The sequence below is a fragment of the Panthera pardus genome, unplaced genomic scaffold (assembly GCF_024362965.1).
Source record: "Panthera pardus isolate Hobbes unplaced genomic scaffold, ASM2436296v1 HiC_scaffold_4, whole genome shotgun sequence".
NCBI lineage: Eukaryota > Metazoa > Chordata > Mammalia > Carnivora > Felidae > Panthera > Panthera pardus.
Genome location: NW_026526969.1, coordinates 6223224 through 6327530, shown reverse-complemented (window position 1 = coordinate 6327530; position 104307 = coordinate 6223224). Strand labels below are relative to the sequence as shown.

General features: G+C 53.0%; 6 protein-coding genes, 1 long non-coding RNA gene and 1 other non-coding gene across 13 annotated transcripts; 4 read left to right on the top strand and 4 right to left on the bottom strand.

Annotated features, from left to right (window-relative positions):
• The first annotated feature begins 5136 nt into the window (after nucleotides 1-5136).
• On the top strand, nucleotides 5137-9136 carry VPS37D (VPS37D subunit of ESCRT-I). Of its 2 annotated transcripts, XM_053894006.1 has the most exons (4): nucleotides 5140-5379; nucleotides 6721-6892; nucleotides 7368-7450; nucleotides 8053-9136. In XM_053894006.1, exons 1-4 carry the CDS (start codon nucleotides 5242-5244, stop codon nucleotides 8413-8415), a joined length of 756 nt encoding a protein of 251 aa, XP_053749981.1. In that variant the 5' UTR covers nucleotides 5140-5241; the 3' UTR covers nucleotides 8416-9136. The 2 variants fall into 2 exon arrangements, with proteins under 2 accessions (XP_053749982.1, XP_053749981.1); XM_053894007.1 differs by lacking the exon at nucleotides 7368-7450 and having other exon boundaries at nucleotides 5137-5379.
• Nucleotides 9137-13892: 4756 nt separating this feature from the next.
• DNAJC30 (DnaJ heat shock protein family (Hsp40) member C30) lies at nucleotides 13893-16792 on the bottom strand. The gene has a single exon (XM_019421680.2). It carries the CDS (start codon nucleotides 16762-16764, stop codon nucleotides 16084-16086), a length of 681 nt encoding a protein of 226 aa, XP_019277225.1. The 5' UTR covers nucleotides 16765-16792; the 3' UTR covers nucleotides 13893-16083.
• Nucleotides 16793-16914: 122 nt separating this feature from the next.
• On the top strand, nucleotides 16915-28598 carry BUD23 (BUD23 rRNA methyltransferase and ribosome maturation factor). 3 transcript variants are annotated; one of them, XM_019421677.2, is made up of 12 exons: nucleotides 16915-17019; nucleotides 17117-17154; nucleotides 18472-18567; nucleotides 18660-18742; nucleotides 18841-18937; nucleotides 21545-21641; nucleotides 22707-22757; nucleotides 23433-23518; nucleotides 23713-23758; nucleotides 23931-23989; nucleotides 27364-27473; nucleotides 28110-28199. In XM_019421677.2, exons 1-11 carry the CDS (start codon nucleotides 16972-16974, stop codon nucleotides 27458-27460), a joined length of 798 nt encoding a protein of 265 aa, XP_019277222.1. In that variant the 5' UTR covers nucleotides 16915-16971; the 3' UTR covers nucleotides 27461-27473; nucleotides 28110-28199. The 3 variants fall into 3 exon arrangements, with proteins under 3 accessions (XP_019277222.1, XP_019277223.1, XP_019277221.1); XM_019421678.2 differs by lacking the exon at nucleotides 28110-28199 and adding an exon at nucleotides 27562-28103; XM_019421676.2 differs by lacking the exon at nucleotides 27364-27473 and adding an exon at nucleotides 28344-28598 and having other exon boundaries at nucleotides 16919-17019.
• On the top strand, nucleotides 27518-27648 carry LOC128774791 (small Cajal body-specific RNA 20). Its single transcript, XR_008419258.1, has one exon. It is a non-coding gene; the product is annotated as a small Cajal body-specific RNA 20 (non-coding RNA).
• Nucleotides 28599-29321: 723 nt separating the features above from the next.
• Nucleotides 29322-46528, bottom strand: STX1A (syntaxin 1A). 3 transcript variants are annotated; one of them, XM_019421674.2, is made up of 10 exons: nucleotides 46405-46528; nucleotides 38124-38201; nucleotides 37652-37751; nucleotides 34899-34973; nucleotides 34104-34177; nucleotides 33896-34004; nucleotides 33721-33794; nucleotides 32814-32951; nucleotides 31013-31123; nucleotides 29322-30762 (listed from the first exon to the last, which is right to left on the bottom strand). In XM_019421674.2, exons 1-10 carry the CDS (start codon nucleotides 46432-46434, stop codon nucleotides 30685-30687), a joined length of 867 nt encoding a protein of 288 aa, XP_019277219.1. In that variant the 5' UTR covers nucleotides 46435-46528; the 3' UTR covers nucleotides 29322-30684. The 3 variants fall into 3 exon arrangements, with proteins under 3 accessions (XP_019277219.1, XP_019277220.1, XP_019277218.2); XM_019421675.2 differs by lacking the exon at nucleotides 29322-30762 and having other exon boundaries at nucleotides 31076-31188; XM_019421673.2 differs by lacking the exons at nucleotides 29322-30762; nucleotides 31013-31123 and adding an exon at nucleotides 32259-32659.
• Nucleotides 46529-57733: 11205 nt separating this feature from the next.
• Nucleotides 57734-58911, top strand: LOC109250602 (uncharacterized). The gene is made up of 4 exons (XR_002073099.2): nucleotides 57734-57833; nucleotides 58162-58256; nucleotides 58487-58607; nucleotides 58691-58911. It is a non-coding gene; the product is annotated as an uncharacterized LOC109250602 (long non-coding RNA).
• ABHD11 (abhydrolase domain containing 11) lies at nucleotides 58857-61173 on the bottom strand. The gene is made up of 6 exons (XM_019421682.2): nucleotides 60978-61173; nucleotides 60688-60823; nucleotides 60001-60174; nucleotides 59658-59828; nucleotides 59356-59537; nucleotides 58857-59140 (listed from the first exon to the last, which is right to left on the bottom strand). The coding sequence occupies exons 1-6, from the start codon at nucleotides 61094-61096 to the stop codon at nucleotides 59008-59010; spliced, it is 915 nt and encodes a 304-aa protein (XP_019277227.2). The 5' UTR covers nucleotides 61097-61173; the 3' UTR covers nucleotides 58857-59007.
• Nucleotides 61174-78768: 17595 nt separating this feature from the next.
• CLDN3 (claudin 3) lies at nucleotides 78769-80140 on the bottom strand. Its single transcript, XM_019421685.2, has one exon. The coding sequence runs from the start codon at nucleotides 79790-79792 to the stop codon at nucleotides 79136-79138; it is 657 nt and encodes a 218-aa protein (XP_019277230.1). The 5' UTR covers nucleotides 79793-80140; the 3' UTR covers nucleotides 78769-79135.
• Nucleotides 80141-104307: the final 24167 nt, after the last annotated feature.

Sequence of the window (104307 nt, the reverse complement as noted above, 5' to 3'; positions counted from 1 at the left end):
TCATGATCTCATGGTTTGTGGGTTCGAGCCTCGCATTGGGCTCTCTGGTGTCAGCACAGAGCCCACTTCAGGTCCTCTGCTCCACTCTCTCTGCCCCTCCCCTCCTTGTTCTCTCTCTCTCTTTCAATTAAAAAAGAAAGAAGAGGGGCTCCTGGGTGGCTCAGTTGGTTAAGCGGCCGACTTCGGCTCAGGTCGTGATCTCACGGTCCATGAGTTTGAGCCCCACGTCAGGCTCTGTGCTGACAGCTCGGAGCCTGGAGCCTGTTTTAGATTCTGTGTCTCCCTCTCTCTGACCCTCCCCTGTTCATGCTCTGTCTCTCCCTGTCTCAAAAATAAATAAAAAACGTTAAAAAAAATTAAAAAAAAAGAAAGAAAGAAAAAGAAAGAAAGAAGAAAGAAAGAAAGAAATCGAACTACCTATCAATGCCATTGAACTTCCCTTGGTCCCTCCCTGACTGCAACCTTTTTCTGCCAGACAGCCATGCTCCAGAATTTGGTATTTATTGTTCCCATGCTTTTCCTTTGTATATATCTCCAAGCATTATGAAGTTTAATTCTGTTTGTTTCTTTTAAATTTTTTAAAATGTTTGTTCATTGTTGAGAGACAGAGAATGAGTGGGGGAGGGGCAGACACACACACACACACACACACACACACACACACACACACACAGAATCCAAAGCAGGCTCCAGGCTCCGAGCTGTCGGCACAGAGCCCGACACGGGGCTCGAGCCCACGAACCGTGAGATCATGACGTGAGCCGAAGTCGGACGCTTAACCGACTGAGCCACCCAGTCGCCCCATACTTTCGCCTGTTTCTAAACTTTGTGTAAACAGCATTACACTTGATGAACCCTTCCCAGGTTGCCTTTTCTCAATTAGTGCTGTTTGTGGGATTCACCCAAAGGGTCGTGTGCACTATGATTTGCTCCTGTCTGTTGGTGTCTAGGGCAAAGGGGTGCCTGTACAAAGGCTCACCAGTTCCTTTGCCGTTCTTCTGGGGTTGGACGTTTGGGTTGTTTCCAGTTTTCCGTTCTTACAAGTTAGGGCCACTGTGAACATTCCCGTTCCCCAAATTCCTAGGAGTTTGCTTTAGTTTCCTTTTGCAGCTACAACAAATTACCTAATTAGTGCCTCGAAACAACACGATATTATCTTACGGTTCCGGACTCACGAGTCCAAAATGGGTTTCACTGGGCTGAAGTCAAGGTGTCAGCAGGGTCATGCTGCCTCCAGAGTCTGGAGGGGAAGATGCATTTCATTTCCTTTTCCAGCTTCTAGAGGCTTTCATTCTGTATCTCGTGGCTTCTTCCTTCGTCTTCAAAACCAGTGACGCAGTGTCTTCAGATGCCTGACTCTGGCCCTCTGTTTCCGTTACCAGCTCCTCTAATTCTTACCCCCCACCCCCGCCTCCCCTTTATAAGGACCTTTGTGATTACATTGGCCCACCCCCGTCTCAAGATCCTTAATTTAATCACATCTGCAAAGTCCCTTTTGCCTTGTGAGATAACATATTCAGTTTCTAGGGTTTAGGCTGTGGACATCTTTGGGGGGCACTACGCTGTCCAACATGGCAGGGACATGCTACGGGGATCTTTGAATGGCGAGCTTGCCAGAATGCTCTTGGAGCCAATAATTCTCTCTCCCGCTGGCAGGATACGAGCATTCCTGTTGCTTCCCATCCTCACCAACGCTTGATGTTATCTGACGTTTTAATTTTTGTCGCCCAATGGCTATGGAATGTCTGGGGTCTGACTGCAATGTGGTCAAGAAAGAGATGGTGGTCGGGGCGCCTGGGTGGCGCAGTCGGTTAAGCGTCCGACTTCAGCCAGGTCACGATCTCGCGGTCCGTGAGTTCGAGCCCCGCGTCGGGCTCTGGGCTGATGGCTCGGAGCCTGGAGCCTGTTTCCGATTCTGTGTCTCCCTCTCTCTCTGCCCCTCCCCCGTTCATGCTCTGTCTCTCTCTGTCCCAAAAATAAATAAAAAACGTTGAAAAAAAAAAAAAAAAAAAAAAGAGATGGTGGTCAATGGTGGTGAATGTGAAAAAGAACAGCCCTGGCGGTAATTACGAAGGTGGTCGATGACCTTGGCTCAGACCAGTGACTTCCAAGTGGTGAGAGGGGGGTGAGGTCAGACTGAGTCGAGGAATTAGGAGGGTGAGGAAATGGACCCAGGGAATGAAGTGTGGAGGGGACGTCTTAGTCTGCTTGGGCTGCCAAAATAAAGTGTCACAGACCAAGTGGCTTCAACAATAGACTTTTATTTCTCATAATTCTAGAGGCTGGGAAGTCCAAGATCAAAGTAAGTACCACAGAATGGGCTTCTGGGGAGAGCCCTCTTCCTGGCTTGCGGAAGGCCACCTTCCCGCTGGGTCCTCACATGGTGGACAGAGAAAGAACTCTAGTCTCTCCTCCCCTTCTTGTAAGGACACTAATTCCATTATGGGGACCCCAATCTCATGTCCTAGTCTAAACCTAATCATCCCCAGAGGCCCCCCTCCAAATACCATCACACTGGGGGTTAGGGCTTTGACATATGAATTTTAGGGCGGGGCGGGGGGACACAAGTATTCAGTCTATCATAAGTTACTTCAAAATATTGGGGGCGATGGGGCGCCTAGGTGGCAGGGTCGGTTGAGCGTCTGACTTCGGCTCGATCATGATCCATGAGTTCGAGCCCTGCATCAGGCTTTGTACTGACAGCTCAGAGCCTGGAGCCTGCTTTGGATTTTGTGTCTCCCTCTCTCTCTGTCTTTCCTCCACTTGCACTCTGTCTCTATCTCTCTTAAATAAATAAATTAATTAATAAATATATAAATAAATGTTTAAAAAAAAAGAGAGAGAGAGAGAACAAAATATTGGGGGTGGTAGTGAAAGTAGGGTGCCAGTCTAAAGACAGAGATTAAAGATGTAGGAGACAGAGACAGAAAGAGAGACATAACTACTCGATTGGATCAGGGCATCTGAGAGGAGGCAGGTGAAGGTGAGACCCATAGCAAAGGTACCTGGGTTGGCTTTGGAACCAGAGGGACTGCTCTTCCCAGAGGCAGGAGGGAAGGAAGGGCTGCCTGCGGAGCCAATGCAGAGAAAGCCCAAAGAGGTGAGGCAGAAAGTGGCGGAAGCTTCTCCAGGTGACAGGCAGCAGAGTTACCTCCCCTCTCCCCCCTTCCCCTGCCGAGAGAGGTAGGAGTAGGTATGAGGGTCCGAGGAGTGTGGGGAGGGTTTACGGGAGGCAGGAGGCGCTGCTGCTGTGGGGCATTCAACAGAGGGACTGGTGAACAAAGGGGGGTGGGCAAGAAAGGGTGGGGAATGGAGCGGGGTGGGTGTCTCCCATCAGCTCTTACCAGCGCCTCCCAGAGTGCAGAGGTCCTGCAGCCCGGAGTAGGAGGGCCCAAAGGAGGGCCAGCTAGGGGGGTATCTAGGAGAACCACGGAAGCTTAATGGAAATGGTGGGTCCTGAGGAGGCAGGCCAGAACCAGGGAGATCATAGCCAGGAAACTGGCAGGTGTAGAGGTGCTCCTGATAATGGCCAGGACCAGGATGGAGGGACAGCAGGGATGGGACAGTGGGAGCGCAGAAGAGAGGGGCACGCGTCCCAGGCTGGGGAGGCAGAGAGGGCTTCCTGGAGGTGGTGGTGTTCCAGCTGAGTCTTGAAGGGGAAAACCAAATTCAGTTATCATTAAAATCTGGAAGAAATATTGTCGTCGTGGTCTGTCAATAAGCCTGTCCCGCCCAGCTCCATCAGTTTTCTCTCTGCTTCTCAGATATCTCTACCATGTAGAGATATGTGCTCTGGCTGGATTGGGAGAGTCCTTGGCTTATGGGCTTCCCTTTGGTTTCATTATTTTCCCTATGAAAATAGGGAGCTTCAGAACTCCTATTCATCCCTCAAAACCCTGCTCAAACATCACCTCTTCTGGTGTCCTCTCCTTCCTCCCCGCCCCCCACCACTGTGAGGTTTTCTGATTGTCCTGGTCCCACCTCTGTGCTTTCTTAGTGTGATGAGGTGGAATAAGCTTGTTCATTGCTGTTTTATTTTTTTTTTTAATGTTCATTTATTTATTTAGAGAGAGGGAGGGAGAGAGAGAGAGAGAGAGAGAGGGAGAGAGGAAGAATCCCAAGCAGGCTCTGTGCCATCAGCATAGAGCTCTAAGCGGGGCTCAAACCCATGAACCGTGAGATCATGACCTGAGTCAAAATCAAGAGGACGCTTAACCAACTGAGCCACCCTGGCGCCCCTGCGGTTTGGTTTTAGACAAGTGACTTACTCTCTGTTTTCTGACAATGGCGCTGGCCAAACCTATTCCTGAAGATAAGGTCCATGACCTCCTCTGACATCACATGGGAATCACAAAGGAAGACATCGTGTGGTTGATACCTGCCGTTAAAGGAAGCTGAGAATGTGACTCTGCCTTAATCCGTGAGCTCTCTGAGGGCAGAGACCAGGCCCTCACAGAGCTTAGCCCAGTGCCCAGCACAGAGAGGCACCATGTGCTCTGTGCATACTATACTGCACAGACAGGAAGAGAGGAGAATGTCTATCATTTACCTGTAATGTGACTTTGGGGAGATTACATCATCTGTGTGCATCTGTTTCCTCATCTCTAATATAACCATCACTCACATTAGGTATTCACTTCCTACAGATAAGACACTCAGCATTCACTAGCTCTAATCTTCACGTGGTGTATCGTCACCCCATTTTACAGAAGAGAAAACTGAGTCTTGGGGAGGTAAAGGACTTGCCCAAGTTAGCAACAGGGCAGAAGCTCCTGGCGCCCAGCCAAACTCAGCAAATTGTTGTGAGGATCCAAGGGAGAGATGTGAAATAGCCCCGCAAACTGTAAACGTCTGGGGTGGGAGAGTCCGCGCCAGGGGGAGGGGTGGATTGGGGGGGCGTGGTGAATGCCGGCCGGAGCAGGGGTGCGGGGAGAGAAAAGCCTCGGGTACCCGCCTGGCGGCAGGAGGATGGGTTTGCCGGGAGATCGCGGGTGCGGGAGGCGAGGCTCTGCCCCGGCAGCCAGGGGTGCGGCCCGCCCCCTCCCGCCCCCTCCCGCCCCACCCCCAGCCCCAGCGCCGCGGCCCCTTTAAGAGCGGGCGGGGCGCCCTCTGGCGGCTGAGCGGCGCGCCCGGCCGGAGCCAGAGCCGGATCCCGGAGCCGGAGCGGAGCGGAGCGGAGCCGGGGCGGAGCGGGCCGAGCGGGCCGAGCCAGCAGCCGAGCTGGGGGCGCGGGCGGGCGGCATGTACCGGGCCCGGGCGGCGCGGGCGGGGCCGGAGCCCGGCAGCCCGGGGCGCTTTGGGATCCTCAGCACCGGGCAGCTCCGGGACCTGCTTCAGGATGAGCCCAAGCTGGACCGGATCGTGCGGCTCAGCAGGAAGGTAGCGCGGGGGGCGCGGGCGGGGGGCGCGGGGGACGGGCCGCGGCCTGCCGGACCTACCGACCGACCAAAGGGCCGCGCGGGCCGGGCCGCGGGGCCGCGGGAACCTGGCACGTCCGAGTGGGCCCCGCGGAGTCGCCCCCGGGGGAGGGGGCGCCCGGAGCCGGCCTGGGGCGGGTGGGGCGCCGGAGACCCAGGGAGGCGCCCGTGCACCCCCGGGATGGCCGCGAGGCGTGTCCTCCAGCGGATGCTCCGGGGAGGTGTGTTCCGGGGACAGGGGGCGGCTGTGTTGTGGGGGGCCCTGTCTCGCACACCCACGTTCAGTAGGGCCAAAAAGGGGAGGCGCCTTCTAGAGGGAGAACTAGGGGCCTGTTTGACACCTGGGGGGACCTCTGGGAGGGCGTCCGCATTCTAGGGGTGCAAGAGGGGGCTTTGTGTCTTCCGCTGGGGAGGGGTACTGGAAGCTGAGGCGTGTATTCCGTAGGCCACCATAAGAGAAAGTTGTATATTTCACAGGAGATAGGCCCGGGCTGCTTGTCTGTGGGGGGCAGAAAGGGAAAGTGTATGTTGGAGGGAGGCAGACAGGAGGGGCATGTGCATCCTATAGGGGACAGATGGAGGGTAGTGCGTTCTCCAGGGGCAGGGAGGGGGGCTTGGCCCTCCGAGAAACAGAAGGAAAAAGCATCCTCCAGAGCCAGGAGAGAAAGGGGGTCTGCTTTCTGCAAGAGAAGGAAAGCTGGGAGCAGGTGCTGGGGATCAGGGAGGAAAAGGGGGTGTGTATTCCTTGGGGTGTGGGGATTCCACTGGAGGGCAGAAGGAGGGGTGCGAAGGAAAGAGAGGGTGGCTTGAGGGGGGAATCATGCAGGGACAGGGCCAAGACATCCCTCTGGAGAGTAAGAGCAGGGGGGAGTGTTTTCGGCACAAACACCTGAGGAGGAAGCAGACAAAGGCCTGGAATAAGAGGAAAGCTGCCCATGCATGGAAAATGGGACAGAGGAGGGCGGGGGACTCCTTAGGGACCTGAGCAGACATATTAATTGAAAAATTAAAAATTAACTAACATTTGTGGAGGCGGTCATCGTTTTCCTCACTTGGTCTCACAACAACCCCACAAGGTAGATGTTTTTAGCTTACTTTGTGTGAGAGGAAACTGAGGCCCAGAGAGGGACCTCAAGGCAAAGCTCCGTCCAGGCCTCTCCCAGTCCCTCCACCTGTTAGTCCGCCATCCTGAAGGCTGAGGCGCCTCCGGCTTGGCCCTTGGGCCCTGTTCCCCCCAGGGGTGGCAGGAGGTGGACGTGGGCAGATTCCCTGAGCGGGCCTCTTGGTTCTTCTGTGCCGGCAGTTCCAGGGCCTGCAGCTGGAGCGCGAGGCATGCCTGGCCTCCAACCACGCGCTAGCCAAGGAGAACCTGGCATTGCGGCCCCGCCTGGAGATGGGCCGGGCTGCCCTCGCCATCAAGTACCAGGAGCTTCGAGAGGTGGCCGAGAGCTGTGCGGACAAGCTGCAGCGACTGGGTGAGGGACATCTGGGAGAACTGGCTGTGGCGGGGGGGCAGCTGGCCATCCCCAAGGCTGGTTGGCCTTGGGGAGGTGCTAGGCTCTGAAGGGCAGGACGTGGGCAGACCTCTTCCCTGGGCGAGGCTTAGGGGTCCTCCTCCTGGAAGACTGAGTTGGGGAAGTGAGCAGTAAATGAGTAGAACTGGGGGCCCTGAGTAGGGGAAGGAAAGTGGCCTGGGGTGCTCCAGGGAACACAGCCCCTGCTTCCTCTTTTGCACTAGGACGGGGACAGAACCCTGGGAGGGGGGGAGGTTCACAGACTGATCCCATGGGCAGTGCACAGATAAGGACACTGAGGCTCCAGCGAGAGGCATAGAGTCACACACAGGGTCACTGAGTGTCAGGATCGGGCCCTGGGGCTCTGGCCTGTCTGTCCTAGGCCATGGGTCCCGAAGGCAGGAGCTATTTACTGTGGTCCCTCTGTGGCCTTCAGAGGAGAGCATGCATCGCTGGAGCCCCCACTGCGCATTGGGCTGGCTGCAGGCAGAGCTGGAAGAAGCTGAGCAGGAAGCTGAGGTGAGGGGAGGGGCCGCTGCGCCTGGGGACAGGGCGGGAGACCCAAACTATCATCACCCCCCCCCTTCATTCTTACATGGTAGGGTTGAGAGCCCCTCCTCCAGGAAGCCCACCTGGAGTGCCTGGCCCCGAGGAGAGCCCCGCTACACTGCTGTCCGCATTGGACGGCAAGGCTCATTCTCCCCACCTGTGACTGTCTCAGTGTAGGACAGTGTAGACTGGGTCCCCCGAGTCGCTGGGACAGACTTCTCCAAGCTTGCCGGGTTGGGAGCGCAGTGCCGAGTTGAAGGAGGTAGGGGAGGAGGGGCCTTGGCCCTGGACTTGAGATGAGAGACACCTAAGTTTAAGTGTGTCCCCATCTCTGATTCTGCCTCCTCTTCCGCCCAGTAGGTCTGGTGACAGTGAGGAAACCAAGGCTTGAGAGTAGAGGACATGTGTCCGCTGTCCCTCAGCTAGCCCCAGGCAGGCCCAGGCCACAACTCGGGCGCTCTCCCAGCTGCGGGGTGGTGGCCCCTGGGAGAGACTCGGGGAGGGAGGGAGGGCGGTCTCGGGGCGGGGTGGGGGGGTGCGCTTCTCACACGGGCCCGGCCCTCCCACCCCAGGAGCAGATGGAGCAGCTGCTGCTGGGGGAGCAGAGCCTGGAGGCCTTCCTGCCCGCCTTCCAGCGCGGCCGCGCCCTGGCCCACCTGCGGCGGACCCAGGCGGAGAAGCTGCAGGAGCTGCTGCGGCGCCGGGAGCGGTCTGCCCAGCCAGCCCCCACCGCTGCCGCGGACCCCCCCAGACCCTTCCCCGCCGCGGCCGTCCCGCCCACCGGGGCCGCCCGGGGGCCGCCGGCAGTGCCCCGGAGCCTGCCCCCCTTGGACTCCCGCCCCGTGCCCCCCCTGAAGGGCTCCCCCGGGTGCCCCCTGGGCCCGGCCCCTCTGCTGAGCCCTCGGCCCTCGCAGCCGGAGCCCCCCCACCGGTAGGATCCGGCGTACGGCCCCCCGGTGGGGGGCCCAGAGAAACTTGATCCGTGGCTCCTCCTCCTCCCCCACTGCCTGGGTGGGGGGAGGGGCAGGCCCCTCCCCCTGGCCTCAGGCCGTCCCCGGCCCTGGAGGCTGAGCTGGGGAGGAGGGTCACCTGGAAGTTGCCCAGAGAGCGGGCCGGAGGTGGGGTGGGCAGGGTGTCTCTGGCGCTGAGGAAACTCTGCCTTTTTTTCTTCCCCGGCTGGGGCCTCCCGGGTAACGGGCCAGCCCCAGTAAAAGGACTTTCTGCCTGGGCGCCTGGAAAGGTGCCTGCTTCCCCCCCGGGGACCCTGCCCAGGGGGGCCGAAGCACCCTACCACTCCACTGGGCTGGCACAACGGGCGCGGGAGCGCCTTCCATCGCGTCCTGCTCCTACCTTTCCCCAGTTCTGGGGCCCACAGCCCAGGAGCCAGGTGGTCAGACCCCAGCTGCGGGGCCGGGGACACCATGGCCCTGGGGCTACTCTGTGCCCCACTCATGCTCCGGTCGCTGGGGCAAGGTAGGCCAGGGGCTCCTGACCTGCACAGATGAGAGTGGGCCATCCCCAGGAAAGACCATTCTGTATTTTTCTGTCCCCGTCTCCTTAGAATGGAACCTTTTTGAGGGCAGGTCCTTGTCTTTGTATGTTCTGTCCCCAGCCCCACCTCCCAGGGGCCGTCAATAAATGTGATGATGAGGATGACGATGCTGCCCGACTCGTCTCTGCTCCCTCAACCAGCCACTCTGCCTCTGCCGTTGCAGCCTCCACACCGGAGTTCCCGTGCTTCCTCCTCTTGAGATGCCCTCCCTTCCTTTCTGCCTGTCCAAAAAGCCTAGCTCCTTCAGGTCCAGCACTGCTGCTGCCTCTTCCGTGAAGCCTTCTCTGATTACTGACTGGGAGTCTTTCCTAACTCTTAACTTCCCAGCACTTCTGGCCAGAAGCACACTCTGCTCCACCTCTGTTCTCCCAACCGCCTCACCTGTATGCACCTTCTTCTCCTGGGCTGCCTGTAAGCCCAGTCAGGATGGTGCCTGCTCCTGCTCTGGCCTGCCAGATGACCACCTCCGCTGAGGAATGGAGGGCTTCTCTAAGGCTGAAGGTATTGGTCTTCAGCCAGGGTGAATACTAGGTGACCAGCTTGGCTGATGAGTGTGGGACAAGAAGTTAGGAGAGCAGAAACAGGCTGTGGATCAGCTTAGGTCAAGTCTAATGAGATGAAGTTTGGCAGGGAGGCATGGAAGGTCCTGCAAACAAGAGGGGGCAGAGTGCTGTAGAAGCGAGTGTGATCTTGGTCCATGTTAATAGGGATAGAACCGTCTAGAAAGAGTAAAGTATTGGGTTGGCTCTGCTTTTCACCGAAGTTTTACACTGTAAGAGGGACCGACCCACCAAACTACCGCCTTTGGTCTCCTTAGAATGTCCCTAGTGTGTATGATGAGAAAGAGGATTGGGACTAAATCCCATGATGAGTAGTTGAGGGATCTGGCTACAAGTGAGACAGTTAGCCTCTGAATCTCCAAGGGCTAGAGATGTAGAGCTGGAGGTCAGAGTCAAGACCAATGGTGGAAACCACAGGAAGAATGAGGACCAACCACAAAGATGTGTGAGCAGTACCCCAGTGATTGCTTGATGGGAGTTTTAGAGATGTAAGCAATGGCTGGAGGGACTGGCTCATTTGAGCCTTCCAGAGCCCTTCAAGTGCAGGCAGGCAGAGGTATCCCTGCCAGGGGCCCAGCCAAAGCACACACAGTGCCCACTTGAGAAGCTCTACCCCACACTGGCCTTGGTTCCCCTACTGTCCTTGCTGCCAGCACTTGAACTGCTGGGGGCTGAGGGACACTGGAACCACCAGGTACCTGCCTGAGATGACAGAAGACTGAACAACTTTGGAAGACCTCCCACATTCTCAGCACAGCCTAGGGCAAGGTGGGACCCCCTTGTCTTGGCTTTCCATTCCTGGTCCAGCTTCCAGGGTTGTTCGTTTGCAACCAAAAGGAGAAAAGGAGCTAAGATTGGGCATGCCTGAACCCTCCTCCACTATTGTGAATTGGGGAGAAGCCTCTAGAAGGCACGGGCTAATGTCCGCAGCCTAGTAGCTCAGCCTCCCCTCCCCAGGGCTGGTAAGTAGAAACAGGAATGACCCAAGGGAGGATCTGAGAGGGGAAGAGTGTTAACAAGGGAACTAGATGATGTCTTTCAAAAGTCTTACACACCCCTTGCCTCCCTCAAAGGGTTCAAACTCAGTTTTAGAAGGGGTACGGAACGAGGTTCTTTGGTGTTCAGCTTCAGCACAAAAGACTTGAGGCAGGTGGGTACAGATACTGACAGAGTAGAGTGGGCTCAGTTCTGAGCCATGGTAAAGTCTTAGAGTTGGATGGTTAATAAACTTCATTAAGCCCCCTGCTTGAAAGTACATGGAATGTTCTGGAAGGCTCTGGAAGGTTCCAGGTGGTCTGGGCACTCTCTGCTGCCAGACAACTTTTGGAACTTTCTGTTGTGGGGTTCCAGGCACCCAGGGAATGTTCCTGGCTGCTGCACTCCTCTTTGAGAGAGTACGAACTTGAGAATCTAAATCAAGGGGCCCATGAGAAAGGTCTCACCTATTACAGACCACCAGTGCTTTCACAAACCAAAAAGAAAAAATTGTCCAAAGAACAAAACTTTTATCTCTTTTTGATAAAAACAGTTTCCAGGGGTACCTGGGCGGCTCAGTCGGTTAAGTGTCTGATACTTGACTTTGGCTCAGGTCACGATCTGATGGTTCATGAATTCGAGCCCTGTGCGGAACCCGCCTGGAGTTTTCTCTCTCTTCTCTCAAAATAAACTTAAACACACACACACACACACACACACACACACACACACACACACACACAACACAAGAGTTCCCACCATTTAAGAAAGCCTGTTATGTGCATATCCTTGTTTGGGAATCACTAGCTTTTGAGTATTTTCCTAAGCTTCCCTCCTTCTCAAATATAAAACATAATACCATTTTTTGAGCCAATCAAGGCTTACTGAACTGAGCAGGCCTGAACCAGAGTGGGCTCAAATCTTTACCACTGAATTGTGGTGTGGTCACTGCAAAGCCACGGCTAAGAACTTGCCCCTGACCTCTAAGTCTAGAGAGAATCAAATGGTTTTTAAGAGACCAAGTTGGGCTCGCTGCTGGTTTATCCCAACTTATATACAAGGATTTTATACAAAAGATTGAATGCGAGTGCAGGAATTGATGTTACTGTACCAAAGGACCTCTGGCTTTGTCTAGGACCTTGGCCATTGCTGTGGACTTCTCAAAAGATCCTTCTTGTCCCACAATGAAAATAAGGTTTACACTCTGCCTCCCCGCTTAAGTGTGAGCTCTCAAAACAACATATGATGTAGCTCAGGGATCTGCAAACTCAAATGTCTGCCAGGGCTAGGAAGGTCACAGAGGTGCAAAGCAGTCCATTTCCACAAAGAAATACAGCCTCCCTCATTTTTTTTTTTTTTGGAAATGCATGGTTCTTTTTTTCTCCATCTCGGCAGACATGGAATATAGACACTTCTCTATTATGAGCAAAATGTCCAAGTGTGTGGATCAAGGCCTTTTACATTTCCTGTCTGCTGGTGGGAACACAGTGAAATGGGGGGCTATGTCCTGTCTCAAAGGCAAATGTTACAGTTTCTCCCACGTGGTAGTACACTCGAGTATGTGTGTGAGGGCAATGGCAGCACGTTTTCTCATTTTTTTGAGACAAGTCAGAATTCTAGATTTGTATACAGTCTCCCAAGATTTGAAAGTTGGCTAAAGTTTTCTTAAGACACTGTGCCAACCACAGCCAAACACTGTGTGCAGGTTGGCTATGTGGCCTGTGACCCACAAATCTCAGCCTCTCCTTGGTCCTCCTGAAACAGGCTTTCTTTTGTTTAGTAGCAGCCCCCTCCCAGGACTGAGGGTGTGAACACTGAAGGGGCCAAAGCAGGATGGAAAGGCAAACACACCTCAAGTCTGGTCAGAGGACTCCAGGTTTGGACAGGCTTAAGAGATGGTGGTGAGATGGCTAGATCGTGAGTGACGCTATGACCTCACAGCAAATGGTGAAGATGAGTTCTCTGCACCTGCTTCTTGGGCACAACAGCACCGAGTATTCTCAGTATTTTCAAGTTCAGAGGACCAGACTCAGGTCACTCTCATCCTCAGAGGGACCCTCAACTGCTTTGCACAAACCCTATGGCCACCGAGGCCACAAGCTGGGCCTGAGAACCAAGGCACTGAGCACAGGTAAGGCGGGCCTTCTCCTATGATCTTGATCATAGGCAGGTGACAGTGTGTGACCTTGTCACCAGCTGAGGAACTGAGAGGAGGGAAAGACCAGGATGGAGCGCACTTATCTAGTGCACTGAATTCGAGACAGTGGACTGAAGTAACACCACCACTTACCAGCTGTCCTGTTTCAGCCTTTCTTCCTGGGATCTGGTGACCTTCCAGGAAGGTCTGAGATACACACCCCTTCCCCATCCCCACTGTCATTTCCCCAAAAGGGAGTATGATGCCCGCCCACTTGGGTTCCATCCTTGGCACCTCAGCTTTTGGCTATAAGGACTATATATACGTGTATAAAAGTGACCAGAGAGGCCACACACCGGCCTAAGGTAGGCTCTTCTTCCTCATCTTGGCTCATGCTGGGATCACTATAGAAGGCAAGGTGTGCCGAGTGAACGAAATGCCAGAACTTCAGAGGGGAAGCAAGGAATCCTGCTCCCTCAGCACTGGGGTCTCAGATCATTTCACCCGGCAATAAACAAAATGCGACAAAGGGAAAAGTTTGGCTCAGGAGAAACGAAGTCCTGATCTAGTCCAAAGACGGTATACAACATACAGTTGCCTCCACAACCTCTGACTCCTGGCTTGTCGGCCGGGTCTCCCCATTTAGGCCTTGTGTGTGCTGCTCACTCAGCTTGATACTGTACTCGCAACCCCATCCCCACCCCAGGGAACATAGCCCAAGGCAGGCTGGGCTGTTCTGGTCCACCTCCCGTCCTAGGTCCAAACCTTCAAGGGAGTTTTGTTTCAGTTTGTGATCAAAAGGAGAAAAGGAGAAAAGTTGAGCATGTCTGAGCCTTCTTATTATTATCTGAGCCTTCTTCCATTATTAGGAATTGGGGAGCAGCCCCTAGAAGGCAGGGGATAATGTCCACGGCCTGGTTCAGTCTCTCCTCTCCAGAGCAGGTAAGAAACTGAGAAAAGAACGACCTATGACGATCCTCAGGCGTGGGGGATAGGTGGGAAGGGGTCTGAGGGTCCTTCAAAAATCCTCCTACACATCTCCCTTTCCACAAAGAGCCCAAACTCCATTTTAGGGAGAGTACAGAGTAGGAACTTAAGAGTTCAGCTTGGGGCTAAGAAAAACCTGAGGTAGGCAAGAAGGCACTGTTTAGTGTGAGTCTGGTCCTACGCCTAAGGAGAGGCTTACAGTTGGATGATTAACAAACTTTATTGACTACCCTGCTCAGAGTTGCATGGAATGTTCCAGAAGTTTCACAGGGTCTGCCCCTTCCTCCAGTCTTCTGGAACTTTCTATCCTTCTCCATGTTCTGGAGCCCCAGGGAATGTTCACCGAGAGAAAACAAACTTGAGGTCTACGTTAAGGAGCCCATGAGAAAGGGCCCAGCAGTTTACAGACCACGAGTGCTTTTATAAACCAACCCAAAAGAACCCCAATTCTTTTTGATAGAAACTTTGATAGAACCTTGCCCCACATAATGCCAACAGCTTGGCTGAGAATCACTAGTTTCTGTGCATTTTACTAAGCTTAACACTACTTGTTGTTTGGATTTCAAAAAGAACTTGTTTTCCAAATATGAAACATAATAACATTAAATGTTCTTTTCAAAAGTACATACACCCCTCCCCCCAAACCAAGGCTAGCTGAGCTCACCAAGCCTGAATCCAAGCAGGCTCAAATCCTTACCACTGAATTGTACAGTCACTGCAGCCCCTGACCTCCAAGGCTGGAGGGAATCAAATGGTCTCCAAGACACCAGTTTGAACTAGCTGTGGGCTTATCCTAATTACAAGGATTTCACATGAAAGACTGAATGCAGGATTTCTTCCTCATATACCCAAGCACCTCTGGCTTTGTTTAGAACTTACGCTCACTTCTGTCCTCACCCTTGTGGTAGATCTCTCTTGTAAAGGCTTCCCTAGCTCACAGCTTTACACTTAGGCCCCATGCATTAATGCTTAAGCACCTAAAATCTTACAGCCAATACATGTACCACGCGCAGGGACTCAGAGTTGACAGCCTGACTTCTACAGCTCTTGCCAAGTGATGACCAACTGCTTAGAAAGACAGAGAGGAGCTCCTGGGTGGCTCAGTGGGTTAACTGTCCGACTCCTGACTTTGGCTAAGATCATGATTTCACAGTCCTGGGATGGAGCCCCACATCGGGCTCCGGGCTGAACATGGAGCCTGCTTAAGATTTTCTCTCCCTCTCTCTCTGCCCCTCTCCCGGGCTCACACATGTGCTCTTAAAATAAATATTAAAAAACAAAACAAAGAGAGAGAGAGAGAGAGAGAGAGAGAGAGAGAGGGAGAGAGAGAGAGAGAGAAAGCCTCAGCCAGCTCTGAATAAAGAAATTTGTTTCCACCACAAGCCTCTTGTCCCTTGTATTACCGTATACCCTAAACTCAAGCAGCCAGGTTTCAAGGACTTGGCTTGTGGGGCTAAACAAGAGGACAGGCCACATTCAAGCGACTCAGCGTCCCAGCTGGCCGCTCTATCTCTGGGAGGGGATGGGCTGCACAGTTAGCAATGGGGCTGGCTGGCAAAGGAATGACCAAGAGACAGGCATACTGACTGTCCCAAGGATAAACCTAACTCTATCACATCATGTTTTAATCAATGAGCCCATTAGAACTGTAGATAATAAAGTGTGACAGGCCTCAAGAGAGCAAATGATTTGTTCCTCTGCTGGCATGCCCACAGAGTAATTTCTCCAAGGTCATACACATTAGATAAGTGTGGGCACAGGAACACTCAATTCCTTATGCTCCATGACCTTGCTCTCCCACTCCCACATGCCATCCACAGAAAAGGGAGTGGGGTCTGGGGCTGATCATACAAGAATGGCAAGGTTTCCAAAGATCACAGTCTTACGTCAGGTCTCACCTGTGGCTGGGGAACTCACAGAAACACAAGGTTCGTACAACCCCACAATTTTTCTTTTGGCAGCCAACAATTGGTCACATTGCACGGTTCAAGGTTACACAGGAGCCCCACGGTACAAGCGCGGGGCAGGAGCAGACAATTCTTGCTCAGAGCTTTACAATAAAGCCCGAGCAAGTGTTCCAGAAGCTGACATCAGGAAGGCAACCTCTGGAAGCAGGCACACAAGGGACTCCAGAAAACCCTTCACTCTCGGGCTTTTGGGACTCTTCTTCTTGGGGCCTCTTTCTTGGGCATCGAGAAGCCTTCTTTTCTGGACCGTAGGGGAGGGAAGCGTACGTGGACGGCTAAGCTGGGCGGGCGGGGAACAGGAGGGGGAGAGCAGTTTCTCCGGACCCCCGCAGAGGTAGACTATGGAAGGCAAAGGGTTCAAGAACACCGGAAAGGCCATTTTCTCGGGGCTGGCGGGGGGCTGCTCCCTTTCTTCCTCTCTCCTTTTAAAAACGAAAGCCCATGATGATGAAGACCGTGAGGAGAAGGAAGACAAAGGTCGCGTCTCGGGTGTCGTCCCAATGGAAGCCCTTCTTGGCCCGGTCCTCCTGCTGTTTGCGTAGGGCCTCTCGCCGGGCCCTGAGGCGCCGTTCACGCTCCAGCTGTTCTCCGTAGTGAGCTTGGTAGAAGGCGTCAAAGTCGAACATGGTGCGGTTGGCGCCCGCGGTGGCCCGACCGCGGCCGTGGGCCTGAGACGCAGGGGGCGGGGGGCGGGGCGAGCCGGTGTCGCGGACCGGCGCCTTGGGGGGCCGCACGCCAGGTCCGCGCAGGTCCTCGTCGCTGAGCAGGCCGCGGTCATACTTGCGACGCAGGGTGGCACTGCCCAGCACCACGTAGGCCTGGGAGATGCGCGTGAAGCGCTCGGCAGCCTCGGCGCTCCCCGAGTTGCGGTCCGGGTGGTAGAGGAAGCTCTGCCGGTAGTAGGCCGCCTTGATTTGCGCCTGCGTGGCTGTGGTGGGCACGCCGAGCAGTTCATAGAGCGCCGTGCGCGAGTACGGGCCGTCGCCCTGGGAATAAGTCCTCCCTTCTAGGCCCAGGCCGGAACCCGGGCTCTGTGGAGCGCCCCGGGCCAGCCACAACCCCCACAGCAACCGCCGTGGCCACCCCAGATCGCGCTTGGTTGCCATCTTGAACGGGCCATGCGGGCGGTGCGAGACTAACTGGCCAATGGGAAGCGCGCGTTGTTCGCAGCGCGTCGGCCCTCTAGCCAATCGGGTAAAAAGGGAGGCGGGGAGAAAGGTGGAGCATGCGTGTTTTTGGGCGGGAGCGGGGCCGAAGGCATAAAAGCCGGGTTCCCGGAACACTAGCGGGAGTCTCGCGGCTGAGGCGTGGGAATGGCGTTCCGCGGGAAGAGACCGGAGCACGGCGGGCCCCCGGAGCTGGTGAGGCTTGCGGCTCTCGCACGTCCTTCTCTCCTCCATTTAAGGCCCTCGCGTCTTGATTCCTTCTATACTACTCTTCTCTTTTTCTTTCCCGCAGTTTTATGACAAGAATGAAGCCCGGAAATACGTGCGCAAGTAAGGGGAGCCTAGATGTTGCGCGGCGTCGGGGTTCGGGGGCCGGCAAGTTACCCTGATAGCTGGCGCTACTTGGAAAGCACGCAAGAGTTTGGGGTGTTGGGGAAGGAAGGGACCCGGATCGATCCTATTTTTTACGGTGGGAAAGGCAACTTTTGAGTAAATCTCGGAACCCTCTGGGCCTCGGTGAACTTAGCATTAAAATGGAGGTGAATCATGCGTACTTTCTCCAGGGGGTTCTCAAACTTTCATGTGACAGCTTGTTTGAAGCATGCGGTAAAATCGGCAGGGGCGGTGGATACGTGTAGGGGGTCAGTGCTATTGAGGGGGAGGAAGTAGTATTCCCAGAATGCGGTGTGCCCCTGTTTGCATTATCATTAAGGTCTTATGACAAGTGTTGGTGTCGTATCTGAATTTCAGGGGGGCAGTTAACTTGTGTTAAGCATAGAGTCATTTAACAGGTGAAGGCTAGAACAGGGACTTCCAAGCCTGCTCTCTCTGATACCACTACTCTAGAGATAACCGTTCTCCACTTTTCCATTCAAATTAGAGTCCAAGACCAAGGCCAGCAGAAATCTCTGATCCGGTTGTCATTATGTAGCAACATAAGCTTTTTTCCCAGCTGCAGAATTCAGTGCGATTCTTCCTCTTGATCTTGGGAAAGGCAGAGAACGCCAGCCAAAGATCCGTTTTGTTAAGAGGCAGTATTCTCTTTTGAAGTCATGTTTGGTCTGAGTGAGTTACTGTGAAGAAAATGTTAACATTTTACCTCTTTTATGTTGACGATGTGTTGAAATGCTATTTGGAGCACATCGGGTTAAGATATATTACCAGGATTATTGGGTTGGGTAAACTATTACAATTAATTTTAGTATTTCATTTTAATCATGGCACTAAGAAAGTCCCACGTGGCTTGCATTATATTTTTCATGGGTAGCAACTGCTATGGATTTTTGTTGTACCTTGTTGAGCTTTATACAGGAGAGTAACTATGGTGGGTAATTTTTCCAGAAAACGTGTTTTTAAGTAATAAACATATCAGAACCATATGGAGTTGAAAATAGGCAATAGTCATTAGCTAAGCAATTTATTCCCTTCACATCAGTTTTGCAGCCGGCAAAGTTGTAATTTGTGTCGCAAAATAACTTGTTGCTGTAGTACATGGACTTTGGGGGTCGCTTTTAAATAGGTGTAGTTGGGTATGGTGACTGGGACAGTACCTCAGGGTGATTGTGCCTTGTTCTCTTTCTCTTCTTTTGCTCTGAGCAATGTTTTAGCCCAGAACTCTTTTATCACTTGTGTTTTCTGCCTTCCCAGCTCACGGATGATTGATGTCCAGACCAAGATGGCTGGGCGCGCATTGGAGCTCCTTTATCTGCCCGAGGGTCAGCCCTGTTACCTGTTGGATATTGGGTGAGATCCTGGGGCCTAGTTCAGCTTGTCCAGGTGGAGGAGTGTCTTTCCTGCTCACGCTATTGAGTTCCTGTTTTTATCGTGTCTTCCAGATGTGGTTCTGGGCTGAGTGGAGATTATCTCTCGGATGAGGGGCACTATTGGGTGGGCATCGACATCAGCCCTGCCATGCTGGGTAAGTATGTGCTACTTAGCATTGGAGCAGACTACGCTTCATGAGTACTGAGCAGCTACGCGTCGTCTGTTTTCCTGACGTATTATCGTCCAATGTAGATGCGGCCTTGGACAGAGACACTGAGGGAGACTTGCTTCTGGGGGACATGGGCCAGGGCATTCCCTTCAAACCAGGCACCTTTGATGGTTGTATCAGGTAAGAGTCTTCAGTTCCTGCTTTTAGGCCTGCAGGTCAGTGCTTCCTAAACTGGTTGTGCAGAGTTACACAGGAGACTTAGAAATACACATCCCTGGTTAGAGCAGTTTTTATATTACGCATTTTTTATATTTTGAAACGGTCTACTCCTTTGATCGTCTTGCGCTGCCAGGTTCAGGTACCACTGGTATAGATTATAGATTCTCTGTGCTTTGTTGGAGGGTGGTGGAGAGGTGGCTTCTGACACCTCTAGGAGCCATCTTGTGGGCCCCAGCAGCCATCTCGTTTCCTTCTTTTTGACTAACTGTAATGGAGAGTGGTCCGGGATTTGCCAGTTTCTTCAGTGGCTTAGTCCTTTTTGGGTTGTCTGGGTTAAGTTTTGAGCCTTTACGTAGTACTTCGATAGCAGATCTTAGAACGTTGAAGTGACTGTTAGAAACATGAAGTTGTTCTTTGTGTCCTGTGGTAAATTGTTGATTATTTGGTGTATTCTCTGTTCTCTTTGTCGATGGGGTGGAGGGTAGGGGATAGGGGAAGAAGTCAGCTTTAATCCTGTGATTGTGGGTTGAGCATTAGGGATCTGGGTAAGCAGTAAAAATGTAGATTTGAAGATTTTCTTCTAGGGTAAGGGATTAGTTTACATCTGGGAACAAGAGTGGGGGAAATCATTTCAAGGAAAGCAATTGCTTTTTAGTAACGGTTGAGTGAAATTGTTCTAAGCTGCAGCAAACCAAAGGCCAGTGATACTGTCTGTATGTTTTAGGAGTAAGTAGTCACTTTTTATTTGTTTTTGAGAGAGTATGGCAAACTTACTTTTTTTTTTTTTTTTTTTTTTTTTAGCATTTGTTATATGTAAGACATGGTACAAGGTGCTGCGAGGTTTGTGGAAATACAACACAGTCCTTTTAATTTTTTTTTATCGTTTGTTTTTGAGACAGAGAGACAGAGTGCAAGTGGGGGAGGGGCAGAAAGAGAGGGAGACACAGAATCCGAAACAGGCTCCAGGCTCTGAGCCGTCAGCACAGAGCCCGATGCGGGGCTCGAACCCACGAACTGTGAGATCATGACCTGAGCTGAAGTCGGATGCTTAACCGACTGAGCCACCCAGGCGCCCCCCTTTCTTTTAATTTTTAACTCTTCGTGGTGTGTCAGGTGCTATAAGACGGGCCATACAGCTAAACATGAAGTTGAGTGTGGGGTGGGACCAGAGTTGTGGGACCCACCAGAGCGGTGAAGAAAAGCTAGAGAGCACGGGGAAGCCTTGAGGAGGAGGAGGGGCTGGGGTTGTGCCTTGAAGGCTCAGAGGAACTTGGATAGTCCTGGGACTGGGGATGGGGCTCTGAGGGAAGGAACAGTGTGAACAAAGGCACAGAAGTGCCCAGGGAAAGGAACCTGATAGATTGTGGGGAAGACCAGAGGTGTTTTTTTAAGTTTGTTTATTGAGAGAGAGAGCATGCATGCAGGTGCATGCAAGGAAAGGAGGGACAGAGAGAGGGAGAAAGAGAATCCCACGTAGGCTCCTCCAAGCTGTCAGCACAGAGCCCGACTCAGGGGCCGATCTCAAGAGTTGGACACTTAACCTACTGAGCCACCCAGGCACCTCAAGAATGAGAGCTTTTTAAATTCCGTGCTGAGAAGTTTGAGCTTTATTCAGTAATTGATGGGAAGCTAGGGAGTAACCAGATCAGAGCTGTATTTTGGGAAGATTATTGAGAGGAGAGGAGAGGGGCATCTGGGTGGCTTGGTTGGTTGAGGGGCCGACTCTTGATTTCGGCTTAGGTCGTGATACCAGGGTTGTGGGGCTAACCCCCGTGTCGGGCTCTGTGGTGAGCATTGAGCCTACTTAAGATTCGTTCTCTCTCTCTCTCTCTCTCTCTCTCTCTCTCTCTCTGTCACTCTCTTTGCCCCTATTCCCCTGCTAGCTTGCATGTGCTCCCCCACTCCTTCAAATTAAAAAAAAAAAAGGAAAAGAAAGGAGAGATTAGTTAGGTTGTTGAAGCAAGCTGGAGGTGCTGATGAGTGCTGACCAGGAGAGTGGTAGAGGAAGGTAAAACCTGGGAGAGGCAGTTGGACAGACAAGTGGGGTTTGGGCTTCCATTCATGTGTGTACACAGCAGTGAAGGGGGAAACACCTGAGTGGAGTACATAATAGTTGCTTGAGGGTTTTAAATCTGGGGATGGTGAAGACACCTAACAGGTACAGTTGAAGGAACCGATTGAAGAAGAGAATAAGTGAATGAGTGCCTTTGTGTACATACTATAAAGGGGTTTTCCCTTGATTAGAGGAAGGGAATGAAGGCGTAGGTGGCAGAGAGCCTTGACACACTGAGGAATTTTAAATTTGAGCTGCATGGAGAAACAAGGTTGAGAAAATACTGGTTTAGATTGGCTACAAGGAAGCTAATGCCAACCTTCTCTCTACTCTCCTCCATCCGGTATTATAGAATGGTGACCTGGAGTGGATCTGCACAGGCCCAGAAAGAGAGTTATAGGCAGGAGGGTTTCACCTGGGGCTCAAGGATTGTGTGTGGTGTTAGAGTCTTGAAGAGGCTGGAGAGAGCAGTGCATGTTGGTACTTGTCCTGACTGGGGTCCTTTCCTTTCTCAGCATTTCTGCTGTCCAGTGGCTCTGTAATGCAAATAAGAAGTCTGACATCCCTGCCAAGCGCCTATACTGCTTTTTTTCTTCTCTTTACTCTGTGCTGGTGAGTATGAGATCGTCTCCCAGTCTGGGCTGGCCGCTTCTCCCTTCTATAGGCAGTAACGGAGTAGGAAGTTTCCCAGGGGAAAGCCATTCAAATGGTACTGCATGGGGTGGCAGGACCTTATGGTTCTCCTGTCTTGGCCTAAAGAGAGAGCTTGGTGGTCTGACGCTCCCTAATGAAATGGCAGAAGATGGTGGTGTCTGAGACTGATCACAGTTCCTGTGTCTGGCTGCACTAAATTTTAATCGGAAGTTGGTGTGGGGGCACGGACTCCACGGAGTGAGGACAGAGACCTCATGTCCAGGGCACGCAGAGTGCTTACATCCTGTGACTCCCACCCTCCCTCTCCCCTACTGCTGATGCTCAGATGGGGTGCAGAAGGGTTATTTATCACAGACAGAGCCTTCAGTAGCTTTTTATTTTTGTAACTGATGGTGTTGATTTCAGTTGTTTAATAGGATCAATTGATAGTTTGAGATTTTAAGTCCTAAAAATGAGTTCTTTTCCTTTTTGGAGCAGGCCAGGTATATCTTGGTTCTTCTTAATCACCTCACTTCATCCCTGGTTTTCCTAGAATGGGTTGTTTCTTGTGGATGGCTGGCTGTCCTTGTGTGTTACGTGGTTTCTGTTGCACACACACACACACTGGGGTTAATATGAGGTTCTGACGGCCTTTGTGTTTGCCTTTCTGTGGAAATGGTTTTCCCTTCTATGTTCAGCCAGCTCCCTGTTACAGTCAGGACTCTGCCCAAGTGCTCCTCAGAGAGAGGCCTTCCTTGAGCCAAAAATAAACCCAATAGTCTCCTGTCACTTACCATTCCTTTGTCCTGATTTGGTTTTCTTCTTGGCACTAAGTCACCACCATGTATCAGCTGCCTTTCTCACCGCAGCGGGCCTTCAGGAGTTCAGGCGCTCTCTCTTTTGTTCACGGCTACATCCCCAGCCCTGAGAACAGGGTCACGTGCACAGTGGGATTTCAGATATTTAGTGCACGAGGAAGAGAGAAGTGTTGGGCCCTGAGCCCATGGTATGTTTGTAGGAGAGTGATGTTTCTGTGGCTTATAGGTCCGTGGAGCCCGGGCTGTCCTGCAGCTGTATCCTGAGAACTCTGAGCAGGTGAGCGCCTTGGCTACTGGAGGTGCAGGGGAGGGGGAGAGACCCAGAACAGGTAAGCTGTCCTGTGCCTCCCTCACCTGCCCTCTTGCTGTTGGGAGGTGACGGGACAAGGAGATTGTTGCTGACTGGTGGGAAAAGTAGGGAGTGAGTACCTGAGGGAGAGGTTTCTGCGGGGTAGGATAGGACCTGTGTGTTCTCTCGGCTGATCTGTGGTGTTACAGTTACGAGGGTGTGTCTGATTGCTGTAACCAAATGAATGGCAGTGGGGGGAGGATTTGATAGGATGGCAACAGCTGTCTGTTCTGTGGCCGGTCGTCACGCCATGGGGATGAGGAGATACAGGTGCAGACCCTGATAGGCCAGTGGTGAGCTGTCCCCGGCCCCTAACTTGAAGGAGTTTGTTTCCTGAATGGTGGCCTTTCATTCCTGAGATGGGAGCAGGGAGACGGGTCCCTGGGCTAGAAAAGTGAGAACCAGGGGAGTTGCTGCTCCAGCCTGCACTTTCCTGTGTATACGCCTTTTGGGGACTCAGAATTGGGAACAGTTTGATGAAGACCTTCAGCTCTCCTGGGTAGGGTCCGCCCTGGGAGGCAGACTGGCTTCTCGAAAGGAGTGGAGTGGAAGCTGTGTGCTCCCCCAGTCTCCCTGCCTGACTCGCTGCCGTTTTCTTCTCAGTTGGAGCTGATCACGATCCAGGCCACCAAGGCTGGCTTCACTGGTGGCGTGGTGGTGGATTTCCCCAACAGCGCCAAGGCAAAGAAGTGAGTGCTGGGGGCTAGTGCACTGTCCGCGTTGAGCAGAGAGGGCGTTGGGGTGATGAGTGGGCCAGAGGAGTGCTCGGCTGGGTCACCGGGGCTTACACATTCTGTACCTGTTCATGGGAAGGAGTGTGGAGACTTGTACCTGTGCGTGGCTTTATGAGCCCAGCCCTCACTCTGTACTTTTCTGGTTTCAGGTTCTACCTCTGTTTGTTTTCTGGGCCTTCGACCTTTCTGCCAAAGGTGAGGGATCCAGAGTTTGCAGGCTCGTGTCCTTTAGATTCCCTTCTTGTGGGGCTGGGCCTGGTACCTGTTGGGAGGACTCAGGCCTGGGTGGCCTGACCTTCTGGGGTGGGGCAGGTGGGTTGAGAGATCTCCAGGTTGACTTGACCTAAGAGCACGCTGGTCCCCGCAGGCCCTGACCGAAACTACCGATGAAGAGGAGGCCACGGAGTCTGCGTTCACGAGTGAGAGGTGAGCAGTTGTCACCCCTGCCTGGAGTGCGGGGGCTTGCTTCTGCCGGGGTCGTCCTACGTGGCTCTCTGCTTGCACCAGGTCTCTTAGGTTCAAGCGTGGCAGTGACACCAGGGTGGTAACAGTGGGGAACCCTGTGGGCCTGTGCCCGCTCCTGCCTCAGGCTGGGCAGCAGGGGCCCTTCTGGATGTCTGTGGACAGCCACGCCACCATCTTTCCTTCCTCTCTCTGCCTTCCCTATTGCCAGGACTGCCGGGTTGTCTCCTCCCTCCCCGAGGCTGCCTCTGCCACCTGCATCCTGGCCTCTGTCCCCTCTTGGCTCTCTCTCCCTCCCCGCTCCTGTGTCCTCATGTTTACTCTCCTGGGTCATTCCCTCAGTTTGCAGAGACCCTGTTTCTTCTGTCTCCTCCCGAAGCGCCCTCACTCCCCCCGCCGCGCCCCCTCGTGCATGGGCTTCCCTCTCAGTCACGTCTCACATGTGCCGCTTGCTCCACCACACCATTCTGTCACTCGTCTCTGCTCCCCCCTCCGTCTCCTCACGGATTGCTTTTCTCAAGGCCACGCCAGCCTCTGTCTTGCCAAATCTGTGGCTGCTTCTCAGTCCGCTTTCTCTCTTGTCCTCCTCTTAACCTGCCTGTTCTTGGGCACTGGCAACAGCCAGCCACTCTCTCGATGCTTTTCCCAGTTCGGCCTCCTGCCTGCCATCCTGGTTTTGTCCTCAGCTTGCTGGCTCCTCTTTCTCCGAGCACTCTGGGGCCCAGCCCGGACCCTTTCTCTCTCTGCTGCCTTAATCACCAACTCTAGGTTCGTTGCTTTGGGTTTATGCCTATGGTCTCAACCCCACCTCCATTTTCCTGCCTCCTAAGTATCCATACCTAGGCTTCCCACAAGTATTGGGAACAAAACCCAGCTCTTGTTTTTCACACCAAGACTGCCTTCCTCTGTCCTTCCCCGCACAGTCATTCTTGTCTTTCTTACCTCACATCTGACCAGTCCTCTGTGTTTGTCCGGGTGACAGCCGGTCCCCTCCCCTGGTCTGAACCCCCACCGTCCTTGCCTGGAGTGTGGAAGCTGCGGCACTGGCCTCTCTCCACTTTGCCTCTTTGAATTTATTTTCTGCACAGCAGCAAGGTGAATTCTTTCTTTTTCCTTTAATTTTTGAGAAAGGGAAATCACACGTTGCCCTTTATCTGTTCCAGTATCCTTGGTGAGTTCTCCTTACCCTTTATTTTCCATACCACCTTTCACTGTTCTGAATCCTGTGTGTTTGCTTGCTGGTTCTGTGTCTCCCCAGCCAGAAGGAGGACTTAGGCTCTGCTGGTGTGTCCCTGATCCCAGAGTAGGGGCTTATTATCAGTGAAAGGTTTCCAGTGTTCGCTGACTGGATAATTGATGGTAAGGCAGTGAAGGAGGTTATTTCTTAGTTCTGGTTGATGTGAGTGAGAAGTCTGAAGACTTTTAAGACATTTAAGGGGAAAAATGCACAGAGAACTGGTCAGGAAGGCCACGGGTGGTGAAGATCACAAGTGTATTCCTTGTGTCCACTACAGAGTGGAGCCCCCTGACCTCCCCACGGTCATCTCCGTTAGCTTCCTCAGCCCGTGTTCCCCATGGGGATTTGCAGGCCAGGGGGGGGGGGGGTGCTCTCCTAGATGTTTTCTGCTCTAAGGCACCCACCACTTGCTCCCAGCAAGTGGCGCCCTCTCCCACCTCACGGAGGATGTGCACGTGGTTCAGCCCCCTCCATCCACCATAGAATCCCTCTTGTCCTCACACTGGGGTCTACAGACGACGTGTAACTGTAAACTTAGGTAAGCGTCCGTTTCTCGGCTGTTCAGCAAGGGGATAATGCCAGCACCCGGGCAGCGTGTGGAGGAGCAGAGCGCGTGTGTGTGGGCAGACCCGGCACAGTGCCCGGCACAGCCTGTCTCCCTGGCTCTGTGGGCACTCGCTCTGTGAGTCCTCGGCTCGGGGGGTGGGGAGGGGGCAGGGGGCTGTTGTCCTTTGGGAGGATGATCTGGCCTTCTCGTGTTCTTGTCGTTTTGTCTAATCATTCTTGTTAGTCTCTCTGACTCTCTCTGATGACTCGGTCCACCTGTGGCATTTGCCACTACTGCCCAACTTCCTTCTTGGCACCTTTGGTCTGGGGCCCTCGCTCACTGCCCCCACCTGCTGCTCTTATCTTCCCCCATGACTCTTTCTCATCATTACTTGTATGGCTCCCAGCTTGCCACCCAGCTTGTCCTTCCTTACAGACCCTTGATCATTAGTCCTGTACTTCCAGCCCCCTGTTGTCAGCTGCCTCCTGCTTTGCACTTGGTGCCTCAGACTCCTGCCCCCCTGGTTGTGGGCATTCTTAATGTTTCTTTCATGCACCACTGCCTGTACGTGCTGAAGTGTCTAGATCACATTGTCTCACTTCTTTGTTGTGAAACCTCATTGGCCGCCCACTGCTTACTGAAGGGAGAGCACACTCCTTGCCTGTATCCACACCTCCGTGAACTGGCCCAGCCAAGTGAGATTCTGAGATTTTTTTCTTTTTAAAATTTTTTCATGTGTTTTTACTCAGTTTTGAGAGAAAGCGTGAACAATGGAGGGGCACAAAGAGGGGGGAACAGAGGATCCAAAGCAGGCTCTGCACTGACAGCAGCCAGCCTAATGTGGGGCTCAAACTCACAAACCGCAAGATGATGACCTGAGCTGAAGTCAGACACTGAAGCGACTGAGCCACCCAGGCGCCCTTAACTTTCTATTTTAGAGGAAGGGAGAGAGTGTGTGAGCAGGGGAGAGGGGCAGAGGGGGGAGAGAGATTCTTAAGCAGGATTCATGCTGAGTTCAGAGCCTGACACGGAGCTTGATCCCACGAACCACGAGATCATGACTTGAACCAAAATCAAGTCAGATGCTCAACCGACCAAGCCCCTGAGTTTTTCTCGTTTTTAATGATTCCGACTTTTATTGTTAGGTCAGAACAGATGAGAAGTAGCTGCAAACAGGGTCTGTGCTGGAATCCGGCCTGCACTGGCCCTCATGCAAGGAGGGAACTTGTGCTTTGGACCCTCAGGATCTCACTTGGACCCCTCCCCTTCTCTCGCCTGGCACACGGGACTCTTGTTCCCTAATTCTCCCTCGGTCCTTTCAGTGCCGCACCCTTGCGTGGTTCTTCTGGTCTTGCTGCCGCCCCACCTTCGGCTTGCAGAAATGCCCGCTTATCTCAGCAGCCTTCTTGTTTTTCGCAGACTCTGCTTTTCCTTTCCGTGTCATTCCCTCAGTAGCTGCTGGGTCTCTGCACTCGCTTTGCCTGGTGTGGCTGGTCCCTGCCCTGGCCCAGTCGTGGGCTCTTCAAGGGCAAGCCTGGTTCGTATCTGCCGTAGGACATCCATGGGTTCGGCGCTCAGGTGCTCGGGAAATGGTTGTTACTCAAATGGCGAGCGGCCCTCCGTGGCAGGAATTATGCTGGAAATCGTTTGAGCCCAGCTGCCAGGTGGGGATGTGGTTTAGGGACAAAAGGCTTCTCCCTGTTCCCAGGGCCTCTCTCCCATGGGGCTGTGAGGGGTCCCTTTTCTCCTCAGCCAGGGCTGGAGGCCAACATCAGTGCTTGAGGATCCTTGTCGCGGCTGCCGTGAGCTGACAGCCTTGTTTTCCTGCCTCAGACATCTGTCGTTGCTGGGAACCCCCACGTGGTCTATGCCAGGCACGCCGACCCCGCAGCCGGACTAGGGTCCGAAGTCGGCAGCGCTGGGCATCGGGCCTCTGGCTGTCCTTGGCAGTGCCAGGCTCTCAAGGGCTGACCCCGGCCCGTGTTGCCCTAAAAGTAGCTCGGCCCCCTGCCTGCCCGACAGGCAGCACCTAACAAGGGAACACACCTAAACAGGTGGTCGCTGCCACAAAGATGCCCGTGAGGGAGTGGGGCTTCTCACCTCCCGCTCTTCTACCAGATAACTGCTTTGGCCCCAGGGGATATCACTGGGGGAGGAGAGGTGTCCAGAAGCAGGGACTTCTGTGGCAGGGGCATCGGAGGCCGCCTGCCCCGGGGAGGACCGCTATTTTTCCCTGCGTGGACTAGCTTGAGTGCCACGTGAGTTCCACCCGTGCCCTGAGAGCTGTGTTTCCCGCATAGGATCCAGCGCAGGATGGCGAGGCGCGGGGTGGTGAGGAAGAGCCGTGAGTGGGTGCTGGAGAAGAAGGAGCGCCGCAGGCGGCAGGGCAAGTGAGTGCCTGGGCTGGGGACAGGCTGGGGATGGGGGGAGGGGGCGGTCTGTGGCCACCAAGGGGTAGCCTGCACTTGAAAGGGTCCCTGAGGTAGGTCCTTTGTTCTTTTTTCTGAGACTGCCCCCTTGTCTCCTTGCCACAGGGAGGTCAGACCCGACACCCAGTACACCGGCCGCAAGCGCAAGCCCCGCTTCTAAGCCGTTGGCTCCATGTAACCGGGCAGCTCGGGTCTGCACGGTTGCAAGCGGGCAGTCTTCTCTGTCGAAGTGCCTACTTGCATCCGCTGACAAAACGTGGTTTTAGAAATGTTTTCAAGTTCTAACCGTTTTTCTTTACTAACAAAAGTTCTAAAAGCATCTTATTTTGTTCTAAAAGCAATAAACCACTTTCTGTGGAACTGTGGCTCTGGCATTTTCTAGCTCTGGGATCCTGAACAGATCTCGAGTTTCTCCGAGTACTTGATTCCCCTGATCCAAAAGAGGCTCGAAGAACTTGAGTGTATGAAAAGCACCCTATTTTAACCTACAAGGAACACAGGTAGATTGAATTTTGGTCTGTTTATCCCAGCACTAGGCAAATTTGGGAAAAATGGGTGGGGTCAAAGTATCCGTGGGACCCACTGTTCTGAGGCCACCGCCCAGCCTATGGTTGTCCCCCAGTCTGAAGGCGGCATCCAGCCAGGGCCTGGGCTGACCTTTGGCCCTGAGCTACACCAACTGCTGATTGGCCCGCACTTGGTTGCCTTTGGGTGTGTCTCCTGCCCGATTACTAGTGGTCAGGAGAGCAGGCAAGCCTGCCCTGGGATGCGGGGGAGGGGGGGGGACTGTAGCAGCAGGCTAAGCAAATGGGGATCCAGGGCTCACTTGTGGCTACTGGGAAAGTGGAAGGAAGGGTAGATCTGAGCCCTCAGCACAGAAGGGGCGGGGCATCAGGCTTTAAGCAGGAGTAGAAACGTTCAGGCTGGGGTGGAGGGGCCAGAGGATCTGGAGGTTGAAGGCCGAGGTGGGAGGCGGGATCCTCTGCCTCTGAACCCCTTCTTCCGGTTAGTGCTGGGCACATTTACCCCCAAGTTCTAAGGCTGTGACCTCATGACAGTAAGAAACCTAGGGCAAAGACACGGTACAGATACAAATGTTTATTCTACATAAAAATTTCACAAAAGGGGCAGCTGGTTGTACCAAGACCTTTGGTGAAGGGGTGGAGGAAGGGAAGTTGCTGTTAAAGAAGGCAGCACGGACAGTGGTCACAGTCACTGGGCAGGAGCAGAGCTGAGGGAAGGCGGGGCACGGATGCGGCCCCATCCCCTACTGCATGCACTCGCATGCACACTCCCTGCCTGTCAACGAGGAAGAGGGGGGCTTGGGTGGGGGCACGTTTCTGACTTGAGAAGCCCCGAGATGGGGAGGAGGGAGGTACTCCTCCCTGGCCGGCTGCTGAATACTGCATCCTAGACACCAGACACCCACGTGGCACATCACCGGGGAACAGCAAGGGCAGGACGCGATTGCAGGCCTGGAGGGACACCTGACTTCCCAGAGCACGAGAGAGCAGGAACCACGGTCCCAAACATGCAACACAATGGCTTGAGGACCTGACTGAGGCCTGCCGGGGAGAGTGGCTGGCCCAGGGTGCAGGCTTCAGCTTATGGCAGAGAACTGACGGGCCCGATCTGCCTCCCTGGCTGGAAGGGTGGCTGGAAACCAGGCACCGGACAGTCTCTTGTGGAATGTTACCTGGGGTCAGGCACAGCCCAAAGGGGTTGCCCCTGGGGTTGCAGGATTGCGGGAAGGGAGGATGAGGCAGCCGAGACCTGCTGGACTCTGCCCCTAGGCAGGGGAGGGAGCCTGGTCTCGACACAGCCAGAAGCCACCTGACCACAGCACCCTGAGCCTCCCTGGCAGTGATCAGCTGTTAGAGGCTTAGAGCTGGGCTGTCTCTCAGGGCCACCCCTCCCCTAACCTGAAAAGCAGCACCATGTGGCCAGCTGGTCCCCACCCCTCAGGGGGCTCGGCTTAGGGGGACAGCTGGAGAGGACAGAGGTCAGGGCAGATGGGCCAGTCAGGAGGAGGCAAGGTTGGGGTCCAGAGCGAGCCTCGGTCCCAGGAGAGGGCAGACCCCAGGCTGGAGTGGAATTCGTGAAGGCAGGGGAAGGGGGTGGGGTGGGGATATGGCTACCCTGGGTGGCGCTACCTGGGAAGGGTGAGGCGGCCTGGGCCAGGGCCTGAGTCTGTGCCTCGCTGACCTACCCCACCCCACTGGCTGTTTCCCAGCCCGGCTCCCCACTGGCTCCCCGTACAGACACACACACGGTCACAGAGATCATGCACACGACGGCTCGGGGCGGGGTGGGGACGGAGGGCCCTGCGGCAGAGAAAGGAGCAGTACGGGGCGGGGAGGAAGGGGCTCCGAGCCAGAAGGCAGCAGCAGCCAAGGGGCCTCCTGAGGGCAGACCGTCCCGAGCAGGGTGGCGGGTGGGGTGGTTTCTATCCGAAGATGCCTCCGAAGGTGGAGGCGATGACGATGCCCAGGACCACGCAGCAGATGATGATCATGATCTTCTTCTGCACCGGAGAGGCACAAAGGAGCAGCCTCAGACGAGGGAGGGAGGCCAAGGGCTTGGGCAGAGCTCTGAGGGGGGTGGCGACGAGGGCTGGGGAAGGTGCAGCCCAGAGGCGGTGACACCAAGAGCTGAAGGCCTCAGGGTGGGGGCTCTGCTCAGCTCCGAGTTGGGGGCAAGCGGTCAAGGCAGAGTGGGGAGGGACCTATGGTGGTCCCGGGGCCCTCACGGGAGGGGGCGGGGAGGCTACTGACCCGGCGTGCTTTGCTCTGGTACTTGACGGCCTTCTTGGTGTCAGACACCGCTCTCTCCACGTAGTCCACCGAATGTTCCACGTTGTACTCAATCCTGTCAATCATCTCCCCCTGCAGGGCCAGGGTGCTCAAGCTCCAGCAGGGCCCCCCTCAGGGCAGGACTTCGGGGCGGCACCCTGAAGTCGGAGAAAGGAAAGTGGGGGTGTGAGGATGGGGTACAGCCTCTTACCTGTGCCCCTCGGGCCAGGCACCCCGGGGCAGCTCCCTCCTCTCCCTGCAGAGCGGTCATCCTGGGGGAGGGAACTGGCCATGCGGTCTCAGCCAAGGGTGTGGGGGCCATGCAGAGGGCGCGGAGCTGGGGCCTGGAACGCGGCGGAGGGAGGCCGGGGCGGGAGCAGGCGGTCTGGACAGTGTCCCACTCCGTCCTCCGCAGGCACAGTGGTTCTATCCAGCTCTGTCTTCAGTCTTCAGCATTCAAGACCCCCGCCCCCTCCCATAGCCCTTCTGGGCCCCGTAATCCGGTCCCACGCAGCCCCCTGGAGACCACAGCGCTGCCTGAGACCCCCCGGCAGCAGCTTTGTGACACACGACTGCTCTCTCCGAGTCCGCTGCTCCCACTGGCGTCCATACAGCTACGGTCTCTCAGCCACCGGTGGCAGCAGCCTCCTCGTGGCCTCCCTGCTTCCCAACTCTGCCCACACTATGCCCACACTGAAGACCCTCCATCTAGAAGAGAATCCAGGCATCCAGCACCACCTTCTGCCTCCTCCCCGCCGCCCCTGAGCTCCAACTGCACGGCCTCCTCCTCCGAGAGCCCGGCTCTTGCCAGTCTCAGGACAGTTCTGCCGCTGGTCCCTCTGCCTGGGCCACCTCTTCACTGTGACCCCGGGAAGTCTTCAGAGCTCAAATGCCACCTCCACAGAGAAGTCTTCCCCGACCACCCCGTCCAAAGTGGCCACCTCAGGGACTCTATTACCGTTACCCCAGGCGTGGCCCTCAGACTGGCGGCATCGGCATCGCCCTTGAAACTGTTAGAAATGCAAATTCCGGGGCGCCTGGGTGGCTCAGTCGTTAGAGCGGCCGACCCTTGATTTCGGCTCAGGTCACGATCTCCCAGTGAGATCGAGCCCCGTGTCGGGCTCTGTGCCGACAGCATGGAGCCTGCTCGGGATTCTCTCTCTCCCTCTCAAAATTAACTTGAAAAAAAAAAGCAAACTTACAGGCTCCCACCTTGACCTACCAATCTCTGGGAACGGGAACCAGGAAACTTACAAGCCCTCCAAGTGATTCTCGGGCACTTTCAAGTTGGAGAATCACCGCTCATTCACACTGCCTCCTAACATCTGAGCACCTGGCACAACTGGAGAACATTCCATCTGTCATATGCTTATGCTGCCCTTTCACCCAACAGACATCAGCTCCGGGAAGCAGGCCCTCAGCTGTCCTGGTCACTGCTATACTTCCAGTTCCTTGAAAAGCGGCCGTCCGCTGTGCCCATGTGACAAAGAGCTGATGAATAAGATGGGATAAGGCTGGGTAGAGGGCCATGCAGGGCCTGGGGTCCCGGAGGGCCAAGCAGAGCCATGCAGCACTGGGTCCCGGTAGCACAGCCATGCAGAGGACAGGGTCCTTTAGGTGGGCACGGCCCTGGAGGCAGTTTCAACAGCAGGCGGTTAGTTACCTGGAGACTCGGTCCCTCCCGGGCAGGGCAGCGTGTCAGGCAGAAAGGGTCGGGGTTAGTGCGGCCCTGGGTGCTGCTGTGGGCTGGGGGGCGGAGGGCAGTGGGGCCCTTGGTACTCACCTGGCTCTCCACAAGCATGGCCATGTCCATGAACATGTCGTGCAGCTCACGGATGCTGTTCTCCAGCTTGATGATCTCACTGTGCCGCGTCTCGATCTCGCTCAGAGCCTGCTTTGAGATGCTGGAGTCCATGATGATCTAGGGGGTGGGAGCAGTGCGCTGGGACCCAGGGGCCTGCTGAAGGGGGCAGGGATGGGGACCGGGGCCAGGACAGCAGGCCAAGGGCAAAGGCAGCTGGGATGGGCAGTGGCTCCCTCCTCAGCCACAGCATCCTCCCACTTCCTGCTTGGTTCTTACTAGCCGTTACCTGACTTCTCTCAGATGGATTTCTCCTCCTCAATACGGGGCTAATAACACTCCCCGCCTGTGCCTGCCACACGGTAACTAAGTGGTAGTTCTTGTCACCAGTCTTGTACGGCCCAAGTTGACTGTCCCAAGGACCCAGGCCTTGAACTGCTTTTCTCTCTTCCCCTCTCCTTCTGTTCTGCCTCCCAGAGAGGGCAACTGCCTCTCCCTTCTCTCCTCCTGGAACCCACGTCCCCAAGCCGCCTTCCACCCCCTGTGGGCCACCTCCTTCAGAAAGCCCCCCTGCTCAAGCTTCACCTGAATGGAGAGACGGCCAAGGGCACCGTGTTCCCCAGGAAAGGAAAAAGGCCCAGAGGATAGTGGAAGGCACCCCTGGCTGGCAAATGGACAGGAGAAGCAAGGAAGTGGACCTAACTGGGAGGACCCGGGAGACATGGGTCTTAATTCTACCTCCGCCACTAACGTTCATGTGGCCTCAGCCTGGTCCCTTTTCCTCTCTGGGACTCCGCCTTCTCCGAGGCCTAAAAGGTGGCTGTGTCCAAATACTGCCCTGTCCCAGCACACCTGGGGGCCCGGTGGGAGGGGTGTGGTGCACACTCACCCCGGAGGCAAAGATGGCCGGGTTTCCGCTCTCCAGCATGTCCTCCAGCTCCTCACTGGTCGTGGTCCGGCCGGCTGCGAGGAGGGGTCACACCGAGTCCGGCACACCCCGCAGATCGGCGGCGGCCCTGGCCCCGGCCCCGCCCCCAAGCCCCGGCCCCGCCCCGCCAGCTCACTGATCTCCAGCTGCCTCTGGATGCGGCCCTTGCAGCGCTCGCGGTAGTCGGACTGCGTGGCGTTGTACTCGGACATGACCTCCACGAACTTGCGGGACAGCGTGGAGTGCTGGGGATCCGAGGTGGGGGTGCAGGTGTCAGGCCCGGCCCCACCGAACACCAGAGCCTCAAGCGCCCGCCTGCCCACCCTGAGGCCTGCCTGCGGCACCTGTGTCTTTCGGATCCTCAGGTCTGCGGATGAGCGGTTGAGGCCTTCCTCCTGCTCGATGCTCTGCTCAATGCCTGGGGGAACGAATGGCTGCCGAGCCATAGCCTGTCTCCCTTGCCACTGCCCATCCCCCTGACCCACATGCCCAGGATCTGGCTCAGGACCTCCTCCCCTAGAGAGGATCTCCTGTGGTCTGTAAGTGGGGTCACATGGGACGCAGAGGAGGAGGGAGCGCGGGACTGATGGGGGTGGGGGGCAACAAGGGCCCATTCGCATGACGCACGCTTCGGCGTGTGCATACATGCGGCCCATCTGTGAGGCCTCAAGTGCACGCCACGCTATGGGTGTGAATGCCCACGATGCGCTAGGCCTGGTGGCTCAGGCCCACCCTGCCTCCTGTGCGCCCAGCAAGGGGCCATGCCCAGAGTGGGGAGGGCCTGGTGGCCACAACCTGCAGAGCACACGGCCCCCGGTCCTGTGCATTTGTGGGGTGGGCACATCTGTGGCGCTGGCCACTCCCTGAACCCTCTTTAGCTGCAGTGGGGGACAATGCTCAGAGGGGAGCACTCCCTCAGTGAAGCCTCGGGCCCCTGCGTCCTCAGGCCCAGCCCAGAGCCTGGCACAAACAAGCCTTGCCAGGCAGCAGTTGAGGGAATGGGCGCATGATGGCACCCTCATAAAGGAAAGCAAGGCCCAATGTACCCTTCAGAGTTAGTGAACCCCCACGGCTACACACAGGAAGCGGGTCCAGAGGGCCCCTCCACCTCCCAGGCAAGGCCTGGAGCCCAGACTCACTCTTTAACTTGGAGCGAACTTTGTTCGCTGTCTTCTTGATGTCAGACATGAGCTCCTCCAGTTCCTCCTTCGTCTCTGGGGAGGCAGAAGGGGTACAGGGTAGACACCCGGGGTTCCCCTGCCGCCCGCCGTTCAGGCGCAGCCTCTGGCCCAGGGGGCCCAGCGGGGGGCTCTGGGCAGAGCCTGGGTCCTGGGTCTTCCCCCTTCCCCCGGCTAAGGCTCGGCCTGCCCCTCCGATCCTGGGCGGGGGCCACACCAGCTATCGCCTAGCTCCCTCTGTGCTGCCTTCCGAGGAGCCTCCCTTCCTCCTTTGCTGGCTCTCCCACCCCCTGCAGATAACAGATGGGTCTAAATTTAAGGCAGAAATAATTGTGGAGCAGCTGGCAATGCTGGAGTTGGCGCCGGGGGACATTTACTTGATGCCTGCCTGAGTCGAAGGTGGGGGGAGCGGGCTCACCTAGCGCTACCTGGTAGCTCTGGCGCAGGGGGGGAGCATCCAGCCAAGGGGGTGACAGAGCCAGGGGCCGGAGAGGCCGAAGCAAGCACCTTGGGTGGGGTAGACCTTGTTCTGCTAGAGCCCCCCTTCCCAGGTGCTGAGCCCGGCGGGTAGGCGGGGGCGTGAGGCACCTGGCCTGGATGGGAGCTGGCGGAGAAGCGCCTCAAAGAGGTGGGCCTCGGCCCACAGTTGGCCGTGAAGCAGCAGGTGGCTGGGCCTAAGAGGGGAAGTTGGGGGAAGGCCGTGACCTAGTGTTTCTCGGGACCACCTCTCTAAAGCTGGGAGAGGCCATGGGGGTACTCAGCTTGCTCAACCCCCAGCGAGGGGCTGGCCGGCCGAGGGGGGCCAGGGGGCTGCTCTCCCGTGGGGTGATGCAGCAACGGCTCCGGACAGCGCCCCAGCCTCAGGGCGACCCCAGGGCTCTACTTCCTGGAGAAACCAGGACTGAGCCTTTCTTATCCACCGTCTGTTTTCCTCTGGGGCCGGGGCCTCTCCTGTAAGGGGTTGGGAGGGGCTTAGAGCGGTTGATGGGGGGGTGCCTACCAAGTGGATCATGAGGTGGGGGGCTTCGAGGAGCGGAGGAGGGCGCCTCGTTCGTTCAAACAAAGGGAACTTAGTTACCAGCTGCTCTGACGTCTCAGCCGCTTTTGCTCAGACCCAAAATAGCCCGGCCCGGATGGCCGCGCCCAGGGGAGACCGAGCAAGCCTCGGCCTGGGCGAGCCCCCCCCCCCCCCCCGCCCCCACCACTGCCATCTTTCCCAGTCACTCCTTGTTAACGGCGCCCTCTGCCCTAGAAGGAGTCCCCTCCCCATGAGGAATGGCCCGTGAGCCCACATCAGTGACCGCTGGCTGGTCCTGACTGCTCAGCTCACGGGGCCAATCCTAGCGGGTCGCTACCGACTGTGGGACTCGGGGAGACCTCGTGTGGAAGGTGGCACAGGGGAGCCAAGAGAAACGGACTGGCATCTCCGTTGCCCCACACTCTCCCCGTCTTCCAGCGGGTGACAGGCCAATGCCCCAGCTCTTGCAAGTACTCTGTTCTCACAGGCAGCCCCCTCTCTCATCAGGAGGGGCCCACACGGGGGCACACGCGGACTCAGACACACATGCGCACTGAAACCCACCATGTCACAGCTGCCTTCCCAGACAAACCGCTGGGGAGAGGGCCAATGCATGACGGCCACACCGAATGTGTGCCCTGCCCCGGGTGACCCCTCTCTCCTTCCCACCCATTCCCAGCACAGTCTCCTGGCTCCCAGCGGACTCATTTTGCTTCCCAAGGGCCTGGCACTGGTCTCACGTTCAAGCACTCTTTGGGGGCTGTGGAGAGAGGTCTGGGCGCTTGAGGACACCAGTGGAACCAGGGCTGAGGGCCTATGGATGGAGACGCACTGCTGTCGAGGACACAGAAACCCAGCCCTGAGCACTTCGCCTGGCCCACCCAGGGATGGGAGCCTCCCCTTTGCATTCTTGGGGCCCCGTGGGCTGGTGCCTCCCAAAAGGGCTGGAGAGGTGAGGGAGGAGATGAGCAGACAGAAGCTGTGTGCATATATGCACAGTCAACCATCCAGGTCGCGGGCTGGGACCCCAGCCCTGTCGCGGACTCCCTGGGGCCGAGGGGAAGGAATCTGGGGCCCGCATGCCGCCAGCCCCACACAGGGCAGTGCAGCGATCAGCACCTCCCCAGCAACTGTGACGGCAGGGTCAGGAGGACCTGTCTGGGGACAGAGCGGAATGCAGACACACAGAGGCTCCTTGTGCAGAGGGAGAAAGGTGACTTCCTGGAATCCTGATAATGCCCAGCCCCGGGGTACCAGTGGCTGCCAGCTCTTTCCGGAAGCTCCTCCCGCTCGGCCGGCTTGCCCTCCCACGGCGCTGAGCCTCGGCACTGCCATCTGCTCCCCCAGGAGGCTCGGGAAGGGGAGGGGCTGGGCGGGGAGGCTTCCTTTGGAGCCGGGCAGCACCCGCCTACCCAGCTTACCTGGAGAGGGTGGGGCTGGCGCCCGATGCCACCCAGGCCCCAGGATGGCCGCCCCACTCCGCACAAGTCCGTGTGGGACCCGGGCGCTGAACCCCGCCCCACGCCTGGGCCAACTGTGTTTCCCGAAGCTTTCCACAGGGGCCCTCCCCGTCCCGGCCACGCCAAGGTACCCCTCTGCCGACCAACGGTGAGGGTGCTGGGGTTCCGGGAGCCCCTCCCGGGCAGCAGCGCCTTCCTGGAGGCCCCAAACCCGCCCCTCAGTCCTCCACACTCACTCTCGTCAGGGTTGGGGGAGGCCAGGATGGCACTGTGCTTCCGCTTCACCTCCTCCACGTTCTCCGAGATCTTGTCAATGAAGCCACGGATCTCCTCCACCTGCGCACCAAGGCCAGGCAGGCAGGGGGAGATCCAGGGAGGGGGCTCGTGGGCCCGGGGCTGGCCCAGACTGGGGCTGGCGGTCAGGTTCAGGGAGAGGCTGGACCTGGCTTCAGGAGGCGGGGCAGGGGGGAGGGGGGCAATGGGGGCAGGGGCTCCAACTATCCTTCTAGAACGGGATGGGGAGGAGTGGGCGAGTCCAATCCTAAACTCTGCTCCCCTCTGAGCTTCAGTCTATTCTCCCTCAGAATGGGTCTGTTATTTGGTGTAAGGGCCCTGGGCCTGGCTCAGAGGACGGATGTGGGCCCCCCACCCCGCCCCGAGCTCTGCCTTGGAGGTCTGCCCAAGGAGGTGGGGTGTGCCGGCTCCCACCTGTTCAAAGAACTCATCCATGAAGCCATCTCGGTCCACGGTGACAGTGACATCGTCATCATCATCGCTGTCCTTGGCCTGCGCAGGGGTGTGGACACATGAGCGGACCTGTGGTGGGCCCACTGGGGCCCGCTGGACCTGGGGCCACAAACTGCCCCGCATCTATACTCAGCAGCTCAGTTCCAGGGCCCTGACCACTGCCCTCCGTCACCTTGGCAGGGACGAGGTCCGGCTGTGCCCTCGGCTCCCGGCCACAGTGAGACCTGGAGGACCCCGGGGGACCCAGCATAAGGAGAGAGGCCTGGCCTGTCGAATTGGTGACCGGACCGGGTCTCCACCTCTAGGCCAGGGATTCCTTCCTTTACCCAGCTGCCTGCCCCTTCCCCACAGGACTGGGGTCCTCCCAGTATGCCCCTCACCCTAGGGGACAGCTGGGAAGGCTGGGTCCCCTGGCCAGTGGCCCCAACTCACAGACCTGGCCTGAGACAGGCTGCCTGGAAGCCGTTCTTCTCTCCTTTCTGGGCCTGAAGGTTTTAATTAAGATGGGGCCCAAAGTTCCCAAGTTCCCTTTCTTAGGGGCACCCAGGAAGGGGAGGCCCATGTGCCAACAACACCTGCCTCTAAAAAGGTAGGATGACTCAGAAAGAGGCCGTCCCACAGCCCCTCAGGCAGGCCTGAGAGACACTGCCTGCACGGGGCTCTGTGAACTCTGTTCTCTCCTTGTCATTCTTTTTTTCCTTTTAATTAAAAAAAAAATTTTTTTTTAATGTTTATTTATTTTTGAGAGAGAGGGAGAGTGCCAGCGGAGGAGGGACAGAGAGAAAGGGAGATAGAGGGTCCAAAGTGGGCTCCACACTGATAGCAGAGAGACTGGCACGGAGCTCGAACCCATGAACTGTGAGATCGTGACCTGAGCTGAAGTTAGACACTTAACCGACTGAGCCACCCAGGCGCCCCTCTTCTTGTCATTCTTGACATCAGACCTCGATCCTCTTTCCCTCCAGGCTCAGAGGTGGGCCTGGCAAGACCAGTCATGTCACTTGGCTCAGGGCCTGCCCTAGGCCCCAGCTACAGGTGCAGCCACACCCCACCACCCTGAGAGCAGCCGTATAAAAGCCCCCCACCCTGGGGGGGGCGGGGTAATTACACCTCTGACTTCCCAGTGCACTGGCCGTGCTCATTACTGTCCGGCTTAGGCACCTGCAGTCGCCAGGGGCAGCCCACTCTGTTGGCAAGGGCAAGTCCGTCTCCACAGCCAAAGCCAGGATACCCAGGGCAGGACCGGCCTCGCCCTGGACTGGGGATCTCAGGCTTGGTCACATCTCCTATCTTAGCACCCCACAGGGTAGGCATGAGCTGGCTCAGCACTGGCGTTCACCTCAATCTCTCTTACGTCAGGGTCAGAGCCAAGGATAGGGGCAGTGAGGGAGGTCGAGGGTCGGTGAAGCTGAGGGATCCAGAGGGCTGGGCCCAGCTAGCCTGCTGGGGAGGGACCCAGGTTCTGCACCCAGCAGGGGCTGACTGAGGGACGTGCCCTCTGGGTCTGTCTGCTCCTGTTTGCAGTGGGGACAGCGATGCCTGGCCGCAGGGACAGAGGGCAGAGAAAAGGTGGGAAAGCACAGCATGTTCTATAAAGGGCTGTGCCCCTGGGGCTCTCGGGGTCCTACTGCCCCACCGGAGTGGGACCAACCAGGAGACGGGGTTGGTTGGGAGCTTCCTGGAGGCGTCTCTGACAGGCCCCTCTCATCAAGAGATCACACCTCCTCCCCCAGCAGCTAAAATAAATCCTCGCTCCCACAAGTGTCTGTGGCTGCTACCAGGTGGCCCCCTCCCCCCAACCGAGCCCACCTATAGACAAAGAAAATCTAGGAGCCATTTCTACACTTTTGGGCCTTGCCAGGCCCGGGAGCTAAGCTGAAAGAGCACTCCCTAGGGAAACTGAGGCAGAGTGCAGTCTGGAGGAGCCCAGGTCCCCCTTCAGGGCAGGCTGCCAGCTTGGGAGGTGGCCCTAGGAGTGCCTGCCATTCAGCACCCTGCCCTGTCTTTTTGGTGTCTAGAGAGGGACAAGGGTGGACAGGAAAGGACTGAGGAGAATTTTCCAGCTCCCCTCCCAGAAAGAGTAATGACTGGCGGGGGCCAAAGACAAGGGCATCAGAGTTTCCAAGGATGAGAGTCGCTGCCAGAGACCCCTGGGATCTGGGCTGATGGCTCTCCCCGGGCCTCAGCTTGCCCATCTGTAAAATGAGGATGTATCTTCTCCATGCATCCAGGAGCTTTGACCTGCTCCCTCCACAGCCTCCCCAGAAGACTGAAGAAGTTTCTCCAGCACAGGGTTGGCAGGAAAGATGCCCACGCTCTCCTCCAGGCCCTGTGTCAATGAGGGCAGAGCTGAGGAAGGGGATACCTGGGGCCAGGGCCTGGTGGGGGCCCCCAGGTTGGGGTCTGTCCTGAAGGTGGCGTTCAGATTAGCCCCAAAGCTGGTTGGAGGGTTTAGGGCCTGACTTCACAGCCTTGGTCACACCAGTGGTGGCTCCAAGCAAAACCCTGAGGGGATTCTCCATGGGGACCCCTTCCCTACCAAGTCTCAGCACTTCTTCCTCTCGGGACTTTTCGCCCACCACCCTTCATCACCTCACTGCTGCAGCCTAAAACTGGACCCAGCACGCCCCACCTATAACCATTTCCCTGCTTCGATGACCCACCCAACTGTCTTCCCTTTCCCCATGCAATGCCCTCTGCCTGGAATGCCGATTCCATGAAGCTGCCATTCATTCCCCTCATCCTTGGATGCTGCCTCCTTCCAGAAGCCTTCCCCAGCTCCCCAGGGTCACTATCTTGTTCCTCTGCTTCCCCCTGCACTATTCCCTTCTCTACTGGAACCACAACCACAGACTCTCAGGCCCTGAGGGACCTGAAAAATCACCTTGGCCTCGGCTTCCAGACTCAGCTTGCACACCTCCGGTGATGGTGAGCTTACTACCTTTCCTGGGCAGCTCTGCCCATCTTGGACTGCTCCAATTGTCCCTTTCCTGTACAGTTTGGCCCTAGGCCATAAAGAACCTGTTGGTGCCCTCTCCTTGGGCTGGACTTGCCAGAGATCTAAAGACAGCATCAGCATCTTCTCTGGGTTTTTCTACTCATGTTGGCTATTCCCTTCCCCTCAGATCCTTCCTAGGGCCCGAAGTTGCAGTCCTTGCCCCAGACTTACTTGGTTCAGCCTCTATCTTCTCCTGCAGTACATGATACAGACTGAATTTGCTGCTGATTGTGGTCTGAATGGTACCAAAGAGCTGACCCATCCCCTCCCTCTTTTTATGTGGTCTACCTCTGTTAATGCAACCAGAAATCAGTACGATATATGATATATGATTGTATCAGTGATCATATAGCACTTCCTGCCCAGGAAAACCCCAAGCCCTTCCCTACCACTGTCTACTTGGTTGGATTTTAGGCTCAAGTGAAGGACTTTTTTTTCTGTTTCATTTCTTCATTTGTTCAGATCCTTATTCTACTCTGTGAGAATCTGACGGCTCATGATTTTGCTGCCCCCCCGCAACCTCATCCACATCTAGGCCGGTGCCCTGTGGCACCTTTCTAGAGACATCCTCCAGGTTAACTGAGACTGAGGTCAGGTCTCATGGGACACTGAGTAAATGACAAGCCCCAAACCCAGACACGCTCCTGACCCAAAAGGAAGTAGGAAGTAGGCTGGTGTGCTATCTCCTAGTGTCCGGGGATGGTCAGGGCAGACATCACCTACAGGCACACAGGGGCCACCCAGATAGTTTTAAATCATGAGGGCCCCAGCTCCCTTAGAAATCTGCCAGCCTTCTGCGAGTGACAGTCACGGCTCCAGAAAGAGGGCTGGACTAGACTGGAGACTTGAGGGTCCCCAGTGGCAGTTGGAGGCGGCAGTTACAGCCTGGAGTGGTCACAAGCTGGAAGCTGCAAACATCTTTAGAAAAAACCCACCCAGGCATCCTGTGATGTACCCTACCTGCCATCTGGCCCAAACGAGGTTCCACCTCTTTCTCCTGAGCCCCCATTCCCGAGGACCCTCAAATCAGAAACCGGGGTACATTCACATTCTTCCTTTTCTTCTCACATCCAACCAATATTTTACTTGTCATGATTTTTTTTGTTCATCCCTCCACGGTTCTCAACCCTGTTCCAGGACCATAATTCCTTGGGGGCTTAAAAAACCCCCACCAGCTTCCAGGACTCTATCCTAGAGAGATTGAATTGGACTTTCAGGGGGTGGGGCTGGGGAGGCTGTTTTTAAAAAGCTCCCCCCACCCCAGGGGTTGAGAACCACTGGTCTGGTCTTACTCCTCTCCATAGGCTCTGGCCCAAGCAATCAGGAATGAAAGCCGCACTTGGGAGAAGCCCCCAACCTTCTAGTGGAGGTCAGACAGCCCTGGTGGTCTCTCCTGGCAGAGGCTCCAGGATTCCAGGATACCTTCCTGGAAACAAAAGTGATTCTTCCAAGAGCCTCGGAGGCCAGGCAGCCTCCAGGCCTGTCCCCAGGGATGGAGAGTGGGAGGCCAGCCAGCAGGGCTGATTCATTCCTCCTGAGCAGGAGTTGCTGTTGTCTGCCTCGAGGACTATATCCCCCTCCCCCCCCTCTTTTTAATGACGAATCAAAGTCAATACCACCAGAGCGGACAGACCCAGAGCTGAGTCAGGGGTATGTGAGGCCAAGCTGCATCCCCAGTAAAGAAGGGCTCCCCGCATCTGATCCCTTCCCCCTCTCTGCATCCTGTGTGTGCCCTTCACCAGATCCCTGCCCCTTAGCAGGCCCCCAGGGCAGCTCCAGGAGGCAGCCTCAGCCCCAGGAGATGAGCTGGCCTCTGCCCGGCACCCTCCAACACATGGTGTGACCTTAGATAACACCCTGGCCCCTTCCAGACCTCAGCTTTCCAATCTGTGAAAGGGGAGGTTGGACTAGACAGTCCCTGGAGGTCATTCCGGCTGCACCCCAGATGAAAATGTGCCCAAATTCGCTGCACCCCAAGGAGGTCAGAGGAGGGAAGGAGGCCTACTCTTACATCCCCATTTCTTCCACTCTGCAAGGCGGATCCCACTCGCTCCACCGTATGGGTGAAATGGGCACAGAGAGGTTAAGGCAAGAACCTGCCTGGTGTTGCCTAGGGCACCCTGTCTCTTCCCGGCAATGAGAGAGAAAAGGGAAGCTGGGGGACAGAGGGGCCCACGGGGTTTTCCCTTCCGGGCCTGCCCCTGCTGCTCCAGTGAGCAGGCGTCAGACCACCTACCACTCTCGGTTGGGCATTCCAACCTCTCTGCCTTTACTCATGCGGGTCTCTCCTTTTGGACCACCTTCCCTCCCCCCATCTAAATCCAACTCCTCTTTCTGGGCCACCCCAAGTTCTCTTCTCCCAGGGTCTGGCTGCCCCAACACTCCCTCCTCTCCATCCTCTGGCTTCCGCAGCAGGCCTCCTGTGTCGCACACGACTCGGGACAAAGATAAACACCGTCCTGGGCTCGGGGAGGGGTAGGTCTGAGAACTTCTGGTTCTCAGAAAGAAAACCAGAGAGGCCTCTGAATTGGGGGAAGGAGGCAGCTGCGTGCCAGATGCGGCTGCCCAGGGACACTTTGCCCCAAGTCTCTCTGGCTGTGTGCCCCTGGGCTAGTCTTTGCCCCTCTTAGGCCCTCGGGTTGCCCTTTTGATCTCTGAGGGCCCCCAATGATCCCTTCGGTCTGTCTGCACAACTAGAGAATCAGCCTTATGAGTGATGGGAGAGGCTGGAGGGCTGGGCCTGGCCTGCAGAGCGCTGAGGAAATGCGCCAGCTCCTTCCCCAAGTGTGACTTTTATAAATAAGCTCCCTTTGCCTTCCTTCCAAATGTGGTGGCGTTGGGTGGGGAAGGAGGAGGGGGGAGAAGGGAGGGAGGGTTGGTGGTGGTACAAGTCACTGTCCCGAGCACCACCTCTGTCCAGCCCAGCCAGTACCGGCCCCTTGGGTCCTGGGGATTCTAATCTGAAAATTCTGGCTCCTGGGGTTCAAGGTCTCCCCGAAATACGGAGGCGACTCAGGAGACCTGTGACTACCCCTTGCCCTGAGAAACTGGGTTCTAGGTGTCTCATCTCCGCTATATAGCGGGGAACTCGAGGCCCGGAGGGGGACTTGTGGGAAACGATAGCCCCCCACAGACTACCTGTTCCACCCCACACAGTGTGGGCTCCTGGAGGTTGCAAGAGACGCCCAATGGGCAGGGCCACCCAGCAGCGGATACAGCAAACCTCCATGGGTTCTGACTGCCTGAGGGGTGGGGTCTAGAGAGGAAGCCCCCCTCAATTCACAGGGAAGCCAGGCCTCACCCTCTAGGGGACCACGCTGGCTAGTGTTTAGGTGTATGTGGGGTGGGGGGTGGGGGTGAGGGGTCACAAAGACACACAGCGGAGCCAAACACCTGGGTTCAACCTCCCTACAACCCTAGCTCTCCTGGTGGTTCCCCGCCCAGCCAGGCCTAAGTCTATCTTCGGGACTAGGCAAAGCCCCTTTCTACCATCGCTTTTGCACACTACCAGACTTGCCATTGCTCTCTTGTGCCTCAGTTTCCCCTTTATCAGAGGGGATGAAGGCTGATGAGCCACAGATCCTGTCACATGGAAAGGACTGCGTTTCCCTGACCACTTGGTTCCCACATATACTCTCGTCTGACCCACCAGGCACCCAAACATCAGCAAATGCACCACGTGGACATACATCGCCAAGATAACATTCTTTCTGACTCAACGTAGCACAGGAAGCTTGAGGGCAACCGCAAGGGCTGGCGGGGGAAGTGTTTAGACATCATATATGACATGAGGGACCATCTTCTTCCTTTGAAACCTCGTGGGGTTTACCCTAGGGGCCGGGCACTTGGCCAGGAATAAAAGGTCTGATGGGAGGGTGGGGCCAGTAGCCAGAGCCAGGGGGAGATAGAGGCAGGGTGGTACAGGTCGCAGCTCCGCGCTGCCCAGGACACAAGACTGGTATAATGGGGGAGACGGGGCACAAATGCGGGGAGCCTCTGGACAGAGAGGTCAGGCCATGAGATCAAAAGCCCAAAGCACACTTGAAACTTTCCCTATGAGAGGACCTATGTCTCTGGCTCCAGGTGGGGCAGCAGGGGGAGGGCTCTGAGGGGCCACCGAGCTAGTGCCCCCCCCCCCCCAGATGAGTGGTACGGGAAGGGCACCTGCCAGCCAGCAGGGTGGTCAACTAGGGGATCAGACAAGGGTCAGCCTGGTCTAGAGTCCTCATGTCCCCCTCCCCACAGGCAGGCTTCACTTCCTTCACTGCTCCCGCGGGGGCCCCCAGGCTTGCCACCTCTAAGGGCAAAGGTGAGAATACCCTGGTAAACGTCAGCGGCCACGGGAGGCTGGGGAGGGGGGTGCATGAGAAACAGGCGGCAGGGCTCTGGGTCAGGGCTGGGAAAGGGTGGGCTCTGGTCAGAACCTTTGCGGATCCTCTTACTCCCCACGAACCCCGCCCCGGGAGCCACACCCCGGGGGCCCCGAGACACAGGTGGAAAAATAGATAGGTTCAGGTTGGAACCAGACCACGAACCCGGGAAGGGTCTGAAAACACCACCAGGGTCGGGGTTGCTCGGGGGCTAGGAAGGTGGACCGGAGGATGGGGGGCGAATCTGACCCCTCTGGGACCTGGGCGGGCAGCAGACCCCGAGCGTGACCGGGATGGGGAGCCACAGGTGATGGGAGCTACAGGTGACGGGGGCGGCCCGCGGGACAGCGCCCGCCCGAAGAGCCCAGCCCCACCCGGCGGCCCGGTTTCCGCAGCGCCCCGCAGCTGGGCTCTGAGCAGGGGACCGCCCCCGGCCCCTTCCCGCTGCGGTCCCGCCGTCTGTCTCTACCAGTGCGGGGGACAGGAGGGTCGGTGATGAGGCACAGTGTGGGGACAGAGACGGGACCTGCTCCGCGCGGGCTACGGGAGAGGTCAGCCCTCTGTCCCGCCACCGGTATCCGATAATAGCCCTCCGACCCCTCAAAACAAGGGGACGCCGAAAAGTTTATCCAGGATCCCGGGCTCCGGCCGCCAGCCCGCGGGCCCACGGCGCCGAGCTCACGCGAGCCCGTGACCCCGAGTGGGTCCGAGGGGCGGGACCCGGAGGGGGGTCGCGGTCCTCGGCTCCGCACCGCTCCTTCCCGCCGGGTCGAGGACGCAGGGGCTGTCGCCGGGTGGCCGCCGAGGCCGGGCGGGGAGCGGGCGGCGCGCCGGGCGCGGGCGGCGAGCGGCGACGCGCTGGGGCCGGACTCACCGTGCGGAGCTCCTGGGTTCGGTCCTTCATGCTCCCGGGAGTGGCAGCGGCGCCGGCTGCAGCCGTGTGAGCCCCGCATGCGCGGCGGCCGCCCCGCGGCTGCGCAGCGCCAGCCCGGCCCCGCCCCGGCCCCCGGGACCCCGGCCCAGCCCCCAGCCCGGCCCCGCCCAGCCGCCGGCTCACGCCCCGCGCAGTGGGGTCGAAACCCCGGGACTTCTTGCGCCTGTGTTCCCCACCCCGCGTGATCCCTGCCTGGGATGGGGCTCCAGAGCCCCTGCTCCCTCCTCTACCCCAACCCTCTCGGCGCTCAGCCGCTCAGCAGCCCAGCCGTCGTTCTGGACCCTGGATCTTTACCCCCAGAGCTCCTCACCTCCCTGGGGATTTGCTGGAGGTTGGAACCCCCTCGATTTTATGGCCTTGGAACTTCTAGCACTCCCCTCCGAAAACCTCCTCCACCAAAAGCCTCCTCCAGAGTTCCAGCCTCTGAGCCCCTACCCTTCCCACTTTCCCCCAACACTTCATCCAGACTCAGGCTCTGGCCCCTCTTTCCCTGGGATTTCTCAGTTCACTGGTCTGATGCAGGGTGACCACTTCTTTTCCTTTAGTTTCCGCTCCCAGCAGGACGCAGGAACCCTTCTGTCTTTGGGGAAAGGAAATCTAAGTTAAAGCCTGCTCCCCCCCCCCCCCCCGAGATTCTATTTCCTATATACAAGGCGGGGGGGGGGGGCGGCATTTAAGCCTGGAGCCCGGCTCACTCTGACACTAATGGAAAGATCTTAGCTGTATGTAGAGGGGTAGTGGATGGGGGCTAGTCAGTAGCAGATGCTCCTTTTCTGGTCCTTGCCAGCATCTTGTTGAGACAGCAGCCATATAACACCCTCCCTCCAGCTGTCCCCTCTGTGCCCTGGCCCAGACCTTCTTGACCTCAAGCCAAACACTCCCTCTTCCTTTCCCCAGGGCTGCCAAGGTGTTGCTCTGGAGCTGGGCCAGCCCCCTGCTGCCCTGTGTGTCTGGTCCTGGCGCTTCTCCCAGACCGTGGGCACAGGTTAGCTGGCTGGCAGACAGGCTACAGACACTGTTCCAGCCATCTCTCCTTCCCTGGAAATCTGGCCCGAGACTAGCTTAGACGCAGCCTGGCATGAGAGGCGGCCACACCCTTCCCAGTTGTCCAGACCTCAGCCTTGGGCGCCCCACAGAGCAAGCATTGGTGGTGCCCCCCCATTCAACAGGACTCACCTGCTACAGGCACTTGCCCAGGGTTACAGGGAACCAGGGGCAGCGAAGGCGCTACCTGGCTCCTGGTCCAGAGTGCTTTCCTGTGTGCTGGGTGAACCAGTGGACTGGGTCGTGGGTGCACCCCCAGAGCCCAGTGTCTGGCCCTGTGGAGAGAGGGCAGGAGGGGGAGACACAGCTTATGTCCTCAGAGAGCCCCAGTGTCACGCTAAGCATCACTTACTGAGGTGCATTTTAAACGGCAGCATGAAAGGGGCACCTGGGTGGCTCAGTCGGTTAAGCATCAGACTTCGGCTCAGGTCACGATCTCACGGTTTGTGAGTTCGAGCTCCACGTCAAGCTCTGTGTGGACAGTTCAGAGCGTGGAGCCTACTTCAAATTCTGTGTCTCCCTCTCTCTCTCTTCCCCTCCCCTGCTTGCGCTCTGTCTCTCTCTCTCTTAAAAAGAAATAAACATTAAAAAAAAATCAAATGGCAGCATGAAAAATGAATAAAGAATGGATGTGTGCCCTTCACCTTAAACTCTGCCTTTCGGATATCAGTCTTACACTCATTTAATCGTTGATTCATTTATCAAACATTACCCAGGATGCCATGCTCCAGCCACTGCTTTGCACTTAAGATGTAATGTAGTGGGAGAGACAGACAATGGTTTCAGTATGTGAGGGACCCAGGGTGGCTTCCCAGAGGCAGTGACATTGGAGCTGGGTGTTGGAGGAGTAGGATTGTTGCAGGGAGAGGTGCAGGCATTCAGGACAGAAGGAGTGTGTCCAGAGACACTGGGGTGAGGCTGGGGAGTGTTCGGAGAACGCGAGGAGCCTGCTTTGGCTCTCAGGTGAGAGGGTGTGCATGAGTAAGAGGTGAGGCCAGTGAGGGAGGCCTTGAATGTTGAACTTTATTGTGCAGACAAGAGAGAGGCGATCAAGGGTCTGACTTTCACTCCGTTAATCAAAATTAACTGAACATCTACTATGGACTGACTGTGCTAGATCTTGGAGACATGGCAGAAAACAAAACAGACAAAATCCTTGCCCTCAGGCAGTCCTTGTCTAGGAAAGGAAAGAGATGAGAAACAAGCCAGTAACATCCATGGTGGCGATAATGTACCGCGGAGAAGACAAAGTAGGGAAGTAGGGGGAGGGGGTGCTGGGTTTGAGGTGAGTTTCCAATTTTATCGATCGATCCATGTATTTCTTTATTTTTAATGTTTATTTATTTTGAGAGGGAGAGAGAGAGAGAGAGCAGAGCAGGGGCAGAGAGAGAGGAAGAGAGAATCCCAAGCAGGCTCCATGCTGTCAGTGCAGAGGCCGACACGTGGCTCAGTTCCGCAAACCGTGAGACCATGACCTGAGCCGAAACCAAGGGTCAAACGCTTAATGGACTGAGGCACCCAGGGACCCCTATTTTATTTATTTTATTTTTATGTAACCTCCATACCCAACGTGGGGCTCAAACTCACAACCCTGAGATCAAGAGTTGCACACTCCGCCAACTGAGCCGGCCAGGCACTCTCGGTTTCCAATTTTAAATTTGATGGTCAAGGACGGCCTTGTGGAGAAGGTGGCATTTGAGAAAATATCTGAAGGAGGGGCGGGAGTGAGCCATATAGGTCTCTGGGGGAAGAGCATTCTGGGAAGAGGGTCCAGTGTAATGACCATGAGCACGGAGCATGCCCAGCATGTCAGAGAAATAGTAAGGAGGTGTGGATGCCTGGAGGAAGATCTCAGAGGAGGAGAAGTCAGAGAAGTCAAGAGGAGGAGGCTTGTAAGTGACCACTTCCTGTGGCTTTTACTCTGACCCGGACGGGAGCCACAGGAGCAGATAAGGGACATGAGGAGAGCCACGATCCGTCTCTGGCTTTAACAGAATTGCTCTGTTTGCTGGGTGGAAAATACCCATCTTCTTCGACTTAGTGTAGTAACGTCACAATAAACCCGTTGTAAATCAAAAATACCGTAAGTGGAAAAATGCATGTAATATACCTAACCTACCGAACATCATAGCTTAGCCTGGCCGACCTTAAACGCGCTCAGAACACTTACACGAGCCGGCAGTCGGGCAAATCTAACGCGAAGCCTATTTTATAATAAAGTGTTGACTGTGTCAGGGGATCTACTGAATGCTGTACAGACAGTGAGAAGCAGAATAGCTGTCTGGGCACAGGAAGGTTGTCTGTGCATAAGTTGTTCACCCTCCTGATTGCGTGGCTGGCGGGGTGCCGTGGCTGCCAGGACCCAGCATCACGAGAGAGGATCGCGCCTCAAATCGCCAGCCTGGGAAAAGATCCAAATTCGAAATCTGAAGTATGGTTTCCACTGAACGCATATCACTTTCACACCATCGGAGAGTCGAAAAATCATAAACTGAACCATCCTAAGTCTGTGCCTGTAGACTGTGAAGGGGTTTGGAGAGGAAGCAGGGACGTCATTTAGGAAGTGATCGCAGTCATGTAGGTGGCTGGGCCAAAGGTATCCGGGTGACGGGGGTGACAAGTGGTCTTATTCTGCATATATTTTAAGGGTAGAGCCTATGGAGAGAGAGAGAGGGATCCAGGATGACTGGAGTCAAGGTTTTTGACCCGAACACCTGGAAAGATGGTGTGACCTCTTTTTTTTTAATTTATTTTATTTTTTTTTTAAATTTTTTAACGTTTATTTATTTTTGAGACAGAGAGAGACACAGCATGAACCGGGGAGGGGCAGAGAGAGAGGGAGACACAGAATCGGAAGCAGGCTCCAGGCTCTGAGCCATCAGCCCAGAGCCCGACGCGGGGCTCGAACTCACGGACCGTGAGATCGTGACCCGGGCTGAAGTCAGACGCTTAACCGACTGAGCCACCCAGGCACCCCTGGTGTGACCTCTTGTAAAGGTGGGGAAAGAAATGGAGGAGGGGTAGGTTGGGGGCGGGGCTAAATCAGGATTTGGGGTTTGGATCTGTTAATTTTGAGTTGCCCATTGGGCACCCCCACGAGGAGGACAAATGGGCCACTGCCCACGTGATCCGGATTTCCTGGGAGAAGTCCGAGCTGAGAGGGTTCTTGACGCATGGGCAGAGCTTGTAGGAGCATGGAAGACGGCTGGAAGTGGTGTCTAGGAGAGACCTTGACCGTCTGAACAACAGCAGGGCCTGTTGGCCTGGAGAGGAGTCAAAGGCATTCAAGAGACTTATTTTTTTTTTAATGTTTATTTATTTTTGAGAGAGAGGAGGAGAGCGCAAGTGGGGGAGGGGCAGAGAGAGAGGGAGACAGAGGATCCGAAGCAAGCTCCGCACTGACAGCAGAGAGCCCAATGTGGGGCTCGAACCCACAAATTGTGAGATCATAACCTGAGCTGAAGTCAGAAACTTAACCGACTGAGCCACCCAGGGGCCCCAAGAGAGTTATTTCTTTTAAGTTTTTAAAGTTTTGTTTGTTTGTTTGTTTGTTTAGAGAGAGAGGGTGCTTGCACGCGAGCGCAGGAAGGGGCAGAGAGAGAAGGAGAGAGAGAATCCCAAGCAGGCTTTGTGATGACAGCACAGAGTCAGACTCGGGGCTCGACCCCATGACCTGAGCTGAAATTAACAGTCGGACGCTCAACCAACTGAGCCACCCAGGCGCCCCTTCAAGAGACTTATTTCATGTAACTATACTTTATTTCAATTATGAAAAGAATGTATTTTTTGTAAAACACTAAAACAATCAGGGGCACCTGGCTGGCTCAGTCGGTAGAGCATGTGACTCTTGATCTCGGGGTTGTGAGTTCGAGCCCCACGCTGGATGTAGAGATTGCTTTAAAAAATAAAATATTTTTTAAAAAACATTAAAACCATGAGAGGTATTATGAACGAGAAGCAACAGGTGCTGATGACTGAGCTCGTGCAGATGAGAGCAGAACTGGCTCCTGGAGGAGGAGCGGATCCAGGGGGCGGGGTGGGGTGGGGGTTCAGACCAGACATGTGTAAGCATTTGAGGTGCCCACTCCAAAATCCGGGGACACATGCAGATAGTCGATGAAGAGTCCATGTGGAACACCAGCTGGAGACTAAGGAGGCAGGAGTCGGCTGGCTTGGGGTGGAGATGTGGGACACAGTCCAGGGAGTGTGTGCCTCCGTGTGTCTGTGCGTGTCTGTGGAATAAGAAACAGGAGCTGAATTTGGAACTGGAATGTTCCCTGACAGGTGAGGGATGGGCAGAGACAGGGGAGCCAGAAACATGGCAGGGGCTAAAATAGAAACTGCTGCACAAGGTGCCATGGGTCCCCAGAGCAGCCAACTCCCTGGGGTCAGGGACAACTTCCCAGACGTGGGGCATTTGAATTGGGGCTTAACAGGATGAGTAGGAGGTGGTCAGGTGGAGAATGGGGGAGAGGCATTCTGGGCCAAGGACAGGGATAGTGAGAGCAGGGCTTATTCCCCGTGGGAACCAGGCAGTCCCCATAACACATCACTCCCACCCCATTCCTTAATGTGGATGGATAATCGGTGGGCATTCAGTCCAGACCAACGCGTGTAAAGCCCTTTTCCACTTTAGCCAAAGAAGCATCCCTGTGGCATTCTGCACCCTACTTGTTCAGGGCAGTGAGTTTCTCTATTGCCCTTGGGGGAAGAATCCTGATACCCCGATATAGATTTCTATTTTCTTTGTAGTCCACCCCTGTGTCACCTGTTGGAGGCCACCTTCCCTTGATGAAGTCACGATGCCCACTGGGCACGCTCCTCTCAGAACTTTGCACTTGGCTTAGTTCCCCAGGCCTGGGACACTCTCCTCCTTTTTTCCTTCCTCCTCCCCGTGCACCTGGCCCTTGACTTTCACTCTTTCCCTCCTAGATATCACCTTCTCTAAGAATTTGTCCTGACTGCCCAGGAATGAGGGCTGGGCTCCTGTGTGGTCCCCCAAAGACCTGTATTTATCCTGATCGTAGCACTTATTGCCCTGTGTGTGGCTATGGTCTGTGTCAGGTGTCTGTTCCTTCATTAGATGGGGACATATAAGGGGAAGGAACCAGTTCACATTCTTGTGGACTCCTGGAGGCTGGCACCAAAAGTGTGTTTGTGGAATGAGTGATACGTGTTTGCACGCTTGAATGAGCGGTGTTCCTATAAAGGAGCACGGAGGGAAAGGCTGGGCATTTGGGGGTTCCCCAAACCCCTGGGGGCAGTTTGGAGTTTCCATCCCACAGGCTGGGCAGGGTGGGGTTGGGCCCCTTGCCCACCAGATCCCTGTGATTGGGAACTGCTGCCACCTGCTGGGCAAGGCTGGTGCTGCTTTACTGCCACCATCGCGGCTTGAGCACCTGTGTGCCCAGGTTGGGGTGATGACAGTCACCACCTGTCCTCCAGAAGCTCTCGGGCTGGTGGGAGAGACACTTTGAAAGTGACAAGACAATAATGTGGAAGTGCAGGGGCTGGAGGGGGATGAGGAGGCCGCTGGTGTAGAATTCAGAAGCAGAACCGTCCCTGGGGCAGAGCCCATGACAGGTGCAGAGCAGGAAGGGGCAGCTGACCTGGAGGGAGCATAGGGAACGTGTTGTTGTTGTTGTTGTTGTTGTTGTTGTTGTTGTTTTGTTGTTGATGTTCTCCCTTTGTTGCTTTTCTTTCGCTTAATGGCAGACTTACTCTCTCTCTTTTCCTGGGAAATCTGGCCCTGGCCCTGGCCCATTACGGTGCAAGCATTGGCCATTGTTCAAGGTACCTTATTCAACCTTTACTGTGACCCTATCAGAGAGGTCCTCCATTTATTCCATTTTGCAGATGAGGACGATGAGGCTCAGGGAGGTAAGCCCAAACAAGATCACAAAGTTTGGGTGACATGGCTTGTCAGCCCTTTAGATACCAGCTGTTTTGACCATACAGCCCAGCCCCCCTGGCCAGCTGGCAGTCTCCTTCCCATTTCCATCCTCCAGCACCCCAGCCCACCGTCGACCATTTTCCAGCTCAGCCCCAAGCCCTGAGCTCAGCCCTCCTGGGGAAGCAGGCAGGGGAGGAGGGAGATTGGGTGATGGGCAGCTGGGGAATGGGTCCCACTGCTCAGCGTGTGATTTGAGGTAGGGCTTTGCGATGGGATTCATTATATGCCTGAATATAAGGTTGTTCCCTCCTTTTCCCAATGAGAATATTTAAAAGAACTTTGGCCCAATATTCTAGTTTAAACATTTAGGGGATGCATATGAAATAAATGACTTCCTGGTTATACTTAGCAAAAATATTTAAAGTGTAACTATCTTAAAATCACATATTTAAAAAAAATTTTTTTTAAAGTTTACGTATTTATTTTGAGAGAGAGAGAGAGCATGAGCGAAGGAGGAGCAGAGGGAGAGGGAGAGAGAGAATCCCAAGCAACCTCCACACTGTCATCACAGAGCCCAGTGGGGGCTCCATCCCATAAGCGGTGAGATCACGACCTGAGTTGTAATCAAGAATCAGATGCTCAACTGACTGAGCCACCCAAGCACCCCCAAATCACACATATATTTTTTAAGGATTATGCTTTTTTTTTTCATTTTTATTTATTTGAGAGAGAGAGAGAGTATGTGTGAGTGGGGAGAGGGGCTCGCTATGTATGAGCCTGACGTGGGGCTCCATCTCATGACCCTGGAATCCTGACCTGAGCTGAAATCAAGAGTCAGATACTCAACCGACTGAGCCACACAGGTGCCCCTTAAATCACGTATTTTTAAGAATAACTTAAATGGGGCTGGGGCAGGGAGGTACTTTGAGATTATGACACATCCTTTCCTTTACCCCACTTTCAGCCATTGGGTTCGGCACCCACCGATGTTTCTTGCCCGAGTTAGTTATTACTACAATGATCTGCAAATGGTGATTTTCTTTTCTTTTCCTTTCTTTTCTTTTCTTTTTCTTTTCTTCCTTCCTTTCTCTCTCTCTCTCTCTCTCTCTCTTTCTTTCTTTCTAAGATTTCTTGGGGCGCTTGGGTGGCTCAGTCGGTTAAGCGTCATACTTCGGCTCAGGTCATGATCTTGTGGTTCATGGCGTCGGGCTCCGTGCTGACAGCTGCTTCAGATTCTGATCTCCCTCTCTCTCTGCCCCTCCCTCACCCATGCTGTCTCTGTCTCTCTCAAAATGAATAAACTTTAAAAAGAAAAAGTTTACCCTTAGACCTAAATTCCAGGCCACAGGCATAGGCTCATCCTAGCTTCCATATTTTACCTCCTTTCTCCAATTGTCTTCAATACACTTCAAAATCTGGCCAGTGTCCCTGTGTGCAGCTAATCCCCTTAAACAACTGGGCTTCCCTGGACTTGGATGCTCTTCTCCTGTGGGCTTGGCTCCTGTGGGGCTACCTCCCCAACCCTCAACTCCAATGCCACTCTCGTGCATGGCTCCTGGCTGCCCCTGGGCTACCAAAAGCGTCTAAGAGCTTTATAGTTACTCCTTTATTCATTCATTCCACAAATACTTACTGAGCACCTACTATGTTCTAGGCATGTTTCCAGGGGGTGGACATAAAATAGGAAGACAGACAAAACTCCCTGACCTCACGGAGCTCACATTCTAGTGAAGGCAGACGGACAATAAGCAGGTGAATGGGTACACCGCATGGTAAGGAGCGCTGTGGAGAAAAAGAAAAGCAGGGCAAGAGAACAAGAAGGCCCCGGAAACTGCTATTTTAATTTTTTTATTCACTTATTTTTTTAATGCTTATTTATTTTTGAGAGAGACGGCGTGTACACGCGAGCAGGGGAGGGGCAGAGAGAGAGGGAGAGACATAATCCCGAACAGGCTCCATCCACACTGACAGCACAGAGCCTGACACGGGGCTTCGCTGCACGAACTGTGAGATGATGGCCTGAGCCGAAATTGAGAGTGAGACACTTAACCCACTGAGCCACCCAGGCCCCCTGCAAATTGCTGTTTTCTATTATCCTGTGCTACCATAAGGAGATCTCAAATACTAACCTATCACTCGGATGAAAAAACCACCCTCACAATTTGGAATAATGTTTGCAGCAAGTGTCATTCGTGCATTCAAAAAGCTCTGTATTTCCAAGCACAAGTGAGGATGATAGGTTCGAGAAAACCGTGTTAGGGAACTCAGAGGAGATGCTCAGGATGGACACGTGATGTGACAGAGAGAAGCAGAGAGGCAAGCGAAGAGTTTGAATCAATGTTCACAAACCACAAGAGTGGGAAAATGATCGTTGTGGACTAAAGTTATTCTTGATTTTTTTTTAATGTTTATTTTTGAGAGAGAGACAGAGCACAAGCAGGGAAGGGACGGAGAGAGAGAGGGAGACACAGAATCTGAAGCAGGCTCCAGGCTCTGAGCTGTCGGCACAGAGCCCAGCATGGGGCTGGAACTCCTGAACCGTGAGATCATGACCTGAGCCAAAGTGGGACGCTTAACCCACTAAGCCACCCAGGCACCCCAAGAAATCTTAAAAAAAAAAAAAAAGGAAGAAAAGAAAATCACCATTTGCAGATCATTGTAGTAATAATTAATTCGGGCAAGAAACATCGGTGGGTGCCGAACCCAATGGCTGAAAGTGGGGTAAAGGAAAGGATGTGTCATAATCTCAAACTACCTCCCTGCCCCAGTGCTTATTAATCATGGTCAAGTGATCATCATTGATCCCACCAATCATGGTTCCAAATGATATTGGATTCATGAAAACACAGCATCCTTTCTGTGATATCTCTGCCCCATAATGATAACAGTGGTCTAATCACAAGGAAGGCACGGACAAACCCGTATTGAGGGACAGTCTATAAAATAACTTCTCTGAAATCTTCAAAATGTCAAGGCCATGACATTCAAAGAAAGGCTGCAAATCGTTTTAGACCGAGGGTGACCAGAGAGATGTGACGACTAGGTACAATGTTTGATACCCTATTAGATTTTTTTTTTTTTTTACCCTAAAAGGATTTTTTTTTTTTTTTTTTTTTTTTTTTTTTGGACACTGAAGGGCAGTTTTGAAATTGTTTCCAAATAAAAAGTTAAAAGAAATGCCTTTCTTCTGGTTGACTCCTGCCGGCCTGCAGGATTCATTTTGAAGAAGCTTCTGCAGAACTTCCTGTGACCTCCTTTGTGCTCCCACTGTTCCTGGACCCCCTGACACTCTTTTCTGATTATATCTATGCTTCATCTCTGCTGGCCTTGGAGGTTCCTGAGACCAGGTCTCTGGGTCCTGTCTGGATCATGGCACACAGACCAACCTCTCAAAACACACTGAACCAATCTCCTCAACAAAAAGGGTGTATTTGGGAGCACATCTGAACCCCACTTCTCCACCTGGTACTCAACCAAAGAAATTGTTGGTCTGGCTGTTGGAGGTGCACCTGACTCAGTCGCACTCATGAACAACCAGGAATCATGTCTGCAGGGGGGTTCCTGGAGGAAATACATTTAATTTTTTAAAATTAATTAAAGTTTGTTTATTTTGAGAGAGAGAGCACGTGCGTGCTTGAGCGGGAGAGGAAGTGATGTGGGGCTTGAACCCATGAACTGAGATCCTGACCTGAGCCGAAATCAAAAGGCTGACGCTTAACCGGCTGAGCCACCCAGGTGCCCCCTGGAGAAAATATTTATTATGCAGGACAGAGTTGAGGATCTAATCCCCTAGACATGACCTTGCTGAAGAGGCTTCTCAATGGGGAACACTCTCTCTCACGTTTGATGTCACTTGTGTGCTCGATGAGGGCACGGAGGGAGGCGGGGGCTGCCTGGATAACTCCAGCACAGCGGACCCCACCGCACTCTGGGATTAGAATGTTGGGAATATACTGTTGGAACAGCGAGCAATATTATTGCCAGGAAGTATGGACATCCAAAGATGTTAGGACCCTGCCAGGAATGGTTAAACATTTTTCCTCCTGTTTTCTGCGGAGCTAAGATGGGTTATAGGTGGTTATAGATGCCATTCAAAGGATCAAGATGCCAACCTTTCAGGATGGGGGCCTGGGGTACCTGTGCCTGTCAGCATTGAAGCCGTCCTGGCTGCCTGTCCCTCAGACGTGGTTTGAGCGCCCCCTTGGGGTGAGGGACATGTGTGACTGCGGGAAGGGGCCGAGGAAGGTCTGGGCCTGGTGGGAGGGTTCCAGGATCCAGGAGGGGAGGCCAGGGCCTGCCAGCAGGGGGCGGGGCCTGACTGGGAGTGCCTAGCCCGGAAGGGAGGGCAAAGGGCCATGTTGTCCGCGTGCCCCACCCCACTGACAACAGTCCCAGTTACCAGGCCACCCTCTCTGTCTGGGGCCCTAGAGGGGTAAGTGTCCTTCTGAACCCACCTTGTCTCTTTCCTATGCAATGGGTGAGAACTTCTTTCTTCCTTGAGGGTCCAAACACCCTGTCCCCTGTTTAGCCCTGTGCCAGACAGAGGCCACACCTGCCACCCCCTCAGCGTGGCACGGTCCCCCTGCTCGACTTTCAGAGGTCCATGAGATGGGTACTGGGGGGCGGGAACGAAACTTTCCAGACCCCTCACCTCCTGACACTGGCATCAGAGCCCAGGCAAGGGCAGAAGGGTCCAGGGTGGGACACCTCATCCAGACAAGCTCCAGATCCCTGCTCCCTTCTCTGTCACTCTACAACAGAGCCCAGAATCGTGAGTCGCTGTAGCACTGGGGGACACCCAGACAGAGCCTTCGCTGGACCAAGTCCTCCAGGAGCGGGATGAAGCCATTGCCAAGTGAGAGGCAGATGCTTGCGGCGGGAGGGGGGGGGGGCAGTGTGTGGCTCGCCCTCAGGGCTCTGTCCTGCTAGAGGAGAGGGTGTGAGAAGTCAGGCATTCCTGGAAGGAAAGCCACATACATACTCGCCTCGTCACAGGCAGGGGCTGTGGCCACACTTGCCCACCCTCAGGGCCCAGAAGCAGATCTGTAGGGTTCAAGCTCAAGCTGTTCTCCCTGCCGCCTGCAGGAAGCAGGCAGTGGAGGCTGAGCTGGACACATGCAAAGCCAAGTTGCGAGCTGTGGAGGCCCAGCTGCTGGAGGTCCTGGAGGAGAAACTGAGGCTGAGGCAGGAGGTGGAAGCCTGGGAGGTAGGGTGGGAATGCCAGCCGGGCCTGGGAGGCATGGGGAACAGGCACAGGGTCGGCCCTGAACCTGCTCTCCTGCCCCCCAGGAGGACATGCGGCTACTGGTGAGACAGCAGGTCGAGAGTCAGCTGCAGAGAGAGTCCAGGGGCCCTCAGGGAGCCCCGGTGACCCCCAGAACTGCCAGGGCTCCCTGGGTCCGATTCCTCCTGGGTCAGTGGGGACGCTGGCGGTGACAGAGCTCAGCCCGGGGGCTTGGGAGCATTGTCTTTATTCATTAAAACTTGAGGTCTGACCCTTTGCACCCTCATGCTCTCTCAGTGCCTGAGTCCTTTTGTGCGGAAACATGGAACAGGCTGCAGGGCCTTGAAGCCTGGGGCTTCCTGCCTTGTCTTGCCAGCAACTCTTAGGCTAGGAAGCCTCGGATGGCAGCCATGAAGTCCTGCGGGCAGTCAGCATGGATCCAGTGGCCAGCATTGGGCACAGTCTGCATCTGGGCTTGAGGGAAGAGCCGCCTGATCTCAGAATGGTGGCTGGGACTGTCCGTCGAAGAGGAGGCCGCCCAGATGGGGGGGGGGGAGAGAGAAGTGGAGGCAAAGCAGGGAGGAGAGAGCTACATGAACACACATGCCAGTGCTATTTGTGAACTCTCAGGCACCCCCCTGCCCGCACCGAAGCCCTCCCCAAGGCAGGATCCCCAGGCTGGGGCCTGGGTAAGTGGGGCATGCCCCTCCCGCCACCCAGTCTGGCTTACTGCACATATTGAGAGTTTCCACCCAGGAGGAAGAGGGTTGGCCCAGGGTAAGATTCTTGTCGTGGCGGGAAAGCCAAGATCTTGTCCACGTGCTGGGCCAATGCTTCCAAGTTCACCCTCCAGATGAAGCGCCCATCCACCTCCACCAGGTTGGTGAGCAGGAACTGACGCACGGCCGGGTCCTGTAGGGGTCCAGTAGTTGGGTGTGGGGGGCGGGGGAACCTCCGTGTGAGGCCTGGGGCTGCCACTCTTCCCTGGACAGGTCCCAGCCCACAACACCAGCCGGCACATGGGTACATTACTTGGATAACAGTGCTGAGCTGCTGATCGGCCAGTTTTCGGGCAGAGGAGCGGGACATGTCATCTGGGACGTCTACAGCCCTCATGGCTGCCATGTAGGATGGGAAGTCTGAGTTGGATGTGGTCTCCACTGGGCTGATGTCCACAGCAATCAGGCGTTCCACCAGCTCTGGCTGGGTGAAAGAACCAAACTTGGGACCAGCCTTAGGGCAGACACAGTGGGTCTCAGGCATAGTTGCCAGATCCTGAATTTGGCCGTCCAAGGCTCAGTTGAGTCCCAGGTCGCCTGCTGGGCGCTCATGGTCTACATTGGATGGGAAGAAGCCCTGTATAGGGACAGCTCACCCTCTGAAGTGCCAGCAGCATGGCTGTCCTGCCTCCCATGCTGTGGCCAACGAGGACACAGGGCACTAGGCCCAGCTGGGTCAGGAGATCCTGCACGTCTTGGCTCATGGCCTCATAGCTCATGTCTGGGCTGTGGGGGCTGTCACCATGGTTCCGAGCATCCACTGTTAGCACCTGCGGAGCGGAGTGAGGGTGGGAAGAGCTGGCATCCACATTCAGGGCATAGAGAAGGCACGGCATTCCTGAAGGCTGAGGGGGGGGGGGGCGGGTAGGGAGCCTGGGGAAAGATATCGAAGTGGAAAACAGTTGGAGCACAGAAGGATGGGCTGCTGTAAAAGGTGGTAAGCCCCATCAACCCTGGTGAACAAACAGGGCTGGTCCCCTTACCAGGGAGGTGTTGGCACTTAGGCACTGGACAGCGAGCCTAGCTTGAAGATCTATTAACACGAATGAAGGACTGGATGGATGCAGGCACGACGGAATGAATGGGTCCACATAGGGCCACGGTGTGCCATGTGGCCTGCATCCTTAGAAGGTTAACCTCTTCATTTCTGCTTAGAGAGACCGGCCACTCCTCGCCGGTGTCCAGTAGTGAGGGCGGAAAAGCGGGGCCCGCCTTGGCCATCTCCTTAGCCCCGCCCAGCCAGGTCCCACCTCCCGGGGACCCCGCCTCTCCCGGAAGCTCACCCTCCGGCCAGTCTGCTGGGCCAGGGCCTTAGCGATGGAGTTGAAGTTGGTTTTGGAGCCGAAGAGCCCGTGCAGAAACACGAGGGCCGGGCGGGCCTCCTCTCCGTCCAGAAGTCTGTAGGAAAGCAGCACCGACCTGGAGGGAGGAGCAAGGATGGAGGAGGGGTCTAACCTGGCTCGGGAAAGGGTTTAGGGGAGCGGCCTGGGGGGCGGGGGTAAACGGAGGAGGCGGAGCCGAACTGAACGAGGAGGAGCGGTGGACGGCCACCCACATGGCGCCCTTGACTGACCTCCTCTCGGTGCCGCTTCGGCCACTGCTGCTGGGTGCGAGGGGCACCCTGGGGGCGCTGAGACTGGAGGGGCCGAGCCCCCTAAGGGGGAGCCTCCAGGCGCGGGCCCAGCGGAGCATGCCCGGGAACAGCTACCAGGCGCGCAGCTCTTCCTATCCCCTGGCTCCGCCTCCCGCCTTCGCTCAGAGCCCTGCCCAGTTCCGACTGCAGCTCCGCCTTCCATCCCGCCCACTACCGCGGAGTTCCCCGCCCCCTTTTTCGTCTCCTTACGTAATCCCAGAGTACCGTCTGTTCCCGCAGCTCCTCCTCTTGCGTCATTACGTAATCCCCTCAGCCACCGCGCCGGCGGGCGAGAGAGCTGCCCTCGCCACGCCCCGGGCGGAGCCACCGTATGCCTTGGTCACGCCCCTGGAGAAGCACCGCCCAACGCCCTCCCGCCCCAGGCGCCGAGTCCTCGCGGAGAGTCACGGTCCTGTGGCGTGGGAGTCCAAACCCCGCCGTTTGGAATGTCCTGGATTTGGGGCGGGAGCCCTGGGCGGCCGCGGGACGGGTCCTTGGCAAGACGAGGAGCCCCTGCCTTTGGCCGGCGCGCTCCCCACACCTGGCCTGCTCCTCTGCCCTCACGCCCCATCTTGGGTGGGTGCCGTGCTTTCTGTGCCGCAGGCGGGCGCGGAGAGGCGCCAAAAGTGGCTCCCGTCGTCGAGGCGCCGGCTTGGAGGCGTCGTGCTCCACAGCTGGGGGCCCAGGCAGGCCGGGTGGTGCACCTCTTTCCCATCCCGAAGTCCTGGACTCTAGAAAGAGCTAGGGGAAACTCTAGAGAGCTCATCTCCATCCACCCTCCATGCCCACCCTTTAGAGATGGGGAAACTGGGGCAAATGGCTTGTACAAGAGGCAGAACCAGAACCGCTGTCTGGTCTGCCATTCTATCTATCTATCTATCTATCTATCTATCTATCTATCTGCCATTCTTGATGCGAATCAAGGTGGGAAGCCAGGTGTTTGTACTGGAGGGTATTTGCTTCCTTGAGCTGAAATGGGTCAGACCTCAGGCCTCTTTACCAGCAGAGAAATAAACGATTCTCCCACCCTTGAACTCAGCACATCCCACATCTTCTCTCCCCAGTCTGGGGCAGTGGTGGCAGTGGTGCTATGGTCTCAGGTCTCAGCCCGCTGCTCCTTTTACAGCATTCTTCTGCTCAGAAACCTTTAGGGACTCCCCACCCTTAAACTTGAGAGTTGAAACAGCATCCCTAGCGTCCCCCAGTCTGATCCTACCTGCTTTTCCACCCATGCTTCCTATTCTCTTACTCCCCAATCAGAGATCTACATTGCACACCTTCCTTTTGGTCTTTATCCCGAAGACTCCCTCTGCTGAGATGGGTGGCTGCCTTCTAGATAGCTAGTGGCCCAAGTCCTGTACAACTGTAAATGTCCAGGATAGCTGCCACCTCCTCAAAAGCCTTCCCAGATTTCCCCGGCTGACACTAATCTCTTCTATCCTATGTTCTCAAAGCATTTGTCAGTCTACCATATGGTATTCTAGAACTGGCTTTCTCTGTGTCCCCATAGGCTGGGAGTTCTGGAGGACCGGAGTCCTGTGTTGTTTATCTGGTGCAAAGTGCAATTGTAATCATTTTACCGAATGATCGTGAAGAGATTCAGGGCACTAGCTGAGGCTTAGGTGAAGGTTCACCTGGTGGCTGGGTCAGTGCCCCTTCCAGAGATGACATCTGGTCCAGCCAGGACTCTCACTCTTTAGGGCAGGCCTGATGGGAGTCAGGACCAGTAGGAGCATCTTTTTTTTCTTTTTTAATTTTTGAAAAGTCTTTACTTTTTTTGAGAGAGACACAGAGTGCGAGTGGGGCAGAGAGAGAGGGAGACACAGAATCTGAAGCAGGTCCCAGGCTCTGAGCTGTCCCCACAGAGCCTGATGCAGAGCTCGAACCCATGAATGGTGAGATAATGACCCGAGCTGAAATCTGATGCCTAACCGACTGAGCCATCCAGGCTCCCCTGGTAGGATGCATCTTAACTCTAAGATGTAATAAATCCCTTGCCCCATAAAATGGCCTTCACCTTGAGTCAGCTTGGGGACTGGCAGTTGTTTTGTTCTAATGAAAGAAGGGCTTTAAGGTCACTGGGGACGCTAAACACACCAGGTGGTGTGGTGATTTGTTACCAGCATAGTCATTAGGGGAGTGATGAGGACATCTGAGCCCAGAATGGGAGCCGATCCAAGGCATGGGAGGGGTCCTCAGAGGAGACATCAAGCAGGGTGTTTTTCTAGAATTGGCCGATGAAGAGGCTGGGGGTTGACATCGTGATGGTGATTCAGAAGGGTAGTATTTCAAAAGTGGTTTCAAACCACCCCCCACAGCTGCTCCAGCCTACAGTGTAGCCAGGTAACCTGAGCCTGGCCCACAACCCTTGACCATCTGCCCAGAGCCCTGGGTCTATGGCAGAAGCAGTCCGGAGACATTCCTGAGACCTGGGCCCAGGCCCCATCACGTGGCTGGTTAGGGCCTGGAGGCAAGCGGAAAAACCAGTTGGCTTGAGGTTTCCACTGGAACACTCTAGAGAAAGTGGTGGGGCCGCGAGAGAGGGGTTGTCACCACCTGGGAAGGACTCTGGTGATGGAGTGTTGGGAAGGGGTCAACTTGGGGGCTGCCCACCCCTCCGCAGCTTGATAGGAACCGGCCAGATCCTAACTGGTTTGTTGGTGAGGGTGTCCCTCTTGGGGGGAGTGCCAGCTGTTGGAGGGGAGGCCTTCCGGAGCCCCTGAGACGCTGCGGTCACGCGGGGGGAGAGGGGTGCAGAATGAGACCGCACTGGGAGTCTTTACTCCCAGCGTCCCTTCCCAGCCGTCTGCAAGTCCCGGGGTAGTGGGAGGGTGTTGTCATCCTCATTTTACTGCCGGGAACATAGAGACGCGGGAGGGGAATGACCCAGCTCCAGTCACTCAGCACGTGCGTGGCCCAGCCCGAATTCCTTCCCGGGAATGTGACTCCTAGTGCAGTGCTCCGGGTATCTAGCCACCTCCCTTCTGGCTGGGGAGCCGGGGCCCGAAGGGGTGCGGCCTGCGGCTTGCAGGCACCCGGCGCCCCCGGGGCGGCGGCGCTGAAGGGGTTAAGGCGGGGAGGCGGCGGGTGTCCCAGTCACCGCACCTGGCTCAGTATCGGTCACGTGGCCAGGGTTTCACCTGCCCCGCTGAGCAGGGACAATCGGGCCGCTTGTTTCCAGGTTGGTCGCCATGGCGACAGCAGCGCGCCTGGGGAGGTCAGCGGGGCAAATTCTTGCCTGCCGGCCGGGTGGGGCGAAGGTGTCGGTCGTGCTGGGGCGGCGCTCCCGGAGGACCCCTTGAGGTTTCCCGAGGGGCTGGCCTAGGGGTGGGGGGAGCGGGAGCCGGCCACTAGGTGACTCCCTGCCCAGCTTCCTCCTGGTCTGGCCCAGCTCTGTCTTCTCAGATTTTGATCTTGCGTTCTTTAAAAACAGGATCTTGTTTAATACTCAAAGCAGCCTTTCCCACAGGAGCCTGGTAATCCCGGTGCCTCCCCTAGACTTACCAAGCCCTTCGAGAACATTCACTTTTTCCTTCCTTCCTTCAATAATAACAGATACTTTGGAGCCTCTACTATGGGCTTTTCTAGACACAGACACCTTTCCAGACACAGCCATGAGCAAAACAGCAAACTCAGGGGCTGCTCACCAGTGGATGGAGCAGAGTGTTTATTTCCTTCAGACCAGGCTGGGAAGGCCCCTAGGGCCACGGATAGAAGGTGGGGACTGCTCAGGATCATCCTGTAGCTCTGGTGTCCGAACACCCCTGGGGGCCCTCTCTGCCACCTCTGGGCCCCTCCTGCACCCTGTCCCCTCTGAGCTTCCCGCCAGGCCCACAGACCTTCATGCCTGCTTTCATCTACTCTCTTCTCCCTTCCAGAAACGCCCACGGGTCCTGCTAACTGCAATCTTATCAACTTTTCTCCTACTTCCAGACTCATTTGCACACTGTACCCCTAGTAACACTCTCATCACAAGCACAAAGTGAGGAGGGTGAGGAGTAGAGGGGGCAGAGGGGGTCTATGTATTGTTTTTACCCAACAGCCTCCACTCCCCTGGAGAAACACCAGCCTGCAGGATACACTCCATCCTCCTCTGCCTGCGTTTCAGAGCCTTTATTTATTGAGCACCTACTATGTGCTGGGCACTGGGGTTGCAAGGATGAGCCCGGATCCGCTCACAGCCTGACAGTCTTGGGGGGGGGGGGGGAGACACTAATGGATGTGTCATCGCACACCCAGTAAATATTCAAAGGAAGAAACATAAAATCCAAGAATCCAGCTGGCCCTGGGGTGAGGTAGAGTGACTCTGTAGAAGCGAGGCTTGAATGGAGGTCTAAAGGATGAGTAGGAGGGGGGGCTGGGCAAAGTGCTTATGGTGGAGGAGGTGGGAACATTCTGTGCCATGGGAGAGCCATCCCCCTCCCAAGGCAGACTCTTAGGAATCATTCCAGATGCCTCCTTCTTCCTTACCTCCCCCACCCCCACCCCATCCCTCACCAAGTTCCTACTGATTTTAATCTTCCGAATGGCTCTGATATCCACCCTCTCCTGTCCAACACCTCGACCCCATCTCTCCCCCTGGGGTGGCCAACTCCCCAGTGGACTTGTTGTCCATTTTGGCCTTTCTAGTCATTTCCCTGCATGGTGGACAGCATGATTTTTTCCAAACATATAATGTATTTCTGTGTTAATCTAGTTGGTTCTTTCCTATGTTTTCCTGCTTTTCTGTGCTTATTGCCCCTGGGGATGCATATGGCTGACCCAAGAGCAGAAAAGCTGGTTTGTGTGTTTCAAAAGCTGAAGCCCTTCGGGGAAGGGAATTTCTCAGCAGAGATAAGAGCTTGGCCCAGAATGGGAGGGGGACCTGCCACCTGCTTCTTGGCAGGCCCTCCAGAGCAGAAACAGCTCATGGGTCTACTAGGCAGGCAGCTCGTAACATTTTCCCCGGTCCCAAGCCCAAAGCAGACACAGTACAGGGCGCAGGACAGAAGGGGCCATTGAATCAGTTGACGATGTCTCAGCAGTCATCACTGTTGCATGAAGGCTCAATACTGTCCAACCTGTCCCTCTCTCAGCAACTCCCCCCAAGCAGATATGGCCCTGCTGAATATCCTGGAATTGTGGCCCAGCCTCAGGAGGATTGAAGTTCAACTTGTCTCCAACGGCCTTGGGAGAACGGGGAGCATCACAGAAATAGTGTCATCACGTGCTGAAGTTTGTAGACTGACTTTCATAATTGCGAAAATGCCATGCACATCCTTCCACGATTGACTTTCTTTTTAAATCAATAGTCCAATAATTCATTCGACAAATATTTACTGAGCATGTGCTAATGCCAATTATGATTTTTAAAGCTAGGGGTATGGCAATTACATGGCCCTATTCCTCAAGGAACACAAAAAACCAAAACCTCAAATTCTCTGCTTTTCTACTGTTTGGTGGGGGAGACAGCTGTACATAAATAAAGAAATAAATATGTAAGTATAAATTGTGTTAAGTTCAGTGAGCAAGATACTGTGTTCATTGGTAATTGGATTGAACAATATTAAATAGAGTGGTAAGGAAAGGCCTCCAGTAAGGTGAAATCTGAAGGATAAGAAGGAGGGAGTCATATGAACACCAGGGGTAAAAGTGGTCTAGGCAGAGGTAGTAGTGTATGCAAAGGCCCTGAGGTGCACAGAGGAAGCAAGAAGAGAAAGGCATATATGATATGGCCTGGGGTTGGTCCAAGCAGGGGCCTGGGAGGGGATTTGGTCTTTATTCTAAGAAAAATGAGAGCCAGTGAAGGGTTTAAGGAGGGAGAGACATGATTTACATTTTTCTAATGTTTATATATTTATTTTGAGAAAGAGAAAGAGGATGTACAGGGGAGAAGCATAGAGAGAGGGAGAGAGAGAATCCCAAGCAGGCTCCACGCCATCAACGCAGTGCCCTACGTGGGGCTCGATCCCATGAACCCTGAGATCATGACCTGAACCGAAATCAAGAGGCGGGTGCTTAACTGACTGAGCCACCCAGGTGCCCTGACATGATTTACATTTTTATAGGACTGTTTGGCTGCACAGGGGAGCGTAGAAGGACAGACCAAAGGGCACACGGAGGAGAGGAAGGAAAATCAGCTCGGACACTACTGTGGTTGTCCAGTTAGGACATGCTGCCAACTTCCGGCTGGGAGGTAGCCCTGGAGGTAGAGAGAGGTAGAGCTGAGATATGTTTTGGAGTTAGAATCAGTGGGGTTTGATGAAGCATTGGATGGGTAGAGAGGAAGACGGTGGTGAGGGAAAGGAAGGAGTCAAGGACAACTCCCAGGTTTCTGGGCTGACCGCATGGGTGGGTGGTTGTGCCATTTACTGAGATGGACAAGGCTGGAGAGGAACATTTTTTCCAGTCTACACGGTACTCGTAGGGAGGGACAATCTAGAGTTCTACTTGAGCCATGTTAAGTTTGAGATGCCCTTGAGATATCATAACACTTAACATTTATGGAGCACTTAACATTTGCCAAACACTGTTCTAAGTGCTTTATGTCCATTAAGTCATTTCATCCATTAATGGCTGTATTATTTATTGATCCCTCTCTAGAGCTGAGAGCATTGAGCCACAGAGAGGTTAATTAACTGCCCACCATCACAAAGCTTGCAAGCTGCAGGACCAGGATCCAGGGTTCTGAGGAGGAGGGAGCAATCACCCAGGTCAAAAGTTGCTGAGAGTGAGTAAGCTCCGGATAGAAAGAAAAGTGACCGTTGGCCATAGCAACCTGGAGGCCACCAGGGACCTTGCCGGGAGCAGCTTGGAGTGGGGAAGGGAAGGAGCAGAGAGGAGAGGCTGGTTGGCATGTGGGAGGGGAGGAGGCAGAATCAGGGGTGAGCAGGGAAATGGGGTGGTCTTTGTTTGCAGATGTGAAGTCAAGGAAACTTCTCTTTTTGCAAGAGAAAGAAGGTATTTCTGAGGGATATGTTTCTTTTTCTTTTTTTAATGTTTATTTATTGTTTTGAGAGAGAGAAAGCATGAGCAGGGGAGGGGCAGAGAGAGAGGGGGATAGAGAATCCGAAGTGGGCTCTGCTGACAGCAGACAGCCTGATGTGGGGCTTGAACCTACAAACTGTGAGACCATGATCTGAACCGAAGTCGGATGCTTAACTGACTAAGCCACCCAGGCATCCCTGTTTGTTTTTTAAACATAAACCACCATATCATTTACACATGTTAAGAAGTAATAATCCCCTGGGGTACCTGGCTGGATCAGTGGGAAGAGCATGTGACTCTTGATCTCGAGGTCACGCGTTCAAGTCCCACGTTGGGTGGAGAAATGACTTAAATAAATAAATAAATAAACTTAAAAAAAAAAAGTAATAATTCCTTAATATTATCAATTATCTTACTCAATGTTCCAAATTCAAATTGTCTCATAAATACCATCAACTTTAATAGTTTGAATCAGCAATCAATGAGTGGCCACAGCTAGGATTGGTTGCTAGATCTTTTTAGGTCTCTTTTGATCTATAGATTCCTCGACATCTCAAGTTTTTCCCTTGATTTCTTTTTGGGGGGAAGGTCAATGAAAAACCCAGTTGTCATTTTGCAGACTATGTTCCGTGTTACTTTGTTCCACTTACTTACCGTGTAAATTAATACTGGATCTAGGAAATTGATCAGATTCAGATTGTATTTATTTGTTTATTTTTCTGCAACACTACTTTATGAGAGACATTGTACTTGATTAAGAAAAAAATTTTTTAATGTTTATTTTTGAGAGAGAGAGAGAGCAAGAGGGAGAGAGCAGAAACAGAGGGAGATAACAGAATCCAAAGCAGGCTCCACGCTCTGAGCTGTCAGCACAGAGCCTGATGCAGGGCTCGAACTCATGAGCCATGAGATCATGACCTGAGCCGAAATCAGATGCTTAACCGACTGAGCCACCCAGGCGCCGTCCCCCCCACCCCCCCACCCCCCTTTTTAAGGACAGCCAAGTTGTACTGGTTAGGACATCTTTGGCTGGAAACCCCAGGTCAAACTTGCCTTAAGCAATAAGAAAAGTTGCGTCCCCCACAGCCAGAGATCTAAGGAGGGTGAGGGCCCAGAGAACAGGCAGTTATAACCGGGTAGAAAATATTTCCAGGGCTGCAAGTTCCTCCTCTTCAGAGGGATGCCCTCATCAAAATCATCCCCAGGCTCATTCTCTGCAGGCGTCAATTTGGCGATAGAATTCCAGATCCCATCACCTAACAAGACAACATCCAAGTAAAGACAGAGTGCTCTCTTTCTTAGAAATGTAGAAGCCTATCCCTTCTGCCTCCCAAAAAGGGACTTTTTCCCTCCTGTCTCACTGGCTGGAACTGTTTACATACTGTAAACCCGTCACCACAGGGGAGTGAAAGAGATCAACCACCGTGATTAGCTGAGTCTAATCGAGAATCATCCCTCCAGCTGAGGGTCTGTTCCACTCATGCGTTGCTCCTGAAATGAATAGCCCATATCCTTGCACACTGTGAGTATTTCAGAACAAAGTTACCTAGAAGTAGCATTTCTGGGTCTCAGAGTATCTTTATATTTATAAAGGATTTTATTATTACTACAATTGTTATTGCTATTATTATTTTATATAGAAATGGCCAAATTGCCTTTAACTTGTTTTTAAATGTTTATTTATTTTTGAGCGAGAGAGATACAGAGTGCGAGCAGAGGAGGGACAGAGAGAAAGGGAGACACAGAATCCAAAGCAGACTCTGGGCTCTGAGCTGTCAGCACAGAGCCCCACGCGGGGCTGGAACCCAGGAATGGTGAGATCATGACCTGAGCCAAAGTTGGATGCTTGACTGACTGAGCCACCCAGCTGCCCCTCAAATTGCCCTTTAAAACGGTGGTATCGATATATCCTCCCCCAGCAGGGGAGAGGGCAAAGGCGAGACATGGCATGCAACCTGGGCTCTAGCGTACCAGACTGCCCGGGGTTCAAAGCCCAGATCCCCTGTGTGAATTCTGGGCAAATAGTACAACGCTTCTATGCCTCAGTTTTCCTGTCTGTAAAAATGGGGGTGATGATGATGATACCACTTGATATCACTTGGTAACCCTTGTGCTTAAAAGCTGTTAGCTGTTATTTTCTCTCAGGTGGAATATCCTCAAAGTGCTGATTATTGTCTCCAATTCCTGTCTGGTCTTCTCTGTACCGCTTGGAGTCTGACTTTTCCAGACTGGGTCATTCTTGTCTTCTGAGGGTGAGAGAGAGAGATGCGGAGCTATTTGGTTTTCCCAGGTTACTGGTTTGCTACAGTTCCCTTTGCTTCTTCAGGCTTGGGGGTGGAATGGCTCCCCACCGTTGTTAGTTTCTTCATACCTCAATGTCTTTTACTGAGTCCCCTAGCTCCATTCATGCCTCTCTGTATATAATCCCGCCAGTAGAATCTCTTCCAAATCCAGAGTGCTGTCTGCTGCCTTCCAGGCCCCCCCCCCGATACGATTGGTTTTTAAAGTTTGCCAATCTCGGGGCACCTGGGTGGCTCAGTCGGCTAGGTGGCTGATTCATGATTTCAGCTCAGGTCATGATCTCATGGTTTGTGAGTTCGAGCCCTGCTCCACACTGATGGTGCAGAGCCTGTTTGGGATTCTCTCTCTCTGTCTCTTCTACCCCTCCCACACACTCTCTCTTTCAAAATAAATAAATTAAAAAAAAAAAGTTTGCCAATCTGAAAAGGCAGGGAAAAAACCTTGTTTAATTTAGAGAATTTAGAGAAGTATTGTTTAATAGGGAAGTTATGCATCGTTTCATACATTTATTAGCATAAGAGTTCTTTTGTAATTGCTTTTTCCCTTTGCCAACTATTCTATTGGCTTACCGTACTCTCTTTTATTGATTTGCAGGAACTCTTTTTATATTAGGTATATTAACCATTTTTCTGTTGTATATGATACAAATATTTTTTTGTTTCTTCAGGTTGAAATTTATTTTTCCTCTCTATACAAAATCTTAAACTTGTCGTAAAAAATACATAATATAAACGTTACCGTCTTAACCCATTTTTAAGGGTACAGTTCTATAGTGGTAAATGTATTTACACTGTTGTGAAATATATAGCCAGAACTATTTCATGTTATAAATCTGAAACTTTATACTCCTTAAACAATAACTCCTATCTCCCCCTGCTCCCCTTGTCCTAGCTTTCGGTAATCACCACTCTGCTATCTGTTTTTATGAATCTGACTGTTCTAGATGCCTCATATAAGTAGAATGACACAGCGTTTGGTTTTTTGTGACTGGGTTATTTCACTTAGCAGAATGTCCTCAAGATCCATCCGTGTTGTAGCAGGTGTCAGAATTTCTCTCCTTTTTTAAGGCTAAATCACATTCCATTGTATGGAGAAGGCCACATCTTGCTACCCATAGATGGACATTTGCTTTGCTGCCACGCCTTGGCTCTTGTGACTAGTGATAGCAACAGGAGTATGCAAATATGACTTTGAGACCCTGCTTTCAATCCTTTTAGGTATATACCCAGAAGTGGAATTGTTTGAGCACATGGCAGTTCTATTTTTAATTTTTTTGAGGAGCCGCTATATTGTTTTCCACAGCAGCTCTACCAGTTGACGTTCCCACCAACAGTGCACAAGGCCTCCAACTTCTTCACATCTTCAACAACAGTTGTTTTTTCCTTCCTTCCCTCCTTCCTTCCTTCCTTCCTTCCTTCCTTCCTTCCTTCCTTCCTTCCCTCCTTCCCTCCTTCCTTCCCTCCTTCCTTCCTTCCTTCCTTCCTTCCTTCCTTCCTTCCTTCCCTCCCTCCCTCCTTCCTTCCTTCCTTCCCTCCTTCCTTCCTTCCTTCCCTCCTTCCCTCCTTCCCTCCTTCCCTCCCTCCTTCCCTCCTTCACTCCTTCCTTCCCTCCTTCCCTCCTTCCCTCCTTCCCTCCTTCCTTCCCTCCTTCACTTCTTTCTTTCTTTCTTTCTTTCTTTCTTTCTTTCTTTCTTTCTTTCTTTCTTTCTTTCTTTCTTTTCTCCATAGTAGCCATCTTAATGGGGGTGAGGTGGTATCGAATTGTGGCTTCGATTTGCATTTCCCTAATGATTAGTGATGTTGAGCATCTTTTCATATGTGCTTATCGGCCATTCCTATATCTTCTTTGCTTTGGAGAGACATCTATGCAAATCCTTTGCCTGTTTTTGAATTGGTGTTAAATTTTAGAAGTTGTCTGTATATTTTTGATATTAATTCCCTACCAGATATATGATTTGCAAGTATTTTCTCCCATTCTGTGGGTTGCCTTTTCACTCTGTCCGTAAGTGTCCTTTGATGCACAAAGTTTTAAATTTTCTTTTTTTTAATGTTTGTTTATTCAGTTTTGAGAGAGAGAGAGAGAGAGCGAGCATGTGCACGCAGGGAGGGGCAGAGAGAGGGAGAGAGAGCAGAGCCCATCAATGCAGAGCCTGATGCAGAGCTTTAACTCACAAATCGTGAGATCATGACCTAAGCCAAAACCAAGTGTCAGACACGCAATTGACTAAGTCACCTAGGTGCCTCTTAAATTTTCATCAGGTCCAATTTGTCTATTTTTTTCCCTTTTGTTGTCTGTGCCTTTGGTGTTATAACCAAGATACTGGTGACAAGTCCAATGCTGTGGAGCTTTTGCGGTATGTTTTCTTCTTAGAGTTTTATAGGCTCAGCTCGTATGTGTAGGTCTTTGATCTATTTTGAGTTAATTCTTGTCTGTGTAAAGGTTTAGCTTCATCTTCTGCATGTGAATATCCAGTTTTCCCAGCACCATTTGTGGAAGAGACTACTCTGTCTCCAGTAAGTTCTCTTGGCACCCTTATTGAAATCAGGAGCCTGGACGGCTCAGTCAGAGGAGCCTGCAACTCTTGATCTCGGGGAGTCGTGAGTTCGAGCCCCACATTGCATGTAGGAATTAGTTAAAATAAATAAAGAAAATAAAGAAAATCTGGAGCGCCTGGGTGGCTCAGTCGATTAAGCCATGATAAGTTGAATCATGCTAAAAGGAGACCGTATTACTCTGCTCCAAAGTGTCTTCAACTAGAAATGGTCAATGAGGCGAGAAATGGTTGAGAAAACAATGCATTTTGGGTTTTTTTAGGTGTCCTTTGCTGGGAGTATAGTTCTGAAACATTTGTTCGTGTTGTTTTGTTTAGGCTTATGTTCTTACCAGATGACAATAGATGCCGTGGGATTGTTTAAAAGGGGGAAGTGATTTGGGTACAGAGTGACAAATGCCATGGTGTCCTCCTGGATGGACAGGACTCTGTGGGAATAGGCTGGCTGTCAGGGAAGCTTCCTTCAGCTAAGACGTGAAATGACCTGTAAACTTGCCAACAGGGGTGAGGTGAGAGTGGGGAAGCTGGACAGAACAGAGAACAACTTGTGGTGAGAGGCTTGGGGCCTGGAGAGGGCAGGGCTTATGAAGAAATGAAGGAAATCCAGAGGGGATGGGCCTTGGTGGTTGGGGTGGGGAGGACGTGAGCCAATATGGAGGCAATCATGGCGCATGGGTCTGGGTGGGATCCTGAGAGCCATAGGGAGTAGGGGACTGGAAGGATTTTAAGTAAGTGAGTGATATGGTCAGATTGAACTGTCACCTGGCTATTCTGAGGGGAGTGGCTTGGACAGGGGCATAGCCGGGTTGGGGAGGGAGCCTGGAGGCAGGTGACCCTCTTGGGGCTGTTACTGAAAGATGGTGGTGGCCTGGTTAGAGTCATGGCAGCAAGTGGGGAAGAAGACAGGTGGACACATCTAGAAATAGTGACGAGGTTGACAGGCCAGGGGCTGGCATTGGCAGGAGGGCCATCAGCTGGTGAGCCTTGGTGGCCTCATTTTGTAATGCCTACCCTGCGGGGTTCTTTGGGGGTCAAGTAGATCAGGGACGGTATCACCTCTTTCACAGATGAGTGAGAGGTGGCGAACGACATGCCCAAGGTCCGTCAGCGAGCACAAGAGCCCGCACTCTTGCTCCCTTAACCTGCTTTGCAGAACATACTTGTCTTGGCACAGATGACCTTGAATGGAGCCCTGGTAGGGGAGGGAGAAGGAAGGTACTGTCTGTTCTTCCAGGCCTGCCGTAGACCTTGAGGGAGCCACAATAAATGCTGTGTTTGTTTGATAAAGCACTTGGCTTTTGGTCCGGGCAGGAGGAAGAGCTGGAACAGGTGTGGCAAGCCCTGGGCAGCCTGAGGCACAACGGTGGGAGGTGGAATGGGACAGAGCCTGGCAGGGGGTGTCCGGGGCTGTGGATTTTGAAGAAACCGAGGACTTTCTCATGGCCCAGCCCTTGCCCTCATGTTCCCAGGCTCCTGCCTGGCTGAATAACCCAAAACATTGGTACCAGTTCGTGTTAATTGAGGTCCTTTTGCGTGCCAAGCGTTGTGCCAGGCGGAAAAGCACGCAGTCATGCCTTCCTTCTGCAAATGGGCGCTGGCCTCCGCTGGGTGCTGCAGATGGACAGAAGCTGGGGGCAGTGCCCCTGAGCTTGGGGGATGACCTTGTGGTGGCAAGTCTGATGAGAAAAACCAACATGGGGCGACTTGGTGGCTCAGTGGGTTAAGTGTCTGACTTCAGCTCAGGTCACGATCTCAGAGTTCTTGGGTTCGAGCCCCGCATCGGACTCTGTGCTGACAGCTCAGAGCCTGGAGCCTGCTTTCGATTCTGTGTCTTCCTGTCTCTCTCTGCCACCCCTCTGCTCACACTCTGTCTCTCAAAAATGAATATATGTTTAAAAAAAAAAAAAAAGGTGGGGCACCCAGGTGGCTCAGCTGGTTGTCGCAGGTCATGATCTCCCAGTTCATGAGTTCAAGCCCCGCGTCGGGCTCTGTGCTGACAGCTCAGAGCCTGGAGCCTGCTTCAGATTCTGTGTCTCCCTCTCTCTCTGCCCCATGCCCACTCATGTTCTGTCTCTCTCTGTCTTAAAAATAAATAAAACATTAAAAAAAAAAAAATATATATATATATATATATATATATAAAGCGTACGACTTTGGCTCAGGTCATGAACTCATGGTTCGTGAGTTCAAGCCCCACACTGAACTCTCTGCTGTCAGCACAGAGCCTGCTTGGGATCCTCTGTCTCCCTGTCTCTGCCCCTCCCCCACTCACTCTCTCAAACATAAATAAAGATTTAAAAAAAAAGAGAGAAAGAAACAAAACAACATAGTGCTGTGATGGGGTGAGAATAGGCTGAACGGGAACCCAGAAGATGACTCAGCTAATCCTCGACATCGCCTGGTGCCATTATCATACCCATTTTGCGGATGAGGAAGCCGAGGCTCAGAGGAGTGAACTTCCCGGCTTACCCTGTCGGTTTGGTTCTAATTTTCTTCTGCAAGGGGTGATAAGGATAAAAACGGGGAGGGGCGCCTGGGTGGCGCAGTCGGTTAAGCGTCCGACTTCAGCCAGGTCACGATCTCGCGGTCCGTGAGTTCGAGCCCCGCGTCAGGCTCTGGGCTGATGGCTCGGAGCCTGGAGCCTGTTTCCGATTCTGTGTCTCCCTCTCTCTCTGCCCCTCCCCCGTTCATGCTCTGTCTCTCTCTGTCCCAAAAATAAATAAAAAATGTTGAAAAAAAAAATTTAAAAAAAAAAAAAAAAAAAAAAAAAAGGATAAAAACGGGGAAAGGGGCACCTGGGTGCCTCAGTTAAGTATCCAACTTCGCTCAGGTCATGATCTCGCGGTTCACGAGTTCGAGCCCCGTGTTCGTCTCTGTGCTGACAGCTCAGAAGCCTGGAGCCTGCTTTAGATTCTGTGTTCCCTCTTTCTCTGCCCCTCCCCTGCTTGCACTCTCTCTCTCCCAAAAATAAATAAAAACATTTAAAAAAGGATAAAAACAGGGATGGAAAATACAAGTTAGAGGGGCCCTCATGGACCACCTGGTTCAACCCCCTGGTTGAAATGGTGGAGAAACTGAGACCCAGAAGGGGAAGGGAAGTGCTCAGAGGCACACGGAGAAAAGATCTAGAAACTCTACTCTCTCTCAGTCCAGGGTGTTCTTCACATCAAATGCCTGTCTCTCCTCCAGCCTGCTGAAGTTTTCCCGGATCCTTCCCGTGAGACTCCCCTCAGCCTGTGGTCTGCATGCCCGTGTATAGACCCTAAACTCTAAAAGCATAACAGCAGGTAGAGTTAGGACAGGCCCTGGAGCTTGGCAAGTGTGTGTGTGTGCGCGCGCGCGCGCGCGGGTCAGGGAGGAGTGTTGGATGGGATAGGAGACCTCACTGCCCCCAGGGGGCCCCGGGGAGCCCAGGCTTGGGAAGAGACCAGGGAGCCAGGGGAGGAGCTGAGGGCCTCCCACCCAAGGGGCTGTCTCCCTTCTCTGTCACATCCTTCTGGCTCAGGGGCACTGGGGGTGGGCTGCAGGGCAGGCTGGCTCCAGCCCTGGGCTGCATCTCTGCCCTAGGGTGGCCCGGGAGGCACTGTGCTCAGGCTGCCTTCTGGAAGCTGGTGGTAAATGAATAACCTTGTTCCTACCTGCAGGGCCCTCTGGGACAAAGGAGCCACTCAGGTGCCCCTCGGTTCTGACTTGGCCCAACCTGGCATCCATGGCCAGAGACTGTGGAGGTTCAAGGGCAAATGCAACCCCCTTGGCCCGTCTGCCCCCTTACTCCTTCATCAATTCCATCCCAGCCAGGCCCAGAGAAATTTCTCCTCTTAGTTCTCTCCCTCTCACCTCCTGTTGCTAAGCTTCCTCCCTCCTGACCCTTCCCCGTTGAGCCCCTCCCCTTCACTGAGCTCCCTCCTTCTCTTTGGGCCCCCTCCCCTCACGGAGGCCCCCCTACTCTGCCCTCCCCCTTTCCTGAGCTCACTTCCGGTCCAGCTCTCCCTCCAGCCTCTCCCCTTCATTCCTCCCTCACCTTTACTCCCCCTCAGGCTAGAGGAGTGGTTTCCCCAAAGCACCCCCAACCCCAACCCCTTGAACTTTCCTGGAATCTTATAGAGAATGACCTAAAGCCAGGGTGTCCCTACTATTCATCGTAACCTCCTTCCTCTTCCTTGGGTCATAAAGGGTGGCTACATGTTGGTATTCCCTAACTGGATAATTTGGGGGGAGCTGGGGTGGGGGGAGTAGCCTGCTGAAAAACCCGGTGGCCACTAGGACCTTCTGCTGAAGCTTTGCTGCAGGTGGAGAAGTCTGAGATACAATAACTGGGAAATCATTCTCTTCCATCCCATATCCTGTCCCTTGATCCTTGCTCCCTGTCAACTTGCTAACTTGGCCTAGACTCCCTTTATAAGCAAAGGTCTTGCGCCCATGGTCCAGATGTTCTGATTTTACTTCTCAACTCCCACTGGCTTTTCCGCCTGCTGCGTCTGCCCGCCCGCCTCCTGCCGAGGCCACCAGGAACCACCTTGCTGCCTTGAACCCCACGGCTACTCCTCGGGCCTCATCTTGCCTGACCACTTTTGCAACCTCAGTCACCCTGGTTTCAGGTGCCATCTGTATGCTAACAACAGCCGGCGTTGGCCACTCCCGAGTCTCAGTTCTTTACATATGCCCTGCCGCTTCCTGGACGTCTCTGCCTGGAGGCCCAACAGGCTTGCCAAACTCTGTGCATTCAAAACCGAAACCATCATCTTTCCCCAGAAACCTGGTTTCCCATTTTGGTAAATGGCATCCACCAGTCATCCCAGCAATGACCTAGGGCAGAAGATTGGGGTTATCCTAATGTTTCCATCTCCCTCACCCTACCTATCGAGATGCTTCTCAAGCCCTCATCTTGCTTCCTTCCAGCCCCTGTCAGGCCCTGCTCCTGACCCCACTGTCCCTGCCTTCTTTCTGGCCACACCATCTCCAAGAGGATGGCTGTGGACCTTCTTCGATGGTGTCCCCACCTTCTTCTCCCTCCTGGAATCCCACTTCCCCAGGGGCTCCTGGAGATGGTATTTTGGAGCATAAATCTGACCAGGCGTGTCCTTCCATGACTCCCAAAACCCCAGAGTTAAGGTCCAGAGTCTGTAATTCTGCATCTGAGACTCCATGGCTTGGCCTCCTCCTGGGCCCTGGCTGGGCCTCACCACATTCCCCTCACACTTTGCTGTGCGGCCAGCCCTGGGGGGAACTCTCTTTCCTGGTCCCAGGCACAGGCGCCCTTTCCTACTACCTGAACCTCCTGCGCCTTCTCCCGGACACAAGGCCTTCCAAGCCTGTTTAAACTCAAGCCCTACAGCCTCGCCAGAGGGTCATGCATCCTGACCCTTGGGGGTCCCTAGGAAGAAAATGAGGCCCCTTCCTCCTTGCCCCTCCAGGTGAGAAACTGCCGCCCAGCTTTACTTTTGACGCTGTTTTACCAAAACAATAGGGCTTTTTGTTCCCCCCTTCCAAATATGAAATCATAGCACTGAATGTGCTCTTTCACACGGAGAGGGAAGATTAGATGTGCAGCCGCACAGGGGAGGACGATTCTCCAAGCACAAACCCAGAAGGCAAAGACTAGGGAGGAGGGCCCGGGGCCACGCTTCTCCCAGCCCCCCCTCCCCCCCATGCCTCTGTCCATGCAGCAGGCTGGAAGTGCTCATGCCTCTCTAGGTTGGCCCTTCAATGTCTGAATCCCCAGTGCGTAGGCCAAATGGCCACCTAGGGCGCACCCAGTTCGGTTTCGAACCACACTTTCTTGGTTACCCCACCTCTGCCTTCTCTAAGCTTCATAGCGGGAGAGCAGAACCCAGCCAAGGCCAACCCTTGCGGGGCGGGTGTTGGGTAGGGAGGTGGAGGCCTGTCGGCGCTCGCTCAGAAAATAGGCGCCCGTAACTGCAAAAACGAAAGGCTTTTATTGAAAAATATCAACTGGCCCTTTCCAAGACTGCCGGTCCCTGCCCAACGCGGGCTTTGGGACCGAGGCCCGACGGGGCGGGCAAGTAGCGGCGGCCACCCGGCCCCGCTCTCCGGAGGGGCTGAGGTTTCACTGTCCGTGTGGGCTGGTCCCCCGCGCGCCGTGGGGCCGGGGAGCGGGGTGTGCTGCCCAGGAAGGGGCCGCGGGGTTGGTGCCTCCCGGTCCAGTGTGAGAGCTCCTGGCACCTGGGGGGAGGGGGGGCTGGTCTCCGAGGAGAGGCCGCACGCGGCACCGGTGGGCGCTCTCGCCCGTGGGGTGGTGGGGTCTCCCCGCGGCCGCCCCTCAGACGTAGTCCTTGCGGTCGTAGGCTGTGCTAGTGCCCGGGCCGGCGGAGCGGGGCGCGGAGTAGACGATCTTGGCGGGCGCGTACTTCTTCTCGCGCGGCGGGCAGGAGCAGCAGAGCAGCGCGCCCCCCAGCAGCTGCAGCGCCGCGGCCGCCCAGCCCACGTACAGGCCCGCGCCCATCTCACGCTTCTGCGCCTCCGGCACCAGGGGGTTGTAGAAGTCCCGGATGATGGTGTTGGCCGACCAGGACACCGGCACCAGCGTGAGCAAGGCGGCCAGCAGGAAGAGCACTCCCGCCACGATGGTGATCTTGGCCTTGGCCGTGTCGTCCTGCACGCAGTTGGTGCACTGGGCGCCCACCAGCGCCACGAGGAGCCCGAAGGCGGCCAGCAGGATGGCGACGACGATGAGGGCGCGGGCCGCCTGCAGGTCCTGCGGCAGCGCCAGCAGCGAGTCGTATACCTTGCACTGCATCTGGCCGGTGCTCTGCACCACGCAGTTCATCCACAGGCCCTCCCAGGTGATCTGCGCCGTGATGATGCTGCTGCCGATGAAGGCCGTCACGCGCCACATGGGCAGCGCGCAGCACACGATGGTGCTCAGCCAGCCCATCACGGCCAGCGAGGTGCCCGTGATCTCCAGGCCCATGGACATGGCTGCCGCGCCAAGGCCGGCTCTGCCGGGCGGCTCAGGGTGCGGGAAGACGACGGGCCGTGGCCGCCGGGCCTGGGTGGGAGCTGCCGCGCGCAGACGGAGGGATGCCTCGACGGACGCGCGGACGGCTTGGACGCACGGACGGACGGCGCGCGCTAACGGCTCCGCTCAGCCCGCTCGCCCCTAAGCAGCGCCTGCACCTGCCTGTGGCTTTGTGGGCGGGCGGCGGCGACTGGGCTGGCCCTGGACTGGGGCCGGTGAGTCTTAGATCCGTGCCCAGCGCTCCGGCGGGGGTGGGAGGGGCGGAGCCGCGGGTCCCCGGGCCTGGAGACTGTGACGTGGCCCCTCTTCCCACCTTCACCAAGCGCTCTGGGAGGAAGGACTCGCCGGGGAGTGGCGCACCGCGCGGGGTGGGGGGGTGGGGGGGTGCCAAGAGTGGGCGGGGCCGGGGCCTGCGACCCCGCCCCTCGCTCTTCATCGCCCAGTTCCCAAGCTAATTCTCCGGGGCTCGCAGGGGTTGCGGTGCAAATCACAATCTGCTCGACACTCCCCGACCTCCCCACATTTTCGGTGCCGTTCGCACAGGCGTCGTCGGGAAGGGGTCTCTGCCAGCTGGCCGGGATCCATGGGGCCTGGAAGGGCCCAGTGGGCGTGGCCGGGGCTGTTTGCCGGAGTGGGCGGCTGCTCCGGGAGCCGCACACCTGCTCCTAGGTCCCTCTGGCCTCTGAGGCTCTGCTGGCACACAATCCGGGCTTGATCCAGGCCCTGGAGGTCTGCGCTCAGAAGCCAGAAATCCGCCACTCCTCACCAAAGACACCGAGAAGATGCCCCAAACCAGCGCCGAACTCAAATTCACTTCCCAGCCCCACTGCTCCTCCCTTAGCTCCTGGATCCTGGTAGCAGAGTTGCTCTCCCCTCCCAGAAGTCCCTCCTCCTCATTGATTCCCCTCCTCCTGCGCAGCCTTGTGCTTCCTCCCTCTGGGCCCACCTTCATGAAATCGTAGTGAAAGGTTTGATCCTGGCAGAAGTGGGGAGTCAGAGGTGTTACTTACAATGCCTTCCCTCCTATTAACCTTAAAAGTAAAGCCGCCAGTTATCTTACCAGCAAAACATGGGTTTATTGGGAAATAGAGAATTGCAATCCAGGACAAGCAAGCTGCAGCAAAACCATAAGCAAGTCCAACAAAGGGGAGGATCATTATTTTATGGAGAAGGAGGAGGAAGCTGGGAGGGATTGCAAGAGTTCAGGATAATGCTGGTTTTCTCACTGGTTGAGTTGCAGGGGTGGTGAATTTCTTACAGAAGATGCTATGTACCATTTTCGCCGTGGGGGTCTGTAATTGATTATTCTGTCCTGTTGAGATTCTTCTGCTGGAGGCTGTAATTGACCATTCTTCCTGTAATTGACATGGAGTGCCAGCCTCCCCTTCTAGCTCCCCAGTTCTGCTTCACTAATTTTCACATTTCCTTCTTTTGATCAAGATCTTTCCTTGAAAGCATCGCTGATCAAGAATTAGGTATTTTGCGTATAGTGGTTTTTGTCCCTGAGTCCCTGGAAGGACCTTTTCTGGTTGTCACGCCCCACTTTGGAAGGAAAGTGCATAGCAGTTGGAAACCACTTAAGGCCAGGTTGGCATAGCAAGGAGGGTTAGGAGGGAGAGCTCTCAGGCATTTCCCATCTCAGGTCTGTATCTTCTCAAGGTTATCAGCGTTGGAGGTCATCTTGAAGAATGGAGCCAGTATAATCTTATTGGGTACATTTTTTTAAAATGAAAGATTGATAGGCAACAAGTACAGAATCAAAAGTAACGTGACAATTCCAACCTGTATGTTGGTTCTAAATCAGGACCTTAGGTCTGAAGGTAGCCAGCTGAAAATGTTTATTGGCACTTATTCCAACTTAGGGAAGAAAAGTTTCTGGCTATGAAGGCAGACCTGGACTGACATATGCCTCCTGGAAGTCCCTGCCTAAAGCAACCATGAAAGCAGAATGGTAAACACTGCCAGAGCACACGAGAGGAAGGAATCAAGTGCATTGGGAAGATCCGATGCAAAGCAGCAACACTTCAAAGACTTAAAAACACATATATTGTTATCTTGGGCGCCTGGCTGGCTTGGTCAGTGGAGCGTGAGACTCTTGATCTCAGGGTTGTTAGTTCAAGCCCCATGCTGGGTGTAGAGATTACTTAAAAATAAAATCTTTTTAAAAAGAGAGGAAGGGGCACCTGGGCGGCTCAGTCGGTTAAGTATCCGACTCTTGGTTGCAGCTCGGTCATGAGCTCACCGTTCATGGGTTTGAGCCCCCATTGGGCTCTACCCTGATGGTGCAGAGCCTGCTTGGGATTCTGTCTCTCTTCCTCTCTCTCTTCCCCTCCCTCTCTCAAAAATAAATAAAAACTTAAAAAAAAAAAAGAAATAAATAAATAGATATCTCAAATGGACTGGTTTGAAAACAAATGTTATCAAATAATAGTCTGTAAAGTTGTAAGTTCAGAGACCATGGATGTGTATAAGAATCCAATGTCAGTTAATAGTTGGTTTTTATTTTTACTTATTTATTTTTAAAAGTTTGTTTTTTCGTCTTAAAATTTTTTTTTCTTGTGATGAGAACTTTTTTTTTTTTAATGTTTTATTGATTTTTGAGAGAGATGCAGAGTGTGAGCAGGGGAGGGGCAGAGGGAGAGGGAAACACAGAATCAGAAGCAGGATCCAGGCTCTGAGCTGTCAGCACAGACCCCGATGCGGGGCTCGATCTCACGAACCACGAGATCGTGACCTGAGTGGAAATCAAGAGTCGGACGCTTAACCAGCTGAGCCACCCAGGTGCCCCAGCATGATCATTTTTAATAGAAGCCATTAGGCCTTTACACTATTGAAATATATCTCCTTTTATCCGCTGTGGGTCGAAGGAGGCAGAGGCCAAGTGTTTTGGATGTCCTGCGACTACCTCATAGGGGGAGAGTAGAGTTGCTAAGGGGGTGGGTCTGAGTTTCAGAGGACCAACAGCAATGCTTTAGGTCAAGGTGTTTGGAGGGTTTCTACAAATTTTTCCCTTTGAGTCTTAATAGTCCATTAGTACTTGTTGAAGCACCCAACCGGCAAAATGGATTCCCTGATCACCGTGAAGTTTGAGAGGGGCTCCCCAGGTCATGATAATCTTTTTCTTTTTTAAAGATTTTATTTTTAAGTAATCTCTTTTCCCCAATGTGGGGCTCAAACTTACAGCCCCAAGATCAAGACTCACATGCTCTACCGACTGAGCCAGCCAGGCGCCCTGTGATCATCTTTTCTAACAGAGGAAGCATTGGCCTGTCTACACAACAAAACTTTGGTCCAGTGAGAAAGCATATGAACCATAACTAAAACATATTTGTCCGTGAGATGGGGAAGCTGTATGAAATCCATTTATATGAACAGGTTTCCCTGGATTATACTTTGGACACGTGGGGCAAGTGAGAGAGGCACTTTCTGTGGCCCTTATGAACTTTTCACCACAAATGTTCATTCACGAATGCTATCGTTTTGTCAGTAGACCAGTGGTTTAATGCGTGTACGGTTGTAAGCACTGGGAATTTTAGAATTTCTAGTAGGGCCGATTATTATTTGGTCCCGACCAGAGTTCTCTCTCTTCTTGTGGAACCTGCAATGATACATTTCCAAAGCTGTTTTTCCCTCTCTGGGGCCAATTGTTAGGTATCTCTTGTTGATGTCTCCAAAATTATCATTTGAGAAACCATCGCTTTAGACTATAACAGGGGTTTGGCTATTGGACTCCTTGAGAGCAGCATTTCCATTTTGATGATGGAAATATCATCAGGGTGGATTACTTTGGTCCTCAAGAAGTCGAGCCTGGAGTGCCCAGGAACGTTAAGAGTCAGAGCAGCTGGCCAAAGTGTGGCATTTAATCAATTTTGGACATAGGAGTCATCCTTAATATTATTCCCATTGGAGATAAGAACATCTCATTGTTTCCACAATATTCCAAAGTCATGAGCTACCTCAAAGGCATATCAAGGATCAGTATAAATGTTTGAGGTTTTACCCACGGGTAAAGTACAAGCCTGAGTAAGAGCATATAACTCAGCCTATAACTCACTGACATTGGGCTGAAGTAGCCAGAGATAAAGGTACTGCCTTAATGACTTCAAGGGAGTGGGAAAAGCATACCCAGGACAGTATTTACCATTTTCATTCTATAAATAAGAACCATCACTATGGGCACTTGTGTGCCTCAGTCGGTTAAGTGTCTGATTTCAGCTCAGGTCATGATCTCACAGTTCGTGAGCTCAAGCCCCCGAGTCAGGCTCTGGGCTGACAGCTCGGAGCCTGGAGCCGGCTTCAGATCCTGTGTCTCCCTCTCTCTCTGCCCCTCCCCCGCTGGCCCTCTGTCTCTCTTTCTCAAAAGTAAAATAAAACATTAAAAAAAAATAAGAACTATAAATAAACCATGAAAAATCTGCATCTGTTAGAGGAGTCTTGTAAATTGTCAGTGGGTGTCAAAAGGTTATCTGTTAGCAGTAAGCAGTCATGAGGGCTTTCATCTGCGTCCATTTGTAAGCCCGTATTCCAAGATCAGATGCCCTAAGTATCTAACCTAAACGCGACCAGACTGTAGTTTTTCTTTGAAGACTTTATGTCCCTTTAAGGACAAAAGTCTTAACAGATGGATGCTGTCTTCCTGTGAAGAGGTTTGAGGAAGGGGGCAGAGAAGCAAACCATCTATGTATTTTGGCCAAATAGAGCCCGCAGAAAACGTTCTGTTTTTCACATCAGCTTTTAAGGTAGGAAGTACTCTCTGTGAAATCCTGGGGCGTTACTGTCCAGCTGTTATTTACATTCTTCCAAGTGAAGGCAAAAAGTTACTGGCTGTCCTTATCAACTGGAATACTAGAGATGTACCACATAGATCAATTACCGTGAAAAATACGCTCTCAGTGGGAGTGGATGTTGGAAATAACACACTGGAGTTAGGAATACCAGGTGCTGAGGGATAACTGTCATTTACTGCTCAGAGGTCCTGGACAAATCTTCATCCTTGGCCCTTGGGTTTTCTCATGGGTATAATTGGGGCCTTACAGGGACTTGTGCAGGGATTCATGAAGCCTTGAGCCTTGTAATCGTCTGTTATGGGCTTGATGCCTCGAAGCTCCTCTTTAGTTCTACGGCATTGATTAATTATGGGAAGAGGTTTTCAGGGATCTATTTGAATCTTGGTGGGAGGTGCATTGTGGATTCTGCTAATATCAGTTGAGGATCTTGCCCATAAAGAAGAGAATACCTGATCTGATAGGAATAAATGATCTGTGTCCCCAAGTCTCAACTATGGTGCCATCAGAGACAAAGCACAGAAAATATGCCGAAGGGCCATTTATTTTTCCTGTTTGGCTCTTCTGTCAAATTCTGGAATTATTTCTCCCTTTTAGGAGAAACAAATTCTGGCACAGTACTACTTTTCTAAGAAATCGCGGCTCAGCAAATGAATAGGGGCAGAGGAAGTAAGGAGAAAAGGGTGCCTGTCTCTCAAAGGTCATGGACAAGAGGGAGTAGGTTCAGAGACAGGAACCTGTTGGGGTTGATTAGAAATTTCTATTATTTGAACCCCTACTATTCTAGGACTTTGAGATAAGGGTTGCTTTACAGCAGACAGGTTGAGCAGTGAGAATTAGCTTCGGTGTCAATGAAGACAGAAACAGGTTCATCCCTGGCCCCTTGGAGTTTCTGGGAGCCCCGACCCTGGGAACTGCTGGGACATTAAAAACACTGACCAGAGGGCTGAAGGCAGCTGGAGTGCTTAAGTTAAAAAAAATTTTTTCTTAATGTTTATTTATTTTTGAGAGAGACAGAGACAGAATGCAAGTGGGTTAGGGTCAGAGAGAGAGAGGAAGACACAGAATCGGAAGCAGGCTCCAGGCTCCGAGCTGTCAGCACAGAGCCTGACGCAGGGCTCGAACTCACGAGCCGTGAAATCATGACCTGAGCCGAAGTCCGACGCTCAACTGACTGAGCCACCCAGGCGCCCCTGGAGTGCTTAAGTTTGTAACAATCTTAAAAAAAATTTTTTTAGATGACCTGGCTCTTTGCAATAATAGCAGAATTGAAAAGGTTATTAGTTTTGTTTATGGGCCTTCATTTGTCGGAGTTGAAAATTGAGAATTTTAGTGGTCTTTCTTTTAAAGATGTGAGCGAGTCAGTTTGCCACGCTAACTAAATCTATAGTGGTCACTTTTCCGTTCCATCCTGGTCCTTTTAACTGAAAGAATAAGATACTGGTTCAGGCCATTAATAAACAAACATAAAGTTAAATGCTACCCAAGTGGACTTAAAGGGAGACCAGAATATTCTTTTTTTTTTTTTTTTTTTTTTCTGTAGGACTAATACCTTTAAAAAAGTGTTGCTCGCCGGGGATTTCCAGTGAGTGTTCTAGCATCTTGCCAAAAGTTAGGGGCTTGTCTCTCTAAATCCCCTTTCAGGATGTTACTTTTCAGTTCATTTTATCCAGTGGCTAGGCTGGTCCTCAGCAACAAGCATGCAGACTGATAAAAATCTCAGAAACCAGGTTGGTAGGTTTGAATAACTATGTTAGATTATTCAGCAAGTTTCCAGGGGGTCCTCAGTCACTTTGGGACTTTATTTATGTCTGTCTGTCTGTCTGTCTGTATGTATATTAAAAAACTTTTGGGGCGCCTGGGTGGCGCAGTCGGTTAAGCGTCCGACTTCAGCCAGGTCACGATCTCGCGGTCCGTGAGTTCGAGCCCCGCGTCAGGCTCTGGGCTGATGGCTCGGAGCCTGGAGCCTGTTTCCGATTCTGTGTCTCCCTCTCTCTCTCTGCCCCTCCCCCGTTCATGCTCTGTCTCTCTCTGTCCCAAAAATAAATAAAAAACGTTGAAAAAAAAAAAAAATTAAAAAAAAAAAAAAAACTTTTTTAGGGGCGCCTGGGTGGCGCAGTCGGTTAAGCGTCCGACTTCAGCCAGGTCACGATCTCGCGGTCCGTGAGTTCGAGCCCCGCGTCAGGCTCTGGGCTGATGGCTCGGAGCCTGGAGCCTGCTTCCGATTCTGTGTCTCCCTCTCTCTCTGCCCCTCCCCCGTTCATGCTCTGTCTCTCTCTGTCTCAAAAATAAATAAATGTTAAAAAAAAAAATTAAAAAAAAAAAAACAAACAAAACTTTTTTAATGTTTATTTTTGAGAGAGACAGAGCACGAGCCGGGGAGAGGCAGCCAGACAGGGAGACACAGAATCTGAAGCAGGCTCCAGGCTCTGAGCCGTCAGCACAGAGCCCGACGGGGGGCTCGAACCCACAAACTGAGAGATCGTGACCTGAGCCAAAGTCGGACACTTAAGTGACTGAGCCCCCCAGGTGCTCCGGGAAACTGTTTTAACTTTGGCTCCTAATCCATCGATTGAAACAAAAAAACCACAACACACCAAAAAACCCATCAACAAGAACCAAGACCTTACATCAGATCCCAAATAAAGCCTGGAGAGCTGGGACACAAAGCATAGGGCTTGAAATTCAGGAGAACAGGTGTCCTCAAACTCCACGATCAGCGAGAAAGCAGTGAGCTGGGCTCTGTGGGTATTGGCACCTGTCTGCTTATCAGCCCCAGAGTGGTTGGGGGTCTACTCTGGATCCCACCTCTGATCACCGAGAAAGGCTGACCTTAAACATAAAACTGTTTGGGGCACCCGGGTGGCTCAGTTGGTTAAGTGTCCGACTTCGGCTCAGGTCACGATCTCACGGTTTGTGGGTTCTGGCCCCACCTTGGGCTCTGGGCTGACAACTCGGAGCCTGGAGCTTGCTTCAGATTCTGTGTCTCCCACCCTCTCTCTCTGCCCCTCCTCCCTTTGCGCTGTTTCTCTCTCTTTCAAAAATTAATTAAAAAAAAAAAAAACATTAAAAAGAACCCATAGAACTGCCCAGTATTTCAGCAGCAAAAATGGCTTTCTTTGGGAATAGTAGAGAACTCATAATCCACAACAAGCACACTAGGGCAAAACCAACCACAGGCAAGTCCAACAAATCAGGGGAGCATTATTTTATGGAGAAGGAGGAAGTTGGGAGGGCTTGTTTTGAACAGAAGTCCATTGGAGAGAAGCAGGAGTTCAGGGTGATGAGGGTTTCTCATTGGCTGAGTTTCAGGGGTGGTCAGATTCCTTATAGAAGATGCAAGATGTTCTGTATGTCCTTCCCTGTTGGGCCCGTAATGGACAGTGCTTCCTGTAATTGACATGGAGCTGTAAGGCTTGCCTCACCCCCAGCCTCTCCTTCTAGCATCCCTGGTCCACTTTAGGGAGGCTTCCCTTTATTAATGTTCTTGGGCTATTCCTGACCCTGCTTGGAGCCTTTCTGGCATTGGCCTTGGTGGTTCTGCCTGGGCTGCCCATCATTCGGTCTCACCTCTCGCCCCAGCAGTTGGATTTCCTGCAGCCACTCACCCCACCACGTCCTATCTCCTTTGCATACTTCATACCCTCCTTAGCGTTAAACATCCTCCGTCGTACTTGAGTTTTCTAATTTATTTTTCACTCTTCCTTTCTCTTCTCCAGTATGTCAGCTCCACTGGGACATCCAGAATGTCCTCAAACGGGCGAGGGTTTCTGCCGGTTTTATTTGCTGCGAGGGAGCTTTGTAATCTAGTAGGAACCAGGGGCACCTCCAGGTGAGATGAGAGGCGTCACGGAGCCGGCCCTGAGCGTTTTTCTGGCTTGCCCCATGTCTGTCAAACCACACGCATGCAGCCTCTTCCCTAAGTGCCCGGGCCCTGGGGTGATAGGAGAGTAAGGTAAACAGGGCCAGAGGGCCATGAAAACCAGGGTCCCTGCTTCTTTCAGGGGCAAAGGTCTTGGGCTGGGCCTGTTGGGGCTGGGCTGGGCAGGGCTGGGAGTGCCCGGCCAGAGGGCCCAGCTGGTGCTGGGTGGGGGCTGCCTTAGAGGAACTTCGTAAGCCTGGGTCCACCTCACTGGACTGCTGGCTGCCCTCAGTTTCCTGTTTAGTGAGGGTGGCTTTGGGCCAGAAGAGAAACAGAAGCCTCAGGCAGTGTGGCTGGGCGTAGGGGGGCCGAGCTCAGGTGCTCTGGGCCAGAGAACGGGTCCCTGGCTGGTGGTGCCTGGGTGGGGTGCTGTGTGCTCTGTCTCTTGCCAGCTGCGAGGCCGAGGAAAGTCGTATCATCTCTTACCTTAGTTTCCTCTTCTGTTAAATGAGGGAAACGACGTCTACATGACCCACCTCACAGGTCGGGGATGAGAATGGACGCAGTGGGAGTGCAAATTAGAAAACAACCCAGGCGGGCCATGCAAACGTGCAGGGAATGTGGAGCGAGTGTGGGGTATAGCTGGACAGACCTAAAGGTGAGCCCGGCTGCCCCTCCCCAGCCGTGTGAACTTGAGCAGGTACTTTTTCCTCCTTGAGCCTCAAGATCCTCACCTATGAGGAAGGGTTTGTTCTGAGATGCTTGGGTTGGCGGCGGGGGGGGGGGGGGGTGGGGGGAACGGGGGAACAGGGTGGGGTGTGTGTGTGACGGACAAGGAGAGGTGCCTTGCTCCTGAGGCTGAGGGATAGGGACGTCCTGGGCAGGGCCGCGCAGAGATGAGGTATCAGGGACAGAAAGCTTTGTGCCCTGGGGCCAAACTTCAGGGACTCTGCAAATAAGACTTTGGCTCTGGGCAAACAGCTCCAATCAGCTTTGTGCTTAATATCTACCACGGTTCTTACAACCCAATAATAAAAAGACAAATAACCCAATTTAGAAAATGGTCACGGGATCCGAACATTCAGAATAGACAAAGAAGACACACGAATGGCCGAGAAGCATATGAAGAGATGCTCCAGGCCTTTAGTCGTTAGGCAGATGCAAGTCAAAGCCACGAAGAAATGCCACTTCATACCCACGAGGACAGCTGGGATCGTAAAGACACACACAGACAAGTGGTGACAAGGAGCTGGAGGAACTGGAACCCTCACACCTGGTGGGAATGTCAAATGTCAGAGCTGCTTTTGAGAACAGTCCAGCAGCTCCTCAACAGGTGGTTACTTTTTTGCCCCGGCATTTCCACTTCTAGGTGTGTACTCAGGGGACACGAGATATATGTTCACGCAAAAGCACGTACATGAATGCTTGCAGCAACGTTATTCATAACAGCCAAAAAGTGGAAACACCCAGGGGCGCCCAGGTGGCTCAGCGGGTAAGCGACCAACTTTAGCTCAGGTCACGATCTCACGGTTCGTGGGTTCCAGCCCCGCCTCGGGCTCTCTGCTGTCAGCACAGAGCCTGCTTCGGATCCTCTGTCTCCTTCTCTCTCTGCCCCTCCCTGACTCACACACCTGCTCTCTCTCTGTCTCTCTCTCTCAAAAATAAACATTAAAAAAGAAAAGTGGAAACACCCTAAGTGTCAGCTGGTGAATGGTTAACCAAATGTGGTATGTCTATCGATGGAATATTATTTGGCCATAAAAAGGAATAAAGTACCGATACCTGGATAAACTTTGACAACTTTATGGGAAGTTAAAGATGCCAGTCACAAAGCGTGACATGCTAGGTGATTCCTTTTGCAAAAAATATCCAGGGGCGCCTGGGTGACTCAGTCGGTTAAGCGTCTGACGTCGGCTCAGGTCATGATCCCACAGTTCGTGGGTTCGAGCCCCGTGTCAGGCTCTGTGCTGACAGCTCAGAGCCTGGAGCCTGTTTCAGATTTTGTGTCTCCCTCTCTATCCCTGCCCCTCCCCTGCTCACACTCTGTCTCTGTCTCAAAAATAAATAAACATTAAAAAATATATATATCCAGAGCAGGAAAATCTATATAGAGACAGAAAGTAGACTGGTGGTAGCTGGGGGGTGGGGGTGTTGGGAGGAAACAGGGAGCGGCTGCTAATGAGTACAGGGTGCTTTTTTTTTTATGGTTATTTATTTTGAGAGACAGGCAGAGAGAGAGAGAGAGAGAGAGAGAGAGAGAGCGCACACCACTGTGCTCAGGACCTGCAGCATGTCTGTGGGTGTACGTGCCCCAGAGTGTGGGAAGGAGAGCAGGATGTTGCTGTCTTTGAAGGAAGAGGGCTGTGAAGGGGTGGGAGGAGGCTGAGGCTCGGGGGCTCCAGACACAATGCATCCCCCCCACCCCCACCCCAAAGCACACTCCTGAGCCTCCTGTCTTTCAGCAAGGAACGCTGCAGGGCTGAGTGATGTTTGGAAGGAGAGTTCTGGGGCTGTGCTCATCCAGGAAAGCGTTCCACAGGAAGCTGGGCAGGGGCGGGTGGAGAAGGATTTGGCTGCTGGAGGCACTAGGTGTGATTGGGTAGAATGGGGTGTGTGTGTGTGTGTGTGTGTGTGTTTCCAAGGAGCATGGGGCTAGGAAAAGAGGAACTGAAGGAAGAGTGCTTGCAGCTAGATTAGCCTGTTTCTTATCTCCTCCCCAGCGTCCAACCCAGAGAGTAGCCATCCTCCTGTGTCTCCTGTCCCAGCGCGCTCTGGCTGGCCTTCTACTCGCCCCCGTAGGCAGTCACCACTAGGGCCACATTCTTGCAATCTCCAGCATTGGAAGTGTGAGAGTTGTGTGCAGAGGTGGGGGCAGGGGAAGAGCCTAAGCCTGAGGAGTTTGGGGGCCCACCTGTCCCTTGCTGGGGGCAAACCATGTGGAGCCCAGGGACGAAGGTACCCAGGGAGCCCATCTGTGCCTACTGTGGATGCTGAGTCCTCGGAGGAAGTGTCACCCTGTAACTGGTGGCAGCATCTGGGTGTCGGTGTGGTGGAGGGTGTGTGTGTGTGTGTGTGTGGACGTGCAGTATTTGTGTATGATGTGTCCGGATGTGTGAGAATGAGGACTAAGCAGTAATGATTCTGCATATCGCTAAATGTGTGTTTTAAACTCTGTTATCAATTTCACTTGGTCACGGTGCTAATCTGTGTTCCCAATGCTTGGCCAAGGGTTGCAAACGGCAGCCCAGGGGCAGAATTCAGCCCGTGGAGTTTTGTTTGACCAGCACAAAGTTCTTCTACAGACTGAGTTAGAATGCTTCTCAGCGGGGCATGCGTACTTCACTTGCTGCCGGAACCCCCCACCTATGATCTTTGTTTGTTTGTTTAATTCACCTTTTCATTTTGAGATCATGGTAGAGTCACATACAGTGGGGGGCACCTGGGTGGCTCAGTCAGTTAAGCGTCTGACGCTTGGTTTCAGCTCAGGTCACCATCTCCTGGTTTCGTGGGTTCGAGCCCTGCATGGGGCTCCTCACTGACGGCGCAGAGCCTGCTTGGGATTCTCTGTCTCCCTCTCTCTCTGCCCCTCTCAGACTCACGCTGTCTCTGGCTCACTCAAAATAAATAATCTTAAAAAAAAAAGATTCACATACAGTTGTAAAAACTGATAAAGCAATTTGTAAAAAGCAATGCAGAGACCCCTATACCCTCTATCAAGTTTCCCCCAGTGATGACGTCTTGCAGAATTATAGCCCAGTATCGCAACCAGGATATTGACATTGGTAGGATACAGAGCAATTCCAAACCTCAAGGGTCCCTCATTTGCTCTTTAATAGCCACACCCACTTCTCTCCTAACCCCACCCCCTCTTTGCCAACAATCACTCATCTGTTGTCATTTCAAGAAGGTTGTATAAGGGCACTTGGCAGGCTTAGTTGGAGGAGCCTGTGACTATCTCAGGGTCATGAGTTTGTTTGTTTTTTTTTTTTTTTTCCATGAAATTTATTGTCCAATTGGTTTCCATACAACACCCAGTGCTCATCCCAAAAGGTGCCCTCCTCAATACCCATCACCCACCCTCCCCTCCCTCCCACCCCCCATCAACCCTCAGTTTGTTCTCAGTTTTTAAGTCTCTTATGCTTTGGCTCTCTCCCACTCTAACCTCTTTTTTTTTTTTTTCCTTCCCCTCCCCCATGGGTTTCTGTTACGTTTCTCAGGATCCACGTAAGAGTGAAACCATATGGTATCTGTCTTTCTCTGTATGGCTTATTTCACTTAGCATCACACTCTCCAGTTCCATCCACGTTGCTACAAAAGGCCAGATTTCATTTTTTCTCATTGCCTCGTAGTATTCCATTGTGTATATAAACCACAATTTCTTTATCCATTCATCAGTTGATGGACATTTAGGCTCTTTCCATAATTTGGCTATTGTTGAGAGTGCTGCTATAGACATTGGGGTACAAGTGCCCCTATGCATCAGTACTCCTGTATCCCTTGGATAAATTCCTAGCAGTGCTATTGCTGGGTCATAGGGTAGGTCTATTCTTAATTTTCTGAGGAACCTCCACACTGCTTTCCAGAGCGGCTGCACCAATTTGCATTCCCACCAACAGTGCAAGAGGGTCCCCGTTTCTCCACATCCTCTCCAGCATCTATAGTCTCCTGATTTGTTCATTTTGGCCACTCTGACTGGCGTGAGGTGATATCTGAGTGTGGTTTTGATTTGTATTTCCCTGATAAGGAGCGACGTTGAACATCTTTTCATGTGCCTGTTGGCCATCCGGCTGTCTTCTTTAGAGAAGTGTCTATTCATGTTTTCTGCCCATCTCTTCACTGGGTTATTTGTTTTGCGGGTGTGGAGTTTGGTGAGCTCTTTATAGATTTTGGTTACTAGCCCTTTGTCCGATATGTCATTTGCAAATATCTTTTCCCATTCCGTTGGTTGCCTTTTAGTTTTGTTGGTTGTTTCCTTTGCTGTGCAGAAGCTTTTTATCTTCATAAGGTCCCAGTAATTCACTTTTGCTTTTAATTCCCTTGCCTTTGGGGATGTGTCGAGTAAGAGATTGCTACGGCTAAGGTCAGAGAGGTCTTTTCCTGCTTTCTCCTCTAAGGTTTTGATGGTTTCCTGTCTCACATTCAGGTCCTTTATCCATTTTGAGTTTATTTTTGTGAATGGTGTGAGAAAGTGGTCTAGTTTCAACCTTCTGCATGTTGCTGTCCAGTTCTCCCAGCACCATTTGTTAAAGAGACTGTCTTTTTTCCATTGGATGTTCTTTCCTGCTTTGTCAAAGATGAGTTGGCCATACGTTTGTGGGTCTATTTCTGGGGTTTCTATTCTATTCCATTGGTCTATGTGTCTGTTTTTGTGCCATCAGGGTCATGAGTTTGAACCCCACTTTGGGCACAGAGATTACTCAAATACATAAAACTTAAAAAAAATGTTATTATGTAAATGGCATCACACAGCACGTACTATAACTTTTGGCATTGGCTTTGTTCACTCAGCAGGATTCTCTGGAGATTCATTCAGGCTGTTGTGTGTATCAGTAGTTTATTCCTTGTTATTGACGAGTGATATTCCCTGGTATGGATGTAAACATTTTGTGTCAGCATCCACCGCTTGAACGATGGCTGGATTATTTCCAGTTTGGGGCTATTACAACTAACGCTGCCGAAAAACATTCATGTGCTGGTTTTTGTGTGAGCATGTCTTAATTTGTATGGGATAAAATGCCTACGGATGTAATTTCTGGGTTGTCTGGTAGGTACATGCTTAGCTTTTAAAGAAACTGCCAGACTGTTTTCCTGAGTCGCTGTACTATTTTTCATTTGCCCCAGCAATGTGTGGGCTATCCAGTTTCTCTGCGTCCTTAGCAACATTTGGTATTGTCACTATATTTTACTGAAGTCATTCTGATAGGTGTATAACGATATTTTGCTATGGTTTTAATTTGCATTTCCTTAATGACTTAATGATGTTAGACATCTTTGCATGTGTTTATTTGCCATCTGTGTGTCTTCCTTATTGAAATGTCTGTTCATAGCTTTTGCTCATGTTATAATTGGATTGCTTGCTTTTTTTTTTTTTTAACGCTGCAATTTTCAGAGTTTTTTTTTTTTTTAAACCTATAACCCCAAGATGAAGACCTAAGCCCAGATCAAGAGCTGGATGCTTAACTGACCAAGCCACCCAGGTGCCTCCAGAGTTCTTTATATATCCTATATAGCTATCCTTTGTTGAATGTGTGATTTGCAACCGTTAATCTTAAAAAATAAAACTGACAGTAATTTATTATTATTATCTTTTTTTTTTTTTTTTTAATTTTTTTTTTCAACGTTTTTTTAATTTATTTTTGGGACAGAGAGAGACAGAGCATGAATGGGGGAGGGGCAGAGAGAGAGGGAGACACAGAATCGGAAACAGGCTCCAGGCTCCGAGCCATCAGCCCAGAGCCTGACGCGGGGCTCGAACTCACGAACCGCGAGATCGTGACCTGGCTGAAGTCGGACGCTTAACCGACTGCGCCACCCAGGCGCCCCATTATTATCTTTTTAAGTAGGCTCCATGCCCACCGTGGGACTTAAACTCACAACCTGGAGATGAAGTTTCAGATGCTCTATTGCCTGAACCGGCCAGGTGCCCCCAAACTTCCGGTTATTTTACCAGCAGAAATGGTTTTATTTGGGAATAACAGAGAATTACAATCCGCGACTAGCAAGCTAAGGCAAAACCCCCCAAACAATGAAGAACAAACGCTCTTTTATAGAAAAAGAGGGGTCAGTTGAGAAGACTGTTATAAATAAGTCCATTGGAGGAAACTGGGAGCTCAGAGTATCGTGGCTTCTCATTGGCTGAGTGGGGACAGTCTCTCATTGGCTGGGCTGTTGCTGAGGGAGGAAGAAAGCCTTTCCTCCTGGGCTGGGGTAGTGAAAGTAGCATCAGCTTGTAAGTCTCTTCCTGTTGGATTTGCAATTGGTAATAAGTGGTAGGACATGAGAGAAGTCCCCCCGCTGCCCTTCCAACTCCATTTTAGCGAAGTTTCTCTATTAATTTTAACACAGCTGTTGATCCCACGCTAGCTTGTCTTTTTGTCCTCTTGACAGGGTCTCCCAAAGGGCAAAACCTATATTTTTGTGTTTAATTTTATGTGTTTATCTTGTATCCTGAGACCTTCTTAAACTCACTTATTCCAGGAGGGGTTTTGCAGATTTCTTGGGGTTTTCTACAGAGGCAATCATGTCATCTGCAAATAGGGATAGATTTATCCTTTCCTTTCTCATCTGTACACTTTCCATTCATTCATTTATTGATTGATTGATTGATTGATTGGCCTTACTGCTCTGGCTACACCTTCTGGCACTAGCTGAATAAGGGTGGGAAGAACCAGCATTCTTGATCTTGGGGTGCAAGCATCTAGTCTTTGACCATTGAGTAGAACGTTAGCTGTAGGTTTTTTTGAAGATGCTCTTAATCAAGTTAAGGATGTTCCCCTCTATTCCTATTTTTCAGAGTTTTTTGTTTATTTAAAAATTTTTAAATATTTATTTTTGAGAGAGAGAGAGAGAGAGAGAGAGAGAGAGAGAGAGAGGGATCGTGAGCAGGGGAGGGGCAGAGAGAGAGGGAGACACAGAATCCTTAGCAGGCTCCAGGCTCTGAGCTGTCAGCACAGAGCCGGACGCAGGGCTCCAAGCCACGAGCCGTGAGATCATGACGTGAGCCGAAGTCGGATGCTTAACTGACTGAGCCCTCCAGGTGCCCCTGTTTTTTGTTTTAAACCATGAATGGATGTTGAATTTTGTCAGATGCTTTTTCTGCATCAATTGAAATGATTATGTGAGTTTTCTTCTTTAGCTTGCTCATGGGCTGGATTACATTATTGATTTTTGAATAACGAGCTGGTCATGCATGCCTGGAATAAACTCCACTTGTCATTGTGTATAATTCTTTTTATATGCGCTGAATTCCATTAGCTGATATGTTGTTGAAGATTTCTGAGTCTATATTCATGAGCAATAGTGGTCTGAAGTTTTCAATTTTTGTACTGTATTTGTCTGGTTTGGGTATCAGGGTAATATTAAACGAAATGTTTAAATCACCATGATGATCATTCTGTCACCTGAAACATTAAAAAAAGAAATTCATTTTAAGTAGGCTACGCGCCCAACGTGGGGCTTGAACTCACAACCAGGAGATCGAGTCACCTGCTCTACTGACACCTTCTTGAGCGCAGGCTTCTCCCCCACCCCCATTCTTTCCTTTTGTTTAACCCTATCCTTAAGGACACCCTTGAGGCATCATGTGCTTGATCTGCCCTGGGGATAGGACTATGACACACGTGATTCTTAAACATTCTCTTCTTGGGTAGGTCCTCCAGTTTGTATACAGCCTCTAGGGCTACAAAAGCAGGTCTTAAGGGAGGTGGGGTTGTGGAGATTCACTCATCTTGTAACACTCCAAGACATGCTTCTGTCCGTTAGTCGCCTTAAGCCATTTTTGGTCACGCTGTACTTGGCCTTTTTCTTTAGCCGTGCAGCATCTTTGGCCTTTGGACGTTGTTTTGCACCTACCTCCCTTTCACACAACAGACCTCTCTGTTCTCAGGTTTTTGGAATTGGACTGGGTTATACCACTTGGTTTCCTGCTTCCCCAGCTTGCGGATGGCAGACCAAGGGACTCTTCAGTGTCCGTGACGGGGCGAGCCATTTCCTTTAACTTCTCTCCCTCTCTCCTTGTCTGTCCTCTTTCTGGATGACCCTGATGAACACAGTAGAATTTTCCAGTGAAAACTGGGCCTAGAAATTCTTTCTGAGGAGTTTCAAGTTGCAAATTTAATTTCCTTAATACAGGGCTATTCAAATTATCGAAATTATTTATTTCATATTGGGTGAGTTGTAGTGTGTGTGTGTCTGTTTGAAAAATGGACCATTTAGTCTAAATTGTTGAATTTATGTTGTAGAGCTGTTCATAATATTTGCTTATTAGCCTTTGGATGGTCTGTAGGGTCTGGATGATTGCTACTGTTTTATTCCTGTTGGTAAGTTTGTCTTCTCTCTCTCTCTCTCTCTTTCCCAGCCTTACTAAAGGTCTGTCATTTTTTTTTATTAAAAAAACTTTTTTTCTTAACATTTATTTATTTTTTATTGAGAAACAGAGCGTGAGCAGGGGAGGGACAGAGAGGGAGTGAGACACAGAATCCAAAGCAGGCTCTGGGCTCTGAGCTGTCAGCACAGAGCCTGACGTGGGGCTTGAACCCACAAACCGCAAGATCATGATCTGAGCTGACGTCGGATGCTTAACCAACTGAGCCACCCAGGCTCCCCGTGAAGGTCCGTCATTTTTATCATTTTCTTTCAAACAACCAACTCTGTCTTTCACTGATCCCTATTTTCAAGTTCATTGATTTCTGTTTTAATATTTGTTATTTCCTTCCTTCATTTGCTTTGGGTTTATTTTGCTCCTCTTCCGTTGTCTCTCTCTTTTTTAAATACTTTATATTTAGATTTGCTTTTTTTTTTTAAGTTTATTTTTGAGAGGTGGGGGAAGCATGTGAAGAGGGGCGGGGGGGGGTGCGTTGGATGATCTGAAACAGGCTCTTCACTGACAACACAGAGCCCGATGTGGGGCTTGAACTCATGAACAGTGAGATTATGACCTGAGCCAAAGTTGGATGCTCAACTGACTGAACCACCCAAGCATCTAGATTTGCACCACCTCCCCCCTTTTTTTAAAAGAGGGATTGTGAGCAGGGGAGGGACAGAAGGAGAGAGAGAGAGAATCTTAAGCAGGCTCCACACTCAGTGCAGAGTCCACCTTGGAACTCAATGCCATGACCCTGGGATCATGACCTGAGCCGAAATCAAGAGTCGGGCGCTTACCCGACGGAGCCACCCAGGCGCCCCATATTTTGCATTCGTTTTAAGCGCGTCCGTAATTGCTCGTGTGATGATTTTTACCATGGAAGGGCAAAGGGCTTCCTCATATTGCCAGGCAGAAGCAGAAGTCCTTCGTTCCCCATTTGGCCTTGGTTAGCCCTCGGGGCAGGGCGGAGGGGAAGATGGGAGCCCCTCTTTACTTCTGGACAAGGATAGGAGTTCTTTAGGTAGTTTCCACCGACAGCATGGTGGGGGGGTGACCTCTTCTGATACAACCCGTTGGGGGAGGCTGTGTGGTGTCTTTTACTCCTCGGTGAGCGTAGACGGCTAAAGTCCCTGTGTGGCCTCCACTGATACTGAAGGGGCAGATTGTGACATCACCTTAGTGGCGGTGTTGCTTGCTTCGGTACAGCCTTCTTGAGGGTAGAAGTCTAGGCCGTCTCTACCCGGCTACACAAATAATGTGTAGCTGGTTGGCATCAGTCTTTCCCTGGCATTTGGCTGGTGTAGGGTGGTTATCGTCGAAAATTTCTTTGTCTTTCTAGGCTGCCCCTTTTCTGGTGCTTTGACGAGAGCTTTCTTTGGGGTTTTTCTTTGTCTGTGCCCGTTGGTGTCTTCCAGTTGTCTGCTTCTTCGGTTCTACGTCTCGGATTCATGAAGGAAAAAGAAAGCCTAGGGCACTCACCATGCTCTATAAGGAGCCCGAAGGTGGCTAGCAGGATGGTGACGAATAAGGCATAGCACGTCCTTGGGTCTAGAGGTTCCTAGCTGGTCTGCTTTCTCGCCACCTTTCAATCTTCTCAGTTATGTTGTATCTGTAGAGTCCAGGGGTTTGGGGGCGCCTGGGGGGGCTCCGTCGGTTAAGCATCTGACTTCGGCTCACGTCATGATCTCGCGGTCGGTGGGTTCCAGCCCCGCGTCGGGCTCTGTGCTGACGGCTCGGAGCCTGGAGCCTGCTTCGGACTCTGTGTCTCCCTCTCTCTCTGACCCTCCCCCGCTTGGACTCCCTCTCTCGCCCTCTCTCTCTCTAAAATAAATAAACATTAAAAAAATAAATAAAATAAAGTCCAGGAGTTTTAGCTCTACGTGGCAGAAGGAATAAGGAAATGTAATCTACTTCATCTTCTTACGAGTCGAAGCCCCCACTGTTGTCTTTCACTCGGCTCTGACCGTGTATTTTCATTATCTGTCCATCCCCTGTAACCACTTGAGTTTGAGATACCTGGCTTAGCTTTTGTAGCTCTCGGTTTGGGCCCTGGATCCCTTCCTGGCAACCAAAATGAGAGAAAGGGAAAGGAAAAGAAAGAAACCCAAGGGACACTCAGTGGGGATGGGCTGAGGCTGAGGGCACTGCGGCAGAGAGAGGGATGTGAGACCTTGGTCCTCGGCTCCTGGAGGGTCTTGTGTCCTCCCCTCGTGAAGCCTCCCTCTTAGGGAACGGAGAGTAGAAGACTCTGGTGCATTCTAAGTTTATGTAAGCCTTGGGGACCTTATCATATCTTCATCCAAACAGCGTAAAGTTAAACAAAGCAGCTTTTGAGGCCCAAGGAGAGAGAAGTTGATTTAAGATAGGGCTCTATCAGAGGTTACTCAACCCTTAGTGTTTTCTGCCTTATCGCCGACAGAGGCCACCCTCCCCTATCAGCACAGTCCTGGGGCACTGGTGCCCTGACTCTGAGCTCCAGCCCAAAGGAGAGTCCTGTCGCCGTGGGCTAATGAGCAGCCCAGTGGGTGCCAGGTAGCCTCCTCCCCCGGCCAGCCCAGTGCCTGCCTGATGGGCTTGTGACCACAGAGGCCAGTACGGCAGGCATGGAGGCCACGCGTGGCTTTCTCTCATGAAGGCTGTCCCCAATGCCCACTGGAAACAAAAATAGCACCAGTACGGTCCTCTCCTTCCCCAGGGACCACCGAGCCTGATGCAAACCCATCATCCCAGACCCCTGTGGGGAGGATCTCAATAGTTTGTCTGTTCCCCGACGGGTGCTCATTTGGGATTTGTATTTGCTTTACTTGTGCTGTTGCCCGTCGCGCCCTTCATGAACTTACTAATGCCTCATACACTATGCTGGTGAATCCTTGCCATGTTGCTTCTGATCTGGAAGTTGCCTTACAGCAAAAGACGCATGGGGGTAATGTCCTGGGAAGTCCCGCTCTTATCACAAACCCCCATCTAGAAGCATCTGGCCTTGCAGGATGACGAAATGGCCATTCGAAGACAGCGGTGGCTCCACCCAGGAGACGACAGCCTGGGAGGCTGGACTGCTGCCTGGCAGATGCCGTTTCTCCTGTAGGCAGAACGCGTGTGCGTTCGCGGACTTCTTCCCTCCTCTGGTCTGCCAAGGAGGATTCAATCATTGAGATAGGACCTGTCCCCCATCTCATGGGTCAGAAGGACAAAGTGCTTACTAGGGGAAAGATGACGGGGAGATACAAAGTTAAATGTCGAGATGGGCAGGAGAGGAACAGAGCTCTTTAGAGCTCTGGGGGTGGCAAAGAGGTTTGGGGAGAAGCTTCTGGATCTGCTTAGGATCAGCTGTGGGGTGTGAGAGGGGAGGAAAGGAGGTTCTCATCTGTTGCAGTGGACCACAGATCTCCATACTTGGGACATCTTTCAAAAGGCAAGGGTGGGGTAGGGAGTTCCTATGTACTTCTGGGTCATGCTTTGTGAATGGGACATCAAGCCTGGCCTGAATTAGGTCCCCAGGATTTTGGTGTATGTGGATCCGAGAGCGGAGGGGCGAAATCACCCGAGGAACACCCTATGGTCCACTCTTAATAGTCTTTTCTTAACTCGAAGGAGGAATGCTCTCGAGGGGGACTTCATGATAACAGACCCACTACACTGGAAGGGAGGGGGCCTCCTGGCCATTAAGGTTCCTTGTGCCCCTACGAGAACAGGCAAAAGCGAATCACCACAGTGGATGAGGGGATTGACTCTGACCATGGAGGTCCTCCACGGAGGACTACGCTTACCGGAGGGAAGCACGGGCAGTGCCAATGTAGCTCAGGGACCCTCCTGAGCGTCTACATTCTGCCATCACCACCGATAAATGTTCAAAGAAGCCCACCTCCAGGGCCAAAGGCCGGGAGGCCCAGGGAGGAAGGTGAAGCCATCTCTATGGGAGAAGAGTGCTGGCCCAGCCTCCAAAGCTGAGCCGTGGAGGGAAGGAGGGAAGGCACAGCGTGAGATCTGCTGTAAGAAATCCGTCATCTTGTTGCTATACTCTAAAGTCACCCTCTTCCCCTTCAAAAAAATTTTTTAATGTTTATTTTTGAGACAGAGAGAGAGACAGAGCATGAACAGGGGAGGGTAAGAGAGAGAGAGAGGGAGACACAGAATCCGAAGCAGGCTCCAGGCTCTGAGCTGTCCGCACAGACCCCGACGTGGGGCTCCAACTCACGGACTGTGCGATCATGACCTGAGCTGAAGTCGGACGCTTAACCGACTGAGCCACCCAGGCGCTCCCTCTTCCCCTTCAAACATATATTTTTATTTTTTAGTTTTTACAAGTTTACTGATTTATTTTGAGAGAGAGCGCGCGAGCGGGGGAAGGGCAAAGAGAGAGGGAGAGCGAGAATCCCAAGCAGGCTCTGCACTGTGTCAGCACAGAGCCTGATGTGGGACTTGAAGTCACGAATCATGAAATCACGACCTGAGCCGGAATCAAGAGACAGACGCTTAACCGATTGAGCCACCCAGGTGCCCCTCAAGCATAGTTTTAAAGTTATTTCACACACTCAGGAACGTGGAAAGAGTAATATAAGAAACCCCCGTGGGACTCCATCACTCAGATTTAGCAAATCTTTTGTGCCCCTTCACTATCCCATTCCCTTCTCTTCTTCCAGGGAACATTGTCCTAAAGTGGATACATCATCTTCCTGTTCAGGGTTTATATTTTTGCTACTTACGTATACGTCCACTCACAATACGTAGATCTATTTGGCGTTTTAAACATTTTTACGTAAATGGTCTTCGATTGCACATACCATTCTCCAGTTTGCTTTTTTCATTGACCGTATGTCTTCAAAACGGACCCACGTTTCTACAAGAAGTTCCAGTTCATTCATTGTAACTGCTGTGTAGCATTCCGTCCTGCGAGTGTACCACAGTTTACCTCTCTTCTCTCCACGAGCATTTGGATTGCTTCCAACTGTTTTGCTATTACAAATACGATGCGAGGCACGTCCTTATAAATGCCTACAGGTACATATGCCCGAGAGTTTCTTTGGAAGCGAATCGCTGGGTCGTAGGGTAAATGCACCTTGCGCCTTACCGGATATTGCCAAATGAGTCTCGAAAATTGTTGTGCTAATTGGCACTCCGTCCAGCGTGTTGGAGACTTCCTATTGCACACCCCTGCCATACTGGCTAGAGTCAGACCCTTTATTGTTTGTGTTTGTGTTTGCTTTTGTTTTTGCCATTCTGCGGGTGGCAAGTGACATGTCATTATTTCGTGTGCCTTTCGCTGGTTATTGGTGACATCGCGCATCTTCCCACTTGTTTATCACTCATTTCAGTGCTGTCTCTGTGGGCTACTTTATTGACGGAGTTTGCCTAGTTTTCTGTTGGAATGCTTGTCCTTTTCTTACTGATTCATAGAATTTGTGTATTCTGAATGCTAATCATTTGTTGCAAATATCTTCTCCCAGACCAGGGCGTATCTTTTACCATTTTTACGGGGACTTTCGCCACGCGGTTTCTTTTTTTCTCGTCCTAAAATACATTCAGTGAGGTCCTTAAAAGGCACATTGTTTTTTTGTCTGAAGATTTAATTTTTTTTCTTAAAGTTTATTTATTTATTTTGAGAGAGAGAGAGAAAGAGGGAGAGGGAGAGAGAGAGGGAGGGAGACAGCGTGTGCACGTATGTGCACACGTGAGGGGAGGAGGGGCAGAGGCAGAGGGAGAGAGAGAATCCCAAGCAGGCTCTGTGCGGTCAGCATAGAACATGACGTGGGGCACGATCTCACAAACCATGAGATCGTGACCTGAGCAGAAATCGTGAGTTAGATGCTTACCCGACTGAACGACCAAGGCACCCCCGAGGGTTTTATTTTTAAGTAATCTCTACACCCAACATGGGGCTTGAACTCACAACCCCAAGATCGAGAGTTGCATGCTCTACCAACTGAGCCAGCCAGGGGGCCCTAAAATGCACAAATCTTAAAAGGACAGCTTGATGAAATATTTATGTTTGCACATACCAGGAAACCACCACCCAAATCAAGATAGAGAACATTTCCATAACCCCTGGTGTCCCTTCTTTTTCTGTCTCCCCAGAGATGGCCACCTCTTTCACCATTGATGACTGTTGCTTGTTTTGATATTTTATATAAATAGAATCTGTGTGTATTCATCCATTTCTGACTCCTTTAACTCAAAGTGAGGTCCCTGCATGGTGTTGGGTGTGTCAGTATTTCATTCACTTTTCATTGCTGTATAGGATTCCGTTGTGTGAGTATGTCACAACTCATGTCCATTCTTCTTTTGATGATGAGCAGGTGGTTTGTTTCCAATTGCTTTTCTATTACACATGAGCTGTTCCTTGTTTTGCAGGCACACACACCTTGAGAATTTCTCTAGCAGTGGAAATGCTGGGTCATAAGGTTTACACACCATCCACCTTAAGAGGTCTTGCCAAATGATTTTCTAAAATCGTTGTGCCAACCAACACTCTCTCCAGCATGTGGGCAGGTTCTGTTGCTACACATCCCCGTAAATACTTGCTAGTGTCAGACTTTTAAACGTTTGTTCTTCTGTGGATGTGAAATGCTAACTTGTTACAATTTGCATCTGTCTGATGGCTAGTGAGGTTGAACACCCTTTTTTTTTTAATGTTATTTTTGAGAGAGAGCACAAGTTGGGGAGGGGGAGAGAGAGGGGGACAGAAGATCCCAAGTGGGCTCCATGCCAACAGCAGCCAGCCCAATGTGGTGTGGGGCCCGAAGTCACA

Coding starts and splice junctions, on each gene's coding strand:
- CLDN3 (XM_019421685.2), bottom strand. CDS start 79,792: ATGTCCATGGGCCTGGAGATCACGGGCACCTCGCTGGCCGTGATGGGC.
- VPS37D (XM_053894006.1), top strand. CDS start 5,242: ATGTACCGGGCCCGGGCGGCGCGGGCGGGGCCGGAGCCCGGCAGCCCG. Junction 5,380..6,720: donor TCGTGCGGCTCAGCAGGAAG/GTAGCGCGGGGG, acceptor CTGTGCCGGCAG/TTCCAGGGCCTGCAGCTGGA. Junction 6,893..7,367: donor GGACAAGCTGCAGCGACTGG/GTGAGGGACATC, acceptor TGTGGCCTTCAG/AGGAGAGCATGCATCGCTGG.
- ABHD11 (XM_019421682.2), bottom strand. CDS start 61,096: ATGCTCCGCTGGGCCCGCGCCTGGAGGCTCCCCCTTAGGGGGCTCGGC. Junction 60,824..60,977: donor CGAAGCGGCACCGAGAGGAG/GTCAGTCAAGGG, acceptor TCCTCCCTCCAG/GTCGGTGCTGCTTTCCTACA. Junction 59,829..60,000: donor TGCTGCTGGCACTTCAGAGG/GTGAGCTGTCCC, acceptor TCTTTCACCCAG/CCAGAGCTGGTGGAACGCCT.
- DNAJC30 (XM_019421680.2), bottom strand. CDS start 16,764: ATGGCAACCAAGCGCGATCTGGGGTGGCCACGGCGGTTGCTGTGGGGG.
- BUD23 (XM_019421676.2), top strand. CDS start 16,972: ATGGCGTTCCGCGGGAAGAGACCGGAGCACGGCGGGCCCCCGGAGCTG. Junction 18,568..18,659: donor TGTTACCTGTTGGATATTGG/GTGAGATCCTGG, acceptor CGTGTCTTCCAG/ATGTGGTTCTGGGCTGAGTG. Junction 23,759..23,930: donor CTTCGACCTTTCTGCCAAAG/GTGAGGGATCCA, acceptor TGGTCCCCGCAG/GCCCTGACCGAAACTACCGA.
- STX1A (XM_019421673.2), bottom strand. CDS start 46,434: ATGAAGGACCGAACCCAGGAGCTCCGCACG. Junction 37,752..38,123: donor TGGATGAGTTCTTTGAACAG/GTGGGAGCCGGC, acceptor CTTGGTGCGCAG/GTGGAGGAGATCCGTGGCTT. Junction 34,974..37,651: donor CTCCCCCAACCCTGACGAGA/GTGAGTGTGGAG, acceptor CTGCCTCCCCAG/AGACGAAGGAGGAACTGGAG.